This window comes from Botryllus schlosseri, chromosome 7 (genome assembly GCF_051294905.1).
Source record: "Botryllus schlosseri isolate E-star chromosome 7, Bs_hap1, whole genome shotgun sequence".
Classification (NCBI taxonomy): domain Eukaryota; kingdom Metazoa; phylum Chordata; class Ascidiacea; order Stolidobranchia; family Styelidae; genus Botryllus; species Botryllus schlosseri.
In genome coordinates this window covers 27,381,298-27,509,574 of record NC_137242.1, presented here as the reverse complement: position 1 = coordinate 27,509,574, position 128,277 = coordinate 27,381,298, and the positions used below count along the sequence as shown (strand labels likewise).

The window sequence follows — 128,277 nt, the reverse complement described above, 5'->3', positions numbered from 1 at the left end:
TAGGTTACCTAATTTAAGCCTACACACAAAATTTGGTTCAATTCCAGCCAGTAACCGCTTTGCTACAGGAGAGGAAAGTTTCTATTATGTAAAAGTAAATAATAAAAAATTTGAAAATTTTCTGTTCACCCCATGAAAGTGTTAGACTGTCTATAGAAACGATGCTCACCAAATTTGGTTCAATTCCAACCAGTGGAAGCGGAGTTATTGCCGTCGAAAAATTTGGGTTTGAATAAAATGGTATTTACGGTGACCGATTCTTTGTTTATTTGTTGTTATAGGTGTGCTCACCGTAAATACTATTTTATTCAAATCGAAATTTTTCGACGGCAATAACTCCGCTTCCACTGGTTGGAATTGAACCAAATTTGGTGAGCATCGTTTCATACAAACTATGAATGATAGCGAGGTAAATAGTCGAGAAAGAGATGAACTCAACTCGGACATTACGCTAGAAGAGCTGCGCCAAACGTTTAGAAACATGAGTAACGGAAGCACGCCAGGCTCAGACGGGCTTCCCTATGAATTCTATAAGTCGTTCTGGAATGTAATAAAAAATGAATTGCTCGCAACTCTTGATGGTGCCCTGAGGGATGGTCAAACCTGCGAATCGTGGCACGTTGGCATATGTAAACTAATTTATAAAAAAGGAAATCCAAAACAAATCAGGAATTACAGACCGGTAACCCTCTTGAACTCGGACTACAAGATATTGACAAAATTCATCACACAAAGACTAAATAACATTTTGCCAGACGTCATATCACAAGAACAAGTGTGCTGTCAAAAATAGATCGATATTCGACGCAGCCCTAAATATTAAAACAAGCATCGACATAGCGAAAAGAAAGAAAGAAAAGCTACACATAGTGAGCATAGACCAGCGTAAAGCATTCGATATGGTGAACCATCGCTTCATGTTCAACGTAATAGACAAACTAGAGTTGGGAGATAACATCAACACACTCATGAAAAAACTATACGAAGGAGCAATAACGAGAATAGAAATTAACGGGAAAGCATCGGAGGACATCGCGATTAAGAGAGGGATAAGGCAGTGCTGTCCGCTCAGTATGAACCTATACACACTGTGTGGAGAGCCACTGACTAGGAAGATAAATAAAAATCTAAGAATGAAAGGATTAAAATGGGGTGAAAACGAAACCAAAATACAGAACTATGCAGATGACATAACTGCGATAGTCAAAACAACAGAATCAATAGATGAACTGATGAGAGAATTTAGAAAATTCTTCAATGCCACAGGGCAAAAGATCAATGAAGAAAAGACGCAAATTCTGCCCGTCACGGCTCAAGCAAAAGAAGAATTAGAGAAAAGCAAATACAAAAATATCATAAAACCACAAGTTAACATTTTAGGATAAAAATATGGAGTAAATAACGTAAATGACATGTGGAACGAGAAAAAATAAAAAATAAGGAGAATCCTTAATAACTACGAAGGAAGAAGCCTGACGTGGGTCGGGAAGATCCTTATACTGAACAATCTTGCGGCAACACAACTACTGTACACTGTCAGAATTTTTCAACCGCAGAAAACAATAGTCAGGGAAATTGAAAGGATGTTTTTCAGATTCCTGATAGACCCCGAGAAAATGAAAACGATCAGTCGCAAAACACTGATAAAATCCAAGAATGAAGGAGGACTAGATGTCCCCTACCCAAGTTCTAAAATAACCGCCTCTGATTTAGTGAAAATCAACAGGCTGGCGAAAATAAAAAGACCGAACGAACTTTGGGAGAACGAAGCAATATATCAAATTAGTACAAAAATAAAAAGATTCAATGAAGGAATCTATTCAAACAGTACCCTACATGCAGACAAGCCAGCAAAAGAGTGGGAAAAGCTGTTAGAATCACAACAAAAAATCAACTGGAATCACAACAAAAAATTAACTGGAATCAATTGGAATCAAGAAAAATGGGAAGGAGCAAATTTCAAAATGATATACAACGAAGTTAACAAACAATTCGAGAATGCAACAGAAGAGAAAAATAAGAATATATGGTACAAAGTCAACAACACTTACAGAAATGCGGAACCAAAACTAACGAACAAAGAAAAAGTTAACAACTACCGAATTGCGATGAATTCATATAACTTTGGAGAAAGAAAGGAGAAGAGGAACCTCTTAGAAAGGAGAAGAGGAACGAACCTCTTGACGCTAGGTCAGGCGAAAAGGGAGAAGTACGAATGCAAATTTTGCAGACATGCGACAGACAATGTCAAGCATGTTTTTGCAAAATGCCAGGTGTCGACTCGGGTTCTACGTAAGGTTGAAAGAATCCTGAAAATAGGTAAGCTGAAAGAAGAGCAGATCCTTCAAAATAAAGACAACGAAAGCAGCCTAAAACTGCTGATGATCACAATCTTCAAAATAAAAATATTGAAAACAAAGCAAAAACTGGATATCGAAAACAATTGGCAGACAGAAACAGAAAGCTGGACACTAAACATGACGAAGAAAATACTGAAGAAAATCAAAAGAAGAATTCAATCAAGAGAGCTGATCTCGTTGAAGAAAAAGGCCGACGAATGGATAACATACATCCAAAATCACCTTGATGGAAGCGAAGACGGACCCGAGTCCGATAGAGAAAACGAGACGCGAGTTGCAAATGAACCTGACGACGACAACCCGGCTGGAGATGAACCCGACGATGACTAATCTGAAGGAGAAGATTCGGCCGATGATGAATCTGATGAGGACGATCCGGATGATGATGGAGAGGACGATGAAACTGAAGCAGAAGTGAACCTGCGAAGAAATGAAATTATATTGTGGCGATGATATTTTATTGTCATTTCAAAACTGTTTATATAACCATGCATATCTGAAATATCTTGTATTGCAATAAGTCTTATTAGAAATAAACGCCCCCGTCGGGCTCATACAAAACAAAATGAGCATCGTTTCTATAGAGAGCCTAACACTGTCACGGGGTGAACAGAAAATTTTCAAATTTTGTATTATTTATTTTTATATAAAAAAATAGAAACTTACTTCTCCTGTAGCAAAGCGGATACTGGCTGCAATGTTGTGTGTATTGTAATTGTGTGTAGGCCTAAATTAGGTAACCTACAATATTATCAAGTAGCCAGTACGATTTGAGAAAAAAAAGTCATTTTTGAAGAGCCCTACTGCCCATATGTTTATTTACACAGCCGGCAGCTGTGGTCTGTAGAAACAGAGTTCCATTTTGTGTTGATATGCCTTGCTCTGTATTTCTCAAGAAAGTTTCAATAAGTGACGCGATCGGAGCATCTTTGTGGAAGGAGAGGTATACGTTGACCTTCCAATCTGGAATATGGATGCTATTCCGTGTCGTTGTTCTTTTAAGCTAGGGTGGCTGATAATAGCGTCCACTATTTGCGCCGCGTTGCTCTCTGGAGGTGTTATAATATCCAGAGAGCGTGGTCTGTATCCATACGTTATTCTTTGTCTGTTTTGGGTCTGTAAGACGCTAGCATAAGCCATTTCACAGCGTTGCGTTAGCAGCGTTACGCGTGTTGTAGAATATAAGCGCCTAGAAAAGCGATACCGCAGTTTCGTTAACCGTTTTCTAGACCAGTGGTTCTCAACCGCCGGTCCGCGGACCGGTGCCGGTCCGCGACGACATTCCTGCCGGTCCGCGAGGAATATTACAATTTTATACTTTAATTTTAAGATGCAATGTTGAAGGCTTGTCCTTTGATAAAATAAATAAAACATCTAATTTTAAACTGATTCGAAACTTCGTGAGGTAACATTAGGGCTAGAAACATGTTCGATTTGACTTAAAGTACCAGACGTTTCATTTGACGACATGCGAGCGACAAATACAGAACAGATACGAGTTCACTCATCGCTAAGCAGCGCAGTTTGATCATTGGTTTTCGATTCATTTATTGTGTGCAGGACCGTAACTGGGGCACCCCAAACCGCCCAATTGGAGAGGGGACGAGCTTGAAAAGGGCTCAAAATTATTTCGCAAATGAATATAAATTATAGCGTTTTATTTGAAACTTTTTCCAACATTTTTCAATTTCTCTTCGGGCTTTGCACGATTTAGTGTCCCTAAATGTCTTGCTTATTAGGTGCCCTTCTCCGAGAAATAGGCTACGCATGATTTATAGGCGTCATTTCGGCGTCAGCCATTGCCGCACCACGACGTATCCACACATAATGAAGTTTAGGTCAACATATGGGACTTATTTTTTTATTTAAATTTGGGCCTAAAATTCGACCGCGAGAAAAGCGCTTCAGTCGTGAATGATCGAAAATTGTCGCCATTGTCGCGATAAGATACGTAAACTCTCCGCTTACGCTGAGTAGAATGGATGTGATCACAAGTACAGGTGAAAACATCCACCCAAGTGTAGGGTCTTGGGGCGAAGCCCCCGGAAGTTTGGCTTATCGCCCTGTGGTGGCCCAAAGATCAACGTTTTTGGGGGTGGGCTGACGAAGTGCTTCTTCGGCCCGGATTTGCGGATGGCCGGTATAGCTCCTGTAATGTGTTTTCCTGCGGCACGCACTGTATTCGCAGTTGCCGGAGTAGCTTGCGTCTGATGGCAGTGGGCAATGAGCAAGGTAGCACGACAAGGTGCTCGGTTCGACTCCGATACGCTTCTTCTCTTGATATTGTCGGTCGGTATTGAGTTGGCGTGGCCGTTTAAACTCACGGCCTTTGGCGCGAAAGACTGTTAACGACTCTCAGCGGTAGCACGTTTATCTGGACAAGGCAATTTTACCTCGACTTGGCAGACTCACTACCACAAAATCACATGGATGCCATCATTAATATTATTAAATACGATCAAAACCCTCCAAATCCATCATATAATTGACAAAAACGGTTGCATACTTTACAATTTGGCTTCATTTCAATTTTGACAGTTCACCGGTCCGCCAGACATTTTTTGAAATTTTACCGGTCCGCGAGGCGAAAAAGGTTGAGAACCACTGTTCTAGACGACTGAAAAGATCGTACGATGTCTGTCTGGACGTCGTGCGGCGGCGAAAGGTAATTGAAGAGTCGTACGATACACAAAGGCGTCGTGTATCAAAGGTGCCGTGTATCGCAGACAGAAGAGAGGCTTGACTCAAGAGAGAGTCAAGTCTTTAATGAAAAGACTAAGAGAGAGTCAAGTCTCTAAAGAAAAGACTAAGTCTCTAAAGAAAAGACTCAACAAGTCTTGACTCTCGAAGACGAGTCTAGACTTGAAGAGAAAAGACTCAAACGAGAATTGACTCACGAAGACGAGTCACTTCTCGAAGAGGTAGGAACAGACTCCGACGAGACTTGACTCGAGAAGAGGAGTCAAGTCTCGAGGAAGGAGGAATGTTTAGTCGAAAGGTGACTCGAAGGCGAAAATGGAAATTTGTTGTCGAAAAGGAAGAAGTAGAAGTAGGTTAGCCTAGATACGACAAAGATAACTAGCTATTACGGCAAGTTGAGTAGATCTAGCTATTGCCTCAGCGACTCCGGAACGTCTTTTGTATCTGAAAATAGCCGTTATATACTTACGCGTCGAAGATACATAATTTAATGCAACCAAATACTCCAAATTCCTCTTCTTGACGATACAATGAAAGCGTTGATCGGGATATTTTCTAATAAAATATTATTTCTTTTGTGCTATGCATCCCGTCGCCCATGTTAGTGAGCTAAGCGTTGTACATGCGTTAAGTTGTAGGTAGAACCGTGGTTTTGGTCGGTGTGGCCTATTTTATTTCGATACTGAAATCATGCGGCCCGCGGCCTCAACGGCAGTTGAAAAGTGGCCCGCGACCCGTTTTGAGTTGGCGACCTCTGCTTTAGAGCAATAACACTGGGCAACAATTTCGAACGAAAAAGGTACTGGTGTCGACCTAGACCGGTGTATTCAACCATTTTTGATTTGAGGATGCAATCATCCGAGGACATTTCACACATATATTTAATGCAAACTGCAGGATATGGCAAGAAAAATAAATATTTATTTACTATCAGGTATAGGTACAATGCCGCATTCTGCTTATCCAGAGTAACTTAAGTCCTATACGCTCGATAACTTACAACAAGATGAAGATCTTAGGGATAGCAGTCTAATGATGAAGATTCAAAGAAAGTATCTTACTTTATATCAGGAGAAACAGCCTTTTCGTCGTAGGTATATTTTCGGTAGCTTTGTGTATTGGCATTGATACTGGCATTGGCGTGATACTGTTACCATAAATTACTGGAAGAGTTAGGAATCCCGATTTACAACTCAAGTGAATGGCAGATGCCTAGGTATAGCTCGAAAAGAATCATTCATCATCATTCTCCAAAATGCTAACGTCTTAGGAGCAGTAACAATTGCACACTCAGTTAGTCTTCGTGAATTATAGAGAAACATTGAGAATAATACAGAAACATTGAATTGATGCAATATCAAGAGCAGTGGTGGCCTTACGATTGGGGGGCCCTAGGCCAGGGGTGGGCAACTTCTCCGGTCGGCGGGCCGGATATGGGAAAATGAAGCACTTGGCGGGCCGGATTACAGGATATATACATTATACCTTATACCTCAATCGCGTATTTATCCACCTATACAAGGAATCCATTGTATTTAATGTAAACTTCAAGTTTAAAGCATAGAGTCTAAAAACAGTATTTATTGAACTTATTTACAGCAGCTATAGAAGTCAATCAGAGATCTGTGGTCGTTCAATTATGTCAACTAGTTTTTTGAACTCTGGTCGTATGCGGAAACCCTTACTAAAGACTGCACGCGAACATCAGTAATATTGGAACGCGGCCTTCCTCGTTAATGTTCGTGGCAGTGTTGAGATCAAGTCACTACCTTCGAGTCACAAGTCATCTCGAGTCATTGCAAATTTTGACTCGAGTCAAGTCAAGTCAAGTCACTTGATTTTCAAAGGTGGCTCGGGTCAAGTCAAGTCACTCGATTTTTGAAGGTGACTCTAGTCAAGTCACGAGTCAAGTCACTTGTCAAGTCAAGTTGAAATTTCAAAGTACTAGACATGATTCAAATTCATTTCATTTTGCTAACTGTTTTAAGTACAGATGAAGGTGCCCATTTATTCGGAATCGACGAACGAATAAATAGTTTGTTTGTTTGTTTTGAGATATTCATGGTGTTTGTCGACTACTACGGTCATTTACACCGGGCCAATATTCTTCATATTTATTTCTCAACTGCCGACTTATAGCACGGCCCACTTCTAGGCTTCGTGTAAGACACCGCTTACGCGGATTAACTGGCGAAGAGTAATGGAATGAAGAGTTGATTTTACTCGCAAAAGGCGCTGTGTCGCTCACGCATACGCAGAACTGCTCAACTATACGCAAGTAGAGCGGTGTGTAGCCTCAGTCTTTAAATACCAGTCAAAATACAGGATAACATACGAAACCTCAGAAAGTTTAAAAATGATATAGTTCAATACCCTACCCACCTACTTATCAACGATATACAATTATAAACGTATGAGCGATATTCGTTTGATTTAAATTATATACAAAAGGGTTGGTTGAGGTGAGCAAGTTTACGACAACGTAAGTTGTTGTATAAGCTCCGATCACTGCGTTTGCGATCAATTTATTTGTGATATAACAATGCAGGTTCAACGAACTTATACAAGATACAGCGATTTAGTCAACATCAATTACATGATGACTTTAAATTGACTCGTAAATTTTGCTTCAGTCACGAGTCAATCTTCATTTCTGACGCGTCGACTCAAGTCAAGTCATTTTTTCAAGGTGACCCAAGTTAATAAGCCAAGTCATACGAAAAAGGTTACTCCGGTCATTCCAACACTGGTACACGGTAGAAAATGTAAGTAGACCCGAACTGAGCAATTAGTTTACTGTCCATCTTTCTCTGGTTCGCAAACTTGGATTCATTCTGTGACGCATAAAATTTGTCAGTACATTCACAATAAAATTTCACTTTCAGAGTAAAAACTCTCGGCGGGCCGGACAAAATCCCTTCGCGGGCCGGATCCGGCCCGCGGGCTGTATGTTGCCCGCCCCTGCCCTAGGTGATACTTCCGGGGGGCCTCCTTATCTAAATTATCGCAACTTCTGGGGGCTACGCCCCCCCAGACCCCCTCCCAAACGGTTGATTGTACTTTTATTGTTCTGCACCTCGTATACACTGTTCCGGTAGTGCTTTGTCTGTACTTCATGATAAAGCTTTCAGCATATAAAATAATTATAATGTCATGCCACAGTACAATAAACGACTTGGCATATTCGAAAACAAGTGACTCAAGTGAACTATAGCGTGTTTCGAGATCTACCTCTTTAGAAAAATTATGGGATGTAGCATGAATAATAATTGAATAGTATATTCATATTGAAATGAACCCGAATATTTTCGGCTGACACTCGTCAGGGGTAATCGTCAGCAACTAGTAGAGAATTCGAAAGAACAGCGTATATCAACATCAACAATCGTAACACAAAATATGACGTCACCAGCCCGAAATGTCGAATACGAGAGCGTTCAATGCACTATTTTTAGATGATGCATGACATAAAAGTATAACAAGGCAACTGCACGCCAAATAGACCACATCAATCCAGAAAGCTGTCGGCTGACATCAGTAATAAGCCAGCACACCACGTCAAGGTTTCAGCCAGGTGCTGGATTGGGCCTATCTTTTTGCTACAAAGAAGATTTTGTTGCATGATAAGGCATAGAAGCAAAATGTGCGACAATGTGGTACAACACCAGTATTACCACAGGAACACATCAGTACTGGTATCACCTGTGAAGAGCTAGTTGCACGATCTGTAAGAATATAGCTTTCAATACAACATCCATTGTACTATAATATTTATTGAACTCAGAGAATTTTTGGGTGCCTCTTTTCAAGAGTTGACTTCAGCCTAAGGGATTTAAATAGATTTAAAAGCAAAACCAAAAAGGCGAAGTATGACGCAACAATCAAAATCACAAACCATGATATTCTCATTGTCACAATGACAGCAACAACAACAAACTTTGAAGTATGCGGAGATACGGTACTATAGTAGCAGCGCAATTTGTAAATAAACAGTTACACACACGAAACAACACGCACTAATGAAAAAATTGTAAGTTATTATAGAAAAAATATTTTTGTCTGTAAGAACTTGCCTGGTTGGATTAACACTAAAACGCCACAAATAGCATAGACAAGAGACCACTACAATCAAATACAATATACGTATTTGAAAGCACTGTTACATCATTCAGTCTATAAGGCATTATAGTTGGTGGAAAAACAGCAACATCCTCAATTTTTGCAGAACATTCCTGAGCTGACATAGATGGTTAAATATTTGTGTAGTAGTTCAAAATTTGCATTGTCGCCTTCTTTCCAATTCTGAACCACTTCCTTTTCTGAGATCCTGACTTACATTTAGCATGTACTCGCGGCATTGTAGCAGATACTTGACTGCAGTAATTAGGAGATACTGATGCTACCAATTACAACATAACATATAACTGAGTGACACCAAACTCATCGTAGCTAATGAAATGTACGGTTGTCAACTGACGAGTGCGCCTTACTGAATATGCTGTTTACCGACTCATATTTATATTGAACTGGTAGCCCATTTCAAGAATGTAATGGTCAAAATTGTCTTATGCAACACCTGATCTTAGGGCAAATTTTGGTTGCGGTCAAATCCGTGGAAAGTTGCACATATTTTTCATAAAAGTTAGAAGTGAAAAGTCGCATTTATTTTTCACTAAAGTTACACTAAAAAGGTACATTCATGGATAAGTTTCTTGAAATTATTAAGGTATGAGATACTTGATTCGATGCGTATCCAAGGCACTGACGCAAAACTCAGTGTTGGCGCCTTCAACAAAATCAACAGCCTGAAAAAATTGACCCAGTAGTAATATAATTTACAGCGGTCTAGCCTGAATGTATGTCAAATGAGAAATGACCTCAAATTTAAACGACAGTGATAATCAAGCGATCTATTTACATGAAGTACCAAATATTTCCAGTAAAAAGTGAGTTGCATGAAAAATCAAAAAGCTGCAAAAAGTTGCTTGAAAAAATGAAGCAAAGTTGCAATATAAGATTCCTCCAAACAGCTTAAAACACAATACTACATAACTTCCGAGTATTTAGGAAGCTGCCAGAAGCTGTAAATAAAGTTGCAAAAACTTGCCCTGTGATCATTTAATTCTTTCCTCTGCCCTGCTGAAATTGATTCCATTGCTAAATTGTTTGGTCACATTTTGGTCTTTTTCTGTGACATCATATTAAATTATCAACCTCACAACAAATTGAATATATGTAGCCTTCCGTACACCTTTCTCAATGATAGCCATTCAAATCTTTCAAATATCGACATAGATTTTTGAGGCATAAAATATCAGGCATTAGGCCGCTAGAAACTTTCATGCATGCAAGATCTATTGCATATCTATCTGTAGTACACCACCGATTAAAAGACATCCACCTGTGATAAAAAAACGCTTTGTGACAACACCATAAACACTTTCTGACTGACTGTACCGGGTGCACATATAGCGTGGTAAAGTTTTGAAAATACGCTGCCAATCCGCGGACAAGAAATGAACAAATTTACCATCATGACAACCCTGGGAATGGATTTCCATTCAGGAAAGGCCTTGTCATGGTGGTTTTACGCCTGTATCTATGATACTGTCACACATGACTGCCTCGCAGCACGAGGGCAAGTGTCCTAGTACATGCTCAGTCTTTCCGTAGTCTTCGCAGTGTAAACAGGGCTTCCACGCCGCTCTGAATCTGACTCTAATTAATGTAATTTCTCATTTAGAGTATATGTCAGCGTATTTTTTAACGGTATGATATAGTCTGGGTTGTTTGATCGACATTCTACAATACACACAAGGGGAAACTTACTGTGTCCGGACTTATTAGCCAGTTAATTATGCTCAGTCAGTCATTACTCGCAGCGATTGCTCCAGTCCAACTCGCCGTCGAGTTGTAACAGTTCTGTGAAGGACTGAATGTGTCATAACAAGGACAGGCCTAATCCACAACTAATATGTTGAGTCATGAGAATGGTTCAGTAAACAACAATATATAGGCTATAATAGCCTACATGCTTTCATTGGCTTTCAAATGACTATTTCCTTTGATATTATGGATATTCAGGCTCAGCGTGGACACTAGGGTTGTCCAAAATTTGGAAAATCTTAAAAAGTCTCCGTGATTGTGTCTCATTCTATAGATTATTGATGAAAAACAACTATTAGCCTGAAAGAAGCTTACAGGAAAGCCGTTAAGATTTCGGTCAAAGCGTTTGAAAGTAGCTGCTCAAGAATGGGCGTGCCACCGACCATAGAACGGCGAGAAGATGAGTAATCAAATAACCACGGTTCTTGATTGGTAATCGGCTATGCTCCAATGATCACGGCAGCAGCAGCTTGCTGATTAGGTGTTCAAGAAGTCTGCTACCGGCGGGGATTCTGAATGCGCATTGTTAGTATTTTGACAGGTGATGATTTAAGATTAATTCAGGACATGTTGAGTTAAGATATACATGATGAACAAACAACACCTGCTTCACAAAACCTTTTACAGCATGACTGCTTTATTGTGAACGAAGCGGCTGTAGCCTACATGCCGTGCTTTCATCGAGGAAAAGCAAAGGCGCTTATGCAAGTGGTGAACGAATTCCCCGTTTAAGAAGGGATACATCATCAGTGAATACAACTATAAAGCTTGACTATGACACTATACTTTGCGTGATCCTATTGGACCCAAGTTGTAGTATATAGCTGAAGTTTTGAAGGTTTTAGGGATCGACTGAATCGGCTGGTTATGTACGGCAGTTATACTTACAGCAAATTGAATTCACTTATAACTACAGGGTTGGTTCGATTGGTTTGAAATAAGGACAGATTTGTTTGAAATGAGGAGAGTCTCATGTTTGAAATGAGGATAGTCATGTCAGAAATAAGGATAGTCATGTTTGAAATGAGGATAGTCGCTATATTCACTATAAAGTGAGTTGCAGTACCAGGCAAGACTTCCCAGTGGTAACCCAGTCCGAACACATCCCAGACATGATGTCCGAACACGCCCCAGACACGATGTCCTAGCGTCAACACAGTCCTAACATACCCCAGACATGATGTCCGAACACGCCCCAGACACGATGTCCGAATGGCAACACAGGACGAACACACCCCAGACATGATGTTCAAACACGCGCCAGACACGATCTACGAGTGTCAATACAGGCCTAACACGCCCAAGACACCATGTCTGAATCGCAACACAGACCGAACACGCCCCAGACACGATGTCCTAGTGTCAACTCAGATCCGAAAACAACCCAGACACCATGTTTGAATGGCCGAACATGCCCCAGACACGATGTCCGATTGGCAGCACAGGCCGAACACTGCCCAGACATGATGTCCAAACACGCCCCAGACACGATGTCCGGGTATCAACACAGGCCGAACACGCCCAAGAGACTATGTCCGAGTGGCAACACAGGCCGAACACACCCCAGACATGATGTCCAAACACGCCCCAGAAACGATGTCCGAGTATCAACATAGGCCGAACACGCCCAAGACTTCATGCTCGAATGGCAACACAGACCGAACACGCCCCAGATACGATATCCGAGTGTCAATACAGGCCTAACTCGCCCAAGACACCATGTCTGAATGACAACACAGACCGAACACGCCCCAGACACAATGTCCGAGTGTCAACTCAGTCTGAACACAACCCAGATACCATGTTTGAATGGCCGAACACGCCCCAGACACGATTTTCGATTGGCAGCACAGGCCGAACACACCCCAGACATGATGTCCAAACACGCCTCAGACACGATGTCCGAGTATCAACACAGGCCGAACACGCCCAAGACACCATGTCCGAATGGCAACACAGACCGATCACGCCCCAGACACCATGTTTGAATGGCAATAATAGCACAGGCCGAACACGCCCCAGACATGATGTCCGAACTCGCCGCAGACACGATGTCCGAGTGTCAACACAGGCCGACACGCCCCAGACATAATGTCTGAATGGCAGCAGAGGCCGAACACAACCCAGATATGATGTCGGAACATGCCCCAGACACGATGTGCGATTGGCAACACAGTCCTAACACCCCCAGACACGATGTTAATAACGTTAGTCATGTTTGAAATAAGGTCAGTCTCGTGTTTGAAATAAGGATAATCATGTTAGAAATAAGGATAGTCATGTTTGATATAAGGATAGTCATGTTTGAAATAAGGTTAGTCTCATGTTTGAAATGAGGATAGTCATGTTAGAAATGAGGATAGTCATGTTTGAAATGAGGATAGTTGCTATATATTCACTATGAGGTCAGTTGTAGTACCAGGTGGTAACCCAGTCCGAACACATCCCACATCCAGTCCGAACACGTCCCAGACATGATGTCCGAACTCGCCGCAGACACAATGTCCGAGTGTCAACTCAGTTCGGACACAACCCAGACACCATGTTTGAATGGCCGATCTCGACCCAGACATAATATCCGAACACGCGCCAGACACGATGTCCGAGTATCAACACAGGCCGAACACGCCCAAGACACCATGTCTGAATGACAACACAGACCGAACACGCCCCAGACACGATGTCTGATTGGCAACACAGGCCGAACACCCCCGGACATGATGTCCGAACATTCTCCAGACACGATGTCCGAGTGTCAACACAGGCCTAACACGCCCAAGACACCATGTCCGAATGAATAATTGACCATGATATTGGGAATTATATCGAGCGATCATTCGGAACTATGCCGATTTTCAGATTTCAGACATGGACGGCTATATTTATGGTTGGTTTCGTTGACCTGCTAGCTTTAAAATTGTATTTCCGGAATTGTAAATCCGGAATCAAGATCGGTATTGTTAAATTGGAGTTTCAAAGTTAATACATGAGTTCGGCCAATACTAATGTCCCTTGCATTTATTGCCGGTCGCCTGTGTTTGCCGCTGGGCTCATTTGACAAGGACAGGAATATTTGGGGATCACACATATATACATGGTGTCTGGGGCGTGTTCGGTCTGTATTGTCATTCGGACATGGTGTCTTGGGCGTGTTCGGCCTGTGTTGATACCCGGACATCGTGTCTGGGGCGTGTTTGGACATCATGTCTGGGGTGTGTTCGGCCTGTGCTGCCAATCGGACATCTTGCCTGGGGCATGTTCGGCCATTCAAACATGGTGTCTTGGTTGTTTTCGGATCTGAGTTGACACAAAGACATCGTGTCTGGGGCGTGTTCGGTCTGTGTTGCCATTCAGACATGGTGTCTTTGGGCGTGTTAGGCCTGTATTGACACTCGTACATCATGTCTGGGGTGTGTTCGGCCTGTGCTGCCAATCGGACATCGTGTCTGGGGCGTGTTCGGCCATTCAAACATGGTGTCTTGGTTGTTTTCGGATCTGAGTTGACACTAAGACATCGTGTCTGGGGCGTGTTCGGTCTGTGTTGCCATTCAGACATGGTGTCTTGGGCGTGTTAGGCCTGTATTGACACTCGTACATCGTGTCTGGCGCGTGTTTGAACATCATGTCTTGGGTGTGTTCGGCCTGTGCTGCCAATCGGACATCGTGTCTGGGACGTGTTTGGACATCATGTCTGTGGTGTGTTCGGTCTGTGCTGCCAATCGGACATCGTGTCTGGGGCGTGTTCGGTCCGTGTTGCCATTCGGACATGGTGTCTTGGGCGTGTTTGGACATCATGTCTGGGGTGTGTTCGACCTGTGTTGCCATTCGGACATGGTGTCTTGGGCGTTTTCGGCCTGTGTTGATAACCGGACATCGTGTCTGGGGCGTGTTTGGACATCATGTCTGGGGTGTGTTCGGCCTGTGCTGCCAATCGGACATCTTGTCTGGGGCATGTTCGGCCATTCAAACATGGTGTCTGGGTTGTTTTCGGATCTGAGTTGACACTAGGACATCGTGTCTGGGGCGTGTTCGGTCTGTGTTGCGATTCAGACATGGTGTCTTGGGCGTGTTAGGCCTGTATTGACACTCGTAGATCGTGTCTGGCGCGTGTTTGAACATCATGTCTGGGGTGTGTTCGGCCTGTGCTGCCATTCGGACATCGTGTCTGGGGCGTGTTCGGACATCATGTCTGGGGTATGTTAGGACTGTGTTGACGCTAGGACATCGTGTCTGGGGCGTGTTCGGACATCATGTCTGGGATGTGTTCGGACTGGGTTACCACTGGGAAGTCGTGCCTGGTACTGCAACTGACTTTATAGTGAATATAGCGACTATCCTCATTTCAAACATGACTATCCTTATTTCTGACATGACTATCCTCATTTCAAACATGAGACTCTCCTCATTTCAAACAAATCTGTCCTTATTTCAAACCAATCGAACCAACCTTCCTCACTTATAAGGGTTGTCAAAGTCCTTAATGATGCTGCAGAAAAGAGGTGTAAGGTAAGCACAGGCTATGCTGGATATGATATCCAAACTAAGTTTGATACTATATGCTGCATATAGTCTGTGCTTTTCTTCACACCTCTTTTCAGCGAGATCAATAAGGACTTTGGCATACCATATCCAGCATAGCCAATGCGAGTATGCGTACATTACCACTTCTTTTCTGCATTATCATTAATGACTTAAACAACGCCTACAAGTGCATTCAATTTGCTGTAAGCATCTGATAAGTGCCAAGCATAACCGGCTGATTCCGCCGATCCCCAGAGCATTCAAAACGTCACCTATATACTACAGCTTCAGCCCAATAACATCACACAAAGTATAGTGTCATTGTTAAGCTTTATATATTTGTATTCACCGATGATGGATCCGTACTGAAACGGTGAATTCGCTCAACACTTGCATAAGCGCCTTTGTTTTATCTCGATGAAAACACGGCATGTAGGTTTCAGGCCGTTTCCTTCACAATAAAGCAGTCATGCTGTAAAAGCTTATGTGAAGCAGGTGTTGTTTGTTCATCATGTATTTCGTAACTCAACATGTCCTGAATTAATCTTAAATCATCACCTGCCAAAATACTAAGAATGCGTACTCAGAATCCCCGCCGGTAGCAGACTTCTTGAACACCTAATCAGCAAGCTGCTGCTGCCGTGATCATTGGAGCATAGCCGATTAGCCAATCAAGAGCCGTTGTATTTTGATTACTAGTCTTCTCGCCGTTCTATGGTCGGTGGCACGCCCATTCTTGAGCTGCTACTTTCAAACGCTTTGACCGAAATCTTAACGGCATTTCTGTAAGCTTCTTTCAGGCTAGTTATTGTTTTTTCATCAGTAATCTATAGAGTGAGACACAATCACGGAGACTTTTTAGGATTTTCCAAATTTTAGACAACCCTAGTGGACACGCTTCATTATAAATTAACATCCGGTATCATATGAAAGCTGGCATCAAGAGCTAGCAAGTAGAATCTCACAAACTTATACTGGAAAATTTTGATGATATGAAATACACACTGCTGCCACTAGGAAGTATATACTCAATAATAATTCATTCCATGTTACAATATGACCTCCAGACATGGGGTGATTACTTCATGAATGTAATCGATTGCGATTACGATTACTTCTGAATGACGCGATTACGATTACGATTACGATTACAGCAAAATCAGGAAGTAGTCGATTACGATTACGATTACATTGGAAAAGTAATCACGATTACTCACGATTACATTTATTTTGCATCTTAGAAGCTATGTTGGAAGACAATATATGGATTGCGCTAAAAAGGCCTAATGTGATAACAAACTCCCTTTAAAAAAAGATGCGCCATTTGTTTGTTACGTCATAATGTATCCATTGCCCATTTTCAAAGAGGTCAATTTATCGCGCTCAACGACTTGCATTCTTGCGAGGGCAATAACTGCCGCACCCCAAATTTCCCAATAGAGTGGAGAGCGAGCTCGAAGGGGACTCAAAAAGTACTTCGTAAACCAACATAAGTTAGAGTATTTTCGAGAGATCTAATTAACTTGAAAATCCTCTCTATAGATCAATGATTGCCAACCGCGGGTCTGAGAGCCGCATGTGGCTCTCAGCTAGCCAACTTGCGGCTCCCCTTGACGTTGGAAAATCCAACAAAAATAATAAAAATCAATCTATAACAAAAAAGTGATATTCAAAAATTTCACTTGCTTTGCTTGGAATCTGGAGTTTATAATTTAGGGTGAAGACCAATTGCTTTGGTGTCGAGTAGCGATTCTCTACTCAGCAACGATTTCGTTACTCAACTCACGTCAAAAAGTATGCTCACACTCAAATGCGTCTGGATCGGCACTAAAATTTAAGTCTACTCATCACCAGACTTAATTAAGTGCAGGCGGTGTTACAACACGTTTTTCAACGCTATCTGACCAGCAAACCAATGAATTATTTGACTAATTGTTACGTTCAACGGCCGCATTGAATGAATGCTTTTTAACCATGATGAAAATGTTTTCAAGTCCTATTGTATAGTTAATGAGGCCAGTGGCCACTGACCCTAGTGCTTTACAACTTGAGTTGCTAGACATGCAGTCAGATATAAAGACATGACAATTTGTTCATGCGTCTCACGAAAGTTTTTCTTTTAGTCTGCTACGTTTGAGCCACTACAATATCTTTTGATTATTTAACAAACCGGAGGCCACGAATTAAGAACATGCACTAAAGTAATTATAACAAGAAACCAGTGGTCATAATTATGAATTAAGTTGCCCCAGCTCTACAGGTAGGTAATTGTGTGACGAGATAGCGCAGTGGTATAATCCACGGCTGCAACACCAATGGGTTGCGGGTTCGAGTCTGAACGAGGTCGACTTCGGAATTCCTTCCAAAGTGTTGGGGGTTTATCTAGGCTCCTCCTCGCCGCCTCATCCTCGTAAGCGGTGTCTTACAAAAAGCTTAGATGTGGGCCGTGCTGCAAGTCGGCAGATACAGAATCGGAAATGCATGAAATCGGCCTGGTGTAAATGTCTGTGGTAGTCGACAAACACCATGATTACCTCAAACAAATAAACTCTACAGGTATATCTGACCATCGCGGGCTGAGAGAGGATTAAAAATTAATAGTAATATATTGCAATTACTAAATTTCTTGACGAAATTCAATCTTTAACGTGAGATTACCGCCCTACGGGGGCCAAAGACCAACGTTTGGACTGGGAGACGAATTGCTGTTTTGGTCCTGGTACCAGCTACAACCCACGCTAACATGATAGATAAGCCCAAGGCCATGGCGGCAGGTCCCAATGCTGAATAAATAATTATGAAATTACGATAGGCGCCCGTTTCAAGTAGAGTCATATGAGAATAGAACGAAGCGAACATAAAATTCTGCCTTCAACTTAATACCCGGTCTAGATATTGCACTGCAAGCTGCCGTTACGAGAAATAGCAAAACGGCTCGCTTATGATATATATATCACCAGCTGTTGATTTCAAGTGCTTCGTTGTGGAAACCGCTATGTTTTATTTGACGAGTACAATATTTCAAATCTTTGTCCGGCGTACGGGTACGTACGTTATATACTGGATAGGCCTACTGCCCGCCAAGCAGAAACGGTCAAACTGCGTTTAACTAAGCATAAGCATAACCAAACATCAACACATAAGTTACTATTTTAAACTATGGGCAGAGCGGATATAAATTATACTGCTGCGAAGTAGTGGCGTGTGGAACGCGTTGATAACCTGATATACAGCACGGCGGGTGTTCTTACAATCAGACTCATGGACGACGTAGGTACATCGAATATCTATTTACTGCGGATACTTCTTACACAATGACGCGCAAAGCTATAGGCTGCTTCTGACGTAATAATGAGCTGTGGCGATTGAAAATCAGGCGTTTGTGCAGTCACGAACCTGGTATAACATCTTTTCCTTGTTCACGAATGTTCAGTTTCTGTCATAGTCCTTGTACAAATAAAAAGTAATCGTTCTTTCACAGAGAAATCGATTAGATATGGGAAGTAGTCGATTACGATTACGATTACTTCGGAATTTTTTCGAATGTAATCGATTGCGATTACGATTACTTGAAAATGCTGTAATCGTCGTAATCGATTACGATTACTAATCACGATTACCCCATGTCTGATGACCTCATTAACATAAAATCGAAAAAGGCCCTTTTAACAAGCACAGAAATTCAATTATCGAGCACCGTTTACAGTACAATATTCTACATGGGTAGGCCTACATGTATTTTCACGGTGATTCCCAAAATGACAACCTAAAACTCGCATAAATGTAGGAGGGGGGCTCATAAAATCAAAGTAAGCTCTTTTAGCAGATGCAGAAATTTATTGATCGACTGTTTACGGTACCATATTCTACATCGGTACATTACATTTCCACGGTTACTCGCAAAAGGATAACTAAAATTCGCATAAATGTAGGGGGGGGGGCTCATAAAATCAAAGTAAGCTCTTTTATCGGATGCAGAAATTCAATGATCGACTACTGTTTACGGTACCATATGCTACATGGGTACATATATTTTCACGGTTATTCGTGAAATGATAACCTAAAATCGCGTAAATGAAGAAGCCCCCCCCCCTCATAAAATCAAAGTAAGCTTTTAGCGGGTGCAGTAATTTAATGATTGACTACTGTGTGCGGTATTACATTCTACATGGGTGCATGTGTTTTCACGGCTATTTGCAAAATGATAACATTCGCATAAATGTAGGGGGGGGGGGCCTTTAGCTAATGGCAAAATAGATAGAGGTCATAAAATCAAAGTGAGCTCTTGCAACGAGTGCAGAAATTTAATGATCGACTACTGCTTACGGTACTATATTCTACATGTATTTTCACAGTTACTCGCAAAATTATAACTAAAATTCGCATAAATGTAGAAGGGGGGCCCCTTCATAAAATCAAAGTAAGTCATTTTAGCGGGTGCAGAAATTAAATGATTGACTACTGTTTACGGTATTGTATTCTACTTGGGTACATGTATTTTCACTTTTCTGCAAAATGATAACTTTCACGTAAATGTAGGAGGGGGAGGCCTTTAGCTAATGGCAAAATGGATGGAGATCATCAAATCAAAGGGAGCTCTTGCAACTAGTGCAGAAATTTAATGATCGACTACTGCTTACGGCACCATATTCTACATTGGTGCATGGATTTTTGTGGTTATTCATAAAATGACTACTAAAAAATGAGAATTGATGATTGACCTGTCTTTACGGTACAATACCATATTCTTTATGGATACAAGGATTCCGCGGTTATTCAGAAAATGGCAATACTTGAAAAAAAGCGCGTAAACCGGAGAAATAGTTGAAAAAAGCGCGTGAACCGAGGAGGGGGCCCTCGAAAGCGCGTAAATCAACCAGGGGGGCGGCGGGGCCTAGGCGACCGCCTACCTCGCCTACCCCAAAAGCCACCACTGATCAGGAGCACGATCGGATAAGATGTGTCAGCTTTCAAATATTGTTTACTTGTCAGACAACAATGTTGCACATTTAACCCTGATAAACATGTGGCACGGCCATTATGTTCATGTCGGACAGCAGACATTTAAAAGAAGCTAAAATATCTAAATAATTTCCCTGAAAACCTTAACATAGTCAGAGATGGGCATTGGCCAAGGAGAAAATGTCCTGCAACATATGAAGATGATGGGAGTAAGGTACCTGAGTAGATTGGAGCTTACATATGTTAGCTGACTATTGCTCAAGTATCAAACTAGACAACCTGTAGAATTATTGGTTATTAGCGTAAATTTGGACCCAGAAACTTGCACTTTATTTGTCCTGTAGAGGCAATATCAGTTTGGATCAACCAAATAAAGCAGTGCAAATGTTTATTTGAAGTCTATGACTTGCTTTCGACTGCTTGTGGTTTTTGAAACGTTTTATACAATAAACACGAAATAATAGTGCTATAGTGCTATTATGTGAGTTATGAGACAATGTGGTGGGTGCCTAACCCAAAAACTTGACGTGATGGGAAAAAAAACTGAAGTCATTTTCGAATTCAGCGCCCAAAAGTTTGTCTGATCAAAGTCTACAAAAATTGTGTTGACCAGTGTATACTCTGTCAGCCTAGAAATTGTACATTGATCTAATCCAGTGGTTCTTACAATTTTTCTCCAGCGACCCCTTTCAAAAATTGCCTTAGTCTGGCGCCCCTTTTTCAAGGACCGTAGTAAAAACAATGGGTAAGTGGTCGAAGTCCGCGTTCAGGTTGGGAATTCACCACTCGATTAATTACCGGTACAATGGTATGTGCTATTTTCGGGATCAAATCCAGGTTATTATAACAACCATCATCGGGTAAGGCCTACGGGCTCATAGCATTTGTTTCGAGATCGATGTACACATCCTCCTGGCAATACGGGGAAGTTAATTGTATTGGGTTTTGTTTTATTGCTTTGTGTGACTACTAGATCAACTGAGAATGTGGTAGAGATTTGCTCACTTTTAATTTAGTCCTGCACCAAGCTCTTAACTTTAACGTGAATGGAGGTAATAACTCTAAGCACCTTGATGATACGGTGAAGAAATATTCTGACGATCTCATTTTGACGCTCTCAAATAGGCCACATGTATATTTTGTTAATTAATTTGGCCAAAAAACTTCAAAACATCTTTCATGTACAGAGGGCATCACTCTCAAAAGTTGTACAATAGCCTACAGGGCCTTTTCCATTTCGACACGCAGTGCGCTGCAGGATAAAATACCTAGTTTGAAACATTTTGTGGAAAAATAACCCGAGCTATCAGTATAAGTATCAGTTTAATAATATTTATCATTTCAAAACAGCACAAAACTGCGATGCAATGAAAAGATAGGAGGGTGTCGAAACGACTTGGAGTAGCTAGCGTGACGGGAGTGTTATGACGGGGAATTAGCAATCCAAAAGTACGCCAAATTCATTTTACATGAATTAAAATAAACCACTCATTCATGGAAATATGGTTGGTGGATATTTCGTCATGGAAACATGGTTGGTGGATATTTCGCGATGAACGCGACGAAAATTTCTACCAAGTTACAAGGCTCCGAGTCACAAGTCAATCTTACTTTTATAGTTTTGACTCGAGTCAAGTCGAGTCATTTTCAATTCACCACTTAGTCAAGTCAGAGTCCAAGTCATCGATCAGAGCATCGAGTCCAAGTCATGGTATTATGACCCGAGTCCAAGTTATTGTATTGACTGCTTAGTTTCCAGGTAAAGTCTTGTTAAACCCACTTTTATAACTACGTTTGGTGATATCGAATGGTTGTTTGGTGATATCGAATAGTTCTCATTTAAAATATACTAATTTCTCTCACTTTCAGCAGTTTCTGGTCGCATGTTCAAGTACCAATACCAATGGACAAAACCCCAATAGGGTGGTTACTTTACTATTCTTCGGAATTAAAATGAAATGTCCGAGTCTCGAGTCATGTGACTTGGTTCGAGTCATGCACAATGACTCGAGTCCAAGTCAAGTCAATACACAGATTGACTCGAGTCAGCGCCCCCATTTCTCCCCCGGAGCGTTTCCGTCCCGTTTAAAATCGCCCCCTGGTGGGCGCCGGAGACAGTTAAGAACCACTGATGTAATCGTATGCGGGAGCAAAGCGCACTCTTACCTTTTTCCTAACGCATTTCAATAAATACGCATTTCTATAAATATGAATGGCTGACGTATAAGCGAGGATAGGGCGCCTTTATATTCACCTTTACAATGCTGGTCCCAGAGGCAGTCTCTCTCGATGGAACGAAATTGGGTATGGTGATCTGTTTTACAATTTCGTATTCAATATGCGAACCATTCTAGACACTTTATATTCTCAAGATTAGAAGAGTTAATGCACATTCTCCTCCTCCAAATTAAATTGTTTTGCGCCCGTAAGTGCCACAAGCCTCGTAGCCGTGCTCACAATAATTCGTGAGCCCGATTTTCGTCACAGTCATGATTGCAGCGTGAAATCCGACGGTGCGTATGCTTGAGCTTGAAATTCATTCTTTCCTCAAAAGGCTTTGCGAACATTTATCGGGAAATGCAACAATCCAGTCCGATTTGTCGATATAATTAGCAAACAATTGCCGCAACGCAAGTTACTCATAAACCCTTTGTGTTCGACGTAAAGACAAATGGCTGATTGGACACGCGCTTAAATTATTTAGCATTTGTTTGGAGAGTAATTGAACTTCTTTACGATTTAATTATACGAGAAGATATGCCTTGACGATACAGTGGCATCCCAGCCTCTTTGCATTAATTAAAGATACATGCATATTTTGCTTGAAATAATTAAAGATTCATGCATATCTTAATTAAAGATATCTAGGGTAAATCGCTCGCGGGCCGTACCAGTCAACTTACAGTATCTTTTCACTTGAATGCTTTATTACATTGTACCACGGATAACAGGGGCTCCTTTCTAGCAAGTAGGTGGACAATGGAATAGGCAAAAATACCATGATTGGCCGGTTGAATACGGATATGAACCGCTGAAACATTGGCGCTAACGACGATATAAGTTGGCATATTTCCATGCTCCTTCTCCCTTTGTCATAATCTGGCGTTAGCCCAGCGCATGAGGAGTGAGTAATACAAGTGATTGAACTGTAAACGTGAACTTTTCAATCGGAAGTGACACCGCATTACAGCCACAGATACTTGAGTTATATTTTTGTACAACTAAATATATTCTACATGTCAACTGCATACACAGGTTTCACACTGGCGTTTTCGCTTCTGTGAATAACTATGTTTTTGGTCTGATTCTCCATAAAACTCTGAAATTAGTGTGGATTTATTGCCTTCTCGAAATCGGGTCACAATTTTACAGACTTCCAAATATTAACTAGAGTGAAACCACAACACTGCAGTCGGGTGGTGATAATGTGGCGTATGGACAATATGAACAATTGGACATGCTCGACATTTACTATATTGAGGGATTATTTAATGGAAATATTTTCTACATAAAATCGTAACATTTCTGCTTCGCGGGCCGGATGAAATGGTCTGACGTGTCGTATAATTGACCAGTGTTGGGATCAAGTCACTACCTTCGAGTCACGAGTCATTGGACATTTTGACTCGAGTCAAGTCAAGTCACTTGATTTTTTGAGGTGACTCGTGTCAAGTCGAGTCGAGTCAAGTAAAGTCACGAGTCAAGTCACTAGTCGACTCAAGTTGAATTTTCAAAGAACCAGACATGATTCAAAAGTCATTGCATTATGCTGTATTAAATACAGATGGAGTCCCCACTTATTCCGAATCGAAAAACGAATAAAGAGATGATTTATACACGCAATAAAGGCGCTGTATCGATCACGCATACGTAGAACTGCTAAACTACGTAAGTAGCGTTAGCCACAGTCTAGAATTATCCGCCAAAATACAGGATAAAATACGAAACCTCGGTAGTTGTAAAGAGGATATGGTGCAATACCCTGCCATCCTGCATCCATGATATACAATTGTAAACGTATAAGACCAGTGGTTCCCAACGTGGGCGATATCGCCCCCCAGGGGGCGATTTGGCGGTCTAGGGGGGCGAAAATAACGAAGGGGGCGATAGGGGGGGCGAAAATGGACGAAGGGAGCGGTAGGGGTCGATGGCGCGTTAAAGCGGCTATATTGGAGTCGAGAACGTAACTTCCGCATCCCTAACTCCCCAATTGGGGGTGGGGGCCCAAAATTATTGAGTGAATGAGCAATAATTAAAGAGTAATGTCTTAGAAATTTTTCGAGCTGCGAGAGATTTAATAATATCATATATCTTGATTTTGGGGTACCCGTCACCCAACAAAAATACGCATGATTTATGGCAATGGTAGAATTCGGCGTCGGCCATTACTGCGCCACAACGCACCAAGACATATGAAGTTACAAGCCATGTAGCATGCGAATCCGAGAAGTTTGCCAGAACGATCAGCAGCGAGAAGGCCTTGGACGAAAAGGAATGCCCTTGTGCTGACCGAAAACTTCGATATATATATACAGATATGTTTAATTGTCCATAGGCGCCTCAATGGCTGGCGTCGAATGTTCCTGTCCTGGCGACCTTAACCCTACAGGACAAATGCCATCCCGCGAGGAAAAAATTATTTGCCAGTACAGAAATACCAATTTGAAATCATGTGCGTCTTTTAGTTTGGTACGTTTTGACGATTTCCATATCTTCTGACATAGCAGATATAGGAGGTCACAAAATAGCCCCATGTTACGAAGTCAATATAACAACGATTCCGCCCGAAGATGTTAAATTATTTATTTAGGGGTCCTACCTTTTCCAGCACACCACACTCAGCTCTACCGGTAAATCTGATTACGCGAGCAGAAAGAGGATAAAAAATTGATAGCTATATATATGCAATTCCCGACCATATTGACAGATTCAAACATGAATTATATAAATTTGTCGCGCTTCGTGCGTTTAGGCGAAATACGGTTACTCACCAAACACTACATGAAATAGGGTATAGCTGATATGTAGCGACAAAAGGCTCACAGGCTGAGGGGGTCTGGGGTTTGGTTTATCACCCTATTGGGCCAAAGACCTATGTTTGGGGAGCTGAAGAAGTGCTGTTTTTATTTTACCAATATTTGGGAAGCGATCATCGGTGTGTAGCTTCAAAAGGGGGCGATAGTAGTATATACGATCGCTCGCGAACTAACGTTGTCTCTTATGGGCGGGGTGGCATGGTGCCGAGAAACCGGGGGTGGCATGGTGACCCTTATGTCTTATGGCGGGGGTGGCATGGTGCCATTGTGTCTTATGGCTGCGGTGGCATGGTTACCTTTTCGGGTATAGGCTGCGGCGGCATGGTGCCGTGAAACTCGTGGTGATGATGGTACCCTTTCAGACCCCCATGTGGTGATGATGTGCCTATGTGGTGATGATGGTACCCTTTCTGGCATAGGCTGCGGCGATGATGTGCCATGTATTCTTATGGATGCGGTCGTGATTCGTACTTTCGGGTATAGGCTGCGGCGGTGATTCACCGTGAAAACTCGTGGTCGTGACTCGCCTTTTTTGCTATGGGCTGCGGCGGTGATGCGCCATGTATTCTTACGCGATATGTGGTGACTCGCCATGTGTTCTTATGGGTGCGGTCGTGATGCGCACTTTCAACCATCTCTCGCGTGGTGTTGAATAGTCACCAACAATAACCGCACAAACGGAAACGTGGCTTGCAAGAGGATTTACGCAGTGCGTGCGACCTATATTTCGAATGACCTGCGCGCTGAATTGTTTCACGGCCAACCGCGTGCTACTATCGAATATTACGCTAATCCAGTCACTGCGAAATAGTTTACTAAATCTAGGAGTCACTTCCAAGGTAATATTTTGGTAATTAGTTTACCACAGAGCCGGCGTAGACGGCGTTCGAATATCGACAATAACCGCGTTCGCATACTAACACTCTAAAAAGGTGTGAAATATTTGTAAAAATCCTACGACCACTCACAAGATAACACATCAGAATAGTCATCTCTCGTGGTTTGGTGTAACAAAGGTAGGAATTACGCATAAGTAATATTTTGGACGACAATGATATATCGTTATTCTTATGGACGCGACGACATGATAACGTTACAGGTATAGGCTGTGGTGGTGATTCGCCGTGTGTTCTTATGGGTGCGCTCGCACGTCGTACATTCAAGTATAGGTATCTCTCGCATGTCGTATTGGAAACTCGTGTTGGCTCGCTCACGCGGTGAAATTTTAGTAATCAGTTTGTCGCAGAACTTGATTTCACTCGTAAGATTTATAGCTTTCAATACAACATCCATTGTAGTAAAATATTTATTCAACTCGAAGACTTTTCGGGTGCCTCTTTTCAAGAGTTAACGGCACACTAAAGGGATTTAAACAGAATGAAAAGCAAAACCAAAAAGGCGAAGTATGACGCAACAATCAGAAATTACATACCATGAAGTCCGCAATGTAACGATGGCAACAATAACAAACTTGAAGAGTACGATACTAGTAACATAGCATTTTGAAACCAAACAATAACAAACACGAATTAGAACGCACTAATGGGAAATTTGTAAGTTATACAGAAAATCTTTTTGCCTACATAAAATAGGCTTGGTCAATTGGATGATTGTTGATTCTAGGGATTTCAAATGAAACAAGGATCTGCCTCGCGCAATGACTGTAAACATTTGGTCATTATAGTTTTGAGCACAAGAAGGGTTCTCACTTAAATGTTGGCCAATTGCCGAAGCGTATGCTTGGTAATCGTCGTAACAGTCGGTTTTGGCGGCTGATTTGCATTGTCGTGCGAACTCCGTACGATCATTTGCGCAAGTTTTTGAGCGAATCAATTTGGGAATGTGTTGCGTTATCCGTTCAAACAATCTTTGTGATGTACGTCCCACATACCTACTATCACAGTGGCACTTAAATTCGTAGACGACGTTACTTGCATTTAAAGCAGGAAGTACATCCTTTCGGAAGTTTGGCAGAAGTGGTTTGGTTGTATACACCACATGCGCATTTACACTATAATAACAACGGTGCACGGCCGATTTGATCAACTTTTCAAACCGATTCGACACATTGCCTAGCCAAGGTAGATGTAAAAATGCCGGGCATTTTTCCGGTCCATAATTGGGAGGTTGATCCGAACGTTTTAACACTCTTGCGAAGGAGCATTTCAATATATGCTCAGGATAGCCATTTTTTGATAGGATAGAATGGATCTCATCCAATTCACGTGGCAATTTTTCTGGCGAACAGATACGCAAGGCCCGATAAACCAGAGATGATATTAGGTTGAGTTTTCGCCGCTTCGGGCAGAAAGAATCCCAACGGATATAATGGCCAGTGAACGTCGGTTTTCTATACACTGACGTCAAAAACATATTTCCAGATCTCTCAACCAACACGTCTAAAAATGGAAGTGCTGAATCAGTTTCTTTCTCCAGAGTAAATTGTAGAGCTGGGTGGAGACAATTCAATTTTTTGAAAAACGTATTACACTCTCGCTCATTATTGAAAGCAACAAAGGTGTCATCGACATATCTATAATAAAGGAGAGGTTTTGGGACGCTTTCAAACATTTTCTTTTCATGGTACCCCACAAATATATCTGCCAGACTAGGGCCCAAAGGTGATCCCATGGCAATGCCATCGATTTGCATAAACATCACGTCGTTAAAGCTGAATTCAACACAGCTTGTAGCAGTTCGCAACAATTCCAGAAATATTTCACGTGGTACTGTAGGAGGTTCAAGGGAGCTACTATAAAGCGCATCTGCACAAATTTCGAAAGTTTCCGACAGTGGCACATTGGTAAAAAGACTTTTCACATCGAAAGAGCTAAGAAATACATTGGAAGAATTTAATTCAGCGCACTTCAATTTATCCACAAATGTGAAAGAGTCACGAAGACAATGGGGTGTATACAAGGATCGAACTGGCTCAATGACGGTGTTAAGCCACTTGGCCAAATTATGCTGCGCCGATCCACACATAGACAGTATGGGACGCATGGGACATACTGGGTATGTGTGGATCGGCGCAGCATAATTTGGCCAAGTGGCTTAACACCGTCATTGAGCCAGTTCGATCCTTGTATACACCCCATTGTCTTCGTGACTCTTTCACATTTGTGGATAAATTGAAGTGCGCTGAATTAAATTCTTCCAATGTATTTCTTAGCTCTTTCGATGTGAAAAGTCTTTTTACCAATGTGCCACTGTCGGAAACTTTCGAAATTTGTGCAGATGCGCTTTATAGTAGCTCCCTTGAACCTCCTACAGTACCACGTGAAATATTTCTGGAATTGTTGCGAACTGCTACAAGCTGTGTTGAATTCAGCTTTAACGACGTGATGTTTATGCAAATCGATGGCATTGCCATGGGATCACCTTTGGGCCCTAGTCTGGCAGATATATTTGTGGGGTACCATGAAAAGAAAATGTTTGAAAGCGTCCCAAAACCTCTCCTTTATTATAGATATGTCGATGACACCTTTGTTGCTTTCAATAATGAGCGAGAGTGTAATACGTTTTTCAAAAAATTGAATTGTCTCCACCCAGCTCTACAATTTACTCTGGAGAAAGAAACTGATTCAGCACTTCCATTTTTAGACGTGTTGGTTGAGAGATCTGGAAATATGTTTTTGACGTCAGTGTATAGAAAACCGACGTTCACTGGCCATTATATCCGTTGGGATTCTTTCTGCCCGAAGCGGCGAAAACTCAACCTAATATCATCTCCGGTTTATCGGGCCTTGCGTATCTGTTCGCCAGAAAAATTGCCACGTGAATTGGATGAGATCCATTCTATCCTATCAAAAAATGGCTATCCTGAGCATATATTGAAATGCTCCTTCGCAAGAGTGTTAAAACGTTCGGATCAACCTCCCAATTATGGACCGGAAAAATGCCCGGCATTTTTACATCTACCTTGGCTAGGCAATGTGTCGAATCGGTTTGAAAAGTTGATCAAATCGGCCGTGCACCGTTGTTATTATAGTGTAAATGCGCATGTGGTGTATACAACCAAACCACTTCTGCCAAACTTCCGAAAGGATGTACTTCCTGCTTTAAATGCAAGTAACGTCGTCTACGAATTTAAGTGCCACTGTGATAGTAGGTATGTGGGACGTACATCACAAAGATTGTTTGAACGGATAACGCAACACATTCCCAAATTGATTCGCTCAAAAACTTGCGCAAATGATCGTACGGAGTTCGCACGACAATGCAAATCAGCCGCCAAAACCGACTGTTACGACGATTACCAAGCATACGCTTCGGCAATTGGCCAACATTTAAGTGAGAACCCTTCTTGTGCTCAAAACTATAATGACCAAATGTTTACAGTCATTGCGCGAGGCAGATCCTTGTTTCATTTGAAAGCCCTAGAATCAACAATCATCCAATTGACCAAGCCTATTTTATGTAGGCAAAAAGATTTTCTGTATAACTTACAAATTTCCCATTAGTGCGTTCTAATTCGTGTTTGTTATTGTTTGGTTTCAAAATGCTATCATCTTTAGTCTCGGTTAGTGGAGATAATTACATTTGTAAAATATTTTCTGATATCCGCGATACGCAGGGTGATATGTACCAAGGTGGAATAATTTTCCATTCAAGAACATTTCAGACACGCATAGTTTTACAACTCAATATGTTAATAACAACGGTACTGAAAAGTTTGTTGCTGTCATAATAACCTTTACAACAACGCCGCACTGTAAAAAATAAGCGTGGGTTTTGGGGTGGAATAGGAGTGGATATGGATGATTCACCGTAATGTAGGGGTGGACCTTTCTGTTCCTCCCCCTTTCAGGGTGGAATAGGCGTAGGAATGTTGCTACCACCCCTGCATTACGGTATATTACATCCTTCCACCCTGGATGAGGCGTGGAACGGCGAGCCACCTCTGATCAATTGAGGAAACATATCTGTTTACGCTATGATCACTCCAATCACCTGCGCTGTATATGTTTGCGCGAGATGCTTGCGGGGCGTTGATGTCGCTAAATTGAATGTATATGTGCTCAATGTCGCTGCTGGTCAAATCAACATATCGGACGGCCGACCGGACGGACTAGCAGACATACCATTTATCAATACAGAGAGAGCGGGAGTGAAAGTATATTTATTGGTCAGCCGTGCAAATCAGCATCATTAAAGCGGAATTGAATGAGGAAAATGAAGATATAATAGTTTGTTGCTTGTTCTTTTCAGAATTTAGCAGTGAGCTTGTAGCAGGAAATCGCAATAAGATAGATAGACAAACTTATATAATGGAATTTAAGGCGATACCGAGCTACCGTATAAAGTTGGATCTAAAATTGTAATATCGTTGTTCACGGTATCGAGATAATAATATTCCAAATTACCGTAATGCAACGCCTCAGTTATTTGCGCGGCGATCCCACGAAGTCAGCTGTGTTTTCGCGGGAACCAAATTTAGGCGGCAAAGCCCTTTCAACCACCGAGTTTTATAAACACAGATGAGCTAATGGTTCGACTTACATCTTACCATCATATTCGATCAATTTCTAGTCTGAACTCAATAATGATAGGTATAATATTCATTCAGTGAATGTAGGAAGTGGCACGCACACAAAGCGAAGATACTAATATCTCATGCTGATTGATCAACCGGGTCGGTTACGCTTTAGTGACTCAGCAACCGAGCCTCGAAAACGCGAAGCGGAATGCGAGCCAAGCTGAAAGATCGAAGTGGAAAGATGGCGAATATGTCTTGCAGTTTTACTATGAGACGAATTCCCTTATTCTCACTGTACAGAACAATAGTTGTACGTTTTAGAATATGAGTCAGTTTGATGCTGTTAAGGGATGCGGTATGAACGCATTCTATTCTCGCTGACATATATATACGGTGTTTGCTCGATTGTTTCTGACGGTCGGACGCCATATTGGAGATTAAGAGACCTGAAGAAAGCGAAGGTGAGACGACAATGCACTCATAAGTGTATTTTGCATGCTTCTAATTTGCCTTATCAAATTTACATGCTTGAGTTAGAGTCAATGATTCTAGTCATTGAGTCAGACTTGTTTGGTTGAATTATAGTTGATTGCAAACAAGTTACTGCGATCCAATGTAATTTTCTAGTATGAAACCATGCTAGTATATCTAGTATGGAATTGGTGTCCGCAGCACACTTGATTGGGCGTCTGGCAGGCTGACTATCACTATCATGATTCGTGAAAATTCGACTGGTTTACCAAGTCACCGTAAAGGCTATAAATGATATCTGCTCCAGCCATAGTAGTCACCACAGACGTTGATAATCTAAATTTCGTCGTCTCTCCATGAGAGTGTGGGCATTTAAGTTTGTATATTTCATTTGTATCAATGCGAGTGCGCGCGATAAAATTATAAAACATGACTTGAAATTGTATTGAAATTATTTGAGCAAAAAATATGTTGGCGGACAGCCAAAAGAAAAAAAAACATCTTCATCCGGACATGCTCTAGGTAGGAGTGATGCTTTCAAACTTACCATCATTAGAAATAATGGTTTGTGCCTGTGGTACAGTTTGAGTTAACGGGGCACTGCTCTCTAAATATGATGTGGTCTCAAATTAATTAGTACAAAAATTTCATCCACATCAGCTATTCAGGACAGAAAGCCACTTAAAAGAAATTGTAGCTAAAATATTATTGAAACTATATCCATTTCACAGTAGCTGCCCCTGCCTAAATAAATGTATTTTGTATGGAGGTTGCTTTGTTTTTGCTGCTTCCCCTGCTGCAAAAATGGTTGATTTTCGGTTCCACACATTCAATCTCCTACTGAAATTTTCATTCTGGTTCAGTGCATATTTCAAAATTTGACTGCTTTGCTTTGCAGAAAGCTGTTTCGACTTATGTACCTGAAGACGAAATGAGCGTGATCAACGCGGAATCGGTTCGAAATATCCTGATTCTCCTACCATGGTTGATAGAATGAAGCGGACATTGATATCCCGAGGTTACAAAATGCTGAAATCTTATGGGTATGTTCTTCTCTTTCTGCTATCTATGTATTTGTTCCAATAAAGCTGTTGATTTTGACAGAAGCCGTGATCTCTTCAAATATTTGTACCAAGTAGTTAATCTCAATCTATTAATTGCCTCTCGTGATATATAGTGTTCATTAGTCATGCTGCAATTGCATGGCAATCAAAATCAGGCCATGCCTCAATACGTGCACCGTTTTTGATCTAAAGAATTTCGTGCTTAAGAAACGACACGTCGATGCACTTCTCTTTGATATGCTGTATCTTGTAATAAGTCAATGTTCATCTGCATGTATTAAGTGATAAACTTTGACTCAATAATATATTTTGTGATTGTGTTACAGCATCTCCAAATCTAGACTGGATTGTTTCTATACCTACCATTCTGCATGAAAGATATGTTGATCAGGTACGTGTCAAATAATCTTTGTTTTTATTTTGCAAGGTTTACATTTGATTCTGATGGTTTATAATTTGAGAGAAGTGTTTCGCAACGTTTTGACCTTGCGGAGCGGTAAAACGTAAGAACAAATTTGTGTGGGAATGAATCACCATTGGCATTATACTGCCGCAATGCAACCATTGGAATAAGTTCAATGTTGATGATTAAAATAGGTCTCCACTTTCACCTGGCTGCCGAATCAGCATATATGTATTTTGGCTGGAAATCGGGGCTATACCATTACTTTCGTTGTTTGGCAGGTCTACTTATGGTGAGCGATACGACAACTTTTTGCGTCAATACTATATTCATATTGTCTGAAAAAAGCAATGCCCGGCCCAAGCCTGATCATACCCTATATTTCATATGCTGATTACTATATAGCAGTGGTCGGGAACATATGGCTCACGACCCATATATGGCTCTTTTGGGTATAAGATATGGCTCTTTGCGAAATATTGATTTTTGTATTGAATTGATCAATATTGCAACGAGTTGTTATAAAATTTTAATCACGGCCAAAATAATTATTCTCGTGGCAGTACAAATATGTCTTTGAGGGGTAAAGACAATTTCGTTTTCAGGTTTAGGGGGTCGGACCCCCTCTTTTCAAAATCATGAAATTTAAGTTACTGTCACGCCGGCCGCCAATATCACGCGCGAATATTATGTACCTGACTTGAAATCTTGAATTTCACACTACGTTGATTAATCAAAGAGCATAGCAGACAGGGTGCCGCCCATTTCGAAGCTACATATGAATTGCGTTATCAAGGGTGAGGCTTGGCCCGTCTGTTCTATTTTCTATACGTCTCGTTTCGACCTTTATTTCCGAACAATAAATACCAGATTTTACTGTAGAAATATGGCGCACAGGAGGAATCCCATGCAGCGAGCTCGAATTAGTGTTACCATGACGTCATGAATTTTCAATTGTGACATAACAGTTGATTGGTATGTATGGCTCTTTGAGAGTTGAGATGGAAAAAATAGGGACATATATGCAGTGGCGTAGACAGGGGGGGATAATCGGTGTCCGATACCCCCCGTTTCCAAGCTCGAAATACCCCCCGTCTTACGTATATTTCCATTGATCTAATATTTCTTGTTCTAATTCGATAATCCCCTAATTGCCGCGCGGCATCATCACGCCATCGATCAATGCATTGCGGTGATGCCTTTTTTTCATATTGTTCTCTCGTCTACGGAAGCCCGAAAAACGCATCTCACATGGCTCTCCCGTCTCATCTGAACGATATTATCCAGTTACAGAACCAGAAGTCACAGTAACAATAACACTCGCATTGAAATTTCGATACCGCGCGAGTTGGTTTTCGTGTTTGACAGTCTATTGTCAACAGACGTTTAGAACATGCGCGCTAGGCTTGAATCATTAGAGATAGCAGATCCCTACAGTACCAAAACAGATCGTACTAATCAAATGTTCTGTATGGAATCTATTATGTATTGATCCAATTTGCGATCATTTAGTTCGGTTGTTGTGTGTGGGTTTCCAGATCTCCAGCCGTTTCGTGTCTCAGGCCTCTGGCACATCTGCTGACTGTCCTATCATAACGCGCTTGGCTAGTAGTAAAACATTGGAGGCTAGGAAAATTAGGCCGCTCTGTGACTCGCGGCGCGTGATAGTGCTACTCGATGTGCTATTGTAATAACCAGAAGTTATGGTCTTGGCCTCGACAATTCGCAATTGTCACTTCTACAATCTACACCGCAAACGCGTTTAGGAATGCATTTTGATCGCGAGCCTAAGCCTGCGCCAGGCCACTGTTATTCACGTGATGCAAGCACAAGCTCGAGCGGTAATTAGTCTTTACCATCTCCACACACCATCTTGGCAGACAGTAAAAATCATATTGATTTAAAACAAAATTAATCCAGATTGTTTGTATCAAACGGCAACAGACTATAATTCATTTGCGTATCTTCACTGTTCGAGTGTTCGTCTTTGAGCCCAAAATGGAGAGATCTTCCACTGTGTTGTAATATGATCTGCGCGCACTTTCGTGATTACATCCTCGCTTTGGTAATTAAGGTCAAGATACCTCGCTACCATCGAAATTTGTTTGCTACTTCCATCTGATCTGATACGTTGTGATTGGCGAGGTGATCGTCGATCACCTGCTGCGTTGAGTCATGATTCGAGCGCGCTTTGTATTAAAATCCGCGCGCATGAAACTCGCTGTCGGCAAATAGTGGCGCGCAAGGGAAAAGCGCCTTCTGTTTGTTACTGTAGCATGCGACTGCGCATAATAGAGCTATATTTTAAGATAACTGGCAAATGTTCATTAGGGCTGTTCAAAAATAACTTTTTTTTCCGGATTCCAGCCGTTCACCGATTAAATCGTCAGGTTACCTTAAAAAACGCTGCACACCAAATTTGGTTCAATTCTAACAAGTATAGGGCTCCGCGGATCCAATTAAAATTTTTAATTTATACAGGAAAATTGAAAAAAAAATGTTTTCAAATTTTTCTGTCAACCCCATGAAATTGTTGAGCTGTCTTCAGAGACGATGCAAATAAAATTTGACTCAATTCGGACTAGTAGAAGTGGAGTTATTGGAGTTTTTCGTTGATAATTCTCCAATTATCCTTGATTGGTGGATAATCCGAGAATTATCAACGAAAAACTCAAATAACTCCGTTTCTACTGGTTGGAATTGACTCAAATTTCATTTGCATGGTCTTTGAAGACATCTCAACATTTTCATGGGGTTGAGAGAAAAATTTGAAATTTTTTTTTTTTTAATTTTACGTAGTAAATTAAAAATTTTAATTGGCTCTGCGGACGCTTAGACATGTTCGAATTGAACCAAATTTGGTGTGCAGCCTTTGTTGTGGCAACCTGACAAATTAATCAGTGAATGGCTGGAATCAGGAATAAAAAGTTATTTTTGAACAGCCCTAATGTTCATGTGTATAAAGACGTAAACACAAACTAGATTATCTTACCCTTGTTGTATCGGCATTTGTGTGTATTAAACCGCAATAAAGTGGTTAGCATAACGAATATCATCTTTTCGAAAAATATCCCCCGTTTTAATAAATATCCCCCGTTTTTTTTCGGCTGGCTACGCCCCTGCATATATGGCTCTTCGGACAAAAAAGGTTCCGGACCACTGCTATATAGGCTAGTCTAGTCGATATGTATGTTTGTGTGTATGTTTGACCTGATTCTTTTTTGTTATATTAACAGACGCCCAAGTATGGACACCCTGTCATTTGCTTCAATATGGCGACTGAAGAGTGGACAGTCAGTTTTGAAGCGGAACGCGTGACACAAACACACAGCATTCATGAGGTATTGGCAGTGATGATGTCAATTCATTGAGAATTGATAATGCAATTTTTGACCCAAGATTATAAAATCTCTGACTTTCATGTCTATTAATTTTCATAAGCCGTGATTGGCTCTGTATTGATTAGTCATCAAAATCAGATATGACACCTATTTGATACCTCCTTAGCAAAAAAAGCACTTGCTCTATAGCTGGGGGGGGCCAACCTTTTCAGCCAAATGGCCACATGAAATTTACGAACCATTGCGCGGGCCGCTTGAATGTTGATGTCCTTTTTTCGCCGCCCTATTGGAGTAAACCAGATTATGTAACGGTAAAAATAGAACTTATATTACTACGTGCCAAAATCGATAACAATAAGCCATCTGCTAGCTATTGACGTAGCCAGGAGCCAGGCACGTTTTCGTAGATCTTAGTATGGTATATGACCATAAGGTAGAATATTTCACAGCGGATTTATTTTACTTGGAGTTTTTCTTACCCCTTTACACGATTTATGGTCACTTGATTTCTTACGCCGAATTTACAGAAACGAGTTCAATTATATTCGAAAATATTAGAGAACGTGACCCGTGTCTTGCAACAAGCAACTTCACGTTTGCACTTGCAGAAAGATAGTCGGTGATGGCACCGTTGCACAAAATGACTGGCGCATGTTCGCCGAAATCTTCGATATTGATATGTCCAAAAGTGACACGCGCAATGGTTTGTTGGATTATTGTGGCCCTGTGCCGAAAAGGCTGGTCGCCCCTGAACTGTAATAATTGAAAGATTACAGCAATGTCATTAGGTAGTAAACTAGCTCCCCGCAGTAACTAACTCTGTATTTTTCACAGAATCTCGGATACCGGCCGTTTTTCATGAAAAGTATAACCACTTCCTATTGATTGATCAGGTACGAAGCTCATCAATGTTATTTGCATATGAATCGATTTGCAACTCCACTATGTAAATTATGCACCACTGGTATTTTATTGCCGCAACTAATATAATTCGTTCAATGTTGGCGACTAAAAAAAGATCGCCACTTTCACCCGGCTGCCAAATCTGCATCTTTTATTCCAGCTGTACCAAGCCTATTTTTTTTCCAAAATCCATGGTTTGCTCCGTATATTTTGACTGACTCTCCATTTATGTGTCACAAATAAATTGACCGCCATCAATGTGATCACAGCTATGTTGTCATCAACTAGTGAACTTGCTCCCCGCAGTACCCAACTCCTGACCTTATTATTATATTTTTTACAGAATCTCAATGTAGATTGGATGGTCGCAGTACCCGCCGTTTTTCACGAAAAGTATGGCCACTTCCTATTGATTGATCAGGTACGAATTTCATCATTGCTGAATTAGCATTGAATCCATTACCAACTCCTATGTAAATTACGCACCAATGGCATTTTATTGCAATAACTAACATAATTCGTTCAATGTTGGTGACAAAAAAAAGATAGCAATTTTCACCTGACTGCAAAATCTGCTTAGTTTATTCCATCGATTTTCAACCTGTGTGTCACGGATTTTGAACAAAAAACCTTGTATAATATTCAATTTAAGCAAAATGTTCACACGAACCTGAACCTTTCAGGGTTCTTGATCTTACCATCCCTTTATTCACGTTGTTCTGTTGATGTGAGCTCTGGGAGTTTTACTAGTAATGAAGCGAAACTGCCTCGTGATTTTCTGAAGTATTTTGAGGCTTCGCGAACCCCCTGAAAATGCTTCGTCGACCCTCTGTTGAGAACCACTGGTCAAGAATCACCTTACATCTCAACAATCTACTTTTCAAGTTTTGCTTTAAACAAAATATGCCTGATCATGCTCTTTATGTTTCATGGGCTGATTACCAGTGTTGGAATGACTCGAGTCACCTTTTTCATATGACTTGACTAGACTCGAGTCACTTGAGACGTAATCATACATCTGACTTCGAAAAGGCAACTTGACTCGAATCACTTAGGACGTAATCATACATCTTACTTTGAAAAGGCAACTTGACTTGAATTCTGACTTGACTCGAGTCACTTGAGACGTAATCATACATCTTACTTCGAAAAGGCAAATTGACTTGAATTTTGACTTGACTCGAGTCACTTAAGCCGTAATCATACACCTTACTTCAAAAAGGCAAATTGACTTGAATTCTGACTTGACTCGTGACTTGACTTGAATCGAATCACTTAAGACGTAATCATACATCGTACTTTGAAAAGGCAACTTGACTTGAATTCTGACTTGACTCGAGTCACTTGAGACGTAATGATACATCTTACTTCGAAAAGGCAAATTGACTTGAATTCTGACTTGACTCGAGTCAAAATGACTCGTCACTCGTAGGTGGTGGCTTGATCCCAACGCTGCTGATTACTAAAAGTCTGCCTGTGTGATGTGCTGTATAGATTTGACCTAATTCTTTTTTAATATAATAACAGACACCCAAACACGGAAATGGATACCCTGTCATTCGTTTCGATACAACGAATGAAGAGTGGGCAGTCGGCTTTGAAGGGAACACGTGACACAAATACGCAGCTTTCGTGAGGCATTGGCGGTGATTTATGTCAGCATGCATAACGAATACTTAATAAACCTCATAAACACCGATATGGCATTCCTGGTATATAAGAGTGCAGCATGAATAAGCGTTTGACAAAGATATGGGTTGGTATTGGTAACCGGAGATTGAGCGTTTGATGAAGATATTCGGGCAGGATATAGGTTGTTATGTCTTGGTTTGACTTTTGTGAAGCATATCTCAAGGTTGATATATCCGGATAGGTAAGGGTTATATCCGGATAGGGGTGGTTAGACCAGTCTACCCTGTGGCGTGGTTAGAACAGTCTACCCTGTGGCGTGGGTAGACCAGTCCACCCTACCCTTCTGATCATGGGGTGGCATTTTGAACCACCTCTAGGGGTGGGCCCAGTTTTTACAGTGCGGGTCTAATTAACGCGAATAATTTAATAATCAAGTCATGATAGACCATTACAAAATCTCATATGTTAAATCGATGTGACAATCCTTATGTTTACATCACGATAATTTTCGATATAACACCTGCGTTCGATTGTAAGAAACTACGATGGCCATACTTTCAAATGTCGTATACTCAAATATATTATGTTAATCTCAAGTCGCCGACACCGAGAAGTAATTACTTTTGTCTTACAAAATATACCGCATAGTAATTTCTTGGTCTTGCGGCATAGTAACGACTTTTACAGTTGAACAAAAAAGACGAGTTGGTGGCATATGCCTAAAACCGAACTTGATATGTTTGTGGGTTGTAGTGATTACTACTTGCGTGGTCTTGTCTACTTTTCGTATGGACACTTTTTGCTTTGGCTCGGTGAGTTACAAACGGATTGACTTGACAAGGTTTTTGTATTTTACTCTTTTGTTGATGGCAAGATGTTAAAATGTTGAGATGTCATAGTGATAATATTTCTGAAACTCTCTTTGACAAACGTAAAGACAGGTCGCGAATAGAGTTGTAATGTTTCATTACTTGTTTCGAATCAATGTGCGTATAATCTCTAAATATGACTGGGTTGAAAGTTGTTAGTCATGTTTGTCGATCTATTTCAATTCAGACTATGTCAAAGTCCAATTATTTCATTTTGGATTATCTGGATTTACCTTTAGTACATCTCGCGAGTGGATTCCGATGCGGTACTATAACATTTTTGATAATAATGACTCAAGGATTTTCAATCAACAATACTGGAATTTTTTGGTAATGTTAGAGTTGCCAAATGATTAGTTGCGTGTTTTTGTTAAGTGTTTGATTTCAAGCTAATAAAGACAATAACTGTGTAATGCACATACTTGTGATTCTTGATTCTTGTAGAGTTATAGTTGGTATTGATTCTATAGGCGTGAAACAGCGACTCGGAATGTGCGAATAATTCGATGCGGCTGAAAGTCGGCGTCAGTAATATTCGGGTTACGTTCGATTCAACAAAAACGCGTTAAGGGATTTGTCAAAGGATTTGAGTTGTGTCGATTTAAAACATTCAGATACGAATCAACTTGAACTGTGTAGTGAGTTTCATTTCGAGTTGACAAATTGACGCATTGATTGAATATTCTCATGATTTGTATCACGCAACTAAAGTCAACCACTCTTCTGAAGTGTCAAAACATATAGCGATCGCGGGTAAGTGACAAATTATTGGTTTTCGATCACTGTCTGCGACGGTTCTGTGACAAACTAATTACCGAAATATTACCTTGTGAGCGGGCATGAGGGATTGCTATGTCTGCAGCATTATCCGGTGAGTGGTCGTTGGATTTTAAAATTATATCACAACCTTTTGAATAAGCGTTCACTTCACAAAGGATTAGGGTTAGAGCGGAAATAAGTGACAATTTGTCGCTATTCAAGTTACCGTTATTCGTTACTTATTAAATCTTACGAGTGAAATCAAGTTCTGCGACAAACTGATTACTAAAATTTCACCGCGTGAGCGAGCCAACACGAGTTTCCAATACGACATGCGAGAGATACCTATACTTGAATGTACGACGTGCGAGCGCACCCATAAGAACACACGGCGAATCACCACCACAGCCTATACCTGTAACGTTATCATGTCGTCGCGTCCATAAGAATAACGATATATCATTGTCGTCCAAAATATTACTTATGCGTAATTCCTACCTTTGTTACACCAAACCACGAGAGATGACTATTCTGATGTGTTATCTTGTGAGTGGTCGTAGGATTTTTACAAATATTTCACACCTTTTTAGAGTGTTAGTATGCGAACGCGGTTATTGTCGATATTCGAACGCCGTCTACGCCGGCTCTGTGGTAAACTAATTACCAAAATATTACCTTGGAAGTGACTCCTAGATTTAGTAAACTATTTCGCAGTGACTGGATTAGCGTAATATTCGATAGTAGCACGCGGTTGGCCGTGAAACAATTCAGCGCGCAGGTCATTCGAAATATAGGTCGCACGCACTGCGTAAATCCTCTTGCAAGCCACGTTTCCGTTTGTGCGGTTATTGTTGGTGACTATTCAACACCACGCGAGAGATGGTTGAAAGTGCGCATCACGACCGCACCCATAAGAACACATGGCGAGTCACCACATATCGCGTAAGAATACATGGCGCATCACCGCCGCAGCCCATAGCAAAAAAGGCGAGTCACGACCACGAGTTTTCACGGTGAATCACCGCCGCAGCCTATACCCGAAAGTACGAATCACGACCGCATCCATAAGAATACATGGCACATCATCGCCGCAGCCTATACCAGAAAGGGTACCATCATCACCACATAGGCACATCATCACCACATGGGGGTCTGAAAGGGTACCATCATCACCACGAGTTTCACGGCACCATGCCGCCGCAGCCTATACCCGAAAAGGTAACCATGCCACCGCAGCCATAAGACACAATGGCACCATGCCACCCCCGCCATAAGACATAAGGGTCACCATGCCACCCCCGGTTTCTCGGCACCATGCCACCCCGCCCATAAGAGACAACGTTAGTTCGCGAGCGATCGTATATACTACTGGCGATGAGTCAAAAAAGGTTGGGAACCACTGGTATAGACGATATTCGTTCGATTTTAATCATACAATAGGGTTGAGAGGGTGAGTGAGCACTGAGAACTGTGAGCAGTTTATAGAACAGAGATACATTGCTGGTAGGCTATATTACTTTATTACTAGTTTACGACAACGTAAGCTGCAAGCTCCGACAACTGCGATTGCCATCAATTTATTTGTGATATAACAATCGAGGGGCGGTACGACGGACAATCATTGAATGATTGATTGCTCTCACAGGTCACACCAGCGTATCGTTAACAATTCGAACGTATACAAGATACAGCGATTTAGTCGACATCGATTACTTGATGACTTGAAATTGACTCGTGAATTCTGCTTCGAGTCACGAGTCAATCCGCATTTCTGAAACATCGTGTCAAGTCATGACTCGGGTCATCCCAACACTATAATTGACACCCTTCGCATACATGGATGGCGAGGAGTAGCCTATAGATTAGGGATGGTGTGAACCTCTGAAAGGTTCAGGTTCGTGTTAACGCGAACCTTTTTGAAAGGTTCTGTGTGAACACGAACGTGAACCTCGTGATGTCATATTGCTAATTCCAACCCTATCTTCCAATGAAGTGATAGCCTATATTAATGTACAATTGTACACGATACATAGCGAAGACTCGGTCCACATAATGTCACAATGCTGAAGAACATATCGGCGTTTTAAACGTCGCTAAATGTATCAACCGCGGTAATCAAAGGATATAATAATTGCATAAAATCAATACATTCCGTCGCTTTGCCAACAATTTCGACGAGGACTTACCAAGGAATATAAGCTTACGCCTTAACGGTCTTAGCCATACCGGACAATGTGTTCGGAGTCTGAGTATTGCTACATTGATATTGAGCAGAGTGTACAACGGGTTTCTATGCTCGCTCCCGATACCACAAACTACAACAAGTTATGCAGCAGTAGCAAGCACCTTAATCGCACGGATTTGGTTTTAACGATGCAGTAAAGATATGAAGTCAAGATTGACCCCGTACGCCCGTTCGATTTTTTACATCAGAAGACGATATCAATGTCATTGATTGGTTGAATAAGCATCATTCGCTGACTACGTACATATCGCTCGTGATGTTGTGTGATTGCGGGTCAAGCTCACAGCAGAGAGTCACTAAATATTCACAAACGGAAAGCTGGTTTTTCCGAGAAAATTTTTGCAACAAAGCAAGTAAAACTTTTAAGGTTGTCGAGGTGCATGGTGCATGCTCGTTCAGCGTTGATTTTTTTATGCTGCCAGCACCATGCATGGAGTGACCCGCAGTTGAAATGCTATAAATTTGAACCAAAGATCTTATAATGGAGTGAAAATTACAATTTACCAAAAGGTTCACAGTGCAGAACCTACCAAGGTTCTGTTGTGAACGCGAACCTCTAAATTTCCGAAGTTCACACACACAACGCGAACGTGAACCTCACGTTCACACCATCCCTAGCCTGCGTCTGAAGATGGCTAATGTGATAAGAAACAGGATGCAAGCTCAATCAGCTAAATTTGTAGGTTTTATATAGTTGCGAATCCTAATCCACGGAAATCGGCATCCGCAATCAAAATCATGAATCTAACCCTGGTTTCCCACAGTCTGAATGATGTCTTCAACTAGATCAAACAATTGAACCAATTGGGGGTTGGGAAACCCTGATAAAAAATATTTAAAGTTTTCAATTCCCAGCTAGTTGCTGACGATTACCCCTGACGACGTCAGCCGATATTACTCGGGTTTATTTAAATATTCAATTATATACTAGCATGTTGCTTCGAAGCGCCAGCAAAACGTGCGGATAATCTCATTTCCGACGAATGCCAATGGAATTAAGTTTGAAGACTTGACAGATTGCTACATTTCATAGACTGTGTGTGACTGGCGGAACTGCTGTTAGCGCGCTTGTGAGAGAATGGAGCTGGTCTGTCCCGGTACAACGTTATGAAGATGCTTTGGAGCTGGAGACTCTCCCGGTTATGATATGGCGTTACGTTTTTAGTTAAAGATTATTGACCCGTTGTTATTTTATGGTTGGCGTTCTGCCGCAGTGGCAAGTGTTTGCGATTTTGTTAACTGAATGTCGCGTCGGTTTTGATGTTGCTGTGTTGCATCCATGGTAGTATATTTGTTTGTGAAGAGTGATTCTATATAGGCCCTTCTCAAGTTTGGCGGAGAGATGTTTAGCCGCCATGGTCTTATGACAGTTCGAATGTTCAATTAACTGAACCCAGGAGTTCGAAACAAAAGCACGGCGTACAAAGTAAAAATCTCCTTCGAGCCGGATTCGAACCAGCGACCTATGGATATCCGCACCGCCTTCTACAGTCCACCGCTCTACCAACTGAGCTATCGAAGGATACCGCAGGGCGGGTAATCCTGCGGAATTGAATCGAAATTCACTCTCATGCATGTCAGTGGTGCTCAATACGCCTATACACATACGCTGCAGATTAATCGATTTGAGCATCGATAGATCGCGACAGGTTGGAAATCATTCTGGTTCTCTTCTTATTGTTGTTTTGTGATATGACGGTAAGCCGCGCGACATATTTTACTATCATAAGGGGCGCGTCTACAAAGTTTGATAACCGCTGCTTTGGTGTGTCACGAGCAGCTTACCATGTCGCTGTATGTCGTGCAAACACGCCCGTAAATGTATGTTTCTCTTGAAGAATTACAGAGGAGATTAAAAAGGGTTCCTCTGAAAGCAACACACGTCTGCATGAAAAGTGTCATATATGGCTCGCAAAGCATAGTTACAGCGAACCCTGGTTTTCTGATAAGGTTATCTTGTCTTGTCGTAAGGTCGGCTGGAAGGTTACGATTAGCTTGTGCTATGAATCACTCGCTATCGAGCGTCTGGCGAGGAGGACGCAGATAGCAGTTACGATCAAGTATTTTGTCTGGCCCAGCCGGGTATTGAATCCACGACCCCTATCAAGAACCTGGAGACTTTACTATCATTACAAAAGTTCGTCTACTATCATTACAAAAGTTCGTCCACGATTATATCAGCATCAATATAGCTCTCACGACACTCGATATTTTGAATAAATCGTTGCTGTGAATGTGTAACGTCTGTTTTACGGCATGCTGAGACCTGACAGGAGCTTAATAGTATTTTTGGGTTTAAAATCATTCCTTTTCGTGATTTTTCACACCAGCTAGACAAGTCCGTATGATTTAACAAGTATATTGGCATAATCATAACATTATATTCAACACAGCGACCGACACAACCTACTTCACCCACACAATAAGCAAAAACACATGCCATCACTCCCGTAGCCTTGGTACTCCCAGGCCCCTTCCTACTGGACCCAGGACCGTAACTGCCGCACCCCAAAACCCCCAATTCGGGGGGGGGCGAGCTCGAATTGGGCCCAAAATTTTTTGGTGAATTAGCATAAATTATATTTTTTTGAAAATTTTTGAAAAATTATATTTTTTGAAAATTTATGCAACTTTTAAAAAAATTTTCAAGGTGCAAAATATCATGATTTTTGGGTACAATTCCCCCAAGAAAAGATCCCGAAAGATTTTTAGAAATGGACATATCAGCGTTGGCCAATACCGCGACACGACCCACCAAGACATATAACGATTTAGGGCATATTACATGCGACTCCGAGAAGTGTGCCAGAACGATCGGCAACGTAAAAACCGTGGCCGAAAAGGACTGCCCTTACGCTGACGAAAACTTCGTTATATATACAAAATACATATAGCTTTAATTGTCCATAGCCTAGGCGCTTAAATGACTGGCGCCGAATGTTCCTGTCTTGGCAATCTGAACCTCAGAAGACGAATTCCATCCCGCGGGGAAAAATTATATGCCAGTGAAGAAAAACCAATTTGAAATCGTGTGCGTCTTTTAGTTTAGTACGTTTTCCCGATTCTATATTTTTTTGATATAGCAGACAGGACGTCACGAAATAACATCATGTAACGACGTCATACCAACGGGTCCGCCCGCCGAAGATGTTTAATTATCATTTACGGGCCTTACAGTTTCCAAGACACCTCACTCAGCTCTACCGGTAAATCTGATAAAGTGAGCAGAGAGGACAAGAAATTGATATCAATATATATGCAATTCCCGATCTTATTGACCGATTTATCATTAATTATCGAAAATTTTAGCGCCTCGCGCTGGCTCACTGAACACTAAACAGTACGGCTGATTTCGTGGCAAAAGCGATCAACAAGATGAATGAGGGGGTCGGTCGGTTACCGGGGTCGGTTTATCACCCTATGGGAGCCCAAGACCCAAGTTTTTTGGGACCTGACGAAATGCTGTTTCGTTCCTGTCAACGGGTATACGCCCGAAGATGTTTAATTATTATTGAGGGGTCCTACCTTTTTAAATACATCTCACTCAGCTCTACCGGTAAATCTGAATACGTCAGCAGATAGGGGATAAAATTTGATAGCAATATATCTGCAATCTCCGATGATACTGACTGATTCAATCATGAATTATTGAAATTTTTCGCGCTCCGCGCATGTAGGCGAGAGCGGGAGGCCCACTAAACGGGCACCAAATATAGATGACAAGTAGGCCCAAAGAGCGCGAGGAGACAAGGAGAGAGCCCCCAGAAGTCCGGTTTATCACCCTATGAGGGGCCCAAGACCAACGTTTTTTTTTGGGGGGGGGCTGACGAAGTGCTGTTACGGCCCTGACTGGACCACTCTACTTATAGAACCAAACCCAACTCCGATACACGTGGAACCTAAAATGTAGGCCACGGACAAAGCGAGCATTCTAGAAGCAGGGGAACGGCAACACATTTTCCTTACCAGGGCGTTACAAATCCCTTGCTATTAGTTGTATTAAAGACGCTGTTGTGGCTTTTGTTGTATCTGCAATTCCACATTCACGGTTCACAAAAAAGATCATATTGCTTCAAAACGATTCATTTCTACTCAATCCAACCGGATAGGATGCCTTGTGAGATCAGATACTGTAAATTCAAAAGGATGTTCCAAACATTCTTGGTTATAGCGATATATTGAAAAGAAGGGAGCACGGTGATCACGAATCATTGGCGAGAAAAGAAGCATGGCATTAAAACTTCGTGTTTGAAAAGACAATGTAATCCCATACGAAAGCAAAATTACAATTATGCTTCATGCATGCTTCATGTGCTTACCTATAAACATGGAGGAAAGAGACGGGATGGAAATATATCGCGGGCAGAATTACTTCCTCTTCCTGTCAGCTGAAATGGATAGGGCATGGTGTTTACTTACTTAATTTAGACCCACAGGTAGCCATGGAGGCTGCGTTCGTTGTTACAGCTGTGTTATTCCTGTTTGCTTCGTCACTGCTTTGGAAATTGGCGTTATCTGGTGAGTGATACAAGGTCATGGTTTATGGCTTATGATTTATGGAACGCATGTACAATACATTCAAAGTAGTGAATAAATTCGGTTAAGAGATGCGATTATAACTTTCTTCATCAACAATCGTAACTCCAAATACGTCAACGGCATGCAAACAGTCCGCAGATCTTAAGCCATCTTTTCTCCTCGTTTATTCGAATTATTATACTGGTGATACGATTGTTGATATAGGCCTACAATGTTCCTTTCCATTCTCTACCAGTTGCTGGCGACTATCCCTGATGAGTGTCAGCCGAAAATATTTTATTTCAATATAATATACTATTTAATTTTATACTGCCTTATCGCTAATAAGCGGCACCTAATCTTGAGGGTATCTCATTTCCTACGAATATATCATTTCACAATGTACCTAATTCAATACGTTGAAGTACAGAAGACGAGTGGACTCTGTGGTCGGCATGCAGTGTGACATGCGGGAGTGGTAATAGAATAAGACGCAAACTCTATTGCCACCAGAGAAAATGCAACGAAAACGACTCGCAGTCGAAGCATTGTTTCGTGAGGTTTTGTCCAGGTTTGTAAACCAACAAACGAATGATACCCCTTCACAGAAGGAAGTTGATTTTGTGACAAATTGAAGGTTATCTTGGCTGGCCCAGAATCCACTTCACTGGCAACTTGCTTGTCGACGCGAACACCGTAAATAATTTCCGATGCTCCTACCACAAGGACTTTTACCCGTCGGAACAATCAGGCCAGAATATCGTCCTGAAGAAAGTGGTAAAATACAAACTATTTGACGGCGCTTACAAACATGTTGATATCAAGTGTGCAGACTTATACAAACTACGAATATAGTTAGTTGACGGGTTGTCGATTAGTTCAAATTCTAGTTGATGATTTTTAAATATGAATAGTTTGAGTCCGAGTTACGTATAATAGACATTAGTTGCTTTGCAACTCGATCCCAATGAAATAAAAAGTAATCAGTTGCTTCAGAATTAAATTAAGTTAATTGTGTTAGTAAATTGCGGCATTTTAAATGTCGTTAGTTTTAGTTATAATTTGGAGTTTTAAAAAGGGAATATTTCTAGTTCTATAGTTGTGTATATAAAAAAATTAGTTGCCGAATAACTAGAAATACGTGTCGTTGTTTGACATGAATGGTGATACCGGCATTCTGCTTTTTGATTTTCTTGCAGTCATCGCTAGCTCAGAGTCATCGGTACTAACAGTGGCGTAGACAGGATAAGGTTTAGGAGTGATGATCCCTCCCGTTTCAAACTTGCAATGATGTTCACGTGGAAAGTGAATCCGCTTCCGATCAAATAAAAGTTGAATATAGTTTTTTTAAAGTTAATTGCGGATTTTTAAAGGCCGTTAGTTCTGATTTTAGTTGAGACTTTTGAAAAGTGAGTAGTTCTAGTTCTAGTTCCTTTTGCTAGTTTTAAAAATCAAGTAGTTTGTACAAGTCTGCAAGGGAGTGTATCTATTCAGAGTGAAACTCACGTGTATTATGAGCGGGCCGGTGAAAACTACAATCCCGACGGCACGAATCACGTGTACTTCGTTGATACAAATGTAACATCAATCTGTTTCGGCCCAAAACGATGTAGTCTCGACGACCCCATAGTCGGTTGGTCGGTACGGGGTAAGAACTTGTCCGATAGCAATTGAAATGTTCAACACTATGTTTGTATAATTTAGGAGACTACACGTGGTGTAATGGTGGCGATAGACGTTGATTGGCAAACATCTTCTGAAATATACGGGTTGGGAGTGAGCGTACCAGGCATATTTGAAGGTGAATTTCAGCCCGCGTCATATCACAAGGTACAATTCGGATTCCAGGGTCACACAAATGATAATTCTCCCGATATGGCGAGGTACAAAAGGTTAGGTAAGGATGCGTGGTTTGTGAACCGTAGCTTTGGTCCTTACGTTACTAAAATCTCAGCAAATTAAAGAACGTGACGTGGTACGACAGCTATTACGAATCTCTCTTTGGAAGCGCGAAAGAATTATCAATCTCGTTTACTATCGATTCATATTCTGAATCCACGCTCATGGGAAGAATCAGCGGGACATTTGGCAAGTTGTTATTCGTATGCTGATTTTTAGAATAACAGTTTAGCAGTGAATATTGAACAATATTTGGATCAAATTCTGTTATGTAACACCTTCCTATCTTTTAGCATTTAAAATAAATGAAGTTCTTCTTATACGATGTCTGTTGGACACAATCATCACATCAACCCCACAAACGTCATATCACACTGTTTAGGCATTACATCAGACGACGACCCTACCATGATATCCGCTGAAGAATATTTCAGTTGGGCGCTTTGACGGCGTCAAAAAATCTCGATTCGGCACCGTTTTATTTGGACAAAGAAAGCAAAGTATTGTCCGCTGACTTGTCGATGTCATTTTCGAGAGATCCAAGCGGAATAATAATGTCGGGCGAACTAGGACAGCTAGATTTGGCGATGCAACCAAGAGCACGACCGTAAGAAATTAGAATGTAACATTTATAAAAATTAAATACACTGTAGTGTATAGCTATCATCTGTTTAGAAATGACGAGTGGACATTGTGGACAATGATAACAACGGGAGGGCAAGTTTCAAATAGCATCGGGTCTTCAGAAGATTGGTACCGAATCTTCGGAGGAATTGTTGATATTGACCTATCTGAGATCAGTCCCTTCACCATGAAGTTAATGTTGAAATCCCGAATCGAGATTATAAATGAGTATAATTCTGGGTGTTAATCACTGAAGCACGGCGGGTATTACCTATTTATCATTATTTTATAGAAAAGGAGTGATATATCTCGCTGAATATCCGTTTGGTATCAACTATAACTTGATAAATTCCGCAGTAACGCGTCTGGACGTTGGTGAAGCGTTTCACAATCATGTATTTGTTTCTTCGTACGGAAAGCCAGTCAGAAATGCACAAGTAAATTTATATCCGATCGTAGGAGAACTGGCGAATAACATATGTTTCCTGCAAAGCTGCAACAGGTACGTTATGATTGCAACCAGGACCGTAACTGCCGCACCTCAAACCCCCCAATTGGGGGGGGGGGCGAGCTCGATGGGGGCACAAAATTATTTCGTAAATTAGCATAAAATATAGATTTTTTTGGAAATCTATGCAACTTTACCAAAGATTTTTTGCGCTATGCGCGATTTAGTGGTCCCAAAATGTCTGGATTATAGGGTACACCCCCCAGAAAAAATACGCTTGATTTATACAAATGGGCATTTCGGCGTCGCTCATTACCACGCCCCGTCGCACAAAGACCTATACACTTTCAAGCCATGCAACATGCGACTCCAAGAAGTGTGCCAGAACGATCGGCGGCGGGAAAACCTGGGCCGAAATGGACTGCCCTTATCCTGACCGAAAACTTCGATATATATACATAGGCATTGTCCATAGGTGCCTAAATGACTGGTGGCGAATGTTCCTGTCCTGGCAATCCGAACCCCCACAGCACAAATGACTACCAGCAAAAAAAATTTATTTGCCATTGAAGAAATATCAACTTGAAATCGTGTGTGTCTTTTAGCTTGGTACGTTTAAGCGATTTCAATATCTTTGACATAGCAGACAGGAGGTCACGTATCACCAGTGTTGGGATCAAATCACTACCTTCGAGTCACGAGTCAGTGCATGTTTTGACTCGAGTCAAGTCAAACGATTTTCGAAAGTGACTCGAGTCAAGTCAAGTCACTTGATTTTTGGAGGTGACTCGAGTCAAGTCGATTCAAGTCAAGTTACAAGTCTTATCCTTGTCTTATCGAAGTATGAGGCATGATTACGTCATGCTGGCTGTCTGAAATACAGATTGATGTGGTTATTGATTCTGAACCGATGAATGAATATAGACTTAAATATACACGCAAGAAGGCGCTGTATCGCTCACATATACGTAGAACTGCTGCTAAATTACCCGTAAGTAATTGCATATCCTCAGTTTATAGTTATCAGCCAAAATAGAGAAACGAATTGGCAAGATGCAATACAATTTCCATTCACATATTGATATGATAAAATTCGAGCCTGCGCCAATGGTTGAGGAGTAGGGGAGGTGGTACCGATGGATCAAAAAATGCAAAATGATCTCTGGCCGTCAAATCTTCAACCGAGAATAGCAGATCTTTTGCTGTCTCAACACTACGATACAAGCTCTATCTATCGCGGACATTTACATGAATATCCGCCTTTTCATAAAATATTTATAAACGTTTAAAATTTGTTGCTCGAACGTGTCATCGGTCCCCACGGGCACACGACCATGGGACCTATGAGACATACGCTCAAAAACTCAGATTTGTTAACTTGTTTCGTTGAGTACGATAAGCTAAGCTACAGCAAGCCAATGAAGAATGTTTCGTCGCGACCTTCAAGAATAAAATAGATTATATCAACTCAAATGTTGGTATAAAATCATGTTTTGATTTACGCCTAAACTTACAAAATTAATGCCACATACATATTACACGCAAATCGACATTTTGACTTTCAAATACCTCGTAATAACGATAAAATAGCACAGGTAACTATGATTTACAGCCTATATATATGTAGGCGAGTTTCTATTGTTAAGTGATTAGTTGGTCCATCTATTTGGCTCGATTTAGCTATGGTACCATAGGTCCCCCACCCCTATAAATATTGTAATTGACTTGAAAATAGTCCACTCGAGGATGGTATTGATTCGAAAAATATGTGCCATTATATAGCCTAATACAAGCCCTATACTTCACATCAAAAATTATGGCGGTTTTGTTAGTCTGAAAGGTGATATAGAAAAATGCAAATGTCGATCCAAATTTACTTTACACCCCCTAAAACGTAAATCATTCGTCACAGACCCCATAACTCACACAGGTCGAATTTTTTGCATGTGAGGAAAGATTCTGTCAGCATGTAATAGCAGACAATTTCACGGAGTGTAATCATGGAATTATCATGGAGAATTTTTCAAGAATTTTCGGTCCCAGTGATCCATCGGTACCACATCTCCCCTATATAAACTATATTCGAATTCAATTTCAATAAAACAAGAGGTTTGGCCTAGGTATAAGTACAGAAAACAGAAATGAATATTATGCTATTAAATTACTTCACTGGCAGTTTACGACTACGTAAGCTGTAAGCTTAAGTCACTGCGTTTGTGGTCATTCTATTTATGTAAGAACAATGGAGGCTCGGTGAAACACACGATCATTGAATGGTTGGTCGCTTTCACGGTTTACACCAGCGTTTCGCGAACAATCCGAACATATGGAAGAAACAGCGATTGTTATCGACACCGATTACTTGATGCCTTAAAATTGACTCGTGAATTTTGCTCCGAGTCACGAGTCAATCCACATTTAGCCGAGTAAAGTCAAGTCATTTTAGCAAAGGGACTAGAGTCAAGTCAAGTCATACGAAAAAGGTGACTCGAGTCATCCCAACACTGGTATCAGCCTCATGTAATGAAGTTATTATACCGCCCGAATCTGTTTAAATATTATTCACGGGCCTTACAGTTTCCAAGACACCTCATTCAGCTCTACCGGGAAATCTGATTACGTGAGCAGGGAGGATAAAAAATTGATAGCAACATATATGCAATTTCCGATGATATTGACCGATTCAATCATGATTTGTTAAAAAATTTCGCGCTTATGGCGCGTTTGGGCGAAGTAATGCGTCACGTTAGACTGTACAATAAATGTCGGTTACAACTCGCGGCAAACACGACTAACCTGTGGGGGTCTGGGGGGCCAAGACCAAAGTTTTGGGAGGGGAGCTGACGAAGTGCTGTTACGTTCGTGATTGCAACAGTTCATAGCTACACGCAGCTTTCTACAAACTACCTATCGAGTTAGTTGACGTTAGTTCTAGCTCTACCTGTTAGTTTTAAACGATTGGAATTCTTGTTCTTGTTGCGCATTTTGGTCATCTAGTAGTTTGTACAAGTCGGGATACACTTACACACTAGGACGAAAAACATCCGGTATGACTTATTTCTAGGTCGCTGGAAACACCTTCATCTTCAGTATCTTTCTCGACCGACAACCATATGGTATTGACGAACCGATCTGGCATAGCTCCAGTCCGAATATATGCAATGTCCGACCCGGGAAATGTGAGACGATGCGGAATCGATGGTCAGATATATCCATTCAAGATATTCATCAGGTTTGTTGTTGCATTATTCTGACAAGCGCAGGGAGAAAGAATTCGAGTACCCGAATATGAATCGAGCATTAATTCAAATGATTCGAGTCGAATACATAGAGAATGCATATTTTCGAGTACTGAAATTATCGGATTATCTTTGATTGGTGGATAATCCGAATATTATCAACGTAAAACAAAAAGAACTCCGCTTCTACTAGTTATAATTGAATCAAATTTGTTTAGCATCGTCTTCGAAGACAGCTTAACAATTTCAGCGGGATGACAGAAAACTTGGAATTTTTTTATAATTTTCCCTGAATAATTACAAATTTTAATTGGATCTGCGGAGTCGTACACTTGTCAGAATTGAACAGATTTGGTGTGCAGCGTTTTTTAGGGTAACCTGACAATGTAATCAGTGAATGGCTGGAATCCAGGAAAAAGGTTATTTTTGAACAGCCCTAATGTACATTCGAATATTCGTGGTTAGCAGAGCTCAATGTTCTCTTAGAAAATGACACGCAGATCAGAGGTGGTCAATCGAGGGGTAATAAAAAGACGAACTCTTTCGCGTCTGTATTCTTCACAATAGCCGAAATCTGTGGTTCTTGACCTGGGCTCACACGAACCCAACGTGTTCCCAAGAGCCAGTCTCAGACGCCCGCAAGGGTGGCTCGAACGTCACAACGCCAGACTGATACAGCAGAAGTCCCATTCATTTGCAGTAAATATGTTGTTGATGCACAGATCATTTTGCGCGCCGGTGTTCCATAGTAATGTGTGAGATTTGTACTATGGTACATGATCGTTTTTCTGCTCGGCGACAATTTGGGGTGCGCTGTACGCTTGAAGATTAGAGTAATGGTTCGCCGGGTAAGTAGCCTGCCGGTCAATACCGACTGTCCCAAGTGTATTCAGGTACAGAATCGGCAATCAAACGTGGACATACTCCGAGGGACCAAAGCTATCGCATGGCAAGGTCCAGTATTCGGCGGGGTACGAAACCAATCGATTCTCGACAGTGGTTCGCATATTCAGCGTCACGCCTACGAAGCCATGTCCAGTCTGGAACGATGTAAAAGGTACAGACGTCAGAATTCAAAAATTACCACCGCTCCATACTTTCAGTCCAGTACAGGTATATTTTTACAGTACTACAATCAATATCCGGTTATGTGGAAATACGGCATCATCGACCTTCACTCGTATGGCGAAATCAGAAAACGCTCCAGGATGTTGTACGACGCAATGTTTAATACTGATTTCACAAGTGCCATGTGAAGGAACTCTGGATTTGATATGAAGTTTAGGGTTTGGCAGAACAGAGTAGGCTTACCTGAGCGATCCGATTCGAAATCCAGTATTTGGCTTCTAGTCAAGCATTCGAGTATCAGTCACCCCATCACAGTAGGCAAGATGCGGAAAGTTGAAAAACGCACCGTTTATCCATAAAGCCATCGCACCTAACTGTGCAGCAATATAAGCAGGGTTGCCATCGTCATGGATCAAAAAATGAATACCGTCGAAAAATGAGATTAGCATTAAAACCACGTTTTTGTACATACTTTGTATTTATACGAGCTGTGACATATCACATTCCATAGTTTTTGCCAGAAACAATCTGTTCCAGCAACTCCTCGTTATTGAAAACTGGCTCATGGATCTCATGACAGCTCAGGTCTAGGTTTAACTTCACTTGTACTGTACTTGTTGTGTAATCGCGGCATATTAATGAACAAGCTTCAAAGTAAACGAATTTGCGGTTCAGTTTTTACAGCCTGTGGTTTTAATCCACACATTAACATTCAAAAGTAGGTTTTATGTTTTGAATTCAAAGCAACTTTTCGCAGGCCGCTCAGAATAGCGCCGCGGGCCACACTTTCCCGACGCAAAAGCATAATTTAATGCATCACAGATACGAGAGGGAAACGATTGAGGTTCCGTAGTTGTTGAAAATAAGACAAAATAAGGACGCAAGTCGAAATCAAGGACATTTCTTAGAAATAAGGACGGTTGCGTTTTCTAAGACCTGGCCCTTCAAAATAAGGACAAATCTTAGAAATAAGGACGGTATGGCAACCCTGAATATAAGTGATCAAATACATAGTAGTGCTCACCACACAATTTACCACGCTTTCTGGTGATTCTGCCGACTGCTGAATCAGTCCATTGATGGGCAGGATATATATTGTAGGCTTACCACACGTCCTCTTTTAAAAGGATTTGTCCTATTTTTGGAAAGTGTCCTTGGAGGACGCACAAATGTCCTCTTTTTTAAGATTTTATCCTCTATTTTGAGAATTTTGGTTAAATATAGTGCAAAATTTGACTTAGATACATCAAATCTGCACTGAAATAACTGAATCGATCATGAGGTGGGAAGAAATTGCCATTTTCAGGATTTTCCTCCGGTTTTGCACGTTTTAAAATTTTGAAAAAGTGTCCTCTTTTACATTTCCAAAATATGGTGACCCTAATATATTGTTAAGTAACAATGGAATTTTGCGGGACAGCCGCTTGAACAGACCGTCGCCTGGATCGACCATAAATTGCCTTGACATAACCGATTTTGCAGTTTTTACTGCACATTTTGCTATTTTATTCATCAATCGTTTCAACACTATGCTGCAGTTGCCCTCTAAATCTCCACCGTCCTAATTTGCCCAGCGCCCTCCTAACACCCAATTTGTAACCAGCGCCCCCTAATCGCCCATTTAGTGGCCAGCGCAAATTCGCGCTCGCACCCACTTTTGGAACTACTGATCTAACACTTCTCAACTGGAATCATCAGCTCTAATTATATTGTAATCTATCTACCGCAAAATAATTTGTTTGAAGACGCAGCAACCAGCTATTCATTTCACAGGTACATGCCAACAAGCAGAGAGCTATCGGCCGGAAAGCATCTGCTTATCAAAAACTGGATCAAATGCGGCATGCGGAGAATATCATCATACACAGTGGGTATCAGAGTTGGATCAATTGGAATTTGTAATTGTAATTGAATGTAATTAACTACATTTTTCAATGTAATTGTAATGTAATTGTAATTGAAGCATTTTTATTTTGTGTAATTGTAATTGTAATTTGACAAAAATTTTGCTCAATTACAATTTCAATTACATTAAATTGCTATTGAGACCTGACAAGCACAACATAAAATAATTGACTTATAATGCATTCTCTTTAAATGTCGACAAGGAATTTGGTGGATCCATTCGCGGAAGCCCTTGACTGCGCCCTTACGGGCGAAGTTTTTTTTAAATTTTTACCGCTATGCTGGCCTCGGCTGCCATTGTATACAATTTTTAGATCACTAACCAACGGATGGATTTGCAACACGTGACTCACGATTGAATACGCCAAGAAGCGAACTGCTGAGCCGGCTAAAAGCAGCAGAATTGATAGTCTCATAGCTGGCGATCCAAGCGTCGAAATTTGATATGTATCGTCCTAATCGAAAGCTAGTGTCGCACTGATTCCGCAATAAAAGTATATTTCCAGGCAATGGTACCATCTCAAAATAGTCGTGAAAGTCTGGGAATCGGCATTGTTCTGAACAATCGCTGGGCGTAATTAGTAGGCTAATTGTTGTGGTCATGCTGCTGCAGCGCTCCCACTTTTCAGAACAGTCGGCCTTAAACGACTATCTTGAAGCAGTTACATTGCCCTGACGAGATTTTATTTTGTATTTTCGGAATTAGTACATCAATAGATTACGATAAAGACCAGATGCATCAAATTTGGACGCATGGATCGCCAGCTCTAGGACTACAAAGTTTGCTGCTTTTAGCCGGCTCTGCAGTACGTTTGTCGGTGCATTCATCCGTGACTCACATCTTGCGCATCTATCCGTGGGTTGGCAATCTACAATACGATTTCAGATCACGATGCTGCATCGTTACTTCGTCTGGCTAACTAACCAGACCACTGGATATTATATAACGTCTTATCTGACAAAGCACGGTTTTGTTTTTACTCCTCATCCTAATTTCTACGTCCCTCGATAAAAAATAATAATATTTCTTTAATTATATACTATATACGCAAATCCAACACGTGCATATATTATAATACTTTTTCAACGACATACTGCACCCTATCCTTAATCCCAACCCATAGGAAATTAGGTAAATAACATTTTACATTTTCAATTAAATGAGCCATAATTACCGAGCATACAAAACACGCTTATATTACGTCACAATGACATCTTACATAGCATACTATGTACGCACATAAACGCATATATTACTACACAATCTGAACAAGACTTGAATTGTTGTTAAATACGACGCTACGGTTGTCAAGGAGCACTGTTGAATTTATGATTATTCAATTACATGTCCAACAGCAGCAATTGTAATTGTAATTGTAATGTAATTGAAGCATTCAAGGAGTAATTGTAATTGTAATTGTAATTTGATATTTTTAGCGTGGAGTAATTGTAATTGTAATGTAATTGAAAAATGCATGAGAGTAATTGTAATTGTAATTGTAATTGAACTGAAATAATGTAATTGATCCAACTCTGGTGGGTATGTGATAAGTCGGGCTGGAAAATCGAATGCCTGAGTGATTGTATTCCTAATCGCGCATTATGGGTCATACGAGAATGGATGATATTTGAAAATCAAATATGTGCCTTCTAAGCGATCAGTTCCACGCCACATAAAGCTAATTAGTATTTTTTCGACCTTGTCTACTTGGCTGGACTTATGAACATGCTTAGCGGAAATGACATTTCCTCTCACGTGCGTAGCGCACTACTATACATGTTTCGTATTCGATTTCAAGGCATCACCTTTGCGAAGCTATAATTCCCGTCGTACAGTGGAATGTAGCTATCATTTCAGTACTCGTAAAATCTTTTCTCACTATTCAACTCGAATCATAAGAAATATTAATCAATTCAGAGTGGAGTATAGTCGATTCAATATACCCAGCCCTATTTATTAGTTACTATAACTGACGAGCTGAGAGTCAATGCTTTTAGGATTCTGGCTCGACTTTTGAAAATTATCTCGGTTCTATATGGGTAAACAACGATGACAGGAATGAGTCAAACTCATCGTTTTCATTTATTAGTTCGAATATTACCAGTAAGCAAATCGGAATAGAATATCATGGTTTTGACGAAACGATTCGAATTTGTGATAATGCATTTTCTACAAAACGAAATCCACACCATTCCCGCGATTCATATCGACAACAAATGGAATCTTTGTCTATATCTTTGAGAGAGAGAGAGAGAGTCTTTATTTTTCATCAAACCAAAATACATAACACACGGCAGTGGTGGTGGTACAGAAAATATGCATGCACAGTATTCGGTATTAGATAGGAATGATCGATAAGACCGTGAGGGTCATCTAGTCTGATCACACCAGCATCAAACAGGTACACTTGACTCTAAACCAGGGGGGCGCGGGAGGCTCTCAGGGGGGGCGCGAGAAATTGACGAAGTCAGTATAGGGGGGGGCGCGAGAAATTGACAAGTCAGTATAAATTGTACGTGTCTGAACATGCGTTTCACATCCATTGTGAGAAGACGATTAATGAAGATGAAATTTGTTCCATATTCAAGAAAGCTTGCAAAATACAAACTCTAGCAACAGCGCTCAACTGAGTATAGTCTGATTTCAACTTCATCTGAGCAAATTTTTGAAATTCTTTGGAGATATAGAGAGCAATTCCCACTTGTAAGTCATTCATTGCTTCATAGCTTTGACAGTAGCCTAAAGCTTGTCGCGCTGGGCAGCTCTTGTTAGTAGCTTGCGAACTGCACTGCCTAAGACAGACTGAGATGCAACATAGGTTGCCCGGTTTCGCCCCCAATTAGGCTATAAATCAACACAATAAATTCATTTCGAAAACTGATCAAATTTAGCCTGGCAGGACAGAACGACGCCTTGCTCTCTGTACTCACTACCAGCATCAGGATTAGTCTCAGGGTGACCTACATTGAAATTAATTAATGGATGTCTTGTTCCATGTTTTTTTGTTATTTCCAAACAAGTTTGAAGAAATTTGTCAGCAATATAAAAGACTCAACAACTGGAATGCAGATTCAAAATTGGCGTAACATATACCTTATGTATACTATTAGATCAGGGGTGGCAGCCTGCAGCCGTAGAAGGGAATTTGAGCGGCCGTCGACGCCTAATTCAATTAGTATGTGTTGGCGGCCGTAGACATGCAAATTGCAATTACGAATTCACTCCCGCATTTTCGAGAGATTTTAATTAATCTTGAAATTTTCTTCGCCCTCCGCGCAATTCAACAAGACTTCATTTTTCAATTTTAATGCAGTAGCGCCCTTCTGAATCTGAGTCGGAATGGGAAGTGGCAAGAAATAGCAATTCGTTCGCGGCCCTGAAAAATTTTCGCGCACCGCGCGACAATATGCACCTCTCGGCAGCCATTCATAACATTGCCACTCGCGATTTCGGTGCGTACAATAGGCCATTGTGAAAAGTAGAATAGTCCGGAGTTCACCGGGAATGGATATGGACAGTTTACCGTAGGAATTTTGCGTCCAGATCGTTCATTGCGGCGATTATCATGACGATAAATGCAAGGGGGGTCAGGGGGGGCGCGAGTTTTTTGACCATCTCCAAGGGGGGGGGGGGCGTGTCAAAAAAGGTTGAGAACCACTGCTCTAAACAGTCTGGCTGTAAAAAAAAGTTACAGTAGTTAAAAAAAATAAAATAGAAGAAAAATTAAACGATGGTAGCAAATGATCAATGAAGCAATGTCTGGTCGAGGTAGGGCGACAGTGTTAGTGTAACGATAAGAGGTGATCAAGTAGGGCTTTTTTGAATCTATCATAAGGCAATTCACGGATATGTGGCGGTAATGCATTCCAAATGATAGGTCCCGAGTAGTCGATAGATCTCTTAGTTAGGTTGCTATTGGGTGGGGGTAAGTAGATATTCCCCTTTGACGAGGATCTCGTGTATTGGGAATGGACATTTTTAGCAGGTATGAAAAAGTCATCAAACACAGGAGGCAGACTATTGGAAAAATATTTGTGAACAACTTTTGATACTTCAAAGCGATACAGCTCATCAACTCGCAAAATTCGATGCTTACGGTAGTAAGGCGATAAATTGGTACGTAAAGGTACAGATGAGATCAGCCGTATCGCACGGTTTTGCAGGGTTCGAATTCTGCACAGAAATGTTTTGCATGCACTTCCCCATACTACGATTCCATATTGCAGGTGAGAGTGGAAAAGAGAAAAATATATGGTTCGTAGTATTGATCTGGAAACCAAAGATTGCAGACGGGTCATTATTCCCACACACCGAGCTAGTTTTGATATTGTGCATTCAATATGCTGCTTCCAAGACATTTTAGCATCAATAGTGACACCGAGATATTTTGCTGAGTCACATATGGAGATTTGTTTATGATTGATGTTCACAGTGAAACTATTATTGGCATTATTTAAAAGGAGCATCTCGGTCTTATCTGCATTCAAGCTTAGTTTGTTTGCTCGGAGCCATCTCGACACTTTTGGGAGTTCCCTATTCACGGATGTATGCAAATCATTGCCAGTGTTGGAGGTTATGAAGAGGTGAGTATCATCAGCAAATAGGGTTGTGCGGAATAAAGATGCATTAACAATGTCGTTAATATAAATGAGGAAAAAAGTCGGTCCAAGGACTGAGCCTTGTGGGACTCCACAAGTTATATCTCTGGTAGTCGATCTTAATGTCCCCAGTTTAACAAATTGTTTGCGATTTGCCAGGTAGCTTTCAAGTAGAGTTGCTGCAATACCCCTGATTCCATAGTGTTTTAGCTTGTATCTTAAGATTCTGTGGATAACTGTGTCGAAAGCTTTGCGGAGGTCGATAAAAATGCTGCAGCCACTTTTTTTTTGCTTGATGGTTTTGTAATAGTCCGTTACAATTGATAGTATTGCATGGTTGGTGTTGTGGTTTGATCTGAATCCATGCTGGGTCGGAGACAGTACTGCATTCAATTCAAAAAAATTTTTGAGTCGGCAGTCAATCAGTTTTTCAAAAACCGTGGCAAGATTTGGCAGAACAGATATTGGTCGGTAGTTAGAAATTAGCTTTTTACAGCCTTTCTTAAACACTGGCATTACTCTGGCAGTTTTCAGTGCATCTGGGAAAATGCCCAGACGTATCGACTCATTAAAGAAAATGCATATAACATCACCAATAATATTAAAGACTAGCTTCAGAAAGTGCGTTGGGATGAGATCGGGTCCTACTGCTTTGCTACTTTTCATTTCAGATAGTATGATGGCAACGTCTCCTTCACTTGTCGGCTCAAGAAAAATGGATTTCTGAGGGCCAGGACTCAAGTATGAGAGAAAGTCATCGGAGGAGCTTGGTATTGAAGCTGCAAGATCCGGACCAATGTTGCAAAAATACTGATTGAACTTTTCTGCTACTGCAAGCTGGTCTTTGATCATGCTGCCATTCTCGAGTAGCTCGATGTCAGCAGCACTCTTGGGAGCATTACCTTTAGTTAGGTTGATAATTTCTCCAATGGTTTTCCATGTGTTCTTGGGATCCTTGGAGCACTCTTCGAGTCTTTTTTGGAAGTATGCCTTTTTGGCATTTTCTTTCATATGCGTCACTTGGTTTGCATATTTTTTGTACACTTTTTTGCCTTCGCTTGTGCCTTGCAGATAGTAGTGCTTATGCATCCAATCCCTTGTTTTGATCGCAACTAGTATGTAATGACCAATCCAGGGTTTCGATTTCAAGCGCCTTGCATTGCGGTTGACTTTCCTAATTGGGAAAGATGTGTCGAGGGCTGCCCGCAGTTCCTCAATAAATTTTTCAAAGTGGCGATTGTAGTTGTCAATTGTGAGTGGAGGAATTTTGTAGTTGTTGAAGGTATTGCTGACAATTTCAATATACTCCTCAATACCGCGTGGGTTCAAGGGCGTTCGAGATTCAAATTCTTTAGCACATTGTGGCAGGACCAATTTCATGTGGCAGATGATGGGATAGTGATCAGTCATACTGTGTTGGAGCACAAAAGGGGACAGGTGATATTGATGAGTGTTGCAGTAGAAGTGATCTAGTAGAGTTTTGGATTGGTCAGCTATTCTTGTGGGTTCAGTAATTATCTGAGCTATTCCATAAGAATCGAGCATTTCACTGTACCTTGTGTTGAAGTTGTTGGTCTTCAGCAAATCAATATTTATGTCTCCCATAATAAATATTTGTATGTTAGCTGCCGTTAGCGTTTCCAGTATATTTGAGAATTCGTCAAGAAAAGTCTCTTGCTTTGTTCCTGGGTGTTTGTAGATGACTGCCACTGTGAGAGCTTTTTGTACATGCACTCTGACAAATATATATTCTACGCCTTCGGTTTCAAATTTTACGTCGGGCATCATGTCATATCTCACACCTTCGTTGATGTATAGTCCAACACCTCCAGCGTTCGTTTTAGATGGCGAGTGTAAAAAGTTGAAACCTGTCAGGTTAACATTAGTTGTTGGATGTTCTTTCAACTTGGTCTCAGAGATTCCGATGATGGTTGGTGAGCAATTAAACATCTCAAACAGGGGGGGAATTTCATCTAGATGAGCTTGGAGGGATCTTGTGTTTAAGTGTGCAAGTAAAATTCCTTGAGATGATGGGATGTCACTACTATTCGTTGAATTGATAGATCTGCAGTTGCTCATGTTGAAAAAGTTTTGAGCCATTTTTTAGTGTGGGTTGCGGTTGCAGTGAGAGAGCAGTATAGCAGCTTCTATTTGAGTTTATTGAGGTCATCCTTTGACTCAATGTGGATTCTGGGTGCGCCATCGTTCTTTTTCATGTAGATATTCCCATTTGCAGTCCAGAGGTATTTGAAGCTTTTTTCTTTTTTCGCAGCTCGCGCTTCAAAGAAGACATCTCTTCTGTAATTTGTTAAATTTTCGTGTAGGAAGAGTTGTTCCATTCCTTCAACACCGAAGTCCTTGATATCCTTTTTGCCCTTTCTCACTTTGAGGAATTCTTTTTTTGGTTGGTCCGAAGAGAATTTAGCTACAATGGGTCCTGTTTTGTCTGGATTTTTGAAGCGCACTCTATAGCAGTGCACAATCTGTGGCGCAGTGATGTCAGCTTTCAAGGCGTTAGCTATTTTCATGATGGTCTCCGGCAGATCTTCTTTTTTGGAGTAGGGAACACCATGAAATTCCAGGTTGTTGTTTCGAGATTGCTGCTCCAGGTTGTCATTGGTGCGTACTAGGCCAGATATTTTTTTGTTCAGGATACTCATAGTTGATTCAAATTTGTCGTGTTCCTTGAGCATGGTTTCTTGCGAGGCTAGTTTTAGATTTTCTTTGTTGCTCTCAAATTCTGCATTCATGAATTCCATCCCAGTCTTGCAAGTTTCGATCTCTTTCCGGAGTTCCTTGTTCTCTTCCTTTAGTTTCCTAACCTCTAGGTTGGTCTTATCAAGCTCAGATTGCAATATTTCATATTGCTTTTGCAGTGTTATATTCAGCTGTGTCAAACCTTTGACTTCACTGAGCGTATCTTCCAGTTTACTGTCCATCTTCTTCAGTCTCGCCAAGATGGCATCTTCATGTGTTCCAGACTTTGTCATTTTGTTTCTTGGATGGATCTATAGCCTAGGTTATAGCCTAGATTACTTTAAATCTGCAGACTTAATACAACCAAATACTCCAATATTTGCAATATTAGGCTATGAGAATAATACCGTAACTCAGCGAAGCTATCCACTTCCAACAGATCAGCAATGCTCTGCTTCAACTCTGAAGGAAGGCGTCGAAGAAGTCAGGAGTTTGTTACGACACGCGGTTATGCTACATCTCTCAACGATTCCGATGTACATGACCGCCTGGTTCAGTCTCAAAACGGAATTCGGAAGGAACCAAGAAATAGCCGACCTTTTGCAAACAGTTTTCGTCGAAAAAATGCTTCACATGACGCTCGCCGTGAATGTTCTGAATGCGGTAAGTCCACCGTCTTAGCGAAGAGTGTGTGTATTCACAGTTTTCCCGCCTAAATATCTCAGAATCAATCGCAACATTTTAATCCACACGACGCTCGACATATTAGAATAAGAACAAATAGAGTGCAAAAGACGGCGTACGGAGACACAGATGATTTATAACTCTGCTTTATTTCACTTATGATTTGATTTATTTCGATTAAGTTGTTTATATCTGTAGGCAGACCAAATCGCATCGTTACGTAGCCTACTTGTTCAATTCTGCAGCGCTATATCGTTTTGTTATATTACTATCCTGCAACAATCCATAACAAATCTGAATATGACCTTTATTTCAGGTCGGTGGATCAGTGCAATTGATTGACGTAAATGCATAACCCGCCTTTCCAAAGATACTCGCCACATGACCCGGTTATCAATTGTTACCAGACGTGCAAGTAGCTCTCGAACCCTTTTCGATCGGGTCAGTAGATCAAATCTTTTCGGGCATCGAAAAACCACCGGGCCGTAAAACTCAACAGGTGAAAACAATGATTATCGTCATTGAGGACTACTCAATATATATTCCTTGCCACTAAGGAGTTAATTTATCAACGGCAATTGGAATTGCGATACTATTGTCACTGTGGATGGCTGCAAACCTCAAATGGTCACATCTCAGAGTACGAAAAATCAAGTAGCAAAACTACGTACGTTAGTGGATAAATGACATTCTGCTAATTCGTGATCAACCAGCATCATTTTAACAAAGTTCGATCAAATTCGCATGGTCGACAAAATACCAAATAATATACAATGTGATATATAAATAGTATTATATTATTTACGGTCTCGTGGAAGTTATATATTTGAACTTTCCTGATCAAGCATATACTCTTATGACGTCAGTTATCCTCCATTCGACTGGACGCCTAATACTGGATTCAGAATCAAATCACTCATGTACTCGATTTTTCACAGCATTAAAGCTAATGACGTTTTGCAGGTTATAAACAAGTTGGGGTCAATATGGATCCTGTTGTATGCGAAAAATACAAGTTCAATTAACAAAAAGACGAGGAAATCGATCAGAGAAAGTGATACCAACGATACACACTTCACCTTATATCTCAACGGTAGACAGCTAAAAGACTGGTTTCCAAGCTCACATGAATATTGGTCGTCTTTGCTAGAAAACGCGAATGACATCATCGACGTCATGACTGTAACAGACACGAAGTCTGTCGGTGGATTATATTCTTTGATATCACTAAAACTTATCGCTCTCGAATCATGTGCTAAGATAAGAAACCTCAATAATCCACAAAGAAATGAAAGAACGATATTTCAAGGGAACAAATGGTATCAGTTGAATATGTCGCATTGGTATCACAAGAGGCGCGATTCCATACTAAATATCAAGAAAGTGGACGATGCTTTCCACACCAGCGCATCAGCGTTTGCTACAAAGAAAGGAATTGAAAATACATTCACGCCATCACTATTCGAGGTAACTGATCTAAAATCGGCGTTAGAAGCAATTTTGGAGGTTATTTACCAAGGAGAAAGTGGATCTGAGTACTTCCCTATTGGAACACAAATTGATACATATGGCAGTTTATGGGGTCAAGATGATGGGTACGAACTGTCACATTACTACAGGTTTCGGGAGATAGTCCATGGCCGGCGGCTAATTAAGTCTTCAACTTCATATGTTCCTAATCATATATGCTTTGACAAATCCACGCTGTATTCCTGTTCCACACTACCCAATCAGCTGCATTGTTACTCTGGAGACGCAATACCATTTTATAGCGACGGCGTATGGCCGATGCTCTCCAATCCAAAAGAAACTGACTCTGTTAAAGGATCAGAAGTTCATTTGCTAAACAATCAGTTCAACTTACTGTACACCAGACTGCTGTTCTGCTTGGAAGGAGCGTTCTCAGGGAAGCCGAATTCGTTAGAAGAATGCATGTCAATCATGCACGATCTTACGATAGCGGGAAAGCGACTGGTGCGAACCCCTGTTCTGAATCAAGACGGTAGGCCTACTAAAAGCGCATATACTGGTACACCGACTTGGCAATTAATACGAGAAAGGTGGAACAGAGCTGGTCTCTCCCTCACCGATTTATAGCCTTTGAAAATAAGGCATCGTCGATATTTTCACAAAAATGCGGAATATGTAACGACGCAGGCTTCGGGGCCTGAAATTATAGACCAGCGGTGTCAAACCCACGGGACGAGCACGGCTTTCTAAGGCTTGGGACGTTTTGATTCAAAAGTTATAGGCCAATAGCAGTGAGACCCACAGTTATTTGGTCCCGCGTCACTTACGGACAACGGTTTAGCTTTGATGTCTTCGCTTCTGTGAATAGCTACATTTCTGATGTCGGTCTATTTTTTCTCAAAACTCTGGACTGTATGTGCATATTCTACTTTATCTGTGTTGATGACGCAGACTTGTTACTGATGGTGACCAGAGTGAAACGCAACAGTGCAGTTGTGATGAGACGTATAAATATATAAATATATGTTCGATATTTGCTGTCTTGGGGATTATTTACGCGGAAGTACTTATTAATCTCAATTTTCGATAGACATATGCTGGATAACGATATTATCATTTATTCAGCATTGTGACGGTAGAACAGTACTCATAAAGAATTGCGTCGCTAAGATGTCGATTTTCGCCATGCCACGACACGCGAAAGTACATGCCCCTTCACCGGGTTGTACTGGCCTACTGGCCTACTAGATGGGTGCCAAACATAATATTGTGCCAAATAGTGCCGTGAATCTATTATGCTCAACGCGACGGCAACGATATGGACAATGGAAATGCAGGTTTTCTTTTACAATGTCATATTAAAGATGTACGGATCACGCTTCTGTCATTAATGTTAATATCGGGATCCAGAAATTCCCGACTAAGGGTGGGCGAGCACCTAATGCCCCATCCGTCGACATACGTTGTCAGTAACGTGGTACTCTTTCTGACTACACAGGTATGTTCTGCCTATTTACGCTACTTACTCAAATGTTTCCATTTTAAGACTACTTCTACTTCGTTCCTCTTTAGTATTAAACCAGATTTGCTAACTTGGACAGCTTACAGCAGTGGTGGGCAAACTACAGCTCGCGAAAGCCTTTTTAAAAATATTGATAAAATGCGTTATAAATAGCTAATTATTGCAGCGACTTCATTTATATTTGCTATAATATTTCTCATCATGATACTGATCAAGTTCTATTCGTACTATACTACTTCTTCGTGTTATTGCTGGCGCAATATTAGCCCGACCTCAAGACCCCAGATTTTGAAGAGGTTTCGTTTGGTTAATATCCCAGAACATTGAAGCGGAAATAAATCATTTTAGACAACAGTTATGATTTTAGATGGGCATCTCCAACTTTCAATGCTGTATTCTTGGAAAATCCGAACCGAGTTATGTAGATTCGTCATCTTTATTTGCATTTAGGTACAAATCATTTCATACCTTCGGTCACAATTCTTAAATTATGTGTTTTTCAAAACAATCTGAGAATCGAAAAGTTGAAGATGAATGCATTGCTGAATCAATAATAATCGTCACATCATATTTTTATCTGAACAAAACACACAATGTACAATGAAGAATCGACTGAAAAGTATGTCTGTTTCGTCGCCGGAGAAAACGCAATATGCAGAGTTTGTGCCATAATGAATTTGTTGCTGCAATATGCAACCACACATGAAACCTATCATCCCAATTATATAGGCAAGATCTATCAAAATATGAGTTACAAATTAAATCAACCGAATTATCATGCTCCAGACGAACGTAATCAGGCAAGTAAGTAGGGTAGTTCAACAGAGTAGCCCAAGCCATCTGCTCAAGTTCTTTTTAAGGGGACATGGTTATGACGCTGCTAGCACTGTGTATTCTGAAGCTAGACCAAAAGCATACGAACAGCAAATCTTTGAACCGATCGCTGCTCAGAGATTCAACGTCTTATTCAGAATCGGCACAACCAGGGGCAGAAGGAAATTTGAGCGCAATGTACCCTCTAAGCTGCGCACGTGCGCAAATGCGCAGTGATGGGACGGTCTCTCCGCACAGAAAATCCGAAGGGATGACCTTTTTTAGTCGTTACGCACTATTGTCCAAGGTTCAGCGCAGTGAGTTGGTGAGTGTGCGCAGACTCATCAAAAATTAGAGGGAACATTGTTTGTGCGGCCGTGGACACGTAATTCAATTAGTATGTGTTGCCGGCCGTCCACATGAAAATTGAATTTACGAATTGACTCCCGAATTTTTAAGAGATTGTAATTAACCTTAAAATTGTATTTGTCCTAATTTTTCGAATCTAATGCAGTAGCGGTTTTTCCAATCTGAGCACCGCAGTGCAGATGTCAACAGCAGAGATAAATGATGCGTCGCATATAGAAATACCAACTTGGAATCGTGTATTACTCACGAAGGAAATTTGTTTCTGGTGCGTTTCGGCGATTTCAATATATTTCCACTATACTGACACAATCCTGATGGGTGGTCAACAAATAACAGCATGCAACAAACTGACAAATTACAATTGGCCCAACCAGAAGATGCAACTTGCCCTAAATTTTCGAAAACAGACCATCCGTCAACTTTACCGGGGAATCTGATCACATAAGCTGAGAAAGGATAAATGTTTGATAGGAATATGTGAAACTACAATTATTAATGACGAAATTCATTCGTTAATCTGAGAAATTTCCGCGCTTGGCGCGAAGATGTCTATTCTGAGAGTTTTTTCAAAACATGACCACTCGCGATTTAAGCTGATATGCAGCTCGCCGTAAATGGACATGGTGAGTTTAATATGGGTAGTTGGCATCTAATTTGTTCATTACGAACTGACTAATCGAAATACGGCCGTGAATAGCAAAATGGTTGGCCACCCCTGGGCACAACCTACTTTAATCTCTAATTTTGACAAATTTGATATTGAGGATAGCCAGCTTTTAAAATCCTGTCAATGTTACTGACGGATGAGCGCTATCATCAAATAAATATTTGAATTGTTTATATAACTATATATGCATTATCGCAATGTCTTCGGTTACTATATAATCGATAAACGTTCGCGTGTTTGGCTTATAATCCCGATTTTACTATAGTGCGGCCCGCGAATGGATTCAGATGTTGAATGCGACCCGCCAGCTGAAACGTTTGCCCACCCCTGGCTTACACAATGAACGCTATCATGCTAGACGACTTCTAACTAACAGTTTTTGATTTTTAAAGCAACAATGGGCCCACAAAGCTTCACTTATTCACTTACTTACTTGGAAACTTCTGCTTCTACTTGTAATTGAGTAGAAATTGACGACTTTTTACTTCCACTTGACACAAGAGACGTTTAAGGCCGTTTAAATGCTTTATTCAAAGATAGTGGTTCCAAACGTTGGGGCCGTTTACCTCCATTCTGGGGTAAGCGAAGATGTTGAACATAATCAGCTTCTAAGATAGCCCATGAGTAAGTATGGGCAAAGGTGCATACTTTTTTTAGTCATTAGCTCGTCAAATTTTGATCTGGGCCACGGATCGTTTTCAAATTGGAGATAGAGTCCCGACCATAAAAATTTGGAAACCACCGGATGTGGGGTGTTTATAAAGCTCCTTGGTGCGCACCGGCACTGGGCTGATAAATAATTTTGTCGGTGTGACATGAACATGACTTAACGATGTACAATTAGGCTCCCTGTATTTTCGAAGTCATCCTCCATCAGCTCTACTACTACCCCTGATCATGTGAGCGGAGATAGGATTAAACTATATGGTAATATATGGAAGAACCAATATTATTGAAAGAATTCATTAAAAAAAATTTAACGACCGGATGCATATAGCAAACCCCCTCCAAAATCGATTACCCCATGGTGGGCCCAGAATCATTGTTTGTTTGGGCGGGAGGGGCTGAAAAAATGTAGCTTCGATCCTGGTTACACAACACTCCTGAACGGATCGAGACCACCGCTGGTCGACAAGCAAAGCTTTGCTAGTGTGACGTCATATTGACAGACAATATGCTCATATCTCATTTTAAAATCCACTAGTTGGCGCTAGAGAATGTCCGGAATTTGAGTCACAAAAATATGGTAACCCTAGGTTATAGTGCCTCACCAGCCATGAACCTCACCCCACGTCACTGGGTATTATTCTTATTACTGCGGAACTTAGTCTCATTGTAATCCACACACACACATTCAAGAAATCAATGAAAAACACTTTAAATTCACATTTTATTCCATCATATACTGTGGAAGCAACACCGGCAAAACGAGCGTTAACGAATAGTATTTCATTCGCTCCTTTAGTATTCACAAATGTATGCGACCTCCAGGTATTTCACGGTGCCGCGACAGGGATCTCCAAACACGTGGTTGTTCGCAGGTACGTGACATTGAGACTTTCCGTTGCACTTTCTCGATACGACTTTGTCGCTGCTCGAAGCACGGCAGTTGGCTGTCTTTGGCCCAGAGTTAGGACATCTGTTTATAAAATAGTTGAATAGATTACAATCATGCCGAAGTTATTGCACACGTGATAAGCAGTCTGGCACATGACAGAGCATATATATACGGCACCGTTGTTGTTTAATAACATGATGTCTCGAGATCTATGGCAAACACGGCCCACGCGATATCGACATCCACATAAACACCGTGTGGGGATGACGCGCCTAGCGGAAAATTCCAACACTCATGAAAATATTCTATATGGCTCTTTCGGGTATAAGATATGGCTCTTTGAAATATTTTTAATTATGTACTTAATTTTATCGATATTGCAGCAACTTGTTAGTAAATATGCTCAACGGCCATAATAATTATTCTCGGGCAGCATAAGCATGTATTTGAGAGGTCAAGGCAGTAGCATATCTAGGGTTAAAGGCTCGCACCCCTTTACAAAATCCTCGAACTTAAGTTGCTGTAGCTTCAGCGACCAATATCCCTCGTGATTTTGATGAAGGCCTACCCGGCATCGCGCGCTGCGTAATCTTGGATTCCACAACACGTATATTATTCAAAAATATGTTTCAAAAATACGATGATTACATTACAGTTACAAACCATCAAAGCAGTAGCTCTAACAACGATATATATGTTGTCATATTTTGTGTTCCTCCCCTGCTCTTAGTCGTGATGCAGCGTTGGCCATGCGCATTTGTTGTAAGGTATTGGCATAAGAGCATTACCTGTATAAACTCACACGGTGGAATTTGATTCATTCATTCTATTTTTCTGGAGATCGGGACCTGGAGCTGCGACTGGGGAAGTCGGGATGAGAGTAAGATATGCAACGGTGCAATATATGCACCATATCTGAACTGTATTCTTCGTGCAACTACTATATTATTCACGTATCGTACATATAACGGCTTCGCGTTGGCGTTCTCGCCACTGCGAGCAACAATTTTTTGGTCCATTTGTCCGAATAATTCTGCCGTCCGACGCGTATAATGTGGCCTATGAACATGTTAGAGAATTGCGGTCTTGAGGGGTTATTAACGTCAAAGTATTTCTTACTTAAAACCTCAACTTTTGTTAGAATTGTGATGGATAATAGGTTAATACAAGCATTTTTGCATTTCTCGGAATTTCTTCAAGGGCTGTATGTTTGTCACCCCTGGTTTACATAAACGGAGCAACAGTGTATCTTGATTTACTGTCACATCAATAGAGTCAGTCCACTTATCCGCGACCGACCATGATGTTTGTATTATGTGCGATATCCGAACGTAGGACCAAGTAATCAGAACACTCACACCAGCGAGATGCGTAACCGTATAGGCGTGCCATTGGGAGCAATGTGTCCGAATCATAAAGAAACAAGCGAATACTTACTCATTTTCCTCCGTTCTCCCGTATAGGGCATCGACTATGTTGATCCTCTGACCGTACGGACACGAAATATCGATAACTTTATTTTCGCAAGCTCTATGCACCATACCACCTAGAAACAAAATTTTAAGACACATTCGTATGCACTTTCTGAGAATACGAAAACGGTTTTTCGTAATTATCTGACAAGACGCGAACAAGGCACATATTTCTTGTTAGGTATGATTTATTCGGCTTGCTTGGCGTCTAGATATCTATTCTATGCAAGAGCTATTAAATTCCGCACAAACTTACGAACGCAGCGTCCTTTAAACCTGCTATATTCTCCTTTGCAAACGCATTCACCATCATCGCAATCTTCGTTTTGTCCTCAGCCGCTATTACTACGACACCCATCGACTGAAATATGATATTTTCAGAGAATGCAACTCAACGCTAGCAAAGGATAATGTGAAGACACTGCAGGGAGATTTGTTCATCTAATACTTTATTAGACAATAACTGCATGGATTGGTCGAATCAGGCACAATAAAGAACAGATCTGTTCTATAATATGCGTTATGACATTTAGCATCTACTCACGAACACAGCGGTCGTTAGATCTGCTATATCCAGTATCGCAAACGCATTCTCCATCATCGCAAACTTCGTTTTCTCCGCAGTCGCTGTTTCTACGACACTCATCGACGGAAATATGATACTTTCAGAGAACTCTCATCAACGCTAGCATGCCAAGAAGTCGCAAACACAATGATGTGAGATTTGTTGATCTAGCACAGTGGCTCTTGGCACCTGGGTATCAGCGTTTGCCGGGGGTAATTTGGGCTTGGAAGGGAACGGAAACGCTTAGGGGGCGCTAGGGAGCTCTAGGACATCATGGGGCGATGAGAAAAAGTGGTGTAGCAATAGAAGGTGTAGTAGTTCTTATAGGGATATATAGTTATATCCCTGACTTCTAATTACAAATTTACCTTCGACAAAATTTATCGAATGTCCAAATTTGACTATGCATGCAATATATCAGTGGTTCCCAACCTTTTTTGTGCTTTTCCCCCTTTTCGGCCATATTCGAATTGAATTCCCCCCCTAAAATTTAGTTTGCTAAAATGTGGTTGGCATTGAATATCTTAATGTATTTCTCAGTGGTTATAAGCTCTTTAGTCTCTTTGTACTTAAGTTGATGGTCATGAATGTTGCTGAAACGAATTTTATTCAAAGAATGTGTTCAAAATGTAAGAGGCATTCCATATAACAATCAGTGTGAAGCTTGTGATTGCTTTTGTTTCGACAACTCATGAATGCGTGGAAGAGTATTGGACAGAGCGCAGCGAATATCGTTCTCCACGTTTAACCTGTTTCTTTGCTTTGTTTTCATTTGTAAAAGCGTTGAAAATCCTTATTCACATAGGTAAGTGGAGATGAACGGAAGGATAGTTCTAATAGCTCTCTCGGCCACTTTGGGATATGAATCACACATCAATGGCCAAAATTGATTGATTTGGTAATTGATTGGTAATTGATTTTTCCCTAAACAAGTCTCTTGCGCGAGATTCCGTTTTCAGTTCTAAAAATTCATCCTGCAACTTATCAGGAACTTTTTCCACCGGCAATGTGAATGGACATCGGATTAAATCAAGCTCATCGTCATCAATTTCGGGAAAATATCGAATGAATTCTGATTCCAGAGACGCCAGATGTTGCAAAATCAATTCTTTTTCCATCTGTGGAATAATTTGTTACTTGCCATCAACAATCAGGATTGATGATAATACTTCAAACATTGTAACATTGCTCAATCGAACTTTTCTCTTCCAGTTGTCCAGTTTGCTGGTGAAAGCTTTCAAAGCGTCTTTAAAAAGTATTATATTGGTGTTTTTCCCTTGCATCTTCAGATTTGGTTTATTCAATTGACCAAACATATCTACCAAATAAGCAAGACGTCTAATCCATTCATCATCATTCAGCAATGAAACAAATTCCGATTTCTTTTGAACCTCGAAAAATATTTTAAGCTCGTTTCTCAGCTCGAACACACGTTGAGTAACATTTACCCTTGAAAGCCAACGAGTACTCGTATGAAAAAGAAGTACCTGGTGATCTGCATCCATATCAATGCACAGTTTCTTGAACAATCGGGAGTTAAGAGCACTTCCTTTAACGAAGTTGACCATTTTAACTACCTGATCAAGAACTTCGCGTAATGGAGCAGGAAGCGTTTTAGAAGCCAGCGCATGACGATGAATCATACAGTGAATACCTTTTACATTCGGACTTTGTCTTTTAACATGAGCTTGAAATCCAGATCGGGTTCCTAGTAGGGTTGGATTATCCGGATAACGGTTAACCGGTTAACCGGTTAACCGCAGGTATTTTCACTATCTGATATCCGGATATTTTTCTGCCGGTTAACCGGATAAAAAAGAATCGTTGCTAATGCATTTTACACGTTTTAGTAAGCTTCAATAAGTCGTATTCAGTGTTGGCGCGGCCGATTAACGATAAGCGTGTTGCCAATTAGCGAGATGCGTCTGTACAGTGTACACATTGCACAATGTAATGTGACGCGATCTCCTGCTGAGAAGATCGTTAAATTAGGTCATTGATTGCCGCGCGCTCGGCTATCGTCTCTTGCCTGATTTATCGCGTCTTCAACAAGCCGATAGTTCCACTGGATTGAAGAATCGCATCTGCAATAGGCCATGTGCACTTGTGCAGTGTACACACTATTCCATCGCTGGCCTGCACAATCGCATCTTCATTGGCTTGGTGCTCACGATATTATCGTTGACCTACACAATCGCATCTGCAATAGGCCCTACGAACGATATAATCGCTGGCCTAACCATCTCGGACCCAGCATGCATTGGCTCTTATCTCTCGATGGCTTGTTGACGATATGCCGTTAAGTGTATTCTAATTAGTGATTCTGAGAGTGACACCGCGAAACTGAATGACATCGAATGTTCGCAAAAATGTGCGTGCGTGCAAGCGTAATTGATTTCCGCTGATGATTAATTCGAAAAAAAAATCGAAACCCCCTGATTTTATTCCAATCCCCCTACATTTTCGGCTGGCTGCGTGCCTGATCACGTGAATTAGAGCGAGGTATCATGTCGGCATCAATTCCAGTATCAGCTAGTCGTCCTTCTAGTACTCCAAACCTAAACATAAGGTTGGTCAAAAGGATGTAAAGCCGTTGAAGTTTCCGGCGTACGACCTGCCAACCTTTTGACTCTCTACGAAGCGCTGCTTTCTATTCAGCCCACTTCTGTGGAAGCTGAAAAAGCATTCAATGAACGTGGACTCTTTGTTACAAAATTCCGGTCCCGGCTACAGGATCCCACAATTGATGCCTCTGTGCTTTATAAAGAGGGCATTGCAGAAGCAGTGAATATTAAATTTGCGTGGTTTTTCTCGTATTCGCTCATACTGCGCGCGTAGGTAGGTACTCTACAATAACACTGTGTAATGATTTTGCGATCCGTTTTACATGCAGACCTAATGAAATCGATTGTCTCACTTAGCAGTTATTATCCGGTTAACCGGTTAGATAAATTCCAAAATATCCGGATATATCCGTTATCCGGATAGTGAAAATTATTGATATCCGAACTAACCCTAGTTCCTAGCATAGCATGGGCTCCGTCTGTACAACACCCACATACCATTTTCCACAAAAGATCTTCGGATTCAAAGAACGAAGAAACTTTTTCAAAAATGTTAACAGCTTTAGTAGTTGTTTCCAGACAGGAACAAAAAAGAAGCTCCTCTTTGAATGCATTTGAATGGATATACTTTACAAATACCATTAACTGGGAACACGATGCAACATCAGTAGATTCATCCAGTTCAATCGAAAAGACGCCAAACGCAGAAGACCTAATCTCTTGTATAACTTGATCTTTTATATCTAACGCCATGTCTTCGATCCTTATCTGAACTGTATTATTTGATAATGAAACGGCAGCAACTTTTTCTTACCCTTCGTTTCCAAGCACAAGCTCAACAATTTTTAATGCACAAGGTTTTATCAAATCTTCACCAATCGTATGAGGCTTTTTACTCCTCGCTATTTCCAAAGCAACATAGTAAGAAGCTTCCACTGCATTTCTGCTTGTTTCATAGTATGGCCCATTTGAATCTAGTCTCATCTTTTTCAAAGCACAACTGTGACGCTCAAAAAATATTCTACTTTTATCCTTGTGTTGTGAGTGAACATTTTGTAAATGCTGTTTCAACTTTGTTGGTCTCAAAGAATCGTTTGTCAGAACTTTATCGCATAACACACATTGAGGTCTCTCCTCTCCATTTTTATTGATACATATAAAGCCATATTCAATATATGAATTGACGTATTTTCTCTTTTTGATACTCATGTTAGATACAACGTAAAAGGGATATTTCTTTTTAACGCTGCTGAACAATATTAGGCTTACTTCCTATTAATGAAAATTCAGAAACGAAAGTTGGAACACACAACATTGATTGTTAATGAGCACAAAATTGAAAGCTGTCACAAATACAATTGGAAACGTGATCATATTATTTACAATGTCTACAAACATTCAAAGTTTGGTAATATTAAGATTAGATGATGACCAAGACAAGACACCGAGCTCGCGATGAATTTGTAATCGTGAAACCCCAGTCCAATATACTTATAACCTCTCGATACTCTCAACCACGGGCGTTTCAGACGAAAGCAAAGGGGTTTCACTTTGATCTATATGTTAGGTCGTTATCAAGTATTGAGCAAGCAAAGACGTCCTGTGCCGGTTTTAACGTTTTCTCGAGATTTGATTTGTAACTAATCAATAACAACTCTGCACTGTCGCATAGCCAAATATAATTGCGTAGGAGCAGCCAACCACGATCACCAATTGCAAATACAGAGGCGTCTGCCCATGAATGAATACCTCAATTGTTCTGTAGGCAGCCACGCATGGTTCAATCATCTCCTACTAACCGGGAAAATAACTTCAGCAACAGAGTAAATTGTAAATTGGTTACCGTTACTATTCGCGAAATTCTTCCTCGGTAATAACCGCTGCGCTAAACTGACACTGCCCAGCGAGCTACCTAGCAATCGCGAATGTGAATGGTTGTGTTGGTAATATGAGTTTGTAAATGTGATTGTCACTTCCAAGGCCAATGGAGTTCATATCTCACCTATTATTGCAAAGACAATGTCGATTTGAACACTGGATTGTCATACAGGTGCCGTATGGTGTCTGCTTTTCCCCGGAAGCAGAGAATACATTGCGCAAGCCTTGATTCATTTCAGAGGGGTCGGGCGAAGCGAATTCGCGTGTGATATTCTAGTCAGCATGACAGCAACGTTGTTTTTGCAAGCAAAACTCATTCGGTTTTTCGCCTGAGTATAATTTGAAACTGTGGTATTTGACAGACTGCAAAACGCAGCTTCTCAAATAATGCGGTACATTTTACAAGCTATTCGTACTTTGCTTTATATACCATGTAAGTTTGACTCATCGGGAAGCCAAATTCCCCCCTAGAAATTCCAAAATTCCCCCCAAGGGGGGAATTCCTCCCCGGTTGGGAACCACTGCAATATATGTTTCCACGAATGTGTAATTATCATTATACGTGTAAAATGCGGTTTGCGTGCTTGATCCGTGTACTTTCAGGTCACAAAGTCTGCAATACCACACTTACATCACACCAGATAGGGGGTTTCTCGACAAAATGTTTCAAACTTGGTATTGCATCAAAATCTGGCAAAGGGGCACTATGCCACTTTTGAGAGTGAGAGCCCATTATACAATGCATGCTTTGAAACATTCTCGACAAAATGATAAACTATATACGCAATACCAAACCTTCTATTTGAGAGCTACAAAATTAAATTGACATTATCTTTCTTCATCGTACTATAAATAACGATTCTGTTTAGCGTTTCGGCCCACAAAACCTCACATGCACGTTATAAAATAACGGTTGCTTTGTTTCGAGTATATGCAATTATGCATGGCTAATTCTCAAACAATAGGTGCAAGAGGCTATTACCTCGATTTTACCGATGTAAATTCAGTGTGAGCATTAGTCTATACCACATTTTCAGTTGATTTCCTTTTCGCACAAAAAGCAATAAAACAAAACTCAATGCTACAATACATCAATTGCAGAAGTGAGATCGGGGTGTGTGCATGGGCTCGAATCGTTATGGTATGAGCCTGTACCTCACATTTGTTATAACAACCTTGATTTGATCCCAAAAATAATACGTTCAATTATTAGATCGTTAATTAGAAGATATGAGTATGGATTGGGATTAGGATTTGAAAAAAAAACGGATTTGTGAAATTTTGTCGGATTAGGATTAAATTAGGATTAAAGATTTTTTTCTGAACGGATTAGGATTAAGATTGGATTAACCGATTTTCTTGGAGATTGATATGTCGTGTGGCGAATGGCGACAAATTTTATTCGGATCAATTATTAAAGTACGTATGGTATACTACACTATGGTACATTCGGTGCCAATGAACATGAGAGGTGCAGCCATATGCCAACTGATCTTGAATCAACAGAATTGCTGGTTGTGAAAGAAAAATTTCCAATTCAACCAAATAAACATTTTTTCTGAATTTCAAGTTAGAACCGGATTAGGATTGAGCACGGATTTGAATGTACAAAAGTTCTGGATTAGGTTTTGGATTAGGATTTGACGGTTCGGATTTGGATTGGATTAGGACATAGAAATTCCAAATCCGCTCATCTCTGTTAATTCGTCGAGCGGTCATCGGACGCAATTCAAGCTCGAAATATATACAACAGCAAAGTTAAATCCCATTAAGACCGACCAGATTCCGACCTCTACCCATTGTCTTTGATACCACCCTTAAAATATGGGAGGGGGGAGGGGCAGATTATAAAAGTCTCTGGAAATGGTGCGCTGGTGGGAGATAGCGTAGTGGTAACGATGAGCGCCCACCAATATAACGGACTTGGTGCGATCCCGTCGGAGGTTTATCTGGGCTCCTCTTCCCCCACCGTTGCCGTTCTTACGGCGACAAAAAAGCCCAGAAAAATACCCGACGAAAGAAAGCACTCACAAGGAATGAAAAGAACTAGTCGAAAGGGCCGCGGCTTCAAAAATATCAAAATCGAAAAGTACTGTGACATCGGGCACTTTAGGCCAGCGATTCCCAAGTGCGTCCCCGAGGGCCGCATGCGGCCCCCAGATGGCCTTCTTGCAGCCCCCAAAATATATTAGGAAATCGATTTATGACAAAAAAATATATATTTATAAAATACTCTTGCTTGGCTTGGCCTCTATAGTTTTTAATTATAGAATTGCAGTAAAGTTGTGAGTGTAGACTGCTAACGTTACGTCACTGCTGTTTCAATGCATTGTGCCCTAACTTTCCAGTTGAACGGGCAGTAGCTATAGATATAAATAGGTAGTGATAACTTTCAAAACCGGAGGAAAATTTTGAAAAAATGTAAATTTTTCCAACTTCGTGGTCGCTTGACTAAAAAAGAAAAAGAAGCTCAATTCCCGGAAAATGCAGTTTTTCTTTCACATTGACAGGTGGTTGATTGAAAAAAGGGTCAACTTTCCGGTCCAGCTCCCGAAATAGTCGCCGTAGCGTTCCCACAGTGCTGACGTAATGTATATCAGTCGAATTTGCCCCTATATGTAACCAAAATCCTCAAAAAAGAAGACAAAATCTCAAAAAAGAAGACATTTCATCTCAAAAGAGGACGTATGGTAACCCTATGTTAACTACATGTGCAACACGTGACTCGCGGTTGAAAACGCCGAAATGCACACTGCTTCGTCGGCTAAAAGCAGCATAATTAGTAGTCCTATAGTCAGGGCCGTAGCTGTCGCACCCCCAACCCCCCAATTGAGGGGGGCCGAGCTCGAAGGGGGCACAAAATTATTTCGTGAGTTACCATAAATTATAAAGTATTTTTTTGAAATTTATGGAACTTTTTAAAAAAAATTTCGTGCCATGCGCGATTTCAATTCGCCACATATCTTGATTATTGGGCACTCTTCCCCAAGAAAAAATACGCAAGATTTATAGAAATGGGCATATCACCGTTGGCCATGACAGCACCACAACGCACCAAGACATATAAAGTTTTAGGCCATGTAACATGTGACTCCATGAAGTGTATCAGAACGATCGGCAGCTGACCAAAAACTTCGAAATACCAGAAAATTCGTTATATGTACAAACTACATATAGGTTTAATTGTCCATATAGGCGCCTAAATGACTGGCGCCGAATGTTCTTGTCTTGGCAATCTGAACCTCACAAGTCAAATACCATCCCGCAGGAAAGAAAGTTATATGCCAGTTAAGAAATACCAATCTGAAATCGTGTGATCTTTCAGTTTAGTAGGTTTGGGCAATTCTACATTTTTTATATAGCAGACAGGAGGTCACGAAATAGCTTCATGTAAAGAAGTCATACCTAGGGGTCTGCCCGCCCGAAGATGTTTAATTTTACGTGGTCTGCAGTTTCAAAAACACTTCTCACTCAGCTCTACCGGTTAATCTAATTACGTGGGCAAACAGGACAACCATGCCATTCCCGATCTTATCCACCGATTTTACATGAATTATCGAAATATTCGCGCGTCGCGCTGTCTCACTAAACAGTACAACTTTAATTTCGTTGCAAAAGCGAACAACGTGATGCGGGGTCAGTTTATCACCCTATGGGAGTCTGGGGTCCTGACCAAGTGCTGTTACAATCCTGCCAACGGGTATACCCCCGGAGATTTTTAATTACTATTGAGGGGGCCTATACCTTTTAAAACACACCTCACTCAGCTCTACCGGTAAATCAGTTTACGTGAACAGAGACAGGATGGAAATTGATAGCATACATGCAATTCCCGATCATATTAACCGATTCAGTCATGAATCAAAAGAAATTTCTCGCGCTTCGCGCGTTTAGGCCAGGAAAGCTGATTCACTCAACGGACACCCAATTCAGCAGATAAGTAGCGGTAAACAGTGTACAGTTTCGAAATCTCGTCAGGGCAATAAAACTACTCCGAAATAGCCACGATGACTGTTTGGGTCCGTTTCATAGCCGTAGTATTCGTGCGGCCCCGACCGTACTCTGAAATTCTAAATTTGGCCCTCACACCAAAAAAGTTTGGGAACCACTGCTCTAGGCCGAGGTGGATGTTAGAGTAAAGGATCGCTACTGATGCGTGTCGTTCGGCATCCTCCTATCTGTTCATGACATCGCATTGTGTCTTATCGCATTGTACATTGTATGTGACTTGTTCAGATGAAAAATATAACCCAACGATATTATTATTAAAACGTTCAGGACCACTGATCTACCACTTTGTTAGTCAGTTCATTCCGACCAAAAAGATATCTATTCGATATTTTGCATGATAAAACTCAATATCTACTTACGAACACAGCGACCGTTAGATCGGCTATATCCTCTCTCGCAAACACATTCTCTGTCATCGCAATCTTCGTTTTCTCCGCAGTCGCTGTCACTACGACACCCATCCACTAAAATACAATATCTTCAAAGAGCGCTCGTCCACGGAAGCGAGTCACAAGATCTCGAACGCAATGTCAGATTTGTATATATAACAGTTGATTCGTCGAAGTGCATGGGTTGGCGGACATTTCAATCCGACGAAGAATGTATCTTTTTTATATTATGAGTCATGAAATTCGGCATCTACTTACAAACACAGCGGCCATTAGATCTGCTATATCCTCTCTCGCAAACACAGTCACCGTTTTTGCAATCTTCGATTTGTCCGCAGTCGCTGTTTCTACGACACCCATCCACTAAAATATGATATTTTCATAACAACACTTGTCACACGGTATATTCAAATAAATGGTTATTAAAACCCCGATTTATCTTTAATTTGCCATAGAACTGTCACTCTATTCCTTTTAGTCGCATAGACAGTACATCATTGAACTTCATTCACACTGTTGTGACGCTATAATGAGAGATACCCGACTCTTATGGCCTCATACTCGACTCAGAACCGACTCACTCAAGTACCCGATTGTGCCTAGCCCTACACAACAAGTATATAGCTATAGCGACGGATTCGTGAAAATAAAAAAACTGTGGGATTTGTAAATCTAACATTCTACTATAGTCTTAGGGTTACAATATTTTGGATAGCAGGACACCTTTATCATAAAAGTTAGTTTACTGAAATTGAAAACAGCTGATTTGGAAATATTTACTGGAAATCTAGTTATGTTGACTAACAAAAAATGTCCTCACGCTGACTCGATTCCCCGATTACCATTTTTTTTTCAGATACTTCTGTGGTGTTGACTAAAAATAAAAATAAAAAAGGTCATCACTCTGACTCGACTCCCTAATTACCCACTTGTAACCGATACTTCTGTGGTTTTAAATAGAAAAAATAAAAAAAATAGGTCATCACTCTGACTCGTATAGTCTGATAAGGATTTCCACGTCTTACGCCACCCCTCCATGCCATCCCGATAATGCTGAGCGCCAGGCGGGGAAGCCATAGATAAGGCTATTACCAATCAGGTCTTAGTCTGAACCGGCTGGGGATCGAATCCACGACCTACCAATCAGAAGCTGGACGCTTTAACACTACGCTATCTTGTCGGCCAATAAAAAGACAGCTATTCGATATAATGCGTCATTATCATCACGCGTGGCGAGATAGCGTAATCCTCAGCTACAACAACGATGTATTGTGGGTTCGAGACCGACCGAGGTCCAGTCCAGAACTCCTGCGTACGTGTTGGAGGTTTATCTAGGCCCCTACTCGCCATATCATCCGCGTAAGCGGTGTCTTACAAAAAACCTCGAAGTGGGCCGTGCTACAAGTCGGCAGATACGGAATCAAGAAATAAGGAATATCGGCCTGGTGTAAATGACCATAGTAGTCGACAAACACCATGAATATCACAAAGAACAACAACAATCATCACATGCAGTATCAACTTACGAACACAGCGGCCATTAGATCGGCTATATCCTCTCTCGCAGACGCATTCTCCGTCATCGCATTCTTCGTTTTCTCCGCAATCTCTGTCTCCACGACACCCATCAAGGCATCAACTGCAATATGATATATTCCAAGAACGCTCGCCAATGGGGCTAGGAACAGTGATCTGAATCGAGTGTTAATTATAACAATTCGAGTGGAGTATAGTGAAAGCTGATTTATTTCAACCACTGAATTATGCGCTGATTGTCAATATGACTTAAATATATCGACGATATCGAATTTATACCATTTTCACTATGGAAGGTTGTAAGGCCCAAATCCTTGTATAGCAGCATAATACGAGACATCTAGTACAAACATACGCACATTAATCGAAATGACATATCTGTGTGAAGTTTCGATCATCAATCCGCAGCATTGTCACAAGATTCAATCAAATAGGTATGGTCTCAAAATACCAAATTATATTTAATTTAATGTACGTCTTGGATTATATTGTGGTCCCATGAATGTTCGATATTTGAACTTTTCAAATAATTCATACTGTGGTGACGGCATCATGAATGATATTTGCAACATGATTGATAACCTATTTTGTAATTTTCTAAGCTACAGGGAAATCATAAGCCAGTTTTGCTTTATAACTACGAAAACTCCAGGTCTCATCAACGGAACGGCCTTCTGAGATGAAATATCCTATACAGTGCACCATAATTTAGCTAAATTGGAAACAAAAGATATTTTCCGCGTGCGCCATAACATTCGGCATATCCACTTACGAACGCAGCGGCCGTTAGATCTGCTATATCCTCTCTCACAAACACAGTCTCCGTTGTCGTAAACTTCGTTTTGTCCGCAGTCGCTATTTCGGCGACACCCATCCAATAAAATATGATATTTTTAAAGACCGCTGCTCAACGATAGCTAGCCACGAAATAGAGAATACAATGCTATGCGATTAATCTATCTAGTACTGCCTAAGTCTTTATAAATGCATGTTCAAATTCGATGAAAAAGATATATATTATATATTATGCGTCGTAAAATGAGACTTGTACTTACGAATGCAGCGACCGTTTGATCTGCTATATCCTGTCTCGCAAACACAGTCTTCATTTACGTAGTCTTCGTTTTGTCCGCAGTCGCTGTTTCTACGACATCCATCCACTAAAATATTATGGATTCACGCTAATCAACAGAGCTGGTCAGAATGCTTCGAGTAGTGATTTTAATATTTCCAGCCGAGCATTAATAAAAGATGATTTATTTGTGTTCTGACAGTATACGCTCATTTCCCGAGATAATTTAGCAGCGCTAATTATACGTTTGATGCTATTTTCCACTGTGGAAGGTCTATGCGCTATATCATTCACCAATTCGTCAGAACATTAGGCGAGACTTGTTTATGTAACATTCACTTAGTGTATAATTGAATGGATTATCGGGAATCTATCCTATATCATGCGTTTATAATATCCTGCATCTACTTACGGACGCAGCGGCCGCTAGATCTGACATATCCTCTCCCGCAAACGCAGTCTCCGTTGTTGCAAACTTCGTTCTGTCCGCAGTCGCTGTTTCTACGACACCCATCTACTAAAACCATATGTCATATCTTCAAGGAGCGCTCGTCAACGCTAGCTAGCCGCGAAGTCTCGGAAACACCGCTGAGAGATTTGTTTATCTAACATTATATTATACTATTTTTGCGTGGGTTTGCGGTCATTTAAGTCAAATGAAGAATATATCAATTCTATATATATATAACAGTAACACCATGTCGACTGTTTTTCAGAGCTAGATTGTAAATTTCGATGTACATAGGCTACCTAATATTGGTGTACAAATGCCTACCTATGTTGTCTTCAATATACTCAAACTATCAGTTGGCCTATCCGTGTTCATTATTTATTTGTATTTATCGTCTGAACTATGATGCAAAATAATCTATGTGAAGTAGATCTACTCGAAATTGCAGAATTCAAGCATTTTATGAAGGACCCAACGTATCCAATATGTGAATTCTTTGACATGTGCTGGTAAGTTATCATCTTTAAGCTATTTAGTAAAACAGACATATAGCTGAACTCATATAAAGTGCGAAGATGTTTTCCAACTCTCATTATTGAGAAACAGAAAGGCATATTTAGGTCGTCGCTCCAGTTTGTTTGTTTGTTTTGTGGTAGTCGTGGTGTCTGTCGACTATTATGGTGAGTTACACCAGGCCGATACTATTCATTGTCATTCCGTAACCATACCGACTTGTAGCACGGCTTTTTTAAGACACCGCTTACGCGGACGAGAGGGCGAGGAAGAGCCTAAATATACTACCAACACATAGGTAGGAATTGAGGAGTCGTCCTCGGTCGGACTCGAACCCCAACCCACTGGTGTTGCGGCTGTTGATTATACCACTACGCTATCTCGCCACAGCTCGTCCCAGTGAAAAAGTTTATTTAAAACTATTCCCGTCTAATTACTTTGATTTAACTCGTAACGTAATAACATTGAGTGCAAAGAAGGTGCACGCCCTCCATGCTAGGGGTTCATAAACTAGGGTTCCGAACCAGTTTCAGGGGGTCTGTGAGACGTCGATGTTTAAATGCATCATAATTCCGCCATCACACCCACTGCTTCTCTTAATTTAAAACATTTTTTCCAAATTACACGGTTTCACTGATTCAATTGTAAGGCTACTTCAAAACGTTACACGTAAATTTTGGCTCAGTGCCGACCGGTAGAAGCCGCGTAAAACCAAATTTAACGTTTGACCACTTTTGGAGAATTATTAGTATTTACGGAAAATTTTTTTCACTCGCCATGACCGAACATCGTGTTTCGGACACCCATAAAGTGAAGGTGATGACGTAATCAAGAGATTTCATCTTGAGATTGACCTGTGATAGCGTTTGAATAAATGAATTGCAAATAATGAAAAACAGTTATGAATAAGATTGGCTGGAGATTCGACTACTTCATTGATATAGCCTAGTTAAAACGACGGTGATATAACTCGCAAATGAAGTACATTCGCAACTGAAAGTGCTGATCGCTAAGAGGTAATAAACCAACAGACAGGTCAAATACAGATAAATATATTTCCCATACGATAGTCCATATCCGGATATAGTTTTCCTTATTTTCGGTAATGAGACCGTGGTTAGGACTGGTCGAAAATGAAGACCTCTTATGTTCATTTCCTTTCACATCACTCAATACGTCATCACATTCAGGACATAGTGGGTATATGCCCAGTTTGATATTTAGAACGAAGCATTGATATACAATAGTCCAAGGTATAACTTACCAATACATTGACCATTGATGCGGATGAACCCATCTCTGCAAACACACTGGCGGTTTCTGCAGAATGAATTAGCACCACACGTGCTACACGGATCTGCGAACAAAACTCAGCGTAAGTGGTATTGCATGGGTGATATCGTTCTATAATATATTACGGATATGTTATTTATAGGCGGTGATTCGTGATCAGAATAAGTGGCGGCTGAGTAAATTTATGTTCACTCGACTGAGACAATTTATGTTCACTCCGAACTGTGAATTAACAAAATGAACTGTCATTATTGTCGAACAATTAAAGACTCAACGTTTGATACAGTTGCCGGGCCATCGCCGTGGCCAGTTTAATGATCATGACACACATAAGCGTTGGCTACCACCTCAACGGGCTACAATAGTACACCTCATTACACTTTTGATAATTGGTCAAGTTGTTTTGTTAACACATCATCATCACTTTAACATTGAATGGACATGTTCAATTCAATATTATTGATGTCCAAATATCCATATTAATTTTTGATATCATATTCATGAGTCATGATGACTTACGCAGCGTCAATCATGAAAAAATATTTTTTATTCGGGAAGAATGTCGGAAATTGCAGCATTCAAATATTTGTCGAAATTTACCAAGGTTTAATAGGGGCATAAGTATATAAGTCTTGAAATGACGGTAACGAATCGTCAATCGGCTTTTATTATAAGATGACGTAGTTGAATACATATAAAACACAACGGGCTTTACCACAACTTCTTTTTGAAAATCACAAATGTATATTTCAGTCTTCGTTCCAGTGAGAAACTTTTATTTATGACTCTCACGAGCCATTTCCGATCACACAACTCATTACATTACCATATGTAGTAGCCTACGGATAAGATACAGGGCTAGGGATGGTGTGAACGCGAGGTTCACGTTCGCGTTCTGTGTGTTAACCTCGGAAATTTAGAGGTTCGCATTTACAAACGAACCTTGGTAAATTCTGCACTGTGAATATTTTTATTATATTACAATTTTCCACGTCAATGTAACACCTTTGGTTGAAATTTCTTGCATTTCAACTACGGACCATTCCATTCTATGCATGGCACTGGCAGCATAAAAAATCAACACTAAACGAGCATGCACCTTGCTAATCTCAAATATTTCACTTACTCTGTTACAGAGGCTTGCTCGTTTCCTCGTTTGTGAATATTTAGTGACTCTCTGCAGTGAGCTTGACCCGCAATTACACATCATCAAGTACGAAATTCACTACATGTAGGTAGTCAGCGAATGATGCTTATTCAACCAATCAATGAATATACATCGTTGTCTAACATAAAAAATCTAACAGGCGTACGGGATCCATCTTGATTTGATCTTTATTGTACCATAAAACGAAATCCGTGCGATTGGAGTGCTGTCTACCGTATAATTTGTTTATGCGATAATATCCGTAGCAAGTATAGAAACCCGTTTTACACTCTGCTCAACATCATTGCAATAGTCAGAATCCAAATACATTGCCCGGTCCGGCCTAGACATTTAATACGTAAGCTTATAATATGTTCCAAGTCCTCGTTAAAAGTATTGGCAAAGCGACGGAAGATATTGATTTATGTTATTATTGGAGCATTTCATTGCTGCAGTTCATACATTTGATGACGTTTAAAAAGTTTTCATTTGATTTCATTTCATCAAAAGTTCAGCATTGTGGTATAATGTGGCCTGCGTCGTCGCTAGGTATCATGTACTTGTACATTAGTATATCACTTCACTGAAATGCACGGAGGTCGCGTTCGCGTTCATATGTAGCCATTCAAAAAGGTTCGCGTTCACACGAACCTGAACCTTTCAGGGGTTCGCACCATCCCTAGTAAAGGCCCTCTTTATTATCATAGTTGTGTAGATTTACAACACTACAAGAGAAGCCTTACCAACGCATCGATTGTTTTGGCGGAAAAACCCGTCTCTGCAAACACAACGGCGGTTCTTGCAAATTGAATTGGCTCCACACGATCTACATGGGTCTGTAAATATAATTCAGCGTGAGAAATAATGCATGGGCGACATAAAAGTATAAGTTGATTGATTGATGATTGGAAATATAATTAGGCCTATGAAATGAAGATTAGGCGAAATTGTTCTTCATGACGGAAATATGGTCTTCCCATATGGATATCCCTTTTAACTCCAAGAACCTTCGACGTCGTGTCGACAGTCGAGACATTTGATCGTCATACTTTACACACCGTCGTCCACGTTTTGCAAGAGCATGCAGAACCGCAATTTGAATATATCGTTGATGACTTAATCCTATCGAAATGTTTGGTAATCTTGGGGAATAACAGAAGCAGACAGTCTATCCAATCATTATCGTTTAATTGGAGATTTCCGCCTAGCCATGTCGCGGTGACATTGGAATTTCGACACCATGAAAACCGCGTGCTACTCGCATATTACTTACTAAGGCATTCGTTCTTGAAAAGGAAGAATGGAAACTTGCAAATGCATTTCCCGAAAATGCACTTTCCCCCACTTTAGTCCCGGCACCGTTTACCTAACGAATGAAGTACTGATTATATTAGAGGTTCTTAACTCGAGGGTCGCCCCTGACGACTTTCAAAGGGCGCGAATCCTGGCGTGCTTTACAACTTAATCTCAGCTCAAAACTCACACGCATACTCAATCACGTCACTGAAGCTAGAATTTAACACTATTCAAGTTCATTTGGTCGTAAAGATATGCACGTTTATGCGTGAAGGCTTGGTGACGAAGAGAAGGCAGGTTTTAACCTCGGTTCCGGTTACACAGACAGTGTCAAAAAGAAAGCAATTAATCGAACGTGCCACTATCGATGTCAAACAAATCGCCTATGTCGACATATATAGGGTTACCATACTTTGGAATAGGAAAAGTAGGAAACTATTTTCAAATCATAAAAGTTAGTTTACCGAAATTGAAAACAGCTGACTTTGAAATATTTACTGTAAATCTTGTTGTGTTCACTAAAAAAGGTCCTTTTTCCGATTTGACTCCCGCGTATCCTGTCGTCTATCTTTTAGACCAAAATATAACGTCTTTCGTGGTCTTTTAAGGCATTTTAGCCTAAAATGGAGGACAAATTGTCAACAAGAAGGACAATTGGGCGAAGGGAGGACAATTGTTCTATTATGAGGACAAATCCTCCTACAGGAGGACGTATGATAACCATAGACATATAGTCTTCAGCATGCTCTCAAACTGCGCAAACCGAAGAAGTGGTAGTAACGGTATATCAATCGTAGATAAATGTATTGCTCTATGGATAGTAATACTGCTTTTAATCCATGCAAATTACCAATCTATTAGCTATTTTTCAATCTCCAGCGACACGGAACATATTACCTATAGGAAGAATGTGGTATGGACGGTCAAGCTCGTTGTTTACATAATTCAGGTATTCGGAACTTCATTCAATTTCTGAGAGCCCTAAACTTAGGTCACGATACATCAGCTTATACATTAGAGTCTGATCAGATCGTGTACGAATACATATTGTTAACATCTCACCGAAAATCGAGGATAACGTCGCCTGGGACACCGACACCAATGCAACTAGAAGGAGTAATCTTGCCACCAACATTTTACGTTTGATATTTCGAATCCTTTGCCCGCCCAATTTAATATTTGAATCTGTAAATAAGCATGGTGCTTAGTGCTTTTATAGAGGGATGTGATTATCTTTCAAGTGGCACGTATGCGCGACTGACTACTTACAACCAATAAAGCCCAACTAAATTGATCAATCTCACTTTCGTATTCACTTGATATCCTGCATTAATTTGATGTCTTATAAATTGCCCAAATGATACCTTATTTTGTCAGTGCGAATGTTTTCCTGGTCACGCTTTTTGGGCAATACAGTATTGCTTTGGATTTTATGCGAAAGCGAATACCGGCGGCTCAAATTTCATTACGCTTAGGTAAGAATTTTAGTCATCTTCGTTTATACGACGATTACAAATTATCCAAAACACCTATCCAATGGGATGTAGACTGCTAGTGTAAATGGTTCTTATCGATCAAGTGCATTCATTGAATCCATTCCGGGGCTAGGCATGAATAGTTAACGAAATTAGCTTAGTCTCCGTTCAGCCGATACCGCAATAAACAATTTTCTATTCGTGATATATTTGCGAATTCAAGTTTTTCAAGCCTGCTAAGGGCTTCGGCGTCGCACAGCGAATACTCACAAAAAAGTTTCTGCTGCCAGCAGACGTACTGATGACATAGAGATGATCAAAATACACCGGTACAGTCATCGGTAGAAAGCATGCTGGCTAGTATTCGTGATCGAAGTTGCTTCATATAGTTATATGTCACGACTGTCACCTAAGAATATAACACTGGTCAACAAAATGAAAACAAAATTTTTAGGCAGAACATCTGAGAGCCGTTTCTGGGGTTTTTGAGGTTGGTGATTACGAATATAATATTAGTTTTGTCAGATTGGCACTTTGACACAAGATATTTATACCCCTAAAAAGCCCAGAATTACTGGGTTTACCCTTAAATATTTCACTTGGTAGGAAGAAAACCGTAGTTTTTTTCTAATTCTATACTGCGCATAAATAGATAATTGACTATGAAGAACCCTCATGTCGTTCTTGGTCATTCTATCAATATTAAAATGACATGATGCGAAATATTTGTTTGTCAAAAAAGCAGTTTGTCAAGCATAAAAATTGTACTTTTGCACAACGGAAATACATATTCTCCTGTATTCATTGGACATTCCACCAAGATTAAAGAGGAGAATAAAACTATAAAATTTGTCCTTGAAAGGCTTAACTACAATACTCATATACGTCTCATTTCTTATGACTGGTGAATGGATAATTTTCCGCTGAGTTAACAAAGTAGGTATACCTAGTAACTCTATCAAACGAGAAGTTTAAATATGGTATCTGGTATATTTGAATACCGATGAAAGATTCCAATTTCACATTAGGAAAGAGGTCGCTGCATGTAATTTATCCTAAGATGTAGGAAATAAAACTTTTTGGATGAACACAAAGCACCCAACTATAAACAGTTGGTCTGAAACTTCGTATCTGCATATCGAAAACTTGAGCACAAACATGAGCATAAAAGTTCACTTCCTGTTCAGTCATCTTGATATATATTTTCTGATCATCTTGTTGATTAGCAAGGGGAGAGGTTCTACCAAGACATCAGAACAACACAAGAAAGATATCAGGGCCGATGAGATGAACAATTGAACATATTATGGCAGACCATTGCCGGAACCTTTCGAGAAACTGCACTAAATAGCTTACAGGCGAAAATCGTACATAAAACAAAGTGCTTTAAAATAAATTAATATTATTATATTCCAACTGATTAAGTCAAATTCACAAAAGGTGGTTGACGTAAAACTTATTGAGTTAATGCCACGTTGTTTGAGTATCTAGGTAGTATCTGGGTAAATACTTATATACATGACCAGACTTTATTTATGTACATGATATCCGTGAAAGTCTGTAACTATGATAAATCTATTACCCCTAAATCTAGTTCTGTTGCTGTATTTTGATTTAAAAGAGCATTCTGTGCGCAAAAATAACACATAGATTGAATTTCTAAACTTTATAGTACGACTGAGCCGATTTTATATCTAGTCATTACCGCCGCATGGGCTATCTCCACAATAAGAGCAAATTGGAAATAACTAAGGTCATATTCGGAATCAGCGACCTTCAGAACCCCCAAAACCACTCGTACTTTTTCTGCCTAAAAATATGTGTTGACCAGTGTAATCATTCTTTTATAAAACATTAATTTCTGACTCAATACATGGAAGGCGCACGTGAAATTAGAAAAAGGACTAATCATTTTCTCAGTGATATATTGACTGTCACTGCTTTTGAAATGGGGCGACACTGAATAATGACTTACAGTTTTGATATATTATGAGCTGAGAAGAGACGAAGATTAAATTAATAATCAATCGTTATCAGTATTTCTTACACGTCAACATGATCGAAATAGCGTGATCAGAATGTCCATGAGAAAATCTGGCGAGTCCGTGATTATTGGTCATAAGACGAATATCCGAATATCCATTTTAGTAATAATAGCATACAGCATGCTTCCGAATAGAGTTGCATTTAAAACAAAAATCAATTTAAAAAAAACATGTTTAAAGCTTTTTTTTATCGTTGTTTCTAGTCATGACGTCAAGAATCTTTATTTGTGACGTCACATTGGATTGGTATTGACGATTGGAAATATAGGGCAAATATGATTCCTGCGGAAAAGGCTTCCATACCCCTGTCTCCAACCAAAACATATCGTTAACCAGGACTGCATCGTTATGCAGCATAGTCGGTTATCATCATCAGAACATCCATTCCGTACTAATGATCTATATCTACGCGCTATAACTGTGGAACCGACGACGATTTCGAGGGTTTCAACCATTTCATATCGTATACGTCGATTATATCTGGTGCAAGTCGTTATTAGGCTCACACTACGTCTTTTTCGAAAGTATTTTTATAATTATAGCATAATTATACTACTTAACGAACACAATTTATTTTGAATTGCAGTTTGAACAGTGTTTAAAACGAGATGTTTCAAAACACCATTTGTTTAAATGCAACCCTATACTTACAAAGCGCGTAATTTACAAATATAGGTCCAACTGTATTCGTGATTATAAGAGAACGGGATTTCCTAGTTTCGCATGAGGTGATTGGAGATCGTAAATATACTTTAGTTTAGGGGAGAGCATCAGCACAGCTATTGCAAGACACACAAACATCACCCCAGATAACACCAAGACATGGGAAGTTTCTATCCACATGCTACTCCGCAATGTACGCTTCCAAACATATCGGCTGCGATAAAACATTGGCCTAAAATCTCAGCCACATCTATAGCCGAAAATCTTGGTTTAGTGATATATCCGGTGACCTATCTCAGTCTCAAGGTACAGATGCGACCACAGTAAGATATTGCACCCCATTAAGAAACGAGACATGATACAGCTATACGCAGACGTCGTCAGAGTAGTGAGCGTTCTTACTCGAATTGACGTAGAATTAGTACGCTAAATCTCTTCTAAATCACAAGTAAGTAGCGATTACCAAGCCAAGTCGAAACTACATAATGCGGATGTGGAAGTACTCAAGTAAATATTTTAGTTGTAACTTGCAGATGTTTTGTAGTCAATAGTAAAAATGCTGATGTTGAAATTGCAAGATAAATATTGGCGACGAACACAAATTGAGCCCACCGCAAATGGGTGGCATTTTTGTAGGTATATTCAGTTACTCTGCTAAAGTGGCTATTTCCCACGATTGCTATGTTAATAACTCGCATGAAAGTGATCCAAATCTAACCCAATGCAATAACTACTTTTTAAAATATCATGGTGTAAATACTAGGGATGGTGTGAACCTCTGGAAGGTTCAGGTTCGTGTGAACGCAAACCTTTTTGAAAGGTTATGAGTGAACACGAACGTGAACCTCATGACGTCATACTGCTCATTCCAACCCTACATTTCAGTGAAGTGTGATATATTAATGTACAACACGATATGCCTAGCGACGACTCGGGTCACATTATGCCACAATGCTGAAGTACATACTGACTGGAGCAAGCAAATTATATATTAATCCTATAAAATGAATATCGTCCGTCGCCTTGCCACTAATTTTGACGATGACTTTCAAGGGAATATATGCTTACGCCTTGACGGTCTAGGTCAGACGGGACAATGTATTCGTAGTCTGAGTGTTGCTACGTTGATATTGAGCAGAGTGTAAAACGGGTTTTATCCCATTAACAAGTTACACAGCAGTAGCCAGCATCCCAATCGCAAGGATTTGGTTTTTTGGAAATGCAATAAACATATGAAATCGAGATGGACCCGTACGCTTGTAGATTTTTTACATCAGACAACGATATCCATTTCAGTGATTGTTTGAATAAGCATCATTCGCTGACTACCTACATGTAACATATTTCGCACTTGATGTTGTGTGATCAGGGTGATCACGGGTCAAGCTCACAACAGAAAGTCACTAAATATTAACAAACAGAGAGCTGGACTTTTCAAGCAAACTTTTGTAACAAAGAAGGTAAAAATTTTGAGGTTGTCAAGGTGCATGCTCGTTTGATGTAGATTTTTTGTGCTGCCAGCGCCAAGCATAGAGTGGGCCGTAGTTGAAATGCAATAAATTTCAACCAAAGATGTTATAATGACGTATAAATTGGAATATATGAAAAAGGTTCACATTGCAGAAGCTGCCAATGTTCGTTTGTGAACGTCCCAGCAAACACAAAACCGTAAAAGGATCATCCGGGATCATCTCGATTAGGTTCTGATTTTCTAAGTGTCGAGGGAATGTCTAAAATACGTAGTAGGATGGTCTTGTGGTTATATTCAATCAGAATAAATTCATACTCAGTGTTGTCCAATCTCATGCATTAGGCTTCGTTATATCCGGTAGTTAACCTAATAATGCAAATTTTCTATCTCTCGCGGGTATGACTAAAATACGTAGAAAGGATAACTTTGTCGGTACATTCAATCACGATGAATTCCTATCCGGTTTTGTTCGATCTCATGCGGTAGCTTCGTTCTATCCATTAGAAAACAATGTTCTCCCTTCGTTTTATTGCGTGAGGATGTCACCGGTGTTGTATATTCGTGTTCCCAGCAAACACAAAACCGTTAAAGGATCATCCGGGATGATCTCGATTAGGTTCTGATTTTCTAAGTGTCGAGGGAATGTCTGAAATACGTAGTAGGATGGTCTTGTGGTTATATTCAATCAGAATAAATTCATACTCAGTGTTGTCCAATCTCATGCATTAGGCTTCGTTATATCCGGTAGTTAACCTAATAATGCAAATTTTCTATCTCTCGCGGGTATGACTAAAATACGTAGAAAGGATAACTTTGTCGGTACATTCAATCACGATGAATTCCTATCCGGTTTTGTTCGATCTCATGCGGTAGCTTCGTTCTATCCATTAGAAAACAATGTTCTCCCTTCGTTTTATTGCGTGAGGATGTCACCGGTGTTGTATATTCGTGTTGTTGCTCTAAGGTCGAACAGTTTTGTTTTCTTCTGATATATATGATCTTCATTATATATATATATTCGCTCTTTCGGTAATCTCGCATGTTCAACGAGTATGGCTAATAGTTTTATTCAGAGAACAACTAAATAAGTGGGATGTTGTACGTTCAGGAATATGATTATCGATGCGTGACTTCTAGAATATTTCGGCGATTCAAATTTTACGTCATCGCGCCGGACAAAGATTTGACGCGCAACAGGTCGCACCCCGGCACAGTTTACTCTTTCTGTATGGTAAATGCTGTAAATATATAGGAATTGTGACTGACTGAGGTAGCGGGTTAAAGGTATATACGCAGTAGCATATAGCTTATGGGGGAATTTCGAATTGCCTGTAGTATATGACGCCTAGAGCTGTTTGACTTTCTGCAAAACAGGTGTAGACAACTATAGAAAAGTTTCAGCTTTTCCAAGTTAGAATTAGAGCTAAACCGTTTTTTCCGAATAAGATTACAATTATATTGCTGGCATTTCGCTCTAATTTAGTGAAATTAGACCACTATAATTATCTAGTTGTCCAAGTCGCTTCAAACATCTGAATTACCGGTACGTATACCTACGGCATATCATACGGTAATATTTATGCTTGAATTTTCTAGGTATATAAGTCAATATAGATACATACCTGTAGAACACTGATTCGTGATTTTATAAAAGTTGGTGCAAGAATGGACATTTTCAACTTGATGTTGATTAATGGAGCAAAATTTGATATTTGAGTGCAATTATACCTCGAATCCAGTGACAAGATTATTAATCGTTGAAACCAAACGCAGCTTGTATTTATGTTGGCCCAGAGAATTTGGCTAGCCAGACCATATTGATAGAATATGGTCACAGTAAGATAATATTTTGGGCTAATTTACATGAACTTTCCAACATACGATTTGATATGTCCGCTAAAACAGTTGTTATTCTGCTTTCGAATAAGACCTAAATTGCTGGTTTCAATGGTAACTGTGTTTGTCAAAGGCTGTAAAGGTAATTTCTTTTCCATGTTAGATGTTTGTTTGTTTGTTTGTGGTGTTCATGGTGGTGGTTCGACTACACTGGTCATTTTACACCAGGCCGGTTCTTAATATTATCATTCCGTATCTGCCCGATTACCAGTGAACTCGGCACTTGGTGAATTCGGCCGCACAAACTCGGCACTTGGTGAATTCGGCCGGAATAGCGGTACCGGTCACCATGATTGGTTACTGGAATGTTTGCCGGTGAACTTGGCACTTTGAGTGGTTGTCAATGTTGTACGGGGGTCAGGGCATGCGTAGATCACACTGTCAATGCGTGATTAGATCACAGATTGCGTAATCGCGGGAAATAACGTGACGCTCTTCACTTGGTGAACTCGGCCCTTGGAGGAATTGGCACTAGAACACCTTCGCATTAGAAATGCATTTAATATGAATGAACAGTATCAAAAAGGAAATTTAAACGTGTCGTGGCTCGCGGTAGATCTCGTAATCTTGGGATCCGTCAACCCTGTTATCGAGACACCCTAACCCCAGAGTGGAATCGTCTCTCCAAAGGCAAAAAATAATTTATTTTGACGTGATCATGCGAAACATTTGTTGATGAGGAACACTGGCTTGTCGTGATCGATAAACGAAGAAGCGCCGCTTGATCTTCCACGGTTTCGATCTCACATACAACGCCAAGATCTATCTTCTCAAAACTTACACGACACAGGCCCGTCACTCACGCCATCGATTCCAAGCAGACCGCGCGTGGTCGGTATATGAGCGCTGCGTTATTTCCCGCGGCTATGCAATCCGTGATCTAATCACGCCGTGACTGCATGATCTACGGATGCCCTGACCTCCTTACAAGATTGGCGAATCACTTGATAATACTATTATTAGTTTAATAATTCATATTAATAGCTGTTAATACACTTCATTACAAAATTTCCCGAGGGCCGAATTCACCAAGTGCCGAGTTCATCGGCAACCATCTGCCCACTTATAGCACGGCCCACTCCTAGGCTTTTTAAGACATGGCTATGCGGATCAGATGGCGAGGAGGAGCCTAGATAAACGGCCAACACTTCGGTAGGAATTATGGAGTCGACGTGTCAGGCTCGAACCCTCAATTCATTGGTATTTAGCTATAATGGAACGTACCACTACGTTACCTCGCCATACCTTGTAAAATGGGACCGTAGCATTTGGCATTTCGCGTGGCAATTGACTTTTGTGTGGAAAATTGTGTTTGTTTCGGAACTTATCCGAAACTTTTATTCCGCCATAGATTGTATATGATAAAACGATATCGGAATTGATCCTAGAATAATTCCAAAGCCACTCACCACAAAGGAGGATTTAAAGAAGTTTGATGACATATTGAATGAAAGCAAAAGCATTTGCAAGATATGTGGTATGTTGAATCTGTTTTGTTATTTTTAAATACTTTTTTGTGCCGATAGCAGACTGTATATATAAACGTAAGATGTGGAAGCTATCAAGGTGTTATGTTTATTATTTTTCGAAATTCAGTCAGTCAAAGTGGACGATCGTATTGCTTGGATTATATTTAGGCTTATTTTACCATCTTTGAGATGCAACTCTGAACGTGGACGGTCATGAACAGTCAACTAATTCTGTTCCTATATTGACGTATCAGACATTTGCACTCGTACCGTTGACGGCGACAATATTGGTCATTCAGCAAGAAGCATCCTGAAGAAGGTTACCAGTCTGGTGTAGTTATAGCAGAGTCGGAAAGAATGGGAAATACGCTTTCATCAACCTCCATTTGAACAAGATCACATATAGTAAGAGACATTCATGATATGCTGCAAATGTGACTGTGTTCTTTGTCTAGTCACCCCATTCATGTAATTATTGAGGCTTCATGCCAGGGTTGTAACCAAGTCACAAGGCTCCGAGTCGCAAGTCAATCTCACTTTTATAGTTTTGACTCGAGTCATTTTCAATTCACCACCGGGTCAAGTCCGAGTCCAAGTCAGCGAGCAGAGGTCCAAGTCCGAGTTATCGTATTATGACTCGAGCCAGAGTCTAAGTCAGGGGCGGGCAACATCCGGCCCGCGAAGGGATTTTGTCCGGCCCGCGGAGAGTTTTCCGTCATACATGATAGTGTGGCCCGCGGCCCCAGTCTGCCGAGATTTCTTACTATTTGCTTACTACGTCAAATTTTAGTGATTGTATATGTCATGATATACGTGTATGCGCAGCGTGCGAGTGTGGAGCTTACGCGTAAGTACGTCGAAGCGAAAAGATTTGCATTATCGGCATTCACGACGTATACTCAACCCTAACGTCGTTTGTTGTAATCATGGTGTTTGTCGATTACAATGGTCATTTACACCAGGTTGATATTTCTTATTTTTCATTCCGTAACCGCCGACTTGTAGCACGGGACACTTCTAGGCTTTTGTAAGACGTAGGGTTACCATATTTTGGAAATCTAAAAAGAGGATACTTTTTCAAAATTTTCAGACTTGCAAAACCGGAGGAAAATTCTGAAAAATGGTGAATTTTTCCCTCTTCGTGGTCGGTTGACTGAAAAAAGAAAGGTCAACTTTCTCGCTCAGTGACCAAAATACAGTTTTTCCTTTCACAATATCAGTTGGTTGACTAAAAAAAGCTCAACTTTCCGGCTCATCTCCCAAAATAGCCGTTGATGCGTTACTTCAGTGCCAATTTACTGTATCTCAGTCGATTTTGCCATGTATTTAACCAAAATTCTCAAAAATAGGACAAAATCAAAAAGACGAGGACATTTGGGCGTCCTCCGAGAACACTTTAAAAAAAAATCAAAAACGAGGACAAATCCTCTTAAAATAGGACGCATGGTAGCCCTAGTAAGACACCGCTTATACCTGGGTCGCCAACTCAAAACGGGTCGCGGGCCACTTTTCAAACTTCGTAGAGGACGCGGACCTCATGAATTCAATATCGAGATTGTTGAGCAACGCCGCTATCTCGTCGCCTACTCAACCCTAATGAATTGATATCTTGGTAAATTGGGGTAACGAGGTTACCGAACGCCTTGAAGAAATCTTAATTAAAGATTGCACCGTGTGTTGATTGATCAGATAGAACCAGACATGGCGACGCCTGTATGTCAATGCTATTCTCAAATCCTCATTGTCTTCGTCATTATTGGCGAGAAATGGCTTTGAAGTGACATTGCTGTCATTAAAATACATTAATTAAATACGATTTATTCCTTGTAGATGTGGATAAATGGGCGAATAATGTATCGATTCAGCAATCTGGCCCGTCAAGTACTTAATTTTCCTATATCCGGCCCGCCGACTGGAGAAGTTGCCCGCCCCTGGTCTAAGTCATTGTGTTATCTGCTCAGTTTCCAATTTAAGTCTTGTTAAACCAACTATTTATATTTTTTTGTGATATCGAGTGGGTCGCATTTATAATATACGAATTTTCCTTACTTTAGCAGTTTTACCAGTATCGATAGACGAAATCCCAGTAGCGATTTGCTGTACTATTCTTTGAAATAACCATGAAATGTCGGTCTTGGCCGTCTTGAGTCTCAAGTCATGCGCAATGAGTCGAGTCATTTCCGTACTTTGAGAAGATGACCCGAGTCAAGTCGAGTCAACACAAAATCGTGACTCGAGTCTTACAACCCTGCTTCATGCAATGAGCATTTACTTTGAAGATAAATAGTAATTAAATAACTGGTTGATGGTACAAAATTTTAATACTGCTTTCAAAAGTACCTTCTTGATAAACGTTATTGAAACCCGAAGAACTTTTCGCGTGCCAATTAAAGAGCTACCGGCACGATAAAGGAAGCAAAACAGAGTTTAATTCAAAACCAGATGGAGAATTATGACGCATTAATGTCGAATTTAGAAATAACATCAATGGAGCCAGAACACAGCAACAATGCAGTGTATAAAAACAGTTGCGTAAAACAGTATGACAGCGTGACACAATTCTTTAATTATTTATTATAGTGGTGCCCACCGTAAATACTATTTTATTCAAATCCAAATTTTTCGATGGCAATAACTCCGCTTCCACTTGTTTGAATCGAACCAAATTTGATGAACATCGTTTCTATACATAACCTGACACTTTCATGGGGTGAACAGAAAATTTTTCAATTTTTTCAATTTATTTTTAAAATAATAAATAGAAACTTTCTTTTCCTGTAGCAATGCGGCTACTGTTTGGAATTGAACCAAATTTGGTGTGTAGGCTTGACTTAGGTAACCTAACAATTTTATAAGTAGCCAGAACGATTTGAGAAAAAAAGTCATTTTTAAGAGCCCTAATGTCCATGTCAGAGAAACGTTTTAGGGCAGGCCTACTCACATGTCTCGCAGCGTTCTCTACATAATTGTCAATTGCGATACAAACTGTTCGCTTGTATTGGTAAAACCATCCAACTTCGAATTGTAAAATGTTGGGAGTCTTGATATCAAATTTTTGAAAGGTGCACTTTGAGAAATTTTGGAATCTGTCAAATTATACAAAAATTTTTAGCAAATTCTTTGACATATTTCATCTATTTGGGACTCGATCAACGTAAAAGAATTGGTAATTATTTTATACAATATATTGTATTTGTAGTTGAAGTATAGTAATAATTCTTATGGTTACCGCACTTGTAACGATTCACGGCCATAACTGGAATAATTAGAATGATGTAACTTTCAAATTGTCATGCATTTTGCAACAACATTGTTCTCAATTTTCAAGGTGCTGACCATTGGAGGAAGAATCACCATTAAGCCGGGAATTCGCGATCCGTAAACGCGGCCGACTGTTTCTCTCCTCAGGCGGAAGCGACAGAGGAGAGAAACGAAGAGAAAAAAGGAGCAGAAATAGAAAGAGTGTGACAAGTCGCGTCCGTTCGCTTTAATGCGTATTTCCATCCGCGAAGCGCGAAGTAGTAGGTGGGAAAACTAATGGGCGTTTGGTTAGCGCTTATATAAGGTTGACTCCAGCGCTGTATTTGCTAAATGTTGCGGTGAAATAGGGGTGGTGTCATTTGGTATCAATATTGACTATTAAAAGACCATTTGTTAGTGGTCATGGATTTGTTCGGCCAGTATGCAGTAATTTCTGATGGTCACTTCCCGGGCTTCTGTTCTCCAACCCCTCGTGATTGTTATTCTGCTTCTAGTAAGACTGTCGATTCTAATGTTTTATCGTATCATTTGTCGGAGGCTTCGCTCGCTTTATTTACAACATTTTGCTCTCCGCTAGGTCAATTACTGGCTGAGTATCACTACAGCCTAAGGAACTGCACTAATTCTCATTTTGCTGTCTTGCTGGTTATCTTGCTGTCAATTCTAATAATTTGTTAATGTCTATACCAGTGCCGCCACTCAAATGTTTTGTTCTCTGTACAAAATATTGTTAGGTCTTCAGCTTTCCAGGCAGAGTATCATTCTACTTTCTAGACTTAGTATATATCTCTCCAACTAGCTGCCAAATAACTGATTCGTTTGGATTGTTGAATTGATCATTTTTGACAGAATGTGACGAAATTTTAGTCAAGAATTCATTTTGTGTTAGTGGCTGTTTTCAAAGATTGCTGAAGTAGTCAGCGTTGATCTTGATAATCAAGTAGAAGTGGCGATTGAAGTCAGTTCTCTAGTCATATAATAATAAAAAATATAATAATAAAAACTTGAAAACTTGAGTGGAAATAGTCCAGAATCAAATCCATTTTAGTAAGTATCGGTGAAAAAAATGTTGGAGTCATTCGTTACTCGCTACCTCTGCCATTTTTGCAGTACGAATGTCTTGCTAATAATCGTCATTTTCATTTTATTTCTGCAGGGTGTTGAAAAGAAAACGCCAGAGGGATTATCATCCTCAGACGATGAAACCTTCTGATTACTGACTGTTCTCATAGTTTCATTCATTGGCACTACTTTGCACTACAAGTAATTTCGTTCGTTTCATTTTTTACGCCGCCATTATTTACTTGCCAATTCGTTTTGAATTAAATTACCGCAAATGTGATTAATATGTAGTAGATAATGTGGTGTGTGTGTGGACGCAGCCGTGATCAGGTTATGCCCAGTGGTAGAAAACAGGTTATTATGTCAGGATCTTCTACTAATGTAGGATCTACATTCTACTCACCATGTTTAAAGGCTGTAGCATCTGCATAATATGTACATTATTGAAGTACATGGAAAAGACATTGAATTGAGTCGACACAAAATCCGCCTTTCTACTACCTGCCGAGATCTAATATCTACTATATCGACTCAGCTTTTCTACATCTTTGGTCTGTACTGTGTTTACTGGGGTGAACCTTTAAATGTCCGAGGTTCACACACAGAACGCGAACGTGAACCTCACGTTCACACCATTTCTACTAAATACTGTAAAAAGTAAGTAGTCTCAGCTAAAAAACTATATAATATAAGGGGAAGTAAACCAAACAAAGCCATTTATGTGGTCCGTTTACATATGATCAATGAAAACATAATAGCATGAAACGCTTCGGCATGTGACATTTTTGCATTCGTCAAGTGAACAAGTGTGGGTTAAATTGCAGGTTAGGGTTGAGTCAGTGGCGGCTCGTCCTATAGGGCAACTGGGGCATTGCCCCACCTAAAATTCTCTTCAATAACAATTCTTTACCATTTATAGACGCACACCAATCTTTATATACCGAAACCACAGCGAAAATCGTATTCTTCTTGTCCTTTCGCTTGTAAATGCCCATATATAGCGAAGTCTCTACGAAAATCGAATTCTCTTCTGTGTTTTTGCTTTGCGAATGCCTAGCCGGGGCATGCCCCGGTAGCGCTCATAACAAGCTTTCACTGTCTATTCTCTCAAAGCCGCGCACAATAAAGAAACGGTAATTTACTCTCTCCTATTCATAAAATGACCGAGCAACCGGGGCAAATTAGCTCTGTGCCCTTAACGTGTGATGTAACAATCGTATCTATAGCTGAACTCGGTTACCGTCATATGCGTTTAGTCGACCTTTGGTGGTATAGGTCGATTTTGATGGTGTTTCACACCATGAAAACTCTTGAAACTTGGTATGTCATGTCGTGATGGTGGTATTTAACACTGCCCCAAGTTTCAGGGTTTTTACTTAAAGTTTAGGGTAGTAATTCCGTTTCCGAAGTTGAGTGTGTGCTGATCCTTCATGTATCGCAAACAGATTTTACTCAAAAGCTGGTATTGGTATCCATTGATTTTGACGATGTTCAATACTGAGATCGGTTATGACATTTGGCACGGTAAGTCTTAACGTTAGTATCGAACGCTGTACCAAGTGTAAAGTTTGTCACTGAACTGTGTTAGTGGTAATTTCGTTTCCTAATTCGAGTGAGAGCTGACTCTCATTTATCGCCAACAGATTATACGCAAAGCCGGTATTGGTCTCTATTGATTTTAACGATGCTCCTTACCTAGATCCGTCATAAGCTGTTGAACAGTATGTCTTGATTTTTATATCGAACGCTATGCCAAGTCTCAAGGTTGACACTCAATGATTAGGGCAGTAATTTCGTTATCAAGGTCGAGCATGGTAGAGATGCGCTCCGATCTGACACTTTAGCCTTCAACGCATTGCGGATATCACGCAAAAGCCGTTGTATCTGCGGTAACGTTAACTGAGATGATGATGTCATTCTCAGATTCCATTCAAATATTTACTTTGATATTATATCCTCCAATGTCAATTTCACCGTGAAATTGTGGCCGTCAAGCCATTTGCTTACAACCCCCTCAAGCGCGATAGCTATTTAGTTTTCGATGGCGGCTAACAGCTGATCACTTGATCAGCCTATTCCTCAGTAAATTTTACGCAAAATTCGGTGTTGGTCTGTTCGCATTAATTTTGACAGTGTGCCATACCGAAAAGGGCCATGAGGACACTTCTCGATGATGTCATGTAACAATGTACTAAGTTTAAGGCTTTCATCCACATATTTATTCGGTAATATATATTCCAAAGGCGATTTCGCAGCAGACCTATAGACAGTAATAAAACCGTATGTGTCGTGTTACAGTCTCCAGTTTCAAGGCCAAAATCTTCTATGCTGTACCGAGACCGAATTTCCGAGGCTGCTATTCTTATAGTCAGGGTTGCCATACCGTCCTTATTTCTAAGATTTGTCCTTATTTTGAAGGGCCACATCTTAGAAAACTCAACTGTCCTTATTTCTAAGAAATGTCCTTATTTTAGACTTGCGTCCTTATTTTGTCTTATTTTCATCCACTACAGAACTTCGATCGTTTTCCTCTGGTATCTGTGTTGCATAATATTCTCAAATTATGCTTTTGCGTCGAGATTTCATGACATCATAAATGAAAGGATCTCTTGTGACATACACACCACAAGATTTGACTTTCAAGTGGTGAGATAGCTATAGGGCAGTGAGTGGTGGTTTAGCAGTTTCGTCTGTACCAAGCTACCGCAGCGGACGTCATATTAACATTAAACAGTAGTACCGGGTTCCTGCTGTTTGGTCTACAGCAGTATAAGCTCAAGCTGTGTGGAAGGCAGCATTTATTGCGTAGTGAAAAAAGGCGCAGTGCAGTCGACACATTAGTTAAACGGTTAAAGCTATAAATCATTGATAAATGTATCTAAATTATGTTGCACTTGCGCATATAGTTTTAGCTAATAGTAAGGCGAAATCTGACTAGTTAAAATGAGCAGGCGTAAAAACGTTTTTCGTGACGATTATGAGAGAGAATTCAAAGGTATCTAACGAAGCTTGAAGGGCGAGTGTTTCGCACATTGCAATATCTGCAAATGTGACATTAACCTGGAGGCCATAGGAGAGACCGCTATTTCAACTCACATTGGTACCCCAAAACAAAAGAAGTGTGTCATAATGATCAATTTGAGCCAGTCGATGTATACTTTTTCCACAAGTCGATCAGCACTAACGACCACAGACTACAAGGCAGCTGCTGCATGAGGGTACCTGGGCATTCCATATTGTCAAACACCAGCAATCATTCCTCGCCAACGATTGTACATCGCAATTGTTCAAAGCAATATTCCCCGCTTCCAACATCGCAAATAAGTTTTTTTCGGCCAGGACCAAGACTATAAGCATTGTCATAGGAGTTCTTGCTCCATACGTCAAAAAAGATTTTGTCTAAACTTGGTGTACGGCCTTTTCCGTCTTGATTGACACCTCTAATCACAACGAGGTCAAGAACTTTGGTTTATCACCCTATGGGGGGGGGGCGGGGGGGGCAAAGACTAATTTTTTTTTGGGGGGGGGAAGGCTGACGAAGTGCTGTTTCGGCCCTGAGTAAAGGTAAACCTAGACCTGAGCTGTCGTAAGAACCAGGAATCACTTTCTAATAACAAAGAGTTGCTGAAGCAGATTGCTTCTGGCGAAAAGTACGGAATTCGATATGCCCCGGCTCGTATAAATACAAAGTATGTACAAAAACGCTTTTTCATGCTAATATAATTTTTCGACTGTCCTTATTTTTGGGTCCATGTCGATGGCAACCCTGCTTATAGTTCTTCAGAATGATGTTTTGGATTCAATATGACAGGCCCAATCTATGAGATAACAATTGCGTGTGTGCGTATGAGTCCGAACTCGTTGACCTTTCCAGTTAGGCTCGAGTTATCGTTATGAGATAACAATTGCGTATCTGTCCGAACTCGTTGACCTTTCCAATTAGGCTTACGCTATCTCTCGAGTTATAGTCATTTCCATTTCTGCAGATAATTAGTCAGGCCTAGTGCGAACATGAACCGAGTTGAATCTTTTTTCCGTACGCCGTTTACGCAGTTACCATACTTCAAGTCACAGCTCACCGGCGGACCTCTCGAGTCTCGTGGCACATACGTTAAAATCACTGTTGCCGGGAAATTCATGTTACCGTACCATCATTAAGTTACTTGTTTACGTTGGAAAACGCGATTGTGACGTCATCTTGATAAAAAGTCGCTTGCAGCCCTTGCCCCACCACCCGATATTGTCACGAGCCGCCACTGGGTTGAGTACTTTCATTTCGTAAATGTATTTTACTCAAAAACTAAAAAATATCAGGTAATTGATTTTCCAGAAAGGTTCAGAAATCGTGACATCGCAGTTGTACATTTCGACATTTCGCTTATGCGAAACAGCACTACGCATACTTAACAATTTCCGAAATTGTTCAGATCTCCATAATTAAAACATTTTAGTTTGGCGTGTACTGAGAAAAATCAGGGGAAACAAATATTCCCGGGCAGGACACGTGCTCGACAATAAGTATCATCGTTTCAGTTTCATTTTATCAGCCCATTATTTTCTAATCAACGGGTTGAATGGGCATGTTTACCTGCGAGTATACAGCCATGTAACGTGGTAATTCTACTTGAAACATTGGTCAATACCTGATCTCTATTCATGTGTATGATCCCATAATTTCGCCGTGGTGTCCATGTCAATCGGGTTTCGTATCGATTGCCGACATTCACATATTACACTGGCCAAAAATATGTCTTTTGAGTGCCAAAATTTCAGCGAAAAATTTCAGAATTCATGACTGAATCGGTCAGTATCATCGGAGATTGCATATATATTGCTATCAAATTTTATCCCTTATCTGCTGACGTATTTAGATTTACCGGTAGACCTGAGTGAGATGTATTTAAAAAGGTATAGTACCCCTCAATAATAATTAAACATATTTGGGCGTATACCCGTTGGCAGGAACGAAACAGCACTTCGTCAGGTCCCAAAAAATTGGGTCTTCGGGTTCCCATAGGGAGATAAACCGACCCCGGTAACCGACCCCTCCTCATTCATCTTGTTGATTGCTTTTGCCACGAAATAAGCCGTACTGCTTAGTGAGGCAGCGCAAGGCGCTAAAATATTCGATAATGAATGATAAAATCGGTCAGTAAGAGCGGGAATTGCATGTGTATTGCTATCAATTTCTTGTCCTCTCTGCTCACTTTATCAGATTTACCGGTAGAGCTGAGTGAGGTATCTTGGAAACTGTACGGCCCGTAAATGATAATTAGACATCTTCGGCGGGCGGACCCGTTGGTATGACTTCGTTACATGATGTTATTTCGTGACCTCCTGTCTGCTATATCAAAAAATATAGAATCGGGCAAACGTACTAAACTAAAAGACGCACACGATTTCAAATTGGTTTTTCTTCAATGGCGTATAATTTTCCCCGCGGGATGGAATTCGTCTTCTGAGGGTCAGATTGCCAAGACAGGAACATTCGGCGCCAGTCATTTAGGCGCCTAGGCTATGGACAATTAAAGCTATATGTATTTTGTATATATAACGAAGTTTTCGGTCAGCGCAAGGGCAGTCCTTTTCGGCCAAGGATTTTACGCTGCCGATCGTTCTGGCACACTTCATGGAATCGCAAGTAATATGTCCATTTCTAAAAAATGTTCGTGTTCTATTCTTAAGGGAAGAGTACCAAAAAATCATGATATTTGGCACCTTGAAATCGCGAAATTTTTTAAAAGTTGCATAAATTTTCAAATACTACTCTATAATTTATGCTAATTCACGAAATAATTTTGGTCCCCCTTCGAGCTCGCCCCCCCCCAATTGGGGGTTTGGGGATGCGGCAGTTACGGTCCTGAACATGGGTATTTTGTATAGTCGCTTTGCTGGTCGAGCAACAAATTCACCATTTTCAAGTCTACACAGATAATAATCATTGGTGAGAGTCATAATCCAGTTTCTGTAATACCGTTTTAATGCCACGGTTTTTGAAAAACTGCTGGACTGCCGACTCAAGAATTTTTTTGAATTGAATGCAGCACTGTCTCCGACTCAGCATGGATTCAGATCAAACCACAACACCAACCATGCAATACTATCAATTGTAACGGACTATTACAAAACCATCAAGCAAAAAAAAAAGTGGCTGCAGCATTTTTATCGACCTCCGCAAAGCTTTCGACACAGTTATCCACAGAATCTTAAGATACAAGCTAGAACACTATGGAATCAGGGGTATTGCATCAACTTTACTTGAAAGCTACCTGGCAAACCGCAAACAATTTGTTAAACTGGGGACATTAAGATCGACTACCAGAGATATAACTTGTGGAGTGCAACAAGGCTCAGTCCTTGGACCGACTTTTTTCCTCATTTATATTAACGTCATTGTTAATGCATCTTTATTCCACACAACCCTATTTGCTGATGATACTCACCTTTTCATAACCTCCAACACTGTCAATGATATGCACGCATCCGTGAATAGGGAACTCCCGAAAGTGTCGAGATGGCTGCAAGCAAACAAACTAAGTTTGAATGCAGATAAGACCGAGATGCTCCTTTTAAATAATGCCAATAATAGTTTCACTGTGAACATCAATCATAAATAAATCTCCATATGTGACTCATCAAAATATCTCGGTGTCACTATTGATGCCACACTGTAAAAAATAAACATGGATTTTATCATGGAAATGACATGACTTCCTCTTTCTCATGTTAATTCCATGAAAACACCGACATGGTTTTAAAATCTCATGTTGACATGACAAATACTTCCATGATGGGACATGATGGGAGCCATGCCTATGGTTATCAAGTAAGAGTATCACGTTGAGCTTTAGTGATATCATCATAATTATCATCATCATCGTCACTGAGAGAGAGGAAGAGAGAGAGAGAGAGAGAGAGAGACAGAGAGGAGCGAGAGAGGGAGAGAGAAAGAGAGGAGGGAGAGAAGGAGAGAGAGGAGAGAGAGATAGAGAATAGAGCAGAAAGAATAGTGGGGGAGAGAAAGAAGGGAATGAGAGCATATAGAAAGGAGAGAGAGAGAAAGAGAGAGGGGAGGCGGAGGGGAGGGGAGGAGAGAGATAGGGGACAGAGAGTGGGGGAGAGATAGAGAATAGAGCAGAAAGAAGAGGGGGGAGAAAGAAGGGAAAGGGAGCATAGAGAAAGGAGAGCGAGAGAGAGAGAGAGAGAGGGGGGAGGGAGAGGGGAGGAGAGAGATAGGGGAGAGAGAGGGGGAGAGAGATATCAGACTTATTCTCGTTTTCACCATTGAGATGCTTTGACGATTGAGATGCGATAACCATGCTATCCCTGAATGCTGCATGCCGGATGCTAGATGTCAATCATGTACAAAGCATTTCGAATGATATCGTCAGAATTACGCAGAAATCCATCGGTAACGTAGTCGTATTACGGTACTCAACTCTGATCATATGTACTTAAATTTATGCATTTGAAGTAAAGCGATTGGCTTATATTCTGGTAAGAGTATTTGTTAGTTCAAGCAGTACTATTTGTCTGTTGTGGAGCCTGATTTTGGATGGAAGATATGGCTGAAGCAGCCGGGACCCGCAAGGATCAGGATATACTGTCTGCTGGTTTGGGTGCTGGGGTGCTGCTATAAATCAAATGTCGCTGAACACATCGGAAGTATCTTTTGGGAGAACCTGCCGTCAAGACTAAGCAAATCAGTGCACTTTATTGTTGCCTTATACAATGCCAATTTTATTACCACTACTTCGCAACTGCGATTGAAGTGGATTTGGCAAATCACACTCGATTTTGATAAATAGTTGATGTCACATATGTGCGATATTTAGCGAACTAAGGGAAGTAACTATCATATAACTCTTAGAGCAGCTCAAACGCAGTGACAAGATCGGTCATCCTATACCCAGACGTGGTCAACGTGGTCATTGTTGGGAACCGAGTAGAAGCAATGCCTTAATTCATACTCCAGTACAAGTAGCACTAATTACTTCCAGGACAGTACTTCAAGTGGAAGTAGAAATGAATTTCTGAAAAGCGGTCCAGAAATTCGTTACATGAAGTAGATTTGGTTGAGGGTCACTTAGTTTTAGAAATTGATGCCATGTGACAACTGTAAACATTGCATGTTGCATCTTCTTGATCAACGCAAAAGGGTGATGACACCACAAATAAGTGCAATTTTCAAAAATTAATTTAGTTACCGTGGTACTGGGGCTATTTTGCCAAGTTGTTATGACAACCTCACGCTTGAAGGGGATGCAATCATGCGCCAAAGCTACTTTCTAGTTGACAAAATCCCAAACCTGACAAAAAAGTACTTCCTAAAAAGTGTCAAGTAGAAGTGGAAGTAGCCTAAACTCATAATGACGCTAGTACTCAGGTAAAATAGTACTTCGTTGCTGACCCCCTCTGTGTATTGGCTCATCCAACTCAGAAACATCCTCTAAAGACGACTAACATTGTTTCTTTCGCATTGACTCCGTAATATTCTGAACTTATGATATTCTTTGATTCATTGAATTTACAAATAAACTTGCAAAGAAGATCGATTTATTAATTTTTGTGCATTCGATACTCAGAGCATAAGAAATAGTTGAAGAAAAATGGATGTTAACCTTATCAAGCTCAATAACTGCCGAGACTGTTATGCCTAGCCTACGTATTTTCCTCTACCTCCATAGCCACTTGTCTAGACATATTCATAGCATCCACGGAAGAGCGCTTGTCTTGCTGTACACAAATGAAATATCATTTTCAAAGCAGACATCAACATCGGGAAAGAAGTTCAGGACAGTTAGTCAGTGGTCAGATCATCTGCTGACATTTTCTGTTGGCATGAAACCACGCTGCCTTCCACCGCATAACCAAATTTTATGTGGTGATAATAATTGGCTCCAGGTTGAATTCTTGACGAGGGCATCATCAATTTCTTAGTTGCCTATGTCCGGCTCTCTTGGGATAATCCATCAGATCGTTATTCCGTATGCATGTGGTATAGCCATATGTCTTGAAACTCAAGATATTTGCACTGTGCCATAGAGTGAAGTAATCCAATCCAGGCAATCAATCAAGTAATCCAGGCCCCGGGACAGTTTGTTTCACCCTCAATTGGAGCTGATGATCATTTTCCTTCGGGTAGTGGCACTTGGCAGCATGACAGAATGATCAATAACTTGTAATATAGGTGTAGAGGTCTAAACATTTTGAATTGTTTAACTGAGAAGTCATACAATAGCTTAGGATATTTAATATATATATGGTATGTAGCACATTGCATGAATTCATAACACATCAACGTACTGGCACTGGCAGTCATTGTCTCTTAGGCTTAAAAATAGCAGTATCCTATATTGCAATCGATATCAATCATCAAAATGCTGCAATGATTACCAACTACCGCTACAATACAACTATAGTATACTATCCACACCTAACTTAATGCTGCAATAAATATCACGCAGTCAATGTCCTGCAATGTCGAATTTTGTGTCATAAAATCATAGTTGACTACCAAATAACGGCTACAATGTCGATCATTTTGACGCAAGGAGTTTACATAGTTCATGAATCAAAGACATCCAACATATTTGAATCCTTGCGCATCTCCATGGCACTTGCGAACGTTTACAGCCCGAAAACAATAATATACTGTATCCGAAATACGGCTACGCTAACGACGGATTTCTGCGTAATTCTGACGATATCATTCTATGTGCTTTGTACAGGATTGACATCTAGCATAGGTAAATCTCTGATGACTTCTACAACAAATTTCCGAAACGTTTACAACCAGAAATCAACAGTACACTATGCGATATTTAGCACTGAAGCAGGTGCGCGAGAAAGTAGCTTGCTAACCAATTTGTTGTTGCTATGCGTATCTAGTCACGTGATCGAAGTCCTGCAAAAGGCCTATTGATCATATGACCTACCTATCAAGAAGCAGGACGCTTTACCATTTCACTATATCGCTATTTCAGCTGAGTGACAAGTAAACATCGTTACATCCTCACAGGAGATATTGCAATACACAAATATCGTGATTCGTACAAAGCTACATCATCGCACGCAAACATAGCCGTTCGGTTACGGAGCCATAATGACTCCGGATTATCTGGTTACAAAACCAGTCATGCGTACAGTATAGCCGTAGCGTTCAATTCAAAAGGATTGCAAAAAAGAGGAAGTTTGTTGGAGTTGGTCATTTCATAGGTTGTCTTTGTCAAAGTTGCAAAGTTTATGGCTTGTTGCTGTATTAAGCCGTGGATTGGATGGTGAGTATTGATGTATTTATTGTTCCTGTCTTCGTTGTAATATATCCTCCGAATCTGCAATGCGTCACTGGGTATAGTCGAACCTGAAGCAACTTAGTCGTATTCAGTCAGATACCGGTATATAGCGGGAACTGCCAAACGACTGCAAATAGTGATCAAAGTTTACTGCGTATCCATTTGTATGTAGTTGTAGATCATGTGGTAGTTGGTAATGCGTTAGTTGTCCTAGACGTTTCACAAGCTTCCTTGCTTTTATTTTGTACCGTACTGGGCAATATTAAAGCGAAGTATTTATCCAACTGGAGGAATATTCATCCTGAGGTGATTAAAAAAACTTCAGCTTTGAAAAATATGGGATATCATGCTATACTCGAGCCTTTGATTCAAGATTTGAAAACCCTAGAAACATGAGGAACTGATGTAAATTTGTATTTTACAGATATACATACTGCAGTTGTTTGTAATGTTACTCCTGTGATATTTGTGACATTGAAAATGAGGCTGCTGGAGATCATGAACGAGTGATTACAGTGGATCACAGATCTGAGATAGCTGAAACTGTGAGAACTGTATTTCGGAGTAATATCGGGGACAGTATATTCAACTTCTATATTACGACGAGGCATTTGCGTCGTATGATCTCTCGACAATTCAAGATAAAGAAGTGATACAACTAATCTTGACAAACGATGAAAGTAAGTAATTATTACCACAAATAAATTGGTAGGCTACTATACTAGGATTACACTCTTAACCCTTTTGAAATCGGGTCAGTTTTCGCGAAACTGACCATCACTTTTCAAATTCATACCGTGACCTCAGCAAGACTTCAATCTGGGCTGTTTCAGTTTAGAAGTGGGCGGACTATATCCCTTTACTGTTTTCGTCTTCGATCGACACCACAAGGCATGTCTAGGTTTATTTATAAGACTAAATAAACAAACTTTTTCTCTAAAAAATCTCTCTCTCTCTCTCATTTTTCATCACAAACCCCAGGATAGCGTCAGAGAGTCAAAAATGATGCATCAGTGCGTAGCCACCGTTGCCTGGTTTCGAACAAACCGTCAACCATGACCGTAAACCGCGCGGCTACCCAGATATCGAAAATTCAAAAATACATGAAAAATTTACATATGGGCGTGGTCAGTGAGTGGTCATAGTGGTCAAGTTCAATATCAATACGGAATCGGAGCCCTACCGCCCAGTTAATGGCATGAAACAACGTGTTATACTTTCTCCTGTCGTATCCAACCATTTGCAGGCATAGTAAACCAGTTTATGACTCATGTTCGGTCACGAACTTGGATTTGAACTTGACTATGTTCTCAAAATCACCGAAGCGTGACCACAATTAACAAACCCCCTCAGAATACATCCCACAGCAAGGTTTGATGTTTGAAACAGTGAAAAATTACACAGAATACCGTAAAAGTATACTTCTGATGTTCTGGCAGAATATCTGACTATATTTCCCACCCGGAACATATCTGGAAATTTGGGGTGAAAACCGCTTTTTTAGGCATGTGTATTTTCGGCCGAAGTCCTCATGTAAGATCGACGGTATTAGAAAATTTTCATGCCTTATACCTTCAAATTAGGTATCATATAAATCAGAAGATTGCTAGCTTTTCGTACAGACCGACATGAGGCTTCTAGTACGTATACGAGCCAAGGTATGACCAGATGAAGTTGGCCAAAGCCATCAGAGGCTGCAGATTTCAAAAGGGTTAACGCATATTCGAAGAGTTGTTTCGGGGTTCCGAACGACACTGATTCCAAATATGACCTTGGTGTTTTCAAATTGTCTCTGGTTTTTGTGATATCCCATGGGGTTATATTGACGAACGTCACATTTTCACTGTATGGTCCAGATAAAAAAAAACGGCTAAGAAATTAAATCTACTTGTTATACTGAACACTGTATTAAATCAAAATGCAGTAAAATAATTATATTTAGGGTAATTGGATTTACCGTAATTTTCCATGTATACTGCGCAAAATTTTCACGGTTTTTTGCCCTAAAATCGGGGGGTGCGTCGTGCGTATTATACATGGGAACAACACGCTTGAAAAAAATCCCCCTCGATAAAAAACTTGAAATCACACCTATCTTCATTCTTCATGTTTGTTTCCAATCGCGCATCACTTTCAGCCATCGCGCGTAGTAATTAGTGGGAAGCGTGTATCCAATTAACGAGAGTCGTGTGCAAAAGCACGCGATCTCCTGCTGAGTTGGTTTGCCGTTTGTACGCGAGCAAAATTAGGTCACTAATAGACACTCGTGCGTGGCAATTCTCGCCAATTCATCGCGTCAACGACCGGCCCGAACAATCGCATACGCAATTTATACATACACAAGAGGCCATGTGCGCAAGATATGATCGCTTGCGTAATCAGTCGCATCTCCAACAGACCTGTTGCGCATGACATAACCGTTAGCCTAGGCGCAATCGCATCTATAATAGGCATCGTGCGCAAGATGTAGGTTCGTTGGCCTAAACTAACTCGCCGCCGGCGTCGCAGGCTTTGGCTACTATCGTTTAGAGACAATACCGGTAATTGTATAATGATTAGCAATCGCATCTGTAAAAGGTCTTTTCGTGCTCAAGATGCCGTGTCGCTAGCCTGAACTATCGCGCCGCCCGCCTCGCAGGCTTTGGCTGCTATCTACTATCGTTTAAAGACAATCCCGCTAATTGTATAATGATTAGCGATCGCTGTGTAATGATTGTTCAAGAGTGGCATCGCAAAACAGAATGACATCGTATACGAAATCGGAACTATTCATGTACTGAAATGCAGGGTGCGTACTATACATGGGTACAGACTTTTCCCCAGAATTTACATGCTATTTTAGGGGTGCGTATTATACATGGGGGCGTACTATACTTGGAAAATTACGGTATCATAATTGGAGTTTTTTATAGATTATTTCTTGAGAGACCACATCATATTTAGAGTGGTGCCCCTTTAATTTCAACCTTGCAATCGATTTCTTACAAGCACGTTGCTATTTTTGCGCTGAAGAGATATTTCCATGGCTAAGCCAAGTATTATCGTGACTCTTCTATACTTGTGCAGAGAAAGCTGTTTGCAAAGTCAACATATCTACCCTTCCGAAGACGAACTTAGCGTCGACGAGCATCAAAAGGAAATAAGTCAGAGTGGAAATAGAGGGTGCCAGATGAAGAGATGCTGCAAGATGGAATGAGAAAAACTTTTAAATCAGGCCGTGACAGTGTCGTAAATGGAACATCAGCAAGAATACTGATGGAGAATGAAGATCAGTTTTGACCCATGCTCCCTTGGTAGGTACAATCTAACGCAGTGGTTTCAAACACAACATTGCCATGATCGAGTCAACCTGCGACTTTGCAACAAACTCACCAAGAGTTCGTTTTACAGAATGCTATGATAGTACAAAACAAACTACATATATATATTCCTGAAATAATTTACGATAGTTGTGACATATCCTCGACCACAAGCCCGACCTGTGCTTAAATTGAGACTACTGATAGTACTAAAGGCTCCTGCAGACAAACTTAATTGATTAGCTATGATGTAAATCTGTCACAATGTTCAGATTTTAGAAGAAGTGAAAATATGTTGCCTGAATCAAGCCTGTTTGGATGTTGACTTGACCTCAAAGATTTTGGAAAATACTTGGAGCTCTGCACTCAGTCTCCTGCAACCGCAAGAAATTCCGATAGAAATTCAAAAAGTTATGGGTAAGTAAGATACTTTCGCAAATTTAGTTAGTTGGCGGTCAATATCTGTCGAGTAGTTCTAGTCGCGGATTGTGAAAGATGATTAGTTCAAATTTTAGTTGCGGGTTTCTTGAAGTGAGTAGTTCTTGTTCCAGCTTCGCAGTTGTGTAGGTGCTTAATAACTGAAAAACACATGTCATCGCGAGGGTGGGTTGAAATCGAATAGCCTACCTGAGTGATTCCACAGATCTAGTTAGTTCAGGGATGGGCAATTATTTTTCTCTGCAGGCCACTTCAGAAATAGAAATAAGTAAGTTGGCGTGCCGAGCCGAGCCAACATGTTCAGCTATATTCTCCAGTGTATTGATTTTATTTATAAATGGAAAGCAGTGAATTACATTTTTAATAAATACGTCTCCGTGGATGTGTTGATATTAGATAGCCTAATGAGAAAAGTACGGTTAATTAACGAAATGAAAATTTATATTTATTTTCCCTCCTAATTCAAGATAATGTTAAACATGATACATTTTGAATTCTCTGTAATCCGGGTTTTTATATCAATACATTAAAAGGTAGGCTATATCTTAACAGTGCGACTTGATGAAATTGACACATATATATCGGTTTCGGCCGACATGTGGCGGTACTTTTGGTCAAGATTTCCTCGTCGTTGAACTTTTTTGCAGCACACTTCGCAGAGTCACATGTTAGCCGAAACGTCATTGTCAACGTCTTGGTGTGTCCTGACGCGCTAACGGCCGACGCCGAAATGCTGATCTCTACAAATTAGCTGTTCTTGCGGGTAGAGTGGTACCCATATTATTATCAAAACATCTAGTCACTATATATCGCGCGAAGAAAATTTGAATTAAGTTTCATAAATTATAGGATTTAAGTCCATTTACGAAGTAATTTTTGGTGCTTCGAGCTCGGGCCCTCTCCATTTGAGGGGTCTGGGTTGCGGCCCTGTGTTTAGTGCTCCATACCTTCTTTGCATTTCAGCTTTCGACATTCTTTTTATGATATGTCCATTCACCCTTTATGTGTGATGAGGTCTCAGTCAAAACGCGCACTGACAATGGCAACAAAGAAGGTTTGAACCAAACTATACGGAAGGAGTAACTTATTGTGACTTATTGTTACGACTTTGCTACATTGAATTGATTTTAAATCTGGATTACGCATACAAGCTTGGGAGGGACGTATGCTATGTAATCGCGATATATTATTGAGCAGGTTTCAAAGTAAATCAATTTCCATTCCAGCTCAGTTTATCCAGCTTATGGTTTTATTCAGCAATATTCAAAAGTAGGTTTTATGTTTTTAATTCCAAAAAATGGCCACACGTGCTTCTCAAAATAGCGGGGCTCACTTTGCCCATGGCTGAGTTCGATGTATTATAGTTCGTTAGTTGCGGATTTATAAAGGTCATTACTTGGTAGGATATTATAGAAATAGGGTATTTCAAGTTGCCGATTTAAAAAACTGTCTGGTTCTTAAGGCAATGTTAAAATTTGCATATTTTTTGCCACGCCCATATTTGTAGTTCACACTACACAAACAGTAACTGCATTCATTTAATTTTTGTAACTGCATTTATTTAATTTTTAAACCGTTTTTTTTCTCGAGTGTTTCACTTGAGCTGATCTCTCACTTCTCATTCAGGTAATCAGAAATTGGACTGGGTGGTCGGCATCCCCACCATTTTCAATGAACGCTTCGACAGCTTCCTGATTGTGGATAAGGTGAGTTGTTGATAATGGCCAAAACTGGTTTGCTCAATATTACTACCAGACAATACTACAATAATAATAATAATCCTTAATTCAGATTCAAGTGCTCGAATCATTATGCCCAGCCCTACAAACAATGTGAGTTTAGTGTGCGCCATTGCCTCGCTGGAAAACCAGTCAAAAACCCCTGATATTGTTAGTTGTGATTTAGTTCGTAAGCTCCTGATTTTAAAAGGTTGCTAGTACTAGTTCTAGTATCAAATTTTAAAAAGTTCTAGGTATAGTTGTAAGTTATAGTTATATTTGTGGATTTAAATAGCTGGTTCGTGGTACAGAACTTGAATATAGCTTTCAATACAACATCCATTGTAGCAGTATATTTATTAAACTCGAAGACTTTTCGGGTGCCTCTTTTCAAGAGTTATCGGCACACTTAAGGGATTAAACAGGTTTAAAAGCAAAACCAAAAAGGCAAAGTATGACGCAACAATCAAAATCACAGACCATGAAATTCGCATTGTATCAATGGCAACAATAACAAACTACGAAGTATACGGACATACGGTACTATAGTAGCAGCACAATTTGTAAATAAACAATTACACGCACGGAACAACACGCACTAATGAGAAATTTGTAGGTTATAGAGGAAATCTTTCTGTCTACATAAAATAGGTTTGCTCAACTGAATAATAGTAGACTCCAACACTTTTAAATGAAACACAGACCTACCTCGCGCAATGACAGAGTGAACATATTCTCATCATAGTGCTATGCACAGGCAAGATTTTCGCTCAGATGCTGACCGATTGACTATTGGCTATTGACTATTGGCTATCCGGGCCACATATTAAAATGCTCCATCTCTAGGGTACTGAAAAAATCGGATACAGCTCCAAAATATGGCCCAGAAAAATGCCCGGCATTTTTACACCTACCTTGGCTAGGTAACGTGTCTAGCCGATTTGAAAAGCTTATTAAATTGGCTGTTCACCGTTGCTATTACATCGTTAACACGCATGTAGTGTACACGACGAAACCCTTGTTACCCAACTCTCGAAAAGATGTACTTCCGGCCTTTGATGCAAATAATGTTGTTTACCAATACAAGTGCCACTGTTGATGGTAGGTATGTAGGACGTACATCTCAAAGATTGTTTGAGCGTATTAAGCAGCATATCCCAAAATTGATTCGGTCAAAAACATGCGCAAATGATCGCGCGGAGCTCGCACGTCAGTGCAAATTCGCTGCAAAAACAGACTGCTATGATGATTACCAAGCATATGCTTCGTCAATCGGTCAGCATCTGAGCGAAAACCTTGCCTGTGCACAGCACTATGATGACAATATGTTCACTGTCATTGCGCGGGTAGGTCTGTGTTTCATTTAAAAGTGTTGGAGTCTACTATTATTCAGTTGAGCAAACCTATTTTATGTAGACAGAAAGATTTCCTCTATAGGCTAACCTACAAATTTCTCATTAGTGCGTGTTGTTCCGTGCGTGTAATTGTTTATTTGCAAATTGTGCTGCTACTATAGTAACGTATGTCCGTATACTTCGTAGTTGGTTATTGTCGCCATTGATACAATGCGAATTTCATGGTCTGTGATTTTGATTGTTGCGTTGCGTCATACTTTGCCTTTTTGGTTTTGCTTTTAAACCTGTTTAAATCCCTTCAGTGTGCCGATAACTCTTGTAAAGAGGCACCCGAAAAGTCTTCGAGTTTAATAAATATACTGCTACAATGGATGTTGTATTGAAAGCTATATTTGTGGATTTTGAAACTTGAGTAATTTTAGTTACAATTCTAGTTTTGAATTTTATAAGGTGATTGATTAGTCCTAGTTTTAGTTTTACTTGCGGATTTGAAAAAGCGAGTAGTTCTGTTTTCGGAATTCCCAGAAAAGACACAAACAACCTTTGGCCGGGTCGCAATCACCAAAGTTGAACTCCGTCACCAAAATACAAGTTTTCAAATCCTGGATTTACCGCCCATCCGTGCATTAATCCATCCATTTATTAATGATTGGATAATCGTAGGCCGTATCATCAAATAGTATAGTGGTGCAGAGGTAAAGGAATGGAAGACTGTGCATGTGTGCATACTTGATATTGTCAAGTGAAAAGTAGATTTTGTACATACCGAGACAATTCATAGACAAGGTCATTGTAATGAGTTGCTAATAGATTTTTGTCATCTTAACTGGCTGTGATTGATACAACTTTAAACCACCTTGGAAACTATTCATATGTATTCTATCAACCCGTGTGCCTTGAATAGTGCATGGATGGTGATGACATTTATATTCATTATAGGATCCGAAGAATGTCTACCCGACGATGAAGTGCGATACTCTTCAGAAAAAGTGGACAATCCATTTCGTTGGGGAATCTGTCGATGGACTAATGAGTTTCCATCATACAGTGGCGACGTATTGCGTTTTCAACATGAAGTTTGCGCCAGCGTCAGCGAGTTCATTGAACTTTTCGCAGATTTTCTTGCAAACATTCCAGATGTCAAATACAGCTAAATACATCTAACCAAAGGGTATGTGTACATTAGTAGAGGTGAAAGGTCAATTTGAAGCATTATTAGGACATGGGTAGGAACATGGATGTCAACAGGTCTACATGGATGTCGACAAGTTATCATGGGCCTTTTCCATGTCAACATGACTCAGGTGGGACCAGGTCTGGACTATGGGTACACCCATGATTATTTTTTACAGTGCAAAATGTCTTGGAAGCAGCATATTGAATGCACAATATCAAAACTAGCTCGGTGTGTGGGAATAATGACCCGTCTGCAATCTTTGGTTTCCAGATCAATACTACGAACCATATATTTCTCTCTTTTCCATGCTCACCTGCGATATGGAATCGTAGTATGGGGAAGTGCATGCACAACATTTCTGTGCAGAAGTCGAACCCTGCAAAACCGTGCGATACGGCTGATCTCATCTGTACCTTTACGTACCAAACTGTTTCTGCGCGGCACGCGAAATGTTCGTGTGGCGACTATAGGCGCAGAAGCCTGTCTAATCTTGATGGTCGGTAACGCCGGTATAAATCAAACACAGTCCTTTACTACAATGATTGAAAATATAATGACACAAAGTAGGCAAGGGCAGAGTAAACGTAGGATTTATAACAATGCTTGACCGCAAATCTTCCAACCGTCCTTACACAAAGTAACCAACAAAACAGTTCTACCGATTGAATATATAGGGAAAGAAAAACGCGAGTGATAATGACGATTACACCAATCAGTAATTAAATAGAAATACACACGAAACAAGGTAATGCCGTACGCACGCGCTAACATCCACCCCCCTTTGACTGGTCAACCGAATAGTCTCTCTCCAGTAAGTGGAGTTTTTGAATGGGTCTCGTAAGAAATCCGCGGGCCGTTTTCAATTTGAACGTCCTCACGAGGCCATCTTTGCTTTTAAATGCCGTCAAGATTCTGCCGACCTTCCAATTCAAGCGCGCGTATCCGTCGTCCGCAATTAAACAAGCGTCTCCGACGTTTGGAACAGAATGTTCGAAAACCCACTTCTTTCTTCTGATCAACGTCGGGAGATATTCCTTCGACCATCTCGACCAGAAATGACGCAACAGCGTTTGAAGATAGCGAAATCGCTTCGAGACGTTGACACTGGATTTGGCCGGAAAATTAGGTAGATGCCGCAGTGGTCGACCAATTGCTAAATGAGCCGGAGTGATTGCTTGCGGATTCCCCGGATCGGAACCGAGATACGTCAACGGCCGCTGGTTCATCGCACACTCGATATCTGTCAAAATCGTGTAGAGTTCAGTGAAGTTCAATTTTGCCTTACCCAGAATCTTTCTGAGAGGTTCTTTAATGGATCTGTTCATCCTCTCGTAGAAGGCACCGCGGTGTGGAGCACGTTCGGTAATGTATTTCCACGTTATCCCGTTGTCGGTAAGGAATTTTTGCAGAGCTTCATTGTCTGACCGCTTTTTGAAGGACGCGCGTGTCGAAATCTGAATTAAACGTTTAGCCTTTTTGAAAGTGAGTTGGTTGTCGCATATAATTTCTCGACACCAGCCACGCCTGTTTATCATTCGTTGCAGAGCACCGATGAATTCCTCCGTGGACATATCGTTGGTCAATTCCAAATGAATCATTCTACTGTGTGGGCAAGTGAACAAACAAATATATGCTTTTTGCATCGTGTCGTCGCCTACTTTAATATAAATTGGCCCCGTGAAATCCAACCCGACCTCAGAAAATGCCGGAGAAGCGCAAATGCGCTCCTTTGGAAGAATGCCCATTTTCTGTTGGAGTGGTTTCGTGTTCCAATGTCGACAGACGACACAATTTCGCAATACCCTTCTTACCTCGCTCCTGATATGAATAATAAGGAAGCGATCACGAAGAATAGCGATGGTTGTGTCCTGAGGAGAATGAGAGTTGCTTTCGTGGACATGTAGAATGAGTTTATCCACCAACGGCTCCTTGGCAGGAAGAATAATTGGAGAACTCGTGAACTCACACAAACTCAACCGATCACCGGCAACGATCAGCTCATGTTCGAGGTCTATTCTCGGATCCATGTCTTTAATTTTTGATTTATTCGACACGTTCTTACCTTGGTCGAGATTTTCGAATTCACTGCTAAATCTTGAGCGTTGAAGCTGACGTAAGAGGAAGTATTCCGCCATCCTGAACTCATTTGGTCCAACGAATCGATTGGTGCACTCTGCGTCCATTTTCATGTAATCACATGTAATCAACGCAAGATTCTCGCTGTAATACGAACAATTTTGGAATAGTTACTGTAGCGATCCACATAAAAAGGAATTAGTGGCTGTCTGATGTTCACTAACACGCGAGGAGTTGCGGTTTCTGTGTCGACTTGCGGATTCGGTTGGTCTAGGTGCGATTTCACAGGCCAGTCCGACTCTTCAGACCTCAGCCAATCCAGTCCGTGCCAATAGGTTGAACAATTCTTCAGTTCAAGAAGCGACATGCCGCGGCTATGGTAGTCTGCTGGATTTTCGATGCCTGGACAATGTCTCTAAGCGTGTGGGGATACGAGGTCATGAATTTCCTGAACCCTGTTCCTCACAAACGTTTTCCAATGTGAACTTGACTTGGCAATCCATGCCAGAGCTATCTCGGAGTCGAGCCACGAATATACTTTATCAATACAAATTTCAGAACTCAGCGCATCCAAAACGTATCTAGTTAATTTGGCCAGACAGTGGGCTGCCATTAGCTCAAGTCGCGCAACAGATATTGATTTCAATGGGGCCACTCTCGTTTTAGCGATCAAATACTAGGTCTGAATATTGCCTACTTCATCTTCAGCTCGAATGTAGACTACGGCCCCGTAAGCACTTTCAGAGGCATCAGCAAAACCATGGAGTTGCAGGGAATTTGGAGAACGTATTCGACAAAAAAGGTACCGTGGAATTTTGATGGAATCTAGAAGCGACAGCTCGTCGGTCCATTTTCGATACTTCTCGGCGAGTGCGTCGTCCACCGAATCGTTCCAATCGAGTTTTCGTTTCCACAATTCTTGCATCAAAATCTTTGCGGTGATAACAAATGCTGAAAAAAATCCAAACACGTCGAAGATTTGACTGAGCTTACTCAAAATAGATCGTTTTGTGACGATTTTATCCTGCTCAAGCAGTTTGGGTTTTACATTACAATACATGACATCCTGCGTCGTATGCCATTTCAAACCGAGAGACGAGGCTTCACCATTGTTAGCATCATCAAGATCGAGAACGCAATTCGGTAACCTAGCTTCCTCAGGAATGCAATCCATGACTTCTCGATTATTGGACGCAAATTTGACCAATGACCATCCACCGTCCTTGAAAAACTCAACCAACTTCTGTTGCTTGCAGACAACCTCTTCAACGCTATTTCCACCTACATGAATGTCATCGACGTACATATTGCGAACGATTTCATTGCCCGAATCACGACCAAATTTATCAATGATTGGCGCAGTATTAGAATGATGGTGGATTGTTTGAATTGCGAGGAAAGGGCTTGACGAGACTCCGAACATTATTCTTTCCATGACGTAGACGTCTGGCGTTCTGCGCGATTCGCAATTTCGCCAAAGGTATAATTGGAAACGCTGATGATCCGGATTAATAGCCGTCTGGCAAAATATTATACGAATGTCACCGCTCAAAGCAATTTTGTGAGTGCGAAATCGTAGTAGCACAGCTCCTATGTCGGGTAACAAATTTGGGCCCTTCAAAACGCAATCATTTAGCGAATATCCACAGCTATTTTTAGCGCTTGCGTCGAAAACAATTCGCAATTTGGTGGAGCAACTCGATTCACGAAAAACCGGATGATGCGGGACATAGTAATGAGGAATAGTACTAATTTTTTCCAATTCCGCTTGCGACAATTTTCGAGCGAAACCATTGTCCACGTATTCCATGATCGCCTGATCGTATTTAGTCAATTTATCATTGTTTTTCCTTAGAACCTTTTCGGTTGTTAGCAAACGAGAATATGCTTGCGCGAAATTGGGCTGCAACTCTATTGCATCGCGTTTAAATGGTAACGAAAGTAGTAGTATAGATCGCTCGTGACGGGCTATGGGACTCTTATGGGCGGGGTGGTGAGGTGCCTGAAAACCGGGGGTGGTGAGGTGACCCTTATCTCTTATGGCGGGGGTGGTGAGGTGCCATTGTGTCTTATGGCGGGGGTGGTGAGGTGACCCTTATCTCTTATGGGCGGGGTGGTGAGGTGCCTGAAAACCGGGGGTGGTGATGGTACCCTTTTAGACCCCCTATCGCTCATGATGTGCCATTGTTTCTTACGGGATCTCTGGTGATGTGCCACTGGTTCTTATGGGATCTCTGGTGATGTGCCATTGTTTCTTATGGGATCTCTGGTGAAGTGGTGTTGAATATCAAGTATAGTAAACAGCGACGCCATTACTTATTATGTCTATCCCAAATTATTATATATGACCGATTCCAGGTAATCCCAACGTTTATGGTGAGTGCGACAATGATATATCGTTATTCTTATGGGTGCGGTGACACGGTAACGTAGCTGATATAGTTGCGACATGATAGCGTTACAGTATAGGGATCGCTCACACGAAGACGCCGTAGTTCAGTCGTGACAAACGACCGATCGTCTCAAGTCTTTTCGCGCTGTGCCTATTGATTTCTACGTAACCTGAATAGTACTTTCAGATCGGATTATTCGCACCTTCCATACCACTGTTTCGCACCTACAGAATAGTCTGCTGTTCACAGTCGCGACTTCACCGCGATAGCGCAATTTTCACACCTCGATCAGTAGAACAACACCGCGCTAACCCAGTTGTCGAATCACATAGACCAAGCATTTCTTGTGAATGGAAATATTGTATTGTGGTATACAAATAAGCAAACTAATCTTTCAATTCAACAAGTCTAGTTAACTGATCGATTTTCAATCTGCCGATACAGTTTTTAACACGAGTGAGTTGATATTTCTTCCCGGGTACGAGCGAGGCTTTGGTCCATTGATCCAAAACCACCTCGCCAGTATCATCCTTCAATGTAAAACTGTATAATTTCAACTCCTTTCCGGTGCCAGAATTGACCATCTTCTCCTCTCGAGAAACACAAGTAGCAGCGATCGATACGTATTCGTCTTTATTCCCGTATACCGATTCGCAGGTCAGTAATGGATATTCTTCAGTCGTATGTCTCGATTTTCCACACGGGGTTACTGACGAAGCCCGACCCAGTAATACAGCGGGTTTTCCAGTAAATTTATCAATTTGGACCCGACCAGATTTGACCATGAGTTTTTTTCGTTTGGAGAACGCTTTCTCAATGTTCCCGAACAATTCATGATTGAAACACGTGAAAGATATCTCTTCATTATTTCCGTCGATGAATATGCCTTTGAGATATTGACTAACTCCACCTCTTTTGGGTGATGAAACGAATTTGACCCCGACATGGAAATTTGAAGTTGCTCCAACTTGCATACTGGTGACGCTGTTCGATGTCATATCGTTTGGTAAAGTGAGAGTCATCAACAAATCAATCGTCATTTATAGAATTAACCACGTGTTATAAAACAGGTTAACAGACTTTGTATAACGCTGATGATCCGTGCGAACAGACTTGGTTGGAAGTAGACTTTACAGGAATTCTGTAGGAAATTACACCATTCACAAGTGGTAAATAACACGAATGAATTTTCTTCTTACCCAGTCACTTATCAATGTACTGTAGTGAGTATTCAAGATGTCTGTTGTTAAATCTCTGTACAATGCAATCGAACGAATGTCGCTTTTCATCGCTGCAATGCTTATGACACTAAACACACCATTCCAGTCGATACCGTATGATCGAATCGAGTTAACCAACGCGGTAAAATCACACTTTCGAACACGATTCACGTTTTCTCCATGTACATAGAAATCTAGCACTCTGTGGATGAATTTTTCCGTTTCGCTCAAGGTGGGGGTTGTTAAGTTATGATAATACAGAAGGTAATTCTCAATAATCACACTAGTTGCCATAACGAGTAACTATCAACTGAAAAAGTAAACTATGACACCACGAGGTGTTAAAATGGTGAAATATACCTCTCGATCACCTAGAAAGAAGAGGTCTGTGTTAGCGTGTGAAAAATTAAATCTATAAATAGACACCACCGAGATTCGGTTGTTATACTTCACTGTCGCAGACATAAACGTTGGAGCAGTTAGATTAATTATTATACAATGGCCGAGGTTCAGATAGATAATCTTGATAAATTTGGTTATGAACCAAATGCATTTGAATCGCAATTTGAAGAGAATGCGGATATCTTTGACGCGATTAATCCTGGTGATCTGATGACGCCTGATTTAAGGGTTGAATCCACAGAACGAGACTCTACAACAACGATCGAAATGCAACCAAACCATGCAGATATAGCGCACCAGGCGTGGCTGAAGTCGGGTCAACTAGCTAGAGAAAGCGCGATTAATGATCTCACGAACTTGGTGACGACCGCGTGTGTACCAACCGATGAGGCAGCCGTTAGCATCAAATTACTGAGTACTGAGAAGCCGTCGACTTCTGGGGTGACGTTACCACGCTCCGCTGAGTCGCTATCAAGGGTTGATTCTCCTAAATCTGCATCAACCGGGAAGAGGGTTCGAAAAAGAACAATATCGACGACGGTGGAATTAGGCATACCACCGGCTAAACAGCTTCGTAAAGTGAAATTGAAAAATTCGAGTCGTACCGAACCCAGACAGAAGGCTGGCAAGAAACCTGTGAAGTCTAAAACCGTGAGTGTTTTAAAAGATGACGACGATTTTCGCGACGATACGAGGGGTAAGAAGAAGCAGGAAGAAAAACTATGTCAATACACAGTTGACAAGATGATCAGCCACCTCCAGACTATTGATGTTGTTAAGCCGCATTTGGGTTCAATACTATGCTATGTTGACTCATTGATGGATAAAAAAAATTTAACAGTCACAAAGCTCATGACTGACATCAAACGACTGCTTGCTGTCAAGGGTCAGCGTTGGAGTCTTGATGATATTCAACCTGAATTAAATACCGCAACCGACGAGTACTTGCATCGACTTCTAGAGATTAGAACGAAATTGAAGTATAATTTGTGATTGTACTAAATGATTTTCATTGTTGTGAGTGTGTATTCTCAATTTCTGTTTTCCGTTTCAGATTTTACATTAGAGCCATAAATAAACAATAGCTTCTGAAAGCGCAACCACTAGTGGCGCTGGCGCTCTTGTAATCTCGAATCAGCGGTTTAAGTCTTTCTCTCCGGGCGTCGAGCAGCGAACAACGTGACTGACTGTCTGGGTATATTCGAACGCGGATCGCTGGATAAGGAGTTAATTAGTAAGTTATTCGGTATGACTACTTTGATTTATGAATATAATATGTTATTCGTTTATCCTACAGACAAAACAAGCGTCGAAATTGAAGTAAAGAATTGCATAGGTAAGTTATTACTGTTCAGAACTAGTGAACATGATGTAATTATCTATGTTGTTGACAGACGGAGCAAACTCAAGTTGAAAACACGAGTCTACTGGTAAGTTATCTGCTACAACACTATGTTAGCGAACATAGTATGATGTGTTGCTTGTTTTATTAAGCATAAAGAATCCAGGAAGACACCGGTGAAGAAACTAGATTGTAAGTAAGACTAGTTTAATGTTCCCCAAGTGCTGAATTTGACCGGGTGTTATCAATTTTACAGATGAGTCGACGACGGAGAAATCGCGTTCGCGAAGAAGAGAATGCACCACCAGAGATCGGTGACGAA

The 128,277-nt window shown here is 40.7% G+C and overlaps 6 protein-coding genes, 4 long non-coding RNA genes and 1 other non-coding gene across 19 annotated transcripts in view; 6 read left to right on the top strand and 5 right to left on the bottom strand.

Annotated features, from left to right (window-relative positions):
- Positions 1–7,997: 7,997 nt before the first annotated feature.
- On the top strand, positions 7,998–101,638 carry LOC145442722 (uncharacterized). Of its 2 annotated transcripts, XR_013916139.1 has the most exons (3): positions 7,998–8,030; positions 97,837–98,322; positions 101,246–101,638. It is a non-coding gene; the product is annotated as an uncharacterized LOC145442722 (long non-coding RNA). The 2 variants fall into 2 exon arrangements; XR_013916138.1 differs by lacking the exon at positions 7,998–8,030 and having other exon boundaries at positions 95,214–98,322.
- On the top strand, positions 31,265–38,825 carry LOC145443156 (uncharacterized). Of its 2 annotated transcripts, XR_013916311.1 has the most exons (7): positions 31,265–31,405; positions 32,314–32,458; positions 32,806–32,870; positions 36,119–36,223; positions 37,058–37,116; positions 37,470–37,547; positions 38,654–38,825. It is a non-coding gene; the product is annotated as an uncharacterized LOC145443156 (long non-coding RNA). The 2 variants fall into 2 exon arrangements; XR_013916312.1 differs by lacking the exons at positions 31,265–31,405; positions 37,470–37,547 and having other exon boundaries at positions 32,312–32,458.
- Trnay-gua (transfer RNA tyrosine (anticodon GUA)) lies at positions 44,067–44,153 on the bottom strand. The gene is given in 2 exon segments: positions 44,067–44,102; positions 44,117–44,153. It is a non-coding gene; the product is annotated as a tRNA-Tyr (tRNA).
- On the top strand, positions 45,329–66,820 carry LOC145443433 (uncharacterized). The gene is made up of 13 exons (XM_080321399.1): positions 45,329–47,149; positions 47,580–47,720; positions 47,787–47,926; positions 48,644–49,041; positions 49,104–49,655; positions 49,724–49,900; positions 49,965–50,174; positions 53,185–53,352; positions 54,117–54,611; positions 56,201–56,298; positions 64,068–64,291; positions 64,629–64,655; positions 65,276–66,820. The coding sequence occupies exons 5-13, from the start codon at positions 49,570–49,572 to the stop codon at positions 66,407–66,409; spliced, it is 2,619 nt and encodes an 872-aa protein (XP_080177525.1). The 5' UTR covers positions 45,329–47,149; positions 47,580–47,720; positions 47,787–47,926; positions 48,644–49,041; positions 49,104–49,569; the 3' UTR covers positions 66,410–66,820.
- On the bottom strand, positions 70,529–84,088 carry LOC145442473 (D-galactoside-specific lectin-like). 2 transcript variants are annotated; one of them, XM_080320393.1, is made up of 4 exons: positions 72,728–72,825; positions 72,440–72,544; positions 72,149–72,257; positions 70,529–70,792 (listed from the first exon to the last, which is right to left on the bottom strand). In XM_080320393.1, exons 1-3 carry the CDS (start codon positions 72,782–72,784, stop codon positions 72,183–72,185), a joined length of 237 nt encoding a protein of 78 aa, XP_080176519.1. In that variant the 5' UTR covers positions 72,785–72,825; the 3' UTR covers positions 70,529–70,792; positions 72,149–72,182. The 2 variants fall into 2 exon arrangements, with proteins under 2 accessions (XP_080176519.1, XP_080176518.1); XM_080320392.1 differs by lacking the exons at positions 72,440–72,544; positions 72,728–72,825 and adding an exon at positions 83,899–84,088.
- On the bottom strand, positions 81,514–84,000 carry LOC145443432 (uncharacterized). The gene is made up of 4 exons (XM_080321398.1): positions 83,903–84,000; positions 83,117–83,282; positions 81,849–81,953; positions 81,514–81,665 (listed from the first exon to the last, which is right to left on the bottom strand). Exons 1-4 carry the CDS (start codon positions 83,998–84,000, stop codon positions 81,546–81,548), a joined length of 489 nt encoding a protein of 162 aa, XP_080177524.1. The 3' UTR covers positions 81,514–81,545.
- On the bottom strand, positions 84,194–90,080 carry LOC145442474 (uncharacterized). The gene is made up of 6 exons (XR_013916075.1): positions 89,961–90,080; positions 88,876–88,968; positions 88,346–88,438; positions 86,427–86,519; positions 84,611–84,715; positions 84,194–84,286 (listed from the first exon to the last, which is right to left on the bottom strand). It is a non-coding gene; the product is annotated as an uncharacterized LOC145442474 (long non-coding RNA).
- A 9,597-nt stretch (positions 101,639–111,235) lies between the features above and the next one.
- Positions 111,236–113,136, top strand: LOC145442724 (uncharacterized). The gene is made up of 2 exons (XR_013916140.1): positions 111,236–112,520; positions 112,960–113,136. It is a non-coding gene; the product is annotated as an uncharacterized LOC145442724 (long non-coding RNA).
- A 1,203-nt stretch (positions 113,137–114,339) lies between these two features.
- On the top strand, positions 114,340–120,533 carry LOC145442720 (uncharacterized). Of its 2 annotated transcripts, XM_080320707.1 has the most exons (4): positions 114,340–115,828; positions 116,107–116,251; positions 117,899–117,978; positions 120,285–120,533. In XM_080320707.1, the coding sequence occupies exons 2-4, from the start codon at positions 116,248–116,250 to the stop codon at positions 120,507–120,509; spliced, it is 309 nt and encodes a 102-aa protein (XP_080176833.1). In that variant the 5' UTR covers positions 114,340–115,828; positions 116,107–116,247; the 3' UTR covers positions 120,510–120,533. The 2 variants fall into 2 exon arrangements, with proteins under 2 accessions (XP_080176833.1, XP_080176834.1); XM_080320708.1 differs by having other exon boundaries at positions 114,340–116,251.
- Positions 120,534–121,286: 753 nt separating this feature from the next.
- LOC145443526 (uncharacterized) lies at positions 121,287–123,904 on the bottom strand. Its single transcript, XM_080321481.1, has 3 exons — positions 123,405–123,904; positions 122,334–122,742; positions 121,287–122,270 (listed from the first exon to the last, which is right to left on the bottom strand). The coding sequence occupies exons 1-3, from the start codon at positions 123,902–123,904 to the stop codon at positions 121,287–121,289; spliced, it is 1,893 nt and encodes a 630-aa protein (XP_080177607.1).
- Positions 123,905–126,709: 2,805 nt separating this feature from the next.
- Positions 126,710–128,277, top strand: part of LOC145442714 (uncharacterized) — a 6,059-nt gene continuing 4,491 nt past the window's right edge. The window contains exons 1-5 of one of the 5 annotated variants that reach the window (XM_080320699.1): positions 127,054–127,847; positions 127,911–127,949; positions 128,008–128,043; positions 128,108–128,147; positions 128,212–128,277. The exon at positions 128,212–128,277 is cut by the window's right edge and continues 4,491 nt beyond it. In XM_080320699.1, coding sequence (XP_080176825.1) covers positions 128,212–128,277 — 66 coding nt within the window. In that variant the 5' untranslated portion in view covers positions 127,054–127,847; positions 127,911–127,949; positions 128,008–128,043; positions 128,108–128,147. Of the gene's footprint in view, positions 128,186–128,211 lie in introns of those variants that run through there. The other 4 variants (XM_080320698.1, XM_080320700.1, XM_080320701.1 and 1 more) reach the window with 4 other exon arrangements.

Coding starts and splice junctions, on each gene's coding strand:
- LOC145442720 (XM_080320707.1), top strand. Junction 117,979..120,284: donor GCTTCCTGATTGTGGATAAG/GTGAGTTGTTGA, acceptor TATTCATTATAG/GATCCGAAGAATGTCTACCC.
- LOC145443526 (XM_080321481.1), bottom strand. CDS start 123,904: ATGTACGTCGATGACATTCATGTAGGTGGAAATAGCGTTGAAGAGGTT. Junction 122,743..123,404: donor GATTCCATCAAAATTCCACG/GTACCTTTTTTG, acceptor TTCGTATTACAG/CGAGAATCTTGCGTTGATTA. Junction 122,271..122,333: donor TTATTCATATCAGGAGCGAG/GTAAGAAGGGTA, acceptor CCACTCCAACAG/AAAATGGGCATTCTTCCAAA.
- LOC145442473 (XM_080320392.1), bottom strand. CDS start 72,252: ATGGTGCATAGAGCTTGCGAAAATAAAGTTATCGATATTTCGTGTCCG. Junction 70,793..72,148: donor GGGAGAACGGAGGAAAATGA/GTAAGTATTCGC, acceptor TTTTATAAACAG/ATGTCCTAACTCTGGGCCAA.
- LOC145443433 (XM_080321399.1), top strand. CDS start 49,570: ATGTCATTTTCGAGAGATCCAAGCGGAATAATAATGTCGGGCGAACTA. Junction 49,656..49,723: donor ATGCAACCAAGAGCACGACC/GTAAGAAATTAG, acceptor TCATCTGTTTAG/AAATGACGAGTGGACATTGT. Junction 64,292..64,628: donor CCGTGAATGTTCTGAATGCG/GTAAGTCCACCG, acceptor CCTTTATTTCAG/GTCGGTGGATCAGTGCAATT.
- LOC145443432 (XM_080321398.1), bottom strand. CDS start 84,000: ATGGGTGTCGCCGAAATAGCGACTGCGGACAAAACGAAGTTTACGACA. Junction 83,283..83,902: donor GCAGATCTAACGGCCGCTGC/GTTCGTAAGTGG, acceptor CACTCGATTCAG/ATCACTGTTCCTAGCCCCAT. Junction 81,666..81,848: donor ATCTAATGGCCGCTGTGTTT/GTAAGTAGATGC, acceptor ATTGTATTTTAG/TGGATGGGTGTCGTAGTGAC.